Source organism: Rana temporaria, chromosome 12 (genome assembly GCF_905171775.1).
Source record: "Rana temporaria chromosome 12, aRanTem1.1, whole genome shotgun sequence".
In the NCBI taxonomy this organism is placed as follows: Eukaryota; Metazoa; Chordata; class Amphibia; order Anura; family Ranidae; genus Rana; species Rana temporaria.
Window position 1 is genome coordinate 32,545,958 of NC_053500.1, and position 144,179 is coordinate 32,690,136.

General features: G+C 45.2%; 2 protein-coding genes across 2 annotated transcripts in view; both read right to left on the reverse strand.

Annotated features, from left to right (window-relative positions):
• Window positions 1-27,523: 27,523 nt before the first annotated feature.
• Window positions 27,524-115,588, reverse strand: FMNL1 (formin like 1). Its single transcript, XM_040331525.1, has 26 exons — window positions 114,998-115,588; window positions 85,171-85,254; window positions 83,704-83,787; window positions 82,885-82,958; window positions 77,807-77,890; window positions 76,271-76,408; window positions 73,567-73,672; window positions 70,611-70,687; window positions 69,240-69,333; window positions 67,576-67,650; window positions 64,180-64,290; window positions 62,834-62,983; window positions 62,640-62,741; window positions 61,797-62,019; window positions 57,230-57,775; window positions 54,589-54,713; window positions 54,290-54,492; window positions 53,145-53,379; window positions 51,810-51,878; window positions 49,743-49,823; window positions 46,836-46,965; window positions 41,641-41,804; window positions 35,876-35,977; window positions 35,283-35,363; window positions 32,679-32,799; window positions 27,524-28,267 (listed from the first exon to the last, which is right to left on the reverse strand). The coding sequence occupies exons 1-26, from the start codon at window positions 115,154-115,156 to the stop codon at window positions 28,167-28,169; spliced, it is 3,519 nt and encodes a 1,172-aa protein (XP_040187459.1). The 5' UTR covers window positions 115,157-115,588; the 3' UTR covers window positions 27,524-28,166.
• Window positions 115,589-124,743: 9,155 nt separating this feature from the next.
• LOC120919397 (myosin light chain kinase, smooth muscle-like) overlaps window positions 124,744-144,179 on the reverse strand; it is a 31,900-nt gene continuing 12,464 nt past the window's right edge. The window contains exons 6-10 of the mRNA XM_040331551.1: window positions 141,683-141,835; window positions 139,268-139,388; window positions 136,098-136,179; window positions 131,987-132,118; window positions 124,744-127,484 (exon numbers count right to left, since the gene is read on the reverse strand). Of these exons, the coding sequence (XP_040187485.1) occupies window positions 127,234-127,484; window positions 131,987-132,118; window positions 136,098-136,179; window positions 139,268-139,388; window positions 141,683-141,835 (739 nt within the window). The 3' untranslated portion in view covers window positions 124,744-127,233. The remainder of the gene's footprint in view (window positions 127,485-131,986; window positions 132,119-136,097; window positions 136,180-139,267; window positions 139,389-141,682; window positions 141,836-144,179) is intronic.

The following is a 144,179-nucleotide window of genomic DNA, read 5'->3' on the forward strand; positions in this document are numbered from 1 at the left end:
TCCCGCAGCAGAGGCATATGAGAGAACTGGTCCCTGCGTAGCAACCAGTTCTTGGTCCACAACCTCCTCCTCACCCTGTTCATGGACCGTCGCTGGGATGCAGCACACATCCTAACAACAAGCACAGCACGATCTCGGCGACGAGTTCGTACCCGCAACATGGCTAGAAAACGGTCGTCAAATCAGATCAGACTAAAAATTACGCCCTGAAGTAAAGAATGGCCTTTGAAGAACGACCTGCTAAACAGCACCGTGCACACCAAACGTAATGCCTAAACAAATACGTCCTTAGTACAAGCACTGTATCACAGATCCGACAACAAATAGACAAACTGTACGACAGAAAACGAAATTTAAAGCACAGTCACTGAAAATCACGAATCGTATCTCACCAAACTTTTACTAACACGCAGCAACACGATATCAGCAAAAGAGGCCGTCTTCCGCATGGAAACGACCCTTTATAGTGACGTAGTGCGTGATTGACGGAACTGCGCTGTGCTAGAGCGTTGTGAAAAAGCGATGGTGTGTATGCTACGTCGTTGTTCAAATTGAAGTTTGAAAAATGACGTTTTTTTAAAGCACATAAAGCGTCGCATTTTTCCATCGCAGAAAACGATGGTGTGTACGCGGCATAAGAGTCGGTTCACATAGCAGCGGCACGACTTCGGGGGCGACTCTGCAAGTCATCCTGAGCACGACTTCAGAGGCGATTTGCAGAACGACTTCTGTATAGAAGTCAATGCAGTTCGCCCCGAGCCGCCCCCGAAGTCGTACAGGAACCTTTTTCTAAGTCGGAGCGACTTGCGTCACTCCTATTAGAACGGTTCTATTGCACTGAATGGAACGTCAGGCGGCTGAGCCCCAGTGTGAACCGGGTCTTATACACTCACTACTTTACATTGTAGAAAAGTGTAATTTCTTCATGAAAAGTTAGAATAAAATATTTACAAAAATGCGAGTTGTGTGTACTCACTGTTGTGAGATATATTCTCTCTTTCTCTCTCTCTCTCTCTCTCTCTCTCTCTCTCTCTTTTACACATTTGCAAGACCATATTTTGAGTTGTGGGAATATATATATATATATTTTTAATAGGACACATAGTTCCTATTCTTATCCCATTAAGATCACTCTTTAGGGTCAGGCAGCGCCATCAACCCCATCTCTTTTACCATATCTATTAGTACCTCCTTTTGGGGATTCTATTAGGGGGGGCAGCAGCCTTTTCTATTAATTATCCTAAGCGCAGGATTATTTATTTTTGTTATATTCTCTCTCTCTCCCCCCTCTCTCTCGTGTGTGTGTGTGTGTCTCTCTCTCTCGTCTCTCTCTCTCTCTCTCTCTCTCTCTCGCTCTCTCTCGCCTCTCTCTCGCCTCTCTCTCGCCTCTCTCTCTCTCGCCTCTCTCTCGCCTCTCTCTCTCTCGCCTCTCTCTCTCTCTCTCGCCTCTCTCTCTCACCTCTCTCTCGCCTCTCTCTCTCTCGCCTCTCTCTCTCTCGCCTCTCTCTCTCTCGCCTCCCTCTCTCTCGCCTCTCTCTCTCTCGCCTCTCTCTCTCGCCTCTCTCTCTCTCGCGCTCTCTCTCGCTCTCTCTCGCCTCTCTCTCTCTCTCGCCTCTCTCTCTCTCGCCTCTCTCTCGCCTCTCTCTCGCCTCTCTCTCTCTCGCCTCTCTCTCTCGCCTCTCTCTCGCCTCGCTCTCTCTCGCCTCTCTCTCTCTCTCTCGCCTCTCTCTCTCTCGCCTCTCTCTCTCTCGCCTCTCTCTCTCTCGCCTCTCTCTCTCTCGCCTCTCTCTCTCTCGCCTCTCTCTCTCTCGCCTCTCTCTCTCGCCTCTCTCTCTCTCGCCTCTCTCTCTCTCGCCTCTCTCTCTCTCGCCTCTCTCTCTCTCGCCTCTCTCTCTCTCTCTCGCCTCTCTCTCTCTCTCTCTCGCCTCTCTCTCTCTCTCTCTCGCCTCTCTCTCTCGCCTCTCTCTCTCTCTCTCGCCTCTCTCTCTCTCTCTCGCCTCTCTCTCTCTCTCTCGCCTCTCTCTCTCTCTCTCGCCTCTCTCTCTCTCTCTCGCCTCTCTCTCTCTCTCGCCTCTCTCTCGCTCTCTCTCGCCTCTCTCTCTCTCGCCTCTCTCTCGCTCTCTCTCGCCTCTCTCTCTCTCGCCTCTCTCTCTCTCGCCTCTCTCTCTCTCGCCTCTCTCTCGCCTCTCTCTCTCTCGCCTCTCTCTCTCTCGCCTCTCTCTCGCCTCTCTCTCTCTCGCCTCTCTCTCTCTCTCCCCTCTCTCTCTCTCTCGCCTCTCTCTCTCTCTCTCTCCTCTCTCTCTCTCTCGCCTCTCTCTCTCTCGCCTCTCTCTCTCGCCTCTCTCTCGCCTCTCTCTCGCCTCTCTCTCGCCTCTCTCTCGCCTCTCTCTCGCCTCTCTCTCTCTCGCCTCTCTCTCGCTCGCCTCTCTCTCTCGCCTCTCTCTCTCGCCTCTCTCTCTCGCCCCTCTCTCGCCTCCCTCTCTCTCGCCTCCCTCTCTCTCGCCTCTCTCGCCTGCCTCTCTCTCGCCTCTCTCTCTCTCGCCTCTCTCTCGCCTCTCTCTCTCTCGCCCCCCTCTCTCTCGCCCCCCCTCTCTCTCGCCCCCCTCTCTCTCGCCCCCCTCTCTCTCGCCCCCCTCTCTCTCGCCCCCCTCTCTCTCGCCCCCCTCTCTCGCCTCTCTCTCTCTCTCGCCTCTCTCTCGCCTCTCTCTCTCTCGCCTCTCTCTCTCGCCCCCCTCTCTCGCCCCCCTCTCTCGCCTCCCCCTCTCTCGCCTCCCTCTCTCTCGCCTCTCTCTCTCTCTCTCTCGCCTCTCTCTCTCTCTCTCGCCTCTCTCTCGCCTCTCGCCTCTCTCTCGCCTCTCTCTCTCTCGCCTCTCGCCTCTCTCTCGCCTCTCTCTCTCTCGCCTCTCGCCTCTCTCTCGCCTCTCTCTCGCCTCTCTCTCTCCTCTCTCTCTCTCGCCTCTCTCTCGCCTCTCTCTCTCTCTCTCTCTCGCCTCTCTCTCTCTCTCTCTCGCCTCTCTCTCTCTCTCGCCTCTCTCGCCTCTCTCTCTCGCCTCTCTCGCCTCTCTCTCTCGCCTCTCTCGCCTCTCTCTCTCGCCTCTCTCGCCTCTCTCTCTCCTCTCTCGCCTCTCTCTCTCTCCTCTCTCGCCTCTCTCTCTCCTCTCTCGCCTCTCTCTCTCCTCTCTCGCCTCTCTCTCTCCTCTCTCTCGCCTCTCTCTCTCCTCTCTCTCGCCTCTCTCTCTCTCGCCTCTCTCTCTCTCGCCTCTCTCTCTCTCTCGCCTCTCTCTCGCCTCTCTCGCCTCTCTCGCCTCTCTCTCTCTCTCCTCTCTCCGTCTCCCCCCTTTCTTGCTCTCTGTCTCTCTATATATCTATAGAGAGATAGATATGAGCGGGAGAGAAAATCTCACATATCTATATATAATTTTTTTTTAACATTATTTATTTTATTTTATGAGGCACCTTCCATTCCGAGAGGACATTTTATAAATGGCCTTGTTTGTAATGTGCATGTGCGCACCAGGTGGGTTGGAAATCACAAGCGGTAAGCACTGGTTGTCCACAACTGCCAGCTCTCTCCTTCCTCTAACAATGGCTCTGGAGGATGTAGGATATTTATCAAAAAGCATTGTGAGGTCAAACTAGCTTTCAGCAAAGCATTCTCAGCAGTAGTATACTCAGGCCCAGATTTACTCCCTTTGCCGCCCCAAGGCCGGGTCCTTCAATGCCGCCCCCGCCTGCGCAGTACACATTATCCGACGGGGGACTTTTTCGTCAGGACACTGAGAAGCGGGGGAAGTTGCTGCCAAAAATGACATTGAGCATTGGGGAGTGCTGCTGCCGAAAATGACAAAATGACATTGAGAACCGGGAGGGGGGTTGCTGCTGCCAAGAACTATCTCACCTCCTCTTCCCTCTGTTTTTTCTCCTCTCAGGCCCCATGCACACGAGAAGCAAATGCAAACTCATCTAAACACAAGTTTTCAAACGCAAAAACCGGCGTTTAAAACGCCCGTTTTTGCCGCGAATTTCGCGGCGTTTTACCGCGATTTACCGCGTTTTACCGCGTTTGCGTTTATAAGCATTTGGTTAAGAAACATCATAAGACCCTCCCTAAGCTCAAAAAACAATATTATTTAACCATTTCAGCTATTTTGTGAGACCAGAGCAGCTGAGAGAGCAGCAGTGTACGTGTATTTAGCGTGTCACCTGCCACGTCACCTGGCCACATCACCTGCCACGTCACCTGGCCACGTCACCTGCCACAAGTTGTGGATTGTCCACTGGCCACGTCACCTGCCACATCAACTGGCTATGTCACCTGCCAAGTTGTGAATTGTCCACTTGCCACGTCACCTGGCCACGCCACCTGCCACAAGCTGTGGATTGTCCACTGGCCATGTCACCTGGCTATGTCACCTGCCACGTCACCTGGCCACGTCACCTGGCCACGTCACCTGCCACAAGTTGTGGATTGTCCACTGGCCACGCCACCTGCCACGTCAACTGGCCACGTCACCTGCCACAAGTTGTGGATTGTCCACTGGCCACGTCACCTGCCACGTCAACTGGCCACGTCACCTGCCACAAGTTGTGGATTGTCCACTGGCCATGTCACCTGGCCACGTCACCTGGCCACGTCACCTGCCACAAGTTGTGGATTGTCCACTGGCCACGCCACCTGCCACGTCACCTGCCATGTCACCTGGCCACGTCACCTGCCACAAGTTGTGGATTGTCCACTTGCCATGTCACCTGGCCACATCACCTGGCCACATCACCTGCCACGTCACCTGGCCACGTCACCTGCCACAAGTTGTGGATTGTCCACTGGCCACGTCACCTGCCACGTCAACTGGCCACGTCACCTGCCACAAGTTGTGGATTGTCCACTGGCCACGTCACCTGGCATGTCACCTGGCCACGTCACCTGCCACAAGTTGTGGATTGTCCACTGGCCACGTCACCTGCCACGTCAACTGGCCACGTCACCTGCCACAAGTTGTGGATTGTCCACTGGCCACGTCACCAAGCCACGTCACCTGGCCACGTCACCTGGCCACGTCACCTGGCCACGTCACCTGCCACAAGTTGTGGATTGTCCACTGGCCATGCCACCTGCCACGTCACCTGCCATGTCACCTGGCCACGTCACCTGCCACAAGTTGTGGATTGTCCACTTGCCATGTCACCTGGCCACATCACCTGGCCACATCACCTGCCACAAGTTGTGGATTGTCCACTGGCCATGCCACCTGCCACGTCACCTGCCACGTCACCTGGCCACGTCACCTGCCACAAGTTGTGGATTGTCCACTGGCCACGTCACCTGCCACATCAACTGGCTACGTCACCTGCCAAGTTGTGAATTGTCCACTTGCCACGTCACCTGGCCATGCCACCTGCCACAAGCTGTGGATTGTCCACTGGCCATGTCACCTGGCTATGTCACCTGCCACGTCACATGGCCACGTCACCTGGCCACGTCACCTGCCACAAGTTGTGGATTGTCCACTGGCCACGCCACCTGCCAAGTCAACTGGCCACGTCACCTGCCACAAGTTGTGGATTGTCCACTGGCCACGTCACCTGCCACGTCAACTGGCCACGTCACCTGCCACAAGTTGTGGATTGTCCACTGGCCACGTCACCTGGCCACGTCACCTGGCCACGTCACCTGGCCACGTCACCTGCCACAAGTTGTGGATTGTCCACTGGCCACGTCACCTGCCACATCAACTGGCTACATCACCTGCCAAGTTGTGAATTGTCCACTTGCCACGTCACCTGGCCACGCCACCTGCCACAAGCTGTGGATTGTCCACTGGCCATGTCACCTGGCTATGTCACCTGCCACGTCACATGGCCACGTCACCTGGCCACGTCACCTGCCACAAGTTGTGTATTGTCCACTGGCCACGCCACCTGCCACGTCAACTGGCCACGTCACCTGCCACAAGTTGTGGATTGTCCACTGGCCACGTCACCTGCCACGTCAACTGGCCACGTCACCTGCCACAAGTTGTGGATTGTCCACTGGCCACGTCACCAAGCCACGTCACCTGCCATGTCACCTGGCCACGTCACCTGCCACAAGTTGTGGATTGTCCACTTGCCATGTCACCTGGCTACGTCACCTGGCTACGTCACCTGGCCACATCACCTGCCACATCACCTGACCACGTCACCTACCACAAGTTGTGGATTGTACACTTGCCACGTCACCTGGCCATGTTACCTGCCACAAGTTGTGGATTGTCCACTGGCCACGTGACCTGGCCACGTCACCTGCCACATCACCTGGCCACGTCACCTACAACAAGTTGTGGGTTGTCCACTTGCCACGTCACCTGGCCATGTCACCTGCCACAAGTTGTGGATTGTCCACTGGCCACGTCACCTGCCACAAGTTGTGGATTGTCCACAATGCAATGCAAGCAATTACATTTTTTATGTTTTTTTTATGGTTTTTCATCATTTGCCATCATTTTTGAGATTTCTAATGTAAAAAAATAGGTCACCTTTAAAAACGCCTATAAACGAAATCGCGGCAAAACGCCGGTACCGCGATTTGCCGCGATTTGCCGCGATTTGCGTCTAAAACGCAAAAGCTGAATGCTTCTGAACCCAAAATTTTGGGTTTGGAAAAACGGCCCTAAACCCAACTGCTTTGAAACGCCAAAAAACTTGATTGTGTGCATGGACACATAGGATAACATTAAATGTGTTCAGGGGCAGTTGAAAAAAATGCCCAAATGCCTCTGAACTCGAGTTTAGCAGCGTCTCGTGTGCATGGGGCCTCACCATCCGCATGACAGGGGGGAACTCCCGATATGAAAGTGAACATGTCCTCTCCTCTCAGCCGCAGTGCCGCCCCTGCACCCACTGCCGCCCTTGCACCCACTGCCGTCCCGAGGCCTGGCCTTGTTTGGAATCCGGCCCTGAGTATACTGGAAGTCTGAATATAACAGAAAAGCTGAATGATTCTACACTTGCTGCTTAGCAGACCTTACTGTGTTTCCATACAGAATGGTGATCGTGACCGTTTTTAGCCAACTTTTTTCAGTCTCTAAAGTCTCTGCTACTGAAATCACCACTTCTTTTTTTGCTTTCAGTAATGTGATGATTATAGAGACTAATGCAATGAGCACAGAGCTGAGGCCCTCAAAACATGCATAGTTATGACCGTGTCCACCGAACAATAGATATGTCCAAAATATGATGCACCCCCATAGCGCAGCGCATTTGTTACCCGCTGATTGTATTGTTACTGATCACAAAAAAGCCATGGTAGTAATTTACTAATGATCTGGATACATTACTGATTTCAAACAGAGGCTGGGGTCTACAGAATAAATCCAGTAGGGTCGGCTCGTATAGCGGTCTGTAAAGGTCATTCCGATAACAAAAGCAGACTGTGGAGTGCAGCGGCCTGTTTTATTCATACTGTGCTATAGAACTGCAAAAATCAATATACGGAATTGTAAGACAATTATTATTATTAGTGTTCCCCCTTAGATCAGAGTAGTCTCCGTACATCAGAGTTCTCAGAGTTTACCCTTAGATCAGAGTCATCTCTGTACATCAGAGTTCTTAGTGTTTACCCTTAGATCAGGGTTCCCAGAGCATCCCTTATGTTAGAGTCCCCCCTTACATCAGAGTAGTCTCTGTACATCAGAGTTCTCAGTGTTTCCCCCTTAGATCAGAGTAGTCTCCATACATCAGAGTTCTCAGTGTTTCCCCTTAGGTCAGGGTTCCCAGAGCATCCCTTATGTTAGAGTCCCCCCTTACATCAGAGTCATCTCTGTACATCGGAGTTCTTAGTGTTTACCCTTAGATCAGGGTTCCCAGAGCATCTCTTATGTTAGAGTCCCCCCTTACATCAGAGTAGTCTCTGTACATCAGAGTTCCCAGTGTTTCCCCCTTAGATCAGAGTAGTCTCCGTACATCAGAGTTATCAGAGTTTACCCTTAGATCAGAGTCATCTCTGTACATCAGAGTTCTTAGTGTTTACCCTTAGATCAGGGTTCCCAGAGCATCCCTTATGTTAAAGTCCCCCCCTTACATCAGAGTAGTCTCTGTACATCAGAGTTCTCAGTGTTTCCCCCTTAGATCAGAGTAGTCTCCGTACATCAGAGTTCTTAGTGTTTACCCTTAGATCAGGGTTCCCAGAGCATCCCTTATGTTAGAGTCCCCAGAGTTCCCCCTTACCTCAGAGTCTACAGAGTCCCACCTTACAGTGAAAGGGAACTCTGCAAGTTCAGATGTAAAAGGGAACTCTTGTGATTAACTTCATTTAATTAGAAATGTTATTTAATTGCAAAATATATGTGTAGTTCATACTATAAAAAAAGATTGCTGTGTGCCGCTAAAGTGTTTGGGATTGACTTGAAGAAAAGGTGGCAACCCTACGCAGATGCCCCCTCTGCCTTATCCCTTGGCCCAGCTCTGACAATCCCTTTTAATAAAGGAGGATTCCAGACTGACATTCAAACACTAGCTATCAGATTGTACTGCATTTAGGAATTTCTATTTTTGAAAAGCTGCGGGGTAATTTGGGTGAAATCGCTTTTACTGGAAAAAGGTTTTTGGGGTATGAAATGGATTTCACAATCCTACTGAATTGATTGATGCTCCCGACAGGATTGAGGAATCTTTAAACATGATAGAGAAACAAACGTCTCCCATGTTGGGTCCCTCGGTTAGTGGCTGTTGAGCCCTGCAGCTTGAATATCAATAGGAGCAATAACAGATGTCAGATCCCAGAGTGTGTGCTCTGATCTTTGCAGATTCCTACCAGCAGATGGCGCAGCGTTTGTTTACATGAAGATGTGTACACAGTGTGGAGTCCACATAGATAAGTGAAGTCCTGAAGAGGACCTGTCCTGTACAACTCCAATGTAAAGAAAGGCAGCTTTAGTACTTTTTATGTGACATCCCAGGTAACTGACCTTTTTGTACGAAAGTTCAGAATCATGAAAAACTCCTCAATTCAGTTACACTATATTACCAAAAGTATTGGGACACCTGCCTTTACACGCACATTAATTTTAATGGCATCCCAATCCATAGCGTTCAATATTGAGTTGTCCCACCCTTTGCAGCTATAACAGCTTCAACTTTTCTGGGAAGGCTGTCCACAAGGTTTAGGAGTGTGTCTATGGCATGGGTGCTCAACCTGTGCCCCTCCAGCTGTTGCAGAACTACAAGCCCCATCGTACCTCTACCTTTGGGAGTGATACTTGTAACTATCAGCCTTGCAATGCCTTATGGGACTTGTAGTTCTGCAACAGCTGGAGGTCCAGAGGTTGAGTACCTATGGTCTATGGCAGGGGTCTCCAAACTTTCTAAACAAAGGGCCGCATTACTGTCCTTCAAACTTTAAGGGGGCCTGACTGTGGCCATCAGGAGTACAAAATCCCCCATCATTGGTGTCAGTGGGAGGAATTCTGCCCCATCATTGGTGTCATTGGGAGGAATTCTGCTCTATTATTTGTGTTATTGGGAGGATTTCTGCCCCATCATTGGTGTCATTGGGAGGAATTCTGCCCCATCATTGGTGTCATTGGGAGGAATTCTGCCCCATCATTTGTGTCATTGGGAGGAATTCTGCTCTATCATTGGTGTCATTGGGAGGAATTCTGCCCCATCATTGGTGTCATTGGGAGGAATTCTGCTCTGTCATTGGGAGGAATTCTGCCCCATCATTTGTGTTATTGGGAGGATTTCTGCCCCATCATTGGTGTCATTGGGAGGATTTCTGCCCCATCATTGGTGTCATTGGGAGGAATTCTGCCCCATCATTGGTGTCATTGGGAGGATTTCTGCCCCATCATTGGTGTCAATGGGAGGAATCCTGCCCCATCATTGGGGCCAATGAATAAAAAAGCACCCCAAGGGCCGGATAAAATCAAGCAAAGGGCCACATCTGGCCCCCGGGCTGCAGTTTGGAGACCACTGGTCTATGGGAATGTTTGACCGTCCTTCCAGAAGCACATTTGTGAGGTCAGGCTCTGATGTTGGACGAGAAGGCCTGGCTAGCAGTCTCCGCTCTAATTCATCCCAAAAGTGTTCTGTGGGGTTGAGGTCAGGACTCTGCAGGCTAGTCAAGTTCCTCCACCCCAAACTCGATCCTCTGTTAGGGTGACCAGATGTTTTCGGGGACAGTGCCCCAGATTGAGGACACTGTCCGCGGGGGAACTCTGTCTCCGGTTTTGTCCCCGGATTCAGGGGCGATCCTGGGCGCGTACACTGTGAACTCATGCAGAGGGGAGATGCCCAGGACCGGCCCTGCCATAGGTCCCTCTGGCTGTCTAGGATGGGGAGGGGGAACGGGGGGGCACCGGATTATACAGAGCAGGGATCTCCAGCTTTCCTGGCTGTCAGACGAAATCCCGCCTGCTGGTCCAACTCCTTTGATACGCAGCACACTGGTGACATCTATCATAGGAGGTAGGACTTTGTCTGAGGACATCGGCCGCGTGGGGTAAATGGGAGATCCCCGCTCTGTATAATCCGTCTTCTTGCGCTGAGCACTGATCGGGCTGCATCAAGGGGCACGGATTAGGGTGTTCAGTGGCCATTAGCTCAGCCTGTTTAGTGCCACTCAATGTATGCTCAGTAGCAGGCTGAGCTGATGGGCACAGAACAGGGTACATTGATGGGTACAAAATGATGATGGCCACAAAACAGGCTGAGCTGATGGGAACTGAGCAGGACACTGGTGAGACTGCACTGATGGACACTGGTGAGACTGAGCAGAGGGGCACTACTGAGGCTACATTGATGGGCACTGGTGAAGCTGAGCTGATGAGCACTGGTGTAGAAATCGCTATACATACCTTTTCTGAAGCCGCTGTGGTCTGGCCCTACGCTGAACTGTGAGCACCGCTTCGCTGTTGAGGCGGTGTGCAGAAGAGGCAGTCGCCAACGGAAGCCCCATAGTAAGTCTATGGATTACGCCACTTCCAATTCATTTCACAGCCGTTGTCGGCTATTTTCTCTGCAGAGCTTCCGCCGCTGGAGAACGACCAGAGTGACTTCAAAAAAGGTATGTATAGCGATTTCTTAATTACAGGGTTAGATAAGTTATTCTTAGATGCCTAATAGATGTAGCGATTTTATTGTCAGGGTGGACTTATCATTTAGGGCACCAGCATACTATACAAGATATTTTGGACAATTTCATGCTCCCAACTTTGTGGGAACAGTTTGGGGATGGCCCCTTCCTGTTCCAACATGACTGCACACCATTGCACAAAGCAAGATCCATAAATACATCCATAAATACATGGATGAGTGAGTTTGGGGGTGGAGGAACTTGACTGGCCTGCACAGACTCCTGACCTCAACCCGATAGAACACCTTTGGGATGAATTAGAGCAGAGACTGTGAGCCAGGCCTTCTTCTCCACACCAGTGCCTGACCTCACAAATGCGCTTCTGGTCAAACAATCCCATAGAAACTCCTAAACCTTGTGGACGGCCTTCCCAGAAGAGGTGAAGCTGTTATAGCTGCAAAGGGTGGGCGAAGTCAATATTGAACCCTACAGACTAAGACTGGGATGCTATTAAAGTTCATGTGCGTGTAAAGGCAGGCGTCCCAATACTTTTGGTAATATAGTCTTCTATGCATAGTATAAGTACCTGAATGTGACTTGATATCTGTAATCTCCTGTACAGCAGGGAGGGGGCAGCACTGGGAGCCGGTGTTCTGTCAAAACAGCCAATTCATTGAGATCTCCAATGACGATGATTACTGTAAAGCTTCAGTAATTGGAGATTTAGACGAGTTGCTGTTTTGACACACCGGCAAGCCTGTGAAAATGAAGAGTTTGCTGTTTTGACAAAACAGAGGCTAAAATTGATTGGTTTGCGCAAAAGTTATCACGTCTGCAAACTACTAGCAGCCGAAAAAGGGTTAAAACCGCCGTCGCTGCCCATTGATTTCAATGGACAGGGGCACTTTTGGAGCGGTGTATACACCACTCCAAATAAGCGGCTTGCAGGACTTTTTTTTTACCGTCCTGCTTGCGCAGCGCTCCCAGTGTGAAAGCCCTCGAGTAAGAGGAGCGGCATTTTCTAGGCGCTTTTCAGGCGCTATTTTTAACGTTGTAGCGCCTTCAAATGGCCTCAGTGTGAAAGTGGCCTTACTGGTAATGACGATCTGAGATTTTAGCGGGACTGTGACATTGCAGCGGACAAATCTGACCCCAAATGACACATTTTGGGGACCAGTGACATTATTACTTTACATTGCAGTGCATTTTTATAGCACTGATCAATGTAAAAATGACACTGGCAGGGAAGGGGTTAAGTGTGTTCCCTGGGTGTGTTCTAACTGTAGGGGGGGATGGGCTCACTGGGACATGACAGAGATCACTGCTCCCAATCCCTGGGAACAGAAGATCTCTGACATGTCATTAGGCAGAACGGGGAATCGCTTTGTTTACATAGGCGGTTCCCCGTTCTGCCTCTGTACACAGTGATCGCGGGTTGCCGGTGGACATTGAGTCCACGGGCATGCTCCAGAGGCGTGCGCTATCCTTGCACGGACCGACGTACAGGTACGTCGGTTTGCGCAGGAGAGCCGACCTGCCGCAGTAAATGTACGTGAGCTGGTCGGCAAGTGGTTAATAGGTTACCATTACGACTGTGTTCTCTGCTGTCTTCTGAGTCCCGGGTTGAGCAGCTGCATTATAAACACAGGAGGTCGCTCGCTCAGCCTGGGTGCCATTCATCTTCTGAATAAAAAAAAGCATTCCCTGATGGATGAGGTGGAGAGGCGGGTTGGTGATGTCACAATACTAGTAATTCAGTCCTAGCTAGACCCTTGCTGTTTCTTCCATCCGGCGTCTTCAGTCTCAGTGTAGGCACCCGGCCGTGACAGCTTTCGGCTTCACGGCCGGGCACCCACTGCGCATGCGCGAGCGGCGCGGCCCGGCGCTGCGCCATGTAATTGGCCAGGAGATCGCCTAGGACCTGTGACGTGTCCTAGGCGATCGCCTACAGCAGCCCCTTCCTGTAGGCGATTAAGCTTAGTCGCCTACAGGAAGAAGGAAGTGGGACAGGAAGTCCCACTCTTCCTGAAGCCCCCACTCCCCCCCCAAAAAAAATTACATGCCAAATGTGGCATGTAAGGGGGTGAGGAGTGGGATAAGGGGAAGTTCAAATTTGGGTGGAACTCCTCCTTTAAGGACTGGGCAGAAGGTGCTGCCGGGGGAAGTCAAGGACTGGGGGAAGGTGCCACTGGGGGAACTCGAGGATTGGGAAGAAGGTGCCGCCGGGGGGGAACTCGAAGAAGCCATCGGGGACTAGAGAACTAGGCAGAAGGTGCCACCGGGGGGGAACTCTAGGACTGGGCAGAAGGTTCCCGCCGGGGGACTTGAGGACTGGGCAGAAGGTACCACCAGGGGGGGAACTCGAAGATGCCATTGGGGGACTAGAGAACAAGGCAGAAGGTGCCGCCGGGGGGGGGAACACGAAGATGCCACTGGGGGATGATGGGATTTGTTTCTGGTGCCCAGCCTGTGACCCTAGGGACAAGTATGTGCCTTTTGGCACTTTTGGCACTTACCATGCACCCCCCTGGGTGTAGTCTGTGTTTTGGTGCCTAGTCAAGCCATAGAAGGAAAAATATTCCTTAGGATGACCTAACCATTAAATGGTTTGCTTTATTTCTTTTACACTGTCTTACATTTTCTACTACCATTTTTTTTCCCCTGTAATCTTTTTAATGAGACTTACTGAGGAAATATGATACGTGACACAAGTGATTTTTAAGGGGGCTGTACAGAGAACAAATGTAGTAGCATTGATTTGTAAAGAGGTGGCAATAGCAGTAATCTGTGACAGTCTCATGTAATATGATTGCACCTGCTTATAGATGTCTCGTCAAGCATGTCCCCAACAACTTGTATATATATTCACAGTCTCTGACTATCTGTACAATGCTTGCAGTATCTGACCATCTCCTGTATCACGTCTGCAGTCTCGGACCATCTCTTGTGTCATGTCCGCAGTCTCTGACCATCTCTTGTGTCATGTCCGCAGTCTCTGACCATCTCTTGTGTCATGTCCGCAGTCTCGGACCATCTCTTGTGTCATGTTCGCAGTCTCTGACCATCTCTTGTGTCATGTCCGCAGTCTCGGACCATCTCTTGTGTCATGTTCGCAGTCTCTGACCATCTCTTGTGTCATGTTCGCAGTCTCTGACCATCTCTTGTGTCATGTCCGCAGTCTCTGACCATCTCTTGTGTCATGTCTGCAGTTTCTGACCATCTCTTGTGTCATGTCCGCAGTCTCTGACCATCTCTTGTGTCATGTCCGCAGTCTCGGACCATCTCTTGTGTCATGTTCGCAGTCTCTGACCATCTCTTGTGTCATGTCCGCAGTCTCTGACCATCTCTTGTGTCATGTCCGCAGGCTCTGACCATAGGTGTGCGCAGCCTATTGCATTAGGGTGTGCACCGCAAACTTCAAAGCAATGGATGATATCAGTAGAGCAGTGGCTGGTGTCAGTACGAATGAGATTGGTGTCCGTAGTTTTTTGTTTTTATTATTTTAATTTTATTTTTACAATTTTATTTTCTTATTATCATTTTTTTATAATATTATTTTGGTTGAGTTTTTTTCTGCAGTCTCTGACCATCTCTTGTCTGCAGTCTCTGACCATCTCTTGTGTCATGTCTGCAGTCTCTGACCATTTCTTGTGTCATGTCTGCAGTCTCTGACCATCTCTTGTGTCATGTCTGCAGTCTCTGACCATTTCTTGTGTCATGTCTGCAGTCTCTGACCATCTCTTGTGCCATGTCTGCAGTTTCTGACCATCTCTTGTCTCATGTCTGCAGTCTCTAACCATCTCTTGTGTCATGTCTGCAGTCTCTGACCATTTCTTGTGTCATGTCTGCAGTCTCTGACCATCTCTTGTGCCATGTCTGCAGTTTCTGACCATCTCTTGTCTCATGTCTGCAGTCTCTAACCATCTCTTGTCTCATGTCTGCAGTCTCTAACCATCTCTTGTGTCATGTCTGCAGTCTCTAACCATCTCTTGTGTCATGTCTGCAGTCTCTGACCATCTCTTGTGTCATGTCTGCAGTCTCTGACCATCTCTTGTGTCATGTCTGCAGTCTCTGACCATCTCTTGTGTCATGTCTTCAGTCTCTGACCATCTCTTGTGTCATGTCTGCAGTCTCTGACCATCTCTTGTGTCATGTCTGCAGTCTCTAACCATCTCTTGTGTCATGTCTGCAGTCTCTAACCATCTCTTGTGTCATGTCTGCAGTCTCTAACCATCTCTTGTGTCATGTCTGCAGTCTCTAACCATCTCTTGTGTCATGTCTGCAGTCTCTGACCATCTCTTGTGTCATATCTGCAGTCTCTGATCATCTCTTGTGTCATGTCTGCAGTCTCTGACCATCTCTTGTGTCATGTCTGCAGTTTCTGACCATCTCTTGTGTCATGTCTGCAGTCTCTGACCATGTCTTGTGTCATGTCTGCAGTCTCTGATCATCTCTTGTGTCATGTCTGCAGTCTCTGACCATCTCTTGTGTCATGTCTGCAGTTTCTGACCATCTCTTGTGTCATGTCTGCAGTCTCTGACCATCTCTTGTGTCATGTCTGCAGTCTCTGATCATCTCTTGTGTCATGTCTGCAGTCTCTGACCATCTCTTGTGTCATGTCTGCAGTTTCTGACCATCTCTTGTGTCATGTCTGCAGTCTCTGACCATCTCTTGTGTCATGTCTGCAGTTTCTGACCATCTCTTGTGTCATGTCTGCAGTCTCTGACCATCTCTTGTGTCATGTCTGCAGTCTCTGACCATCTCTTGTGTCATGTCTGCAGTCTCTGATCATCTCTTGTGTCATGTCTGCAGTCTCTGATCATCTCTTGTGTCATGTCTGCAGTCTCTGACCATCTCTTGTGTCATGTCTGCAGTTTCTGACCATCTCTTGTGTCATGTCTGCAGTCTCTGATCATCTCTTGTGTCATGTCTGCAGTCTCTGACCATCTCTTGTGTCATGTCTGCAGTCTCTGACCATCTCTTGTATCATGTCTGCAGTCTCTGACCATCTCTTGTGTCATGTCTGCAGTCTCTGATCATCTCTTGTGTCATGTCTGCAGTCTCTGACCATCTCTTGTGTCATGTCTGCAGTTTCTGACCATCTCTTGTGTCATGTCTGCAGTCTCTGACCATCTCTTGTGTCATGTCTGCAGTCTCTGATCATCTCTTGTGTCATGTCTGCAGTCTCTGACCATCTCTTGTGTCATGTCTGCAGTTTCTGACCATCTCTTGTGTCATGTCTGCAGTCTCTGACCATCTCTTGTGTCATGTCTGCAGTCTCTGACCATCTCTTGTGTCATGTCTGCAGTCTCTGACCATCTCTTGTGTCATGTCTGCAGTCTCTGACCATCTCTTGTGTCATGTCTGCAGTCTCTGACCATCTCTTGTGTCATGTCTGCAGTTTCTGACCATCTCTTGTGTCATGTCTGCAGTCTCTGACCATCTCTTGTGTCATGTCTGCAGTTTCTGACCATCTCTTGTGTCATGTCTGCAGTCTCTGACCATCTCTTGTGTCATGTCTGCAGTTTCTGACCATCTCTTGTGTCATGTCTGCTGGCTCTGACTGCTTTCTGTAGCATTGCCATCACATTCCATAATGCGCAGACCCCTGGTGATGAAGCCCCTATATAAAGGAGGATTGGCCATCAGTGGTGTAAGGGCCCGGGGGAAGCCTGCGGTGACAATGCTCTTTGTACGCTGTAGTACAGACTGAACACTGGGCTATTCTCTCTGGTGTTTACTATCAGCTGTCTGTCTCGTAGTGGTGTGGCCTTGGTGTACAAACAGAGACGCCAGCAGCTGACACTTTTATTAATAGGATGTGTGCCGCTTCCCCCATCCAGAGCACAGCGTGCAGGGCTTTCACCAGACCACAAGGCTGAAGCTATGGGCCAATTCCTCTTCTTTGTCATGAGCGGAGACTGAAGGCCTGCACTATAAACTTATAGAAGTGACCCAAAAAAGAAGAGTGCTCGCTGGGGGCTGAGGAGCCTTGCCAGGGCTATTCAGGAAAGGGAGGGGTGTTTTTTTTTATGCTTATGGCTACACACCCTGGGCAACATCGCCACCTACAGTGTGTAGTAGTGATTGCAGTTTAGCTACTGTCTTATTTAACCACTTCGCCCCTCTCACCTGTTCACCCCCTATGGACCAGAGCAATTTTTACCATTTTGCTGTGAACCGGTGTGTACAGCGAAAAGCAATGATAAAGTTAAGGTAAAACAAATTTAACCACTTTCTTACTGGGCACCTAAACCCCCCCTCCTGCCCAGACCAATTTTCAGCGCTGACGCACTTTGAATGGCAATTGCGCGGTCATACAACACTGTACCAAAATGAATTCCCCCCCCCCACAAATAGAGCTTTATTTTGGTGGTATTTGATCACCTCTGCGGTTTTAATTTTTTGTTAAAAAAATACATATTATATTTTTTTATATTTTGTTCTAAAATTTTGCAAATGGGTAATTTTTCTCCTTCATTAATGTACGCTGATGTGGCTGCACTGAAGGGCATTGATGGATGGCACTGGTGGACACTGAGAAGTGGCACTGATAGTTGGCACTGATGGGCATGATAGGCAGCACTGCTAGGTGGCACTGGCAGGGGTTACTTGCGGCACAGAGGAGGCAGATGTGCCTCCTTCCTCTTCGGGACCGATGTCCCTTTCACATAAGCCGGTGATCTGCTTTTTTTTTTTTTTGTCAGCGTGAGGAGAAAAAACAAACAAACGATTACCGACTTTTGTTTACATCACATGATCAGCTTTCATTGGCTGACAGCTGATCACGTGGTAAGGGGCCGGGACCAAAGCCCCCCAACAAGGCAAAAAAAATTGCAATAAATAATAATTGTAAAAAAATAATAATTTAAATAAACACACTGACACCACCCCCCCCCCCCCCCCACCAAAAAAAAAAAAAAGAAAGCATTGTTAAAAAACATAACAAAAAATTGTAAAAAAAAATACTGGCACATGTGCCGCTGTCACATGACATACAAAAAAAAGTATCAGTAATCGGTATTGGCGATTACTTGAAAAAAGTATCGGTACTTGTACTCGGTCTTAAAAAAGTGTTATCGGGACAACCCTAATATATATATATATAGAGATAGAGATCAGACCAAAATGAGGGACAAATGAGGAGGAATGAGGGACAGTCAGGAGGTATGAAATATTCTGAATCCAATGATCTCATATATATAGTGCATAAAGTCCAAGTGCAAATGCTTAATCGAATTTATAATAGAATTTCATCAGATGCAAAGTGCATCCAGTGCGGGTGCCCATGTTTCCCCCAGCCTCTCACCTCATATGGCTCATAAAATAAGCCTTTTTGGTAAATCCACACTGGCCGAGCGATTCCCTGCTCTGAACTGGGCACAGATTGATTATATCATTGCACTAGTATTATTGCTTATTTGCACAGGACTACTTGGCACATTTATTTATATTTGCAGCATTTTATCTCAATCATTTGGATTATTACGATTTTCAATTAGTTTATTTCTCGAGACATAGTAAGCGCCACGTTCCCTTTCCAATTCTTTTATTATATTGCTTTGCAACAATAATTATTTTCCCTCAATCCTTCGACCATATAACGTAACAAAAAAATAAACGAAGTGCACTTTTTTAGTTTAAAAATAAATCACATTACTGCAGATAAAAAGTGTGCATTTTATTCTGCAATTTATCGAAACAATGGCAACACCTACCCAAGACGGCAGGAAGGGGGCTGTTGCAGAATATGTGAAAGGGTCCCACTGCGGGACCATAATAAAGGGTCCCATAATGGAAGTAAAGAGCCCTGAAATCAGTGGGAAGTTGGGCATTTTATCTCTATTCTGCCGATGACAAAAAATTGGATTTTCAAGTCTCATTGTCAATAGTCTTCAGGAAAAACTGAGAGTACATCTCCTTATCAGGGACAGAGACGGGAATAAAAACACAACAGGTGATCTAACCCTATACCCTTCTATCTAAAACTAAAAGAAGACCTTGAGTAAAGTCATTCTGCTTGAAACTTTCCCCTCTTCCTTCTCCCTCGCCTTCCTTCTCTCCCCCACCTCCTCTCTCCTCTTTTTTTTTTTTTCCCGCTTTCCTTCTTTTCTATCCCCCCTTCCTCCCCCTCCTTCTCCCCTCTTCCTTCTCTCCCCCACCTCCCAGCATGCACAGTGGGGTCACCACTCCCACTGTACCACTGCCGAGGACTGACACCCAACACACCATGGTACACCTGCGTTCCATCATGGGCCCAAAGTGGCAACGCCACCCACAGGCAACAAGGGAAAATACTACCAGGCAGTACCACAGCCAGAACAGGGGCAAATTTGCATATAATCGAACAAGTCTGGGCCCAACTATTGGCCCAGACATCCCCTAAATTTGAAAAAGCGCCCCCATTTTTGGGAGCAGTGCGCTACACATGATACATATGACCTTCCTGTCTGCATCTCAGAAAACATAGGGGTAAGGTACCAGGATATCATTTCTCCAGCCTTGTTGGGGGTAAGGTACCAGCGCAGTAACACTTTGTAATTTGCCTCCACCAAGAAAGTGTTAAGGATGCCCTTGTGCACCATGGTTGACCATTTTGTCCACACCTCCTCCTCAACTGTCTCCCCCTAGGTCCCATTCCCATGCTGTTTGGTAGGAAGGTTTGTTTAAGGTTTTTTTTTTTTTGTATACTGCTTTTATTGTGATCATTAACAAAGTCCATACAAATGACTTCTCACTAAGTGACACTGGGTTCTGTATTCTCTGAAAGGGGTGAAACAAAGGGATGGAGCTCGCAGGTGGGTAGGGGGCAGAGACGAGAGGTGACACGGAAGGGAGGAGTAGCTGCACCTACTCTTTGGGGGGGGAGCTCTGATCACTACTATCTATTTATACCAGCTTCTGCAGATAACACACAGTATGGAACAGCCACTAAGATAAAACATCTAAAGACGAAGTGGTGACTATGACAGAGAAAGGGACAGTTGGAAGGGAATGTGTCCATTTATATGAAAACAAGCTTGTGTATAGTCCTCATCGCCTACCACTAGATGGAGGCAGAGTCTATAATGTTGTATTTCTCTTATACCAATCCTGCACTTGTACTTATCAAGCAGTAGCAATAGTAATCGGCTTCATAATTTTGTCTGCTTGACCTGAACATTCTCCGCCATCCTATTTAGCATAATGTTATTTATTAAAGTCGTAGTAAAGTCCCTTTTTCCTTTTCAAAAGTAGCAGGAAGTGATGTGATACATACTAGCACATCTTCTTCCTGCAACATAATCACATAGGGCCAGATTCACGTAGAAGTGCGGCGGCGTAACGTATCGTAGATACGTTACACCGCCGCAAGTTTTCATTGCAAGTGCCTGATTCACAAAGCACTTGCAATGAAAACCTACGCCGGCGGCCTCCGGCGTAAGCCCACGTAATTCAAAGGGGCGTGTGCCATTTAAATTAGGCGCGCTCCCGCGCCGGACCTACTGCGCATGCTCCGTTCTGAAATTCCCGCCGTGCTTTGCGCGAACTGACGGCATTTTTTCGAACGGCGACGTGCGTAGCGTACTTCCGTATTACCGGACGTCTTACGCAAACGACGTGAATTTTTAAATTTCGACGCGGGAACGACGGCCATACTTTATACAGCATATACGTGTGCTGTGTAAAGTTAGGGCACCCAAAACGACGACTAACTTTGCGACGGGAAACTAAACTAGCAGGGACGTAGCGAACGCGAAAAACTGTCGTGGATCGCCGTAACTCCTAATTTGCATACCCGACGCTGGTTTACGACGCAAACTCCCCCCAGCGGCGGCCGCGGTACTGCATCCTAAGATCCGACAGTGTAAAACAGTTACACCTGTCGGATCTTAGGGCTATCTATGCGAAACTGATTCTATGAATCAGTCGCATAGATACTCTGAGAGATACGACGGAGTATCTGAGATACGACGGAGTATCTCCTTTGTGAATCTGGGCCATAGTTTTCTTTTTTTGTGGTTTGCTACCGTTTAAAATCAGAAGCACACAGGGCCATCTCCCAGTCTAGTTTTCATTTGAAATGACACAATAATATCCCAATTCTTCAAAAATAATCTATACACATCAACACTTAATAGCCCTGTAATCTATTTTTTATGAAATGTGTTTCTTACTGTGGCAGGTGGGATCAAAAAAGTTCTGGTTGGAGTTATTTCAAATCTGTGCTTAGTTCTACTAAAATCGCTAGAGATTGACTGATTGCCAGGAGTAGCAAAATGGTCACTAAGGGGTTTATTTACTAAAGCTAGAGAGGGAAAATTGGTCACAATTCTGCAAAGAAACCAATCGGCTTCCAGGTTTTATTGCTAAAGCTGAACCACTTGCCGACTGGGTAATACCCGAAAAAACGGCTACAGCGCCATCTGATAACTCTGGGAGGACGTACTACAACGTCCTCCCAGAATCGCGCCCATGTGAATGTCTGTGAATGTCGGGTCTTTCAGACACGGCGTGTCACAGTTCGGGGGTAAAGGGCCAATGACAGTGGCCCTTTACCATGTGATTACATCATCCAAGGACGACGTGATCACTTGTAAACAAACCAAAGCATGTCCGGTCCAACTTCTACCCTCTCTTCACGCCGGTCGGTACAGAGTGTGAGGAGAAGAGGGAGCCGGTGCAGCAGTGCTGTGGGTTGGATCTGAAGTGCCCACAGCGCTGATCTGTTCCCATCCCTGGCTCATCCATCCTCATTCATGCTCCATTCCTGGCTCATCCATGCCTCACAAAAGTGTAATAGGTAGACAAATTGGTTTTGAAATGTTGGCTCCCAGAACACCTGATGGTGCTCCCTGCATGTTGGGCCCCTGTATGTGGCCAGGCTGTGGAAAAGTCTCACACACGTGGTATCGCCATACTCAGGAGGAGTAGCAGAATAGATTTTGGGGTGTAATTTTTGCTATGTACATGTGTTAGTTTACAAAATGGAAAACTGTGTGTTAAAAAAAAAATGCGTTTTCATTTTCTTTACACAGTTTCAAAAAACTTGTGGAATAAATGACATTGAAAAGACTCATTATGCCTCATAGATTATATGTTGGATGTGTTTACTTTCCAAAATAGGGTAATTTGTTGGGCGTTTCTATTGCCCTGGTGCTTCAGGACCTTTAAAAGTGTAAGAGGTAGTAGTCAAGAAATGATGTGTAATTAATGCTCCTAGGATGCCCCAATGGTACTCCTTGCATGTTGGGTCTCTATGTGGCCAGGCTGTGTAAAAGTCTCACACATGTAGTATCGCCATACTCAGGAGTAGTAGCAGAATGTATTTTGAGTTGTAATTGGACGTATGCATATGCTGTGTGTGAGAAATAACTTATGACAATTTTGTGAAAAAAAATCATAATTTTGCAAAAAAATTGGGGGAAAAAATTACAACTTCAAAAAACTCACCATGTCTCTTACTGAATACATTGTACTGTCTACTTTCCAAAAAGGGGTCATTTTGGGAAGTATTTGTACTTTCCTGGCTTGTTAGGCTGGCCATACATGTTAAGTTTTCCTTTTTAGATTTACCAAAAACATATAATGAGGTAAAAACATACAAACTTTTAATTGTATGCAATTAGGCAGGTCCTTGGTTCCCAGCGATGTCTCCCCAATGGAGGAAACACCAAAACTGAGGGTCCAGTGGGGCAGGAGGGGCTTAAATCTTGAAGCTAAGGTGGTGTGAAGGGAGGAGCCGAGGTCTCAAAAGGTAGCTGTCCTGAAAGACGATTAGGGGAAAAAGGACAAAAAATTCATATGGGTACAGTGTTGCATGAGTGAGAGCACCAAAAGCTGAAAATTGGTTTGGTTAGGAAGGGGGTTTAGGTGCCCTGTGGGCAAATGGTTAATTAAAGTAGCTGAGGTTAGAAGCTGGTTTCTCTGCAGAATTGTGACTAATTTTGCCCTTTCTAGCTTTTGTAAATAAACCCCCTAAATTATTCCCTATGGAGTAAGGTAAACCAGTGGTTCTCAAGCTCCGTCCTCAAGTTCCCCCTCCCCCCAACGGCTCTGTTGGGGGTAATAAACAGGCCCGTTGGGGGGGGGGGGGGGGGTACTTGAAGACGGGGGTTGAGAACCACTGAGCTAGACGATATCATGTGGCTGCACCTTCTAGCGATCAATCCCTTGATTGGAGCATTGTCTGGGGAGGAAAAATTGATCCTTACTGTATGGTACCGGCGGTGTAGCTCACTCTAGGATAGATTCTAGTTAATTGTTCATAGAGTAGAAGAATTGCAGACGTCAGGCAATGTTTGCTTTCTTTGGAATATTTTATTGCTTAATATGCATTTTTGATAAAAGTTTACAAAAGGAAAATACAAAATGTTTTATATTCAATCCATATACATCTGACACAGTAGAGTTTTAGAAGCTGAAGTAGGGGACTGCAGACAGGTGTTAAAGGTCTTCTCATACAGTATATATATAGGCTATTATCATTGTGCACTGTTCTGAGAAATGTACTTTTAGGGCAGTATGCTAAATTAAAGTGGATGTAAACCTGATTTATTTATTTTTTAATTAAGGCTTCCACTTGTACAGTATAGGATTTCTGGTCATCTGTGCCCAGTCTTGCCACGAAGAGTTAATCCATCTCTGAGCAATCCTCTTACCTTTTTTTCAGCAAGATAAAAACTGACACACAGAGAAATAGGAGTCAGTTCTTCCCCCTTGCTGTGAGTGACAGGTGATTTACATATCTTATGCATGAACTTGAGAGAAGCATTCTGTGCACTTCAGATCCCCTCCTACTTTCTTCTCCAGCTCTCCCAGGATTTGCTGTTTCATACCTCAGCATGATTGGACATGCTGATGTCATGTGGTGACTTTTGTGGGTTTTGACTGGATGTTAGTGATCCTACCAGAAGTTCAGTGTAAGAACTATGCAGGAGAAATTGCATATTGACAAGGGGAGTGTACTGACATCACGACTCCACCCACCGAGCCTGCAGTTTTTCAGTTCTTATAACAGACAGAGGGGAGACATTTGACAGGTAAGGATACATGCAGGAGGCGTGTATATCCTTATAGATCAGCACTATGGCAGTAGTTTAGAAAGGATGAGAGTGGGTTTACATCCACTTTAAATTTTCTAGCATACACTGTAGACCACATATGTCAAAACACCGGGGGCCAGATTCACAAAGAGATACGACGGTGTATCTACAGATACACCATCGTATCTCTGACTTACACTGGTCCTATCTATGCGCCTGATTCATAGAATCAGATACGCATAGATAGGGCTTTTTTTCCCATTTAAAAATGGCACCGGGGGCGTTCCCGCTGATTTACGATAAATAATATGTAAATCAGCACAATACGCAAATTCACGAACGTACGCGGACCCGACGCAGTCTTCTTACGACGTTTCCGTAGCGGCTTTCCCGGCGTATACTTACCCCTTCTTTTATCAGGCGCAGCCAATGTTAAGTATAGCCGGCGTTCCCGCGTCGAATTAGAATTTTTTAACGTCGTTTGCGTAAGTCGTTCTCGAATACGGACGGACGTCGTTTACGTAAGCGTCGAAACCACTGACGTCCTAGCGACGTCAGTGGGAGCAATGCACGCCGGGAAATTTCGCGGACGGCGCATGCGCATTTAAATCGGCGCGGGAACGCGCCTGATTTAAATAGTACACTCCCCTAGCCGCGGAATTTGAATTCCGCCGGGGGATTTAGGATCCGCCGTCGCAAGTTTGGAGGTAAGTGGTTTGTGAATTAGCCACTTGCCTCCTAAACTTGCGGGAGCGGATCTTAATTCACGTAGATCGAGCGGATCTATAGATCCGCTGAGCTACGTGAATCTGGCCCAAGGTCTGCAACCCGAATATGGCCCTCTAGGCCTTATGTTTTGCAGCCAGGTGTTTGGGGTTGTATAGTGCACTATGCCCTGCACTTTGTACACAGCACACCTCTGCACTCAGTGCAGAGTTCAGGAGTGCATTACATAGAGTGCAGAGGTGTGCTGTGTACACAGTGCAGGGTTCATGAGTGCAGTTTTTAGAGGTACATTACGTTCAGAGTGCAGGGTTTGGGGTGTGCTGTGTACAGAGTTCAGGAGTGCATTATATACAGTACACCTCTGTATGTAACGCACTCCTGAACCCTGCCAGAGGGGTCAGCATAACAGGCAGACAGCTAGCACCTTCAAGAGTTGATCAGAAATGGTAATAACGACTGTATTTAAAGTTAACTTTCTCCAATCTGAGATTTTACTGTGGTTACCAGCAAATATGTTCATACCACTTAGTCTAGACCAGGGATATGCAATTAGCGGACCTACAGCTGTTGCCAAACTACAAGTCCCATCATGCCTCTGCGTTTCATGCTTGATGCTGTCAGAGTCTCGCTATGCCTCATGGGACCTGTAGTTTGGCAACAGCTGGAGGTCCGCTAATTGCATATCCCTGGTCTAGACTCTAGAGGTACACAGGAGGTTTTCAGCTGAGCTTGCTAAGAATATCAATGATGGAATAAACGGCTCCCTGTAGAACAAGCTTTAAAAGTATCTTGTAGCAGTGCGCACAAGATGGCAAAATGCTCCAATCAGGTGCAGTGATCAGTACAAAAAGTGAGATCTTAATGCAGGTAACATGCATAGTTTACTCCATAGGGGTCTATTTGTGTCGTCCGTTTTACTGGTCAATTGCTGCTGCTAGAAACTCTTATAGAACTACTGAGTATGTCTCATATAGCTCTAGACTTATATATACACTATCCTCAACTTTTAAAGGATTAAGTTTACCTTTTTTTTAGATATAATAAATTCACATATTTTTAAAGGTAAAAAAAAATGTGCATTTATAAAAAAAATTCTAAGGCGCCTGCAGAGCATTGCACCTGTGACCAGCGGATTGTGGGTTCAATGTCAGGCTCCTGCAGACTCTTCCTCCAGCTTTCTTACCACTGTGCATACTTTCTGCTAGAGAGCTGGAGGAACTGTGAATGAACCAAAAGCTTGCTCATCAGTGCTACCTTGTGGTTCAATTGACAACTACAAGCTGTCTGCTGCAGTGTCAGATTGGACTTGTAGTTTCTTCATTCGCAGATCTCTTGTGAACGAATGACGCAGCTGTGCAGGCAGAGCCCCTGCACAACTGCACCAATTTTAAAATGTAACAGCTGGTGCGGTGGAGAGGACCTCCTGCCCACCGTCATAGGATAAAGGGGGGACACCACAATAACTTGTTACTAAAGCTGAAATTGGCCTTTAAAAAGTTGCAGGTAAGTGCATAGAAAATTCAAGTACTTGAAATGCTTAATCTGATGTTGCAGAAAGGTTCCGTTTCCCAGCACAGACCCTGACCACCCCCCTCCTTGCCTATTACTGCCCCCTCTTCTTCTGGGAGAGTCTTAATTACTCGCTGTGCTGGCCCAGCTATTCCACCCCTCCCTATCAGGGCTGGTGCAAGGATTTTTAAGACCCTAGGTGGAACCCAATTTTGCTGCCCCAATTGGCTCCACCTCCTTTGCCCTACCCATGTGACAGGAGGCATTGGCATCCTCTAGCGCTAGCTCCAGTGCTGCGATGCGCCTCTAATTACACCACCAGTCGGACGGAGCAGCTGCCTGGGGCTGAGTTAGTTACATGCTGCAGCCGCGGAGGAAAACCAGTGTCTGGGCGCCCCTAGTGGCAGCACCGGTCATGCTCCCTATATATAACACTTTAGTAGCTGCAAGGGGAGGAATGAAGAGGAATATTATAGCGTGTCACTTGAGTAACAGCGCTGACTTTGCTGGGACTGCTGACATCACATCCAAGATGGCGGCCCCCAAGAGCGGCCTCAGGACTTTTGGATATATACACAAGGGGAGGGTTTTACATGCGGAAAACAAGCCTAAAATACGTTAAATGCACATATAATCTTATGGGAAGGTTTTTGTTGAAATGAGTGGTCTGGTGACATGGTCCTTTTGAGTAGCAGTAAGTGAATTCCACAGAAGATATCAAGGGAGAGGAACAGAAGGTCACTCTGTAGGTGTAGCGATCGTACACACCCTGTTTGCTGATCAGGTTATTTACGTCAAGGAAAGTCCAACATTTTCATCTAGCCCTCCCAGGCTTCCTTGAAAACAGAACAGGTTAGCTTAAGACTCGCATGTAAGGAATAAAAGTATGAGCGGGTTTATGAAGCCTGACCGGTATAATAATAGTACCGATGCACAGATCTGCCACACCTCAGAGACCTTTAAATCAAATTATTTACATTTCTGTACTTGACGTGTGCGTAATGAGCGTTGAGGACTTTACGTTGGACTTTCTTTGTTTCCAAAGATACCTCAAGTGAAAAGATCACTCCCGCCAGGGGTGGTAAAAATAAGGAAGTCCACACAGTCCCAACTATAAAGGCATCTGTTACAGGTGTCAATGCCCATGGCACATTGCTGGGCGATTCTGCTCACTAAAGGTCTCTGCTGTTCTAAGATTGGTGTCTTTTTAGTGTGTCTAGGACAGGTCCACTTAAATTCAACACAGGGAAGTATGTGGAATACTGGCATACCCCCTAATATCCTGCTTAGAAGCCCAGGGCAGTGCAGAGAGGGAGACTGGCCTTACCCACCATATGGGCATTACTAGACAAATCAGTGCAAGGCTGTGGCAGGTCTTAGTTATACTTTTATAGAGCATTGTAAGATGTTGGGCCAGTAAGTTACAAGATAATAGTACATACAGTTTGTGCAATAAGACCAATTATCAGTCTATTTACAGTGATACCAGCAACTTGTGAAATCCAGACCTCTCTATATACACAAAATAAAAACGGCAATATATTTAACACTTAAAACGCACCATGACACTAGCAATATGACCTTTTCCTGGTCACTCCACCTCCCATATAGAAATGTTTGGCAGAAGCTGTAATATTTGGTGCATAGCATTGCATTTAAGAACATTTGTTCTAAAACCGGTTATATTACCCTATAAATGTCCATTTTCTATAGATCTATAAACCAAGTTACGTGCATTGAAGATCCAAGTGCTTGTACTGAGGGTTGGGGATGATGTATGGTGGACTTTAACCCTCCTCTCGCCATTGTTGGTAGTATGAAGCCTCTGGTAGACACCAGTGTGCCTGCGGTGATCAGACGGGTAAATCTGCAGTGCTGACTGCTATTCCACTGGTCTGCTTTTTGCTGTTCCTCCGTGCAATGTCTGTCCTCCTGTACGGCTGGTTCCTCAGGTCTGGGGAAGAGACAGAAGAGTAAAAGTTCTGCTGGGCAATATGTATAAATACAGTGGAACCTTGGATTACAAGCATAATCCGTTCCAGGAGAATGCTCGGAATCCAAAGTACTGGCATATCAAAGCGAATTTCCCCATTGAAGTCAATGGAAACTAAAATAATGCTTTGTACACACGACCGGTTTTCCTGGCAGGAAAACTGGCATGAGAGCTTTTGCCTGGGAATCCCGCCCATGTGTATGCTACATCGCAGTTTTCCCGACAGGAAAGCCGCCGGGGAAAAAAGAGAACATGTTCCCGGTGGTTTTTAAGCCGGCAGTTTCCCTATGGCAAACACTGCAGTGGAGCATACACACGGCCGGGTTTCCCGACCAAAGCTCTCGTGGCAGTTTTCCTGTCGGGAAACCCGGCTGTGTGTAGGGGGGAAAAAGCTACAGAGCAGGTTCTCTGTTTTCCCGGCTGACTTTTTACCGCCGGAAAAACCGATCATGTGTACATGGCATGCAATTATGCATGCGGCCAGAGGCAGTTGGGCGCCAGAGAGCCTTGGAAACGGCCCGAGGACACCTCGGCAAACCTCAGAAAGACTTTGTTCCCATTATTTGCCGAGGTCAGTCGAGCTGGTGACACAAACATAGGTGGTCGTTGCTTTGGTACAGTTTTCCTAAACCAAGGCCAGTACCACCTATGTTTGTGTCACCATCAGACAGTAACAATGCTTCTCATTTAATTTTAAGGCATATTTCATCTTTTTAATACAACTTCTCATATTCGGCACAGTTCTGGAACTCTGCCCATGCTCTTGGCCTGCCTTGGGGCCTATGGATACAGGCTTTTGTTTGCTTCAGTTACATTTTACATTCCCTTGCAAAATCTTTGTGGTATGCAAAACCCACTTGAAGGAAGGAGATCAGCTGCCCTTGTCAGTTAATTGTGAATGACCTCAGAAATGTCTCAGACTGATATCATTGACACAATCTCATGGACTCGGGTCTTTGCTGGTTGTGACTGTATAATAAAGGCTGTTGTCTATGGCCTTGTACATATGCACAGACTGGACATTATTCTGTAGCAAGCTGATAGTAATCACCATAGGTATTGCATTAGGGTGTGCACCCCAAATTTTAAACACATATGGGTGTTGTGTGTGTGTGTATATGTATACTGATGGTGTCAGTAGAGCAGTGAACGGTGTCTGTAGGGCAGAGATTGGTGTCAGTAGTTTTTATTTTTATTTCATTTTGTAATATTTTTTACATTTTTTTTTAGGAGCCCCGTTAGGGGGGCTTTGGTGAAATATCAGGGGTTGAAAAAGGGGGAATGTACACCATATAATCACTGTGCTGGGCCTGCACTGGCACTTTGTGGCTTTCCCAACACTGCTGGTCGGATTCATGTAGAAGTTTTGGTCCAGAGGTATGGAGGTGAATATTGTGAGGATTAAACTTGAGGATGTAATAAAGGTCCCCCCTCTATTTTAGAACTGACATCCATACAAGTCCATTATGTTGTCAAAAGTATCGTGACACCGGCCTTTACACACACATGAACTTTAATGGCATCCCAGTCTTGGTCTGTAGGGTTCAATATTGAGTTGGCCCATCCTTTCCAGCTATAACAGCTTCAACTCTTCTGGGAAGGCTGTCCACAAGGTTTAGGAGTGTCTATGGGAATGTCTGACCAGTCTTCCAGAAGACCATTTTTGAGGTCAGGCAAGGATGCTGGAATAGAAGGCCTGTCTCGCAGTCTCCACTCTAATTCATACCAAAGGTGTTCTATCGGGTTCAGGTCAGGTCTCTGTGAAGGCCATTCAAGTTCCTCCACCCCAAACTCGCTCATCCATATCTTCATGGACCTTGCTTTGTGCACTGGTCCAAATCCTTTGGTAGAGGGGGGGATTATGGTGTGGGGTTGTTTTTCAGGGGTTGGACTTGGCCCCGTAGTTCCAGTGAAGGGAACTCTTAAGGCATCAGCATACCAAGACATTTTGGACAATTTCATGCTCCCAACTTTGTGGGAAGTTTGGGGACGGCCCCTTCCTGTTCCAACATGACTGCACACCAGATCACAAAGCAAGGTCCATAACTACATGGATGAGTGAGTTTGGGGTAGAGTGGGAATACACAGAGTCCTGATAGAACACCTTTGGGATAAATTAGGGTGGAGACTGCAAGCCAGGCCTTCTCATCCAAAATCAGTGCTGACCTCACAGATGCGCTTCTGGAGGAATGGTCAAACATTCCCATAGACACTCCTAAACCTTATGGACAGCCTTCCCAGAAGAGTTGAAGCTGTTATAGCAAAGGGTGGGCCAACTCAATATTGAACCCTATGGACTAAGTTTGGGATGCCATTAAAGTTCATGTGAGTGCAAAGGCAGGTGTCCACATACTTTTGAAAAATAGTGTATTTAAATAGGTTACATGACAATATATTTCATATACACCACCCGAGACATTTTTAAATTTAAATTTTTAAATTTAATTCTACCGGTGTGTGGTCAGCTTTATTGACCCAATGCTAAATGCTGCAGTAGATGACGGAATAGCTGCAGCAATGTCACAGGCAACGAGTAAAAGCTGACTAGGGTTATAGCGCGCAATCGCGCCCCCCCCCCTACTGAAAGAGAACCTGTTTCTGGCATCAAATCTCCTAACACACGCAGCAGTATTGCAGAGTGTTTCTTTGTGTCTGATTCCCCCCCTTCCTGCTGTGTCTGACAGTGAGGAGCTTGCAGTGAGAGACAGCAGGGATTACTGAAGGAGAAGGCATTTATAGCAACTGTACTAGATGCAGGTGCTCCGCCATTGTTTACAAGAGGATAGCCATTATACTATCAGGATTTACACTACTAAACTCCTCCGCTGTGAGAGCTGCAGTATATGCCAGTGCTCTCTCTATACTCTGTTAGCCCCCCAGCATATACAGCGGCTCTTCCATCAGTAGTTATTTTTGTGCATCTTGATAGTCATATGACAGAGCAGCTGCATATAAAACGGCAGCCATTGCAACCTTCTCTCCAGTAATCCCCACCATCTGTAAAAAAGAAGTGACATAAGAGGAGGGCTGCAGCTGGGGATCTAATACTTGCTCATCTTGGATCCTTCTGTAAGATTGAAGGCTTAATTATTTATTTTTGTAAGAAAACAGTCTGCAACATGCGTACACAACATCACGTGCTGCTGTAATTGCTTAAAATGAGACATGATTATGACAACAGGGGTCTCCTGAGGAGGAGAGGGAAGCATTTCTAGTGTCTGCGTTGCTGTTGGAAATATTATGCCTTACTTCCAGTTTGATGAAAACAGTAAGTAAGGGATAATGGGGCAGAATTTCTAAACCTGGAGCTCTCTGGATCTGGTCCAGCTGTGCATGGTAGCCAATCAACTTCTAACCTCAGCTTGTTCAATGAAGCTTTGACAATAAAACCTGCCAACTGATTGGTTACTATGTAGAGTATCACAAGGTTTTACATTCTCCAGGTTTAGTAAATCTCCCCCAATATCTTCCAACAGAGCCTTGGAAAGCCACAACAACCTGACAGAGGTTCCAGGCCTTTCCCACCATCCAAATGAAAAAAAAAAAAACACAGTTTTGGATGAACACCCACCCACTATGGTTGTGACCTGGTGGTGCCCTCTGAACAGTGGCATTTGAATGTTTTTTATTTTTTTATGTTTTTTGAGCACTTCCAAAAAAGCCATACAGTAAAACCTTGGATTGCGAGCATAATTTGTTCCAGAAACATGCTTGTAATCCAAAGCACTTGTATATCAAAGCAAATTTCCCCATAAGAAATAATGAAAACTCAAATGATTCGTTCCACAACCATTTATTCATAGGTCCTTCAGTTTATAGTCCATATAAAAAGATTATAGCAATGTGATAGGTTGTGTAACCCTAAAATGTCCATCCACAAATTGAAGCCTCCACAAGGGGATTAGAAGCAAAATCCAGCAGGAGCTACAGAGTATAAAAGAGAAGAGAGGCGCCTCTAAGTGTAGCAATAAGTTGCTAAATGTTGTACCTTCATTAAATGTAACCATATTGCTACACTTAGAGGCGCCTCTCTTCTCTTTTAGTGACATGACACTACTTGTATATCAAGACATCGCTTGTATATCAAGTCAAAATGTATTTTAAAAATTTAGCTTGTCTTGCAAAACGCTCTCAAACCAAGGTTTTACTATATTTGATCGCCTTATATGTGACAACAATTTGCTCTATGGCCCAGAGATATACTTGGTTCCTTTCATGCTCTAACGTTCATCAGGCAGTTTGGGGCTCCTACAGTACAAAATGCTCTTCTTGTTTTTTTAGCTTGCATTTCCATTGACTCAGATGAGAATAAAAAGCAGTTCAGATGAAAACAAATGCTTGTGGATACAAGCCCTAAATAATCTCTTCTTACCTGTAATGATATCCTCTATGGCCCAGTTCTCCTCATACACCCGTGGCTCTTTTGTTTGCAGCTTCTTGTTCAGTTCAGCCATCAGATTGACTGGCGGTTTTGATGCTTTGGCAGGTGGAGACTGTAACCCAAAAAATGTGTCATTGCAAATTAGCACAATGCATTCAATCCAATGGAAAAGGCAAAATGAAGGTAGATTTTAAGGGTGCGATGGGCATTAAAGGGACCCGGCCACCACACCTACTATATATGAGTATATGTACTTGCACTAGTGATTTGCAGTAATTCTACTGTACTAAGCAGATACCAGGGTCATGATTCTGCTAGAAATGTCTACCCGTATTTATCGGCGTATAACACGCAGAGGCGTATAACACGCACCCTAACTTTAGGAGGGAAGTTTCAGGGGAAAAACTTTACACAGCCCCCTGTGTAAAATCACACAGGCACAGTTTACCCTCTATTTTCAGAGTGCTTGGCCCCTATGTCCTGTCCAGTGTTTTTGCTGCAAGTACAATATTCTTTCAAGAGTAACACTGAAAGCTGCTGCATAGTAAACCCACTGATTTATGTACGTCTAGCAGAAACATTGTGAGGACTTGGGGACCAGGGGTAAGCAGCCCGGAATTCTAATAACAAAAAAAATAAAATTAAAATTTTTCCAATTTGTTGCTTGAATTTTTTTTTGGCATGGGGCCCAGAAGCAAGTGGAGATCACTGGTGTCTACTTCAGTGGCATCGGCCAGGTATGGTATACAGCATATTTAATTATGTATCATAAAAGCCATTCCTGGAATTCTTGCTTCAGGGTATTTGAATTTTGTTTTCAAGCAAGTTTCACCTAAACACTATGGTAATCTAAAGGCTAAATTCACCCAAACACTATGGTCATCTAGAGGCCAATTTCACCCAAACACTATGGTAATCTAAAGGCTAAATTCACCCAAACACTATGGTCATCTAGAGGCTAATTTCTCCCAAACACTATGGTCATCTAGAGGCTAATTTCTCCCAAACACTATGGTCATCTAGAGGCTAATTTCTCCCAAACACTATGGTCATCTAGAGGCTAATTTCTCCCAAACACTATGGTCATCTAGAGGCTAATTTCTCCCAAACACTATGGTCACCTAGAGGCTAATTTCTCCCAAACACTATGGTCATCTAGAGGTCAATTTCTCCCAAACACTATGGTCATCTAAAGGCTAATTTCTCCCAAACACTATGGTCATCTAGAGGTCAATTTCTCCCAAACACTATGGTCATCTAGAGGCTAATTTCACCCAAACACTATGGTAATCTAAAGGCTAAATTCACCCAAACACTATGGTCATCTAGAGGCTAATTTCTCCCAAACACTATGGTCACCTAGAGGCTAATTTCTCCCAAACACTATGGTCATCTAGAGGTCAATTTCTCCCAAACACTATGGTCATCTAAAGGCTAATTTCTCCCAAACACTATGGTCATCTAGAGGTCAATTTCTCCCAAACACTATGGTCCTCTAGAGGATAATTTCACCCAAACACTATGGTAATCTGAAGGCTAATTTTGCCCAAACACTATGGTCATCTAGAGGCTAATTTCACCCAAACACTATGGTAATCTGGAGGCTAATTTTGCCCAAACACTATGGTCATCTAGAGGCTAATTTCTCCCAAACACTATGGTCCTCTAGAGGCTAATTTCGCCCAAACACTATGGTCATCTAGGGGCCAATTTCACCCAAACACTATGGTAATCTAAAGGCTAATTTCACCCAAACACTATGGTAATCTAAAGGCTAATTTCGCCCAAACACTATGGTCATCTAGAGGCTAATTTCTCCCAAACACTATGGTCCTCTAGAGGCTAATTTCGCCCAAACACTATGGTCATCTAGAGGCTAATTTCTCCCAAACACTATGGTCATCTAAAGGCTAATTTCTCCCAAACACTATGGTAATCTGGAGGCTAATTTCTCCCAAACACTAATGTCATCTAGAGGCCAATTTTGCTAAAGGTAAAACCTTTACTTTTGCGAAAAACACCCCACTCATGCCAATTTGTAATTTAAGATGCTGTCCTCAATTTAAAAAATTACCTGCTTAGGTATACCCTATGGCAGGGGTAGACAACTGCTGTACTCCAGCTGTGGAATAACTAAAGTTCCACAAGGCATTGCAAGACTGACTGACAGAGTCACAAAGGGATTTGTAGTTTCACTACAGATAGTATGCCAGGAGTGCCTACCCTTACCCTAGGGGCCTGTCAGAAGTGGGTGCTGCAACTGGCATAAGCTTGAGAATAGGTAGAACCGCAATAGATTGTGTGTCCACAGCTTCCTCCTTACACATGATTACAGGACCTTCCAAGGACAGGTAGATGTAAGTCTCTAGAAAAAATCTCCTCCCTTTGGTCTGCCTTGGGCACTCTTCATGAATATGACTGACATAACCTCTGTAGCTTCCACCCCCCCTTATTAGGCTGACTATTGGTGTAATGTAGGAATCATTACCTTTTTTCTGTGGAAAACAAGTTCAAGTGTTGGGTCGCTTTAAATGTCAGTGCTCATTTTTTTAACCCCTACAACCATCACTTGGTGAAGGGTTTTGATGGCCGTACCTGTGTTGGTTTCTCCTGTTGAGCCTTCTCAGTGGGCACCATTTCCTGCTTTTTCCATGCCTCCAGATCCTGCTCTGCTTGCTGACAATAGAGAAGAAAAGTGACTGTCGGCACACTCCTTTTAAAATAAAGGCTGTCCTACACATTATGAAAAAAGCACAGCCATGCAGATCACATGGCAATCTTTCCTCCAATGGCCAAGTAACACATTTACGTCTTGGGAACAAACCCTTTACAATGGCTGGAGGATCGAATAATTGTGACCCTCATTGACTGCCATGTACAAGAGTAGGCTTGAGGATTCTTCTAAATATAAAGCATAAAAAAAGGAGCAGAATTGAGATAGGAGTGGTTTCACTTGGAGGAATAGGCAAAAGACTTGTGTGTGCCCCCAATATTTTAAAGGCCAATATGGATAAAACGTCTTGGGGTTAAGCTGCCAACTTAACAACCAACTGCCCCATCGTCATCTTGTTGTTTTTGTAGAATTTCTTGTAGTCAGTAACTGTACAACATTGAGTAATCTGTTCCATTATAGCGATGGTTTCTACATATTTTTATTTGTTATTCAAAAAAAAAAACGCAATTCTTACCTTGTAGGCCTTCACAAATCGAAAAAATATTGGGAAGAATGCCGAAGGAACCATAGTCTTGCTGTTCTCCCCAAAATACCCAACAACTGTTTCATAGGCTTCCTGGAATAGACAGAAAGATAAGGAAAGGGTTAAATTGAGAGAAGGCTGGCATGATGAAGACCAAGATTACTGGTGATTCTGTAGATTACATATACTATATCAGGGGTCTCCAAACTTTCTAAACAAAGGGCCGGTTTATTGTCCTTCAGACTTTAGGAGGGCCGGAGTAGGGACAGTGGGAGTAGAAAATGTCCTGATGTCCAGCTGGAGTAAACAATGCCCTATATTTGGTGTCAGTGGGAAGGCTAGTGCCCCACCGTTGGTACCAATGAAAGGAATTTTGCCCTTTCATTTGTGTCAGTGGGTATCAGTGGAAGGAATTGTGTCCCATCGTTGGTGTCATTGGGAGGAATTGAGTCCTCTATTTGCTGTCAGTGCAAGGAATTATGCCTTATTGTTGCTGTCAGTCGATGGGATCATGCCCCAAGGGCCGAATAAGGACTAGCAAAGGGCCACAGTTTGGAGACCACTGTACTATATTATACCAAGCTGACTGAGGCTAGCATATAATGCCTATTAACCCACGTTCATACCTCCCAACTTTTTGAGATGGGAATGAGGGACACCTATCAGCAAAAGTATGCAGGCATAGGACACACCCCCTTAAAGGAGAATTTTATAAAAAAACAAGATTGGTTAAACCCACGGGTGCTTTTTTTTTTACCACTACTATTACTTTATATTGGCTTTTGGAATCTACAAAGGCAACAATTTAGAAATCAGATGAAAGGTTTAGTGCTGAAAAACACTTTGATCGATAAAAAGTGCATTTTATACACACCTATATTGATCAGACCAAAATGAGGAACAAATGGAGAGGATTGAGGAACAGAGGGACATTGCTCCAAATCGGGGACAGACCCTCGAAAACAGGGACAGTTGGGAGCTATGCATGTTTGAGAACACAATCAAACATTGCTGAATCCATTGGACCAATTTCAGGTATCGCTAAATTCAAAACTTTTTTATTTTTTTACATTTTGGATAAACTAAGGAAGTTCATACTTCTCTACCGGAATCTATCTTATTTGTCCTCCCCTAATCCTTTGCATGGCAGCACTTAGGGATGCAGAGTACGGCCCAGTGCAGCAGACACACAACCAGTAATGTAAGGGTTAAATGTTAGACCTAGCAGGTGCATTAACCGTAATTCACATCTGCTTTGTAGTAATGTGATATCCAAGCTGGACGCAGAAGAGCAATCGGCATCTGGAATGCTTCAAAACATGTTCTGAACATTCCAAAAATAATGCACTTTGGGGTCATGTGTCACTCAGGTGGGGAATTCCTACTGCTCTTCAATAATTCGACTTTTACATTAAAGAAATTGTAAACCCCACTTTGTTATTTTTACCTACAGGTAAGCCTATAATAAGGTAAAATATATATCTACTAAACGCGCACCGTTTAGGAGATATTTACTCTACTTGCAGCCGCTGATGTCAGCAGCGCATGTGCTGCCGGACCTTCAGAGCTTCTTGCCAGGAACTGCGCACATGTACGGGAATGACGCCATTGCAGCTCTGGCCACTCGCAGCCGGAACCCGCAAACCTGAAAGTAAGGCCGGGGGAACAGATCGGCCCCCTCAGCGGTGACCGGGCGCCACTGGAAGAGCTTTGTTCTAAGGTAAGTATTTTAAAATGTGCTAGTGTGCGATGCATACTAGCACATTATGCTATGGTCTTGCAGTGTTTTATTATATTTTTTCAGCAGTTTATTACCGCTTTAATGTCAGATTCACGGTTCTTTGCTTAAAGAGTATAGGAGAACAATTACTGCTCTGTTGGTAATGAGCCTCACTGATGGATCTTTCAAAAATGCATCAGTGTTCATTTTGACATCAAATCTCAATTTAGTTTTAGTCATCTAAATTGTTTTAGTTGTATTTTAGTTGACTAAAATCGAATAGATTTAGTCAAATTTTTATGCATTATTTAAGTGTAGCGCCCCCTTGCTTTCAGCATGGGCACTACTCTAAAGTTAGTGGGGAATGGGAGAGTTAGGTTGCTCACACTCACGATTTTTTCAAATTTCGGGGCCTCTGTCATTCCAGAATTGTCCACTGGCTCAGTCTGTGGTTCAGGGATGCAGTGCCATCCCTGGCCAGCAGTTGGCGCTAGAGGGGTTCTGGCAGAGAAAGCTTTCCCAGCAGCCAATTGGAGGAGATTTTCCCTCGCGGGGCATGCTGGGGGAGAGTATATCTGGGACAGGTGTAATGTGTTCAAAAATCTTTGCGGGGTCCCCGTTCCAGGTGCGGTACCCACCCTTCAGGGTACGTGCATCCATGCACCCCGCCAGCGCGGCCCACCTGGCCAAAGCTCAAGGCTGCATTGAACCTCATCCGGAGGTAAAAGGGGACTCCAGTGTTTCGCTGGGCTCCAGGACCTATTAAGATGATCCCAGTCTGGGTGTCCGGACCACTGACAGGTATGCATGCTGTTCTTTATTGAAGTTGGCCTGTGACCGAAGCCCTGGAGCCGGGTCTGTGAGACAGACCTGCTCCTCCCAGACAGTTCATAGTGACACTTTGGCTGCCAGGCCTATCATAGGGGTCTGTCCGGAGGCACTTTACCCACTCCAAGTAGAGTGGAGACGAGTTACAGAAGTTGGTACTATACAGAGTAGTGCTACTCCATTGCTATCTAGGCCTGATACTGCAAAGTTCTCTCCTTCTATCCTTTCATCAACCTTGTCCTTCCAAAATGATGTTGATGTTGGCCGTGTTGGCCTAGAAATAAAGCCTTGAAAACTCTTCAGTCACTGTCTGGACCTTCGCTCACTATTTGTTCCACCACTGCACCCCTCGAGCCATGTCAGGGTAACTTAATTTGCCGATCCCAAATTAATCAGCGGCTCCGTCGGGGGTGAGCGCTACATAAGCATTTCTCTAGAATTTCCAAACTCATATACTCCTGGAGTAAAAACCGAAGAACAAATTATTTGTGCTATTAAAGCGGTGGTTCACCCTTAGAGAGCACATTTCCCCCCTAGATTCCTGCTCGTTTTCTCTAGGGGAATCGGCTATTTGTTTTAAAATATGAGCTGTATTTACCCGTTTACGAGATGCATCCTCTCCGTCGCTTCCGGGTATGGGCTTCGGGAATGGGCGTTCCTTCTTGATTGACAGTCTTCCGAGAGGCTTCCGACGGTCGCATCCATCGCGTCACGATTTTCCGAAAGAAGCCGAACGTCGGTGCGCAGGCGCAGTATAGAGCCGCACCGACGTTCGGCTTCTTTCGGCTACGAGTGACGCGATGGATGCGATCGTCGGAAGCCTCTCGGAAGACTGTCAATCAAGAAGGAACGCCCATTCCCGAAGACCCATACCCGGAAGCGACGGAGAAGATGCATCTCGAAAACGGTAAGTACAGCTCATATTTTAAAACAAATAGCCGATTCCCCTAGACCAAATGAGCAGGAATCTAAGGGGGAAAAAAAAAATATTTAAGAAATGGGTGAACTCCCGCTTTAAGGTTTGCACAAACTACAGACACAGATTTAGCCATTAAATAAAGTAGAAATTCATGTGGGTAAATGCTCCTCCCCCACATTTTCATCCAGTTTCCGTTTGTTGATGTAAATTGGAATTGATCTTTGTTGGTCAACAAAAATTCGAATTGGTTTTCATTTAGTTTTCGTCACTGAAAACATGCCACTGATGAAAATCATGACGAAAATATTTTCATCAATGAAATTAACACTGCGAACCATTTATGAGTCAGCAGTACATTTACCTATTGGAGCTCCCTGATTGGACAGGACTGCCATTGAACTGCTAGTTTGTAGCCGATACCATCATTTTCTGCTGTAATTGCTTTCAGAATTTTTTTACAAAAATATGTAGAATATATATCGGCCTAAACTGATGAATAATTTTTATTTCTTTTTTATCTGGATATGTATTCCTAGAAGAAAGTAAAAGCCTATTATATTTTTCAAAATTGTCGCTCTTTTGTTGTTTATAGCGCAAAAAATTTAAACTGCAGAGATGATAAAATACCACCAAAAGAAAAGCTCTATATTTGGGGAAAACTTCACTTTTGTTTGGATACAGCGTCGCACGACCACGCAATTGTCAGTTAAATCGATGTGGTCTCGTATCGCAAAAAATGGCCTGGTCATTAAGGGGGTAAATCCATCCGGGGCTAAATTGGTTAAACCCAATTAGAATTTGAAAAGTGGTTTTGGCATAGACCGGTTTAGAACCTCCTCATTACGAAAACCGTCACTTCCCTCCTGGCCAGTTACGGCTTATACACCCGATCAGCATTTCCGATGAAAAAAATCGGACAGAATTGTTTCATCGGATATTCCGACCGTGTGGGGTCGGATTTTTTTCCTTTGGAAATTCTGACGGACTTAGAAAGAGAACAAAAACATTTCTTTCACAACTCCAATCATCTGTGTGGAACTCCGACGGAGAAAAAAAACACGCATGCTCAGAATCAAGTCGACGCATGCTCGGAAGCATTGAACTTGATTTTTCTCGGCTCATCGTAGTGTTGTACATCACCGCGTTTTGGACGATCGGAATTTGGCGTGACTGTGTGTATGCAAGATGGCTTGAATGGAATTCCGTCAGAAGAATTTGTCGGAGTTTATCCCGATGGAAATTCCGATCGTGTGTACAGGGCATTAATGTGTACGTCCAGCTAAAGCGCAAGAGTCCTTTAAAAAGGATTAGAAACTCTGGCAGGTGTTACTGCTCTTCAGGGGGGAGAGATTTTGCCCTCAATTAGGCAGGCCATAGATGCATTTTTTTTTATTCAACCAGGGCTAAATGAAAAAAAAAAAAAAAAAAAAAAAGATTAGATTTCCCCCTACATTCCATTACTGTATTCTGACAGTGGGGAGAGAAACCAGCTGTCAGAATACAATGGTCAGTGTTGCCGGCTATAGCCACTGATCGAGCAAAAAAAAACAAAAAAAAAACAGGCCTGGTTGTAGGGTAGTCAATCATTTACCTGACCCTTCAAAAGTCCTGCGCTCGCCCCCGTCATCCTCCTCGAGTCGAAGCCTGGCCGTTGATTGGCTGCAGTGGATGGATTTTCCTTTACTGACCCTTTAATCTAAGGGCACTCCGGTCTGGTCATGTGATTCAGGGGAAGAGGAAAGAGTGGACAACATATAACCCATAAGTTTATGGGTGATGTCACTGCACAGGCATTAGATGTTGTGGCTGCTCTCTCCTCTCCACTGAAGCCAGCAGCTAGGGAGATCACATGACTGGACTAGAGCGCCGTAGAGTTAGGTAAGCCCTTAGGATTAGGTAAGTGTACACATCTTTCCTATACAGGGTAGTTGGTTATAGGGCGTAGAATGAGGGTGGGAGCAGGTTTAAGCTTACTTAGGTTTTGACTATCTCTAGACTTCAATCGTCAAGGTCTTAATCATGGATAAATTATTTGCCAATATTCCTTACAATGGCCTAAGGACTAATGCCAGTTGGTCCATACATAGAAGAAAAGAAGGCTGGACAGCCTCATTCCTATGCAATTTCTTTATTCAAGTGCCAGATACAAAGGTGAACTACAGGTATCAGCTTACATGTTTCACACCAAGGTCGGGTGCTTACTCCTAGCTCATAGTTGGTATACTCACTGGCTTCCATGTAACATACCCACATGGCTTGCTTTGTACCGATTTGCCGATGTCTTCTTACCTGTGCTGTCTTGGCATCAGCAGAAAGCTGTGACATCTTGTCCATACTGGATTTCAGAAAGTCCTTCAGGGTGCGGCAATCATCTTGCTTTGTAAATTCTTTCTGAGTTTGTTCCATCCCAGTCTGCAGAGCGCGGACATCGGACAACAAAGCATCCAGGGACACTGAACAAAAAGTAAGAGGTTAAAATTAAATGGATATTTAAAGTTAAACTCAAACCAAAATGTTTGGGGGAGTAAAAGAATATATGTCAGGCTGTTATTGTTATCTATGTCCCCATTGGAAAGATTTTTAGCTATGGATATATTTGCATAGATACATTGTTCCAGCTTGGACCAATGTAAGTAAGTATGTCCCATACCTGGTTGATCCCCATGGAATCTATAAACCACTGTAGTGGACATTGCTCCTATATTGATTTCCACTAGCTTCTGGGTCCCTGCCCTGTTTAGTCAGCACAGGTCATCACTCGCTCAGCATGGGCGCCATTCAGAATACACTTTGAATTCTCTCAAAGAACGAAGAGCGTTCTGTAATTGGACAGCATGAATCATCATCACTCTCTGAATGGTACGCATGTTGAGCGAACAACCTCCTATGTTCACTAATCTGCAGGGCAGCCACTTGGCACAGTGCCTACTAGAGTGAATTCCAGCTTCCACTGGGATCGTCCAGGTATGGCACCTTACATTGGTGCAGTTTGGACTATGCAAAAAGAAAAAAAGCCTTACCTAGACTTCAACCTTACTTCCTGTTCCGATGACAGGCTGCGAAGTTGCGAAAGCAACAGACTCTCACCCTCCCTAATGGGAGTTAAACAACAAAACCCCTTTTTTTTAGTAAGCTGGGGAAGGATTCAATCATCTGCCAAGTTTTTATAGCTTTTTGTTCCCTTGTCCTAGTGTCCTTGAAACAGGAAGTGAGGTAAAAAACTTGTTCTAAAACCTCGTACACACACCTGGGTTTCCAGACGAGAAAACTGCGAGGAAAGCTTTTGGCCGGGAATCCCGGCCGTGTGTAACCTCCTTGCAGTTAGACGGGAAAACTGCCCAAAAACCGCTGGACAAAAAAAAAGAGAACCTGACCTTTTTTCCCGCCGGGATTCCCGGCTGACTTTTTTGCGGCAGTTTTGCTATTGGAGAAACTGCGATGGAGCATACACACAGTCGGGATTCCCCTGACCAAAGCTCTCATCTGAGTTTTCCCGTCGGGAAAACCTTTCGTGTGTACGGGGGAAAAGTTACCGAGCAGGTTCTCCGTTTTCCCCCCGGGATTTCCGACTGATCTTTTCCCGTTGGGAATTCCGGTCGTGTGTACGAGGCATGACTCTTCATAAAACTTGTTCTGACTTTACGTAAAACGTTACCAGAGAAGAAATTATTCAATGATTGGAAAAACTCACTTAACTGAAGCCGTTTATTTTTCTTAACGCACATTGGTCATTTGAGGAAGATCAAATATACTATAGGGAATTTTGGAATTTAGGCCGGCCGTACATTTATTTTCTTAAATTTCCTTTTGATTTACCTTCAACTATGTAAGTGCAAGGGCCTGACTGATTACATACAAACTGAAAATGTATCGGTTTGACCTCTTATATGGTTTTGATAAATGTAAAGGAAAATTGTTCAAGATAATTTTATAATGTATGGCCAGCGGGCTGAATGAAAAAAAAAAAAAAAAGAAGACAGCTCAGGTCCGAGCCGCTGTACTAACAATGCAATGTAAGTACAGCGATCTCCCCTGCTGTTTTATTGTGTCCTAACTCCCACCAGAACACTCCAGTCATTGCTTTCAGCCATTGGCTGAGAGTACTGATCGGGAACCGACCGTCAGACCTTTTTTGGTCATGCCCCTTCGACAGAAGCTGGCAGTTCGGATCAGCTGTAGTACACATGGGTCGAATGTCGGCCAGTTTCTTTTTTTTTCATACATGTATAGAACGTACATAAACTAGGTGATTTTGGACATCTACCAGTCATCATGTATCCAAACATCAAGGATAAAATGCATCGCAAATAATCAAGATAAAATGCATCGCAAATAATCATCTTGATGGTGCACAAGAAAGTATGGAATAGAAAATTAACTACAGAAAAAAAAAAAAAGGAATACAACAAAACAAACTTGAAAGTGCTATGTGATCTGGCCTGGAACAGGGACCAGAGGTCAGCAATATCTCAGGTAACAATGTTGGTCAAAGGCCGACCCAGTAGGAAAGGGGGGCCATACTGCATAGTTACATAGTAGGCGAGGTTGAAAAAAGTCCAACCTATGTGTGTGATTTTATGTTAGTATTACATTGTATAAATCTGTATAATTGTAATGGCCAGGATGATAAGAAGTGGGCTATAAGATGGGAATACCACAAGGGGTTTGCCCTGGTGTCTATGATACGACCCATCAGATGCCAGGGACCACCAAGATGACATTTTAATATTGTCCTCTATGTATCCCTAGCATTGTATCCGTCGGCCGGTTTCAACTGAACAAAGCTGATGCCGCCCGACATTTGGCCCGTGTGTACATGTTTCCTTGTATGTTAATTTAGATATAGAAGAGAAAGGAACAATAGGAATCTTCTAAATTTCAGCTGAAACTTTCCCACATGACTGTTCCATAGGCATTTTTTAGACAAAGGTAAGACATGGCACCCCCTTTGAACAGTTTAATTTAAACAGGACTTTTTCAAAATCAAGATAAATCTTTAATGTTGAAAGGAGATTGAACAAGGTTTTCTTTACAGAAATTATTTTACACAACTGTACAGATGCAGATAGTGATGCATGTGCTATTTTTGTATGTAATCCTTGCTTTTCTGTTTAGAGAGTCTCCTAGCCAGAGACATTCCTTGACCTGCGCTTTTTTATCCCCGTCATGCAGAGCTTTCCATACAGACTTATGCCCCAAACACACTATCAGTTTTCCTGCAGGTTTTCTCTTCAGGTTTACATACCTCCCAACATTTAATAAGTCCCATGCGGGACATCTTGTTGGGGGGGGGGGATTGAAGTTGTTGTGCGGGGGGGGGCGGGGATCCAAAGTTGTTATTTCCCGCACTGTGATTGGGCGTATAGCTGTCATGTGCGGAGGCGGGCATTCTAGACGTTCGCAGACAGGCCAGCCCCACGACGCACATGACGCCAATACGCCCAATCACAGGCCAGGCTACGGACACCAAAACATGGAGGGGAAAATCAAATATGGAGGCCCCCGTAATGTCGCGCCCGGGGCCCTGTTTTGCGGGAATCTTGTCTAGTCCGCGGGACCCTGGGACACAGTTAGAATTCCGGGAGGATCCCGCGGAATCCGGGACGGTTGGGGGGTATGGGTTTACCAAAACCATGTAGTGCAAGGGCCTGCCTGATTGCACACAAATTGAAACCCTTGAGGTTTGACCTCATATTAGATGGTTTTGGTAAACCTGAAGAGAAAACCTGCAGGAAAACTGATAGTGTGTATGGGGCTTCATAGTCTCTACTGCTTGGAGATCTGCCCAACCATAAAAGAGATTGTTGTACACAAGGCCAGAAGCAGGCTCTCTCTAACAGGAGGTCAATGTGTTTGAGAATCCGGAGACGCAGCTGCAGCATGTTCCTCTGTTTACAGCAGGCCAGAGACTTGGCAGGGATGTCCAAAATGCATGCATAATCCAAGCAAGGAATAAAACCCATCTCTAGCTATACAAATGTCCCTTTATGTGCTGGGGGCACCACCAACCAGGTCAGGAAGGGAGAAGGCACCCCCTTACCCCTTTCAGTTTGTGCCCCCCCCCCTTTTTATTGCAGCCTGTGTGCCCATTAAAGAGATTTCATGTCAAGTTCTGTTCAATGCTTATCACCAGTACAGAGGGGAAATCTCCACAATTCTAAACACAGCAATAAAGACATGACAGTAACACGTCCTATAAATATTGTATTGCTGTTGCTTCCTTACTGGGAAATTTCTCAATGGGCACAGAGACAAAAAAAAATAAGTTGGAGGAGATTGAAGAAATTTCCCCCTCACATTGTCTTGGTTGATGGCAGGGCCGGGACAAGGGGCAGCTGCTTTGGGCACTGTGGTATCCCTACAAGCAGACTGGGGAGTAGGGGATTTGTGTTGGGTGGGGGAATTTTTTTTCTAGGCAGGGAGATTTGGGGCTGTGTGCTAGGAGTGGTGATTTAGGGGAATTTGTGTTGAAAGGGGGGGATGGGGAGGAGGGCTTTGAGGGTGTGCTAGAAGTGAAATGGTAAAGGGGAAGGCAATTGTGTTAGGAGGGGATTTTTTTTCTTGGGGGGGGGGGGGGGGTGATTTGACACATAACGCTCATACATCTTGGGGGGAGCAGTTTGGCATGTTCGTCCTGGACTCTTGAAGACCTTGTCCCAGCACTGGTTGATGGTGTCCAGACCACACACTGCATTAAAACGTTCTTAGTAGAACAGGTAAGGGTTAGAATTCTCAATTTTTGTTTTTAGCTGGTTGTAATCCTGTGGCAAAATCACCCTTCATTTCCTGTTCCAGTCACTGGTGCCATAAGGAGAGGGTGAAGGGAAATTTCCCTAATGGGATCACTCAGAGCAGGGGTGCCCAACCAGTGGCCCGCGGAGCTCTCTGATGTGGCCCGCGACCTCCTACTTTGGAATGGAATAGAATACTGTAATTAAAGGTAAGTTTATTACTAAAATCACAGTGTATATATAGGCATATGTGTTCTGCAGTGGTTACTGGGGCTGCTTTCAACTGATCTGCAAGTGCAGAGCAGTGCACCTGCGGGTTTCCTGCACTGAGCCATAGACTTCTATTACCTACAGGATATTATAGAAGTCTATGGCAAAGTGCAGCAAAGCCACAGGGCTAAACAACAGTACATCAGTGTGAAAGCAGCCTTGGACCCCTTTCACATGCTCAGTCCAACCCAAATCAGACCCTCCATTCACTTCTAAGAAGTGGCAGATGTAAATGGACTTGTGTCCGGTTCAGTTCAGTGGGCTCTATAGAGTGGGCTGCCATCCACCCGCTCCGTTTATTGTGGCTTGTGACCGGTTACCAAGTCTCTTAAGTGGCCCCCCGCTCTTCAAAAGGTTGGGTACCCCTGCCTCAGAGGTTATAAGCCTTCCCCACTCTTTCCAAAATTCTTAAACGATAATACATTATAGGTGAATGTCTGTTTGCCATTTAGAAAGATTCAGTATGACCGTGTCCTCGGGTACCTGTGCCAGCCTTTTCCAGGAAGTGCAGTTCGGAGTGGAACCCTACCAGGTGAGCGTACTTCTCACTGATCACTCGGACCAGATAATGGAGCAAGGTCTGCTTTCTGTCTGTAGACTTTGTCTCTAGGAGCTGCAAAAAGACAGAAATAAGTACTTATTCTAGAATTAAAAGTAAACATGTATGTACAAAGGCTTGTGTTTTCTTCTAAAGCCGATGACATGCTGCTACACCCATTTAGTGTTCCCTAGTAACAGATGGAAGTTTGCACAAAACATAAGATTCTACATGATTATTTGTCATACAGAATGTACAGGTATTAACACAGATGGCAAAGTGTGTAAATATTTGAGAGTCCATTCCCTTGCCACAGGTTCACTTTTAATGGAAATGAAGGGTTAACATAATAAGAAGTCTGACATTATATAATTGATTTTTAAAGGTTTATGCTCTAGGGCCACCATCCTGATCCTGGCTTTATTATGCACCAAGTCGATGACCTCCAACAAGCAGGCAGCTAGTGAAACCTGTCTGCTTGTTCTAGGTTAATGTCTCAATAATGCCAGGGGTCAAGTCCTGGGGAAAAAAGTGTGGGAACTCCCACCCAAGATCCACTCCCCCACCAACATTTTTTTTTAAATTATATGCTCATATGCATAATTACTAAACCGCATGTTTTGCTTTTTTTTAAAAAAAATAAGCAAGTTCTTTCTAATCCCGCGATAACTTGCGGCAGACCTCCGCAATGTCTTCTGGGAACAATGACAAAAGCTCCCAGGAGACATTGCGGCATCGAGGAAGTGACGGAATACCTGCACACTACCCAATGAATCCATATACAGGAAGCGGCCAGTAACATAAAGGATTACCAAGGTTCGCCTGCTCCTGACAGTGACTCGAGCTGGGCATCGCCACTTAGTGAAGGATTGGCTCGGGCGGCTCGGCTGCTCTAGTCCTGCAAAGGGAACTGCGTTCCTGCTTTGAAAAAAGTGCAGGAACTCCGTTCCCACGCGTTCCCGCAGGACTTGAGCCCTGACTAATGCCTTGTACACACGACCAGTTTCCCCCTTGGGAAAACTGCTATGACAGCTTTTGGCTGGGAAAACTGGCCGCGTGTATGCGCCATAGCAATTGTCCCGACGGGAAAACCGACAGGAATACTGGCAGGAAAAATTAGAACGTTCTCTTTTTTCCTGCCGTGATTCTCGGCTGTCTTTTTCCCGTCAGTTTACCTATGGGAAACACTGCGGTGGAGCATACAGGGGGAAAGTTACCGAGCAGGTTCTTGGGTTTACCCCCTGGGATTCCCGGTCGTGTGTACAGGGCTTAAGTAGTTGGGCAGCGAGCAAGAACACTGTAGAATCTGCACTTTTTACAGTCACCCTCCCTTATTCTCACAGGTTATCTTTAAGGAGCCATACATTTGGTGATACTTGTATAATTAAGGAATTGCTGCTGGTGCCTGAGCAGTATTTTTTACTTCCAAAAAACATTTGCGTTTAAAAAACCATGGACACCAAAAATTGCAACACCCACCATTTTATTCTCGAATGCCTCTGCTTATAAAATGTGGGGGTTCCCGGGGACAGCTCGACTGAACTTGGAAAACCTTGGGAACGGAGTTCCCTCCCCACCTCAGGCAAAACACGCTACTGCGCACCGCTGTGGCTTGAATCCTCCTTGGTCTTGTAAGACAAAACTCACAAACCGAGTCAGGATTTTTTTTAAAACAGTGCTCGTATTGCGAAACGCTCGTTAACCGCGTTACTCAAAATCCGAGGTTTCACTGTATGTGGTACTTTCTCTCCTATACCTGTGAAAGTTAAGTATTTCTGTTTAGGTGCCTGAAAGGAGCACCAGGTAAATGAGTATATGTGGGCATCACAGTGGCGTAGTGCCTTGCACTAGGGTCCTCAGTTTAAAGCGGGAGTTCACCCATAAAACATTTTTTTCAAAGAATCCCCTTAGATGGATGCTCGTTTTGTCTAGGGGAATCGGCTAGTTGCATTAAAATATGAGCCGTACTTGCCGCTTACGAGATGCATCTTCTCCGCCGCTTCCGGGTATGGGTCTTCGGGAGCGGGCGTTCCTTCTTGATTGACAATTTTCCGAGAGGCTTCCGACGGTCGCATCCATCGCGTCACTAGTAGCTGAAAGAAGCCGAACGTCGGTGCGGCTCTATACTGCGCCTGCGCACCGACGTTCGGCTTCTTTCGGAAAATCGTGATGCGATGGATGCGACCATCGGAAGCCTCTCGGAAGACTGTCAATCAAAATAGGAACGCCCAGTCCCGCAGCCCATACCCGGAAGCGGCGGAGAAGATGCATCTCGTAAACGGGTAAGTACAGCTCATATTTTAAAACAACTAGCCGGTTTCCCGTAGACAAAATGAGCATGAAGCTAAGGGAAAAAATTGTTATGTACGGGTGAACCCCCGCTTTAAATCTCAACCAGGGCACTACCTTCATGGAGTTTGCATGTTCGCCCTGTGCTTGAATGGGTTTCCTTGGGGTACTTTGGTTTTCTCCCACACTTCATGTAGACATGCTGGTTGGTGAATTGGCTCCAAATTGATCCTAGTATGTTTATGTATGCATCTGAGATAGGAACCCTAAATTGTAAGCTCTTTGAGGGCAGGACCTGAATGAATGTATACTATGTGAAGCGCTGTGTGAATTGTTAGAGCTATATAAATACTTGTAAAAATCAATAATGCTGTTGGGCAGAAGGACAATTAGGTGACCCTTGTCTTTTGCCCTACATGAGCGAAGGACAGGGTAACTTTAAAAGAACAAATCAATATATATAATTTGTAGCTACTTTATTGGACCCGCACATCATGTCCTGTACCTGTTTTGTGTGTGTTACCCTCAATTTGCATGAGAGAGCATTGATCTTATGTACTCACCGCATCCAGTGACTGAAGACGAAATCCATACGCTGCACCTCTCTTACTGCTGTTCATGTAATTTCCGAATGCCAGAATCAACTGCAATTGGAGAGAGAAACAAAAAACCTGATTATATGGAAGGAGGCTACAGAATAGCACTACTATAAGAGATAGAGACCCACTAAAAATCTAGAAAACAAACCGATGCACTTGTAGCCTATACAAGGACAGAGTCGGAGCATAATGGGTCCAACAGAAAACTATTAAGGAGAGAATGGACATCTTTATCAAAGTAGCTGAAGCCTTGGTTTATGTGGTTTCATAGCTACAAAAAAATTGCTTTGGACCAGTGGTCTCCAAATCGCAGCCAATGGCCGGATGCAACATTTGCTTGACTTTATCTGGCCCTTTGGTCACCATTTCTCCCATTTATACGAGGCACTAACCCTCCCACTGAAACCAACAATGGGGCATAATTACTCCTAATGACACCACTAATGGGGCACTTTTCCTCCCACTAACGACAATGGGGATAATTCCCCCCACTAATACCAATGATTGGGCACTATTCCTCCTCCTAGTGACCACAGGTGCTATGTCATTTTTTCTCCAACTGACCACTAAGCCCAAGTCATAGCTTACTCCCAATGATGCTGGGACATTTTCTACTCCCACTGGCCATAGTCCAGGTCCCCCTAAAGCCTGAGGGAGAAAATGGCCCCTTCTTTAGATAATCTGACCATTGAAAAGTCATACCAGTGGGCTCATGCAAGCATCTGAATGGTCAGTCTTAAGTTATTCTACAGTATATGGCCAAATGTTTGGGTACATGTGACCATCACACACCTATGGGCAAAAATATATTGACACCCATCCAAATTATTGTGTTTTCAGTGACGGGTACGGTTATTGCTACATCATACAAACACATTTTCAACAATTGGACACTTTCAAACTTGGGGCAACAGTGTGTTTTCCATTGCAACATGCCTGTGACCATGCAGTGGTCATCAACCCTGTCCTCAGGGCCCACTAACAGGCCAGGTTTTATGTATTACCTTGGGGAGATGCAGACTAGAATATTGCAATCACTGAGGAGCAAATTATATCACCTGCGATGCATTTCAGTTATCTTGCAAACCTGGCCTGTTAGTGGGCCCTGAGGACAGGGTTGATGACCACTGGTTTAAAGTGGAGGTTCACCCAAAAACTAAATTTTTAACATTAGATTGAGGCTCATTTTGTAAAGCAGAATCGGGTGTTTTTTTTTTTAAATCGAAGCAGTACTTACCATTTTAGAGATAGATCTTCTCCGCCGCTTCCGGGTATGGGCTGCGGGACTGGGCGTTCCTATTTGACAGGCTTCCGACGGTCGCATACATCGCGTCACGATTTTCCTAAAGTAGCCGAACGTCGGTGCGCAGGCGCCGTATAGAGCCGCACCGACGTTCGGCTTCATTCGGCTACTCGTGACGCTATGTATGCGACCGTCGGAAGCCTGTACTGCTTCGATTCCCCTTGACAAAACGAGCCTCAATCTAATGTTAAAAATTGTTTTAATGAGTTTAGTGTGGAGGAACTTGAGTGCACTGCACATGCACATGCACATGCACAGGACCCTGACCTCACTCGACTGAACGTGTTTGGGATGAATTGGAGCAGTATTGCGAGTCAGGACTTTTTGTCTAACATCAGTATCTGACCTTACAGATGCACTTTTGGATGAATAGGCAGAAGTTTTCACAGACAAAGCCTTGCAGGAAAAGTGGAAGTTGTTACAGCTGCAAAGGAAGGAGCAACTCAATAAAAATACCAGTTTTTGAAAGGGGATGTCCAATAAGCTCATATAGGCGTGATGGTAAGGTGTCTACAAACCTTTGGCCATATAGTGTAAATGTAAAGGCTTCGATATGAAAGATTTTGAATTGCCCTTTATTTAATTTTAGCTTCGTTCTGACTCTCCAGCTTGAGACAAAGGGGCCAGATCTCAGCCTCTGAGTAGGCCAAATACCATATCCAAACACAAGATAATAAAGTAGGCTCATCGAAGAGTCTATATCATTTCTCAGGGTCATAATGTCTCACCTCCAGGATTCCTTTCATCTTCTCTGAGGATTTTATTGACATGGATGCAGCAATAAGAGCATTAAGTTGCTAGAAAAAAATAAATAAAATTACAATAAATTATAAACATGCCTGAGCAGAAATATTGCCTTATGTTTGCTGATATGCTTATATCTTTGGGTTTTCACCAACTGTGTGTCCATGTGCTCTGCAAGCCATATGAGCAGAGTTCCCTTCCTATCCCTTTCTCAGTTTTCTTTATGATGGGTAGAGATGCATCACCTGTGTTTTAGCACATACCTGGGCTGTGCATAAATTGTGATTTAAAAATCTCAGCATTTGACAAAGTTGTAGTAACATAATTTTTTTTTTTTTTTTTGTATCTGGGTCGACTACCCTTCACTTCCTGTTCTGTAGACTAACAGGAAGTGAGAAGTTATCTTTCCAATGTGAAGGAAATCCTCTGTCAATTATCAGAGGAGTAAATGCTACCATTGGAGGAATTCCCCTCTATTCCTGTTTTAATGGCAAACAAAAAAAATTGGTTTTACCCCTTACTTTCATTCCCAATAACACTGCTCATCATGCATTATTGTGAATTGATTGGTGCCAGCCCTGTCTCAGTGTATTTGTCTAAACTACTCAACCACTCCCACTCTCGGATCACAATATATACATATACACACACACCACACAGTATTTGGCTTCTAAATAACAATATATATATATATATCTTCCAATGGAATATATACCAAGTCAAAAGGGAGCAAATAAGTAAATGGCTGGAGTTTACGTGCAGATTAAAGCTGGCCATATATTATACAATTTTGTTATTCAATTTCATTTGGATTTACCTTTTAACTATGTAGTGCAAGGGCCTGGCTGATTGTAAATCTAAAAGGAACATTGTACAAGAAAATTGTAGAATTTATGGCCAGCCTAAGTGGGAAAGCTCCTAACACTTTCATAAACCGGTAAAGGTGACTTCAGGGCAGGTATGTTAAACTGAAATGAAACAATGGGCCAATTTGAGTAGAGCTTCAAGAAGCCACATTATATCCAATAAGCGCCACATCGACTTAATTCCAAAAACAACGATGGCAGCACTTTGGTATTTAAAAGTATAGTAACAATTGCAACTTATAACATTTTATCCTAGAGAAAGGGGCCATAGAAATTCCCTGAAGTATCCATCTGGGGAAGAGCTGGCACCTTATTCACAAAGGAGGAGTCAGAGGGCACATGTGGCCCAAAACCTACTAGTTTGACAAGCTTTGAGGAGCAATTTCCGCCTAAACCTAAGAGCAGAATCGTCGTCGTATATTTCATATGCATCAACAAATAATTTGCGCTTACAGGCGTAAGACGAGCCACAGTGTCGGTAAAGCTGGAAATGAAGATCATGGTGTTCACTCGCTCAGCCAGTCTTGGGATAGAACAGAGGTGGACCATAAATCTGTCCTCTGCCCCCAGCTGGTCCAGAGGCTTCTCATCTTTCAGATAGCGGGCGATTTGCTGCCGCTCCCAGTCTGTCGGAAGAAACCTTGCCAGTAGCTCAAGGAAATCCACATTAAGGGCCTGCATATCATACCTGTAATACAAGAGCATAACACACAAAAGCTTTGACATGAGATGCCATTTTGATTTATCACTCCAGAGGTTTCAAGTGTAACCAACAATTACACTGGCCTGTGTTTTGAAAATGTAGATTCCAGGTCATTAGGAAATATCTTCTCTTACATTCATTGACAGACACAGCTCTGCTGAATCTTGACCATAGGGTTATATCTCCACCTACAGGGTTAGGACACTAGGCAGAAAAAAACTTGGTGCCACTTATAAGCAGTCCCTTCTGGCATAAGACCCTCTCTCTGCTATAGGCAATCCATTTGTTCAGGAGTAAGGACCTGGTTCCCTACTGGGTCCCACAGTTCCATAGCCTTTTCCAGTTGCTTTTGATTAGGCCACCCCTCATTGATGCACTTCTTTGAGACATCCATATGGTCAAGATTCAGAAGAGCTGTGTTTGTCAATGAACGCAAGAGAAAAATTGATTTTTTTTTTGTTACTCACCGACAATCCCTTTCTCTGAGTTCATTGCCGGACACAGCACCCACCCCTCTATTGGAATTTTTACTTCTAACACTGCTTTGTTACAAACTAGATTGCCTATAGCAAAGAGGGGGTTTATGCCAGAAGGGACTGTCCATAGGTGGTGCCAAGTTCTTTTCTGCCTAGTGTCTGACTCCTGTAGGTGGCGATATAACCCTATGGTAAAGATTCAAAAGAGCTGTGTCCGTCAATGAATTCGTAGAAAGGGATTTTAAGGCAACACAAAATCCTGTTTTTACTTGTTCCGACTGTAAAATCCTTTTCTCCGGTAGTGAATTTGAAGATTATACTCATGCGTTGAAAAACAGATTCCTGTGTTCTCCAGTTAGTGTCCTCTTTTAGACTGTAGGTAAGGGCAATTACTGTCTAGGGAACACTTGGTTGCTTACCCCTTAATGGCAGCAGTGATCGCTTCAGGGGTTAGGCCTCCTTTTCTGAGGGTAATTGCAAGATTCTTGGCCCGATTGGCATCAATAAGGGAAATCTTGCTTGGTTGGCTCTGTGCTGCTTTCACTTTCTTTGAGAAGGTAGTCGCACTTGGACCCTGGGCCTTCGTTTTAAACTGGTCCTCAAATTCACTCATGTCAAGTTCCTAAAGGTAGAACAGAAACAAAACACTACAGTAAATGGCTTAACTAATTTACAGAGTCTAATGTTATATCAAACCCTAGGTCATCTCTTTTCCTACCTGAAGAACCTTCTCGTCATCCAGTTGCGTGAAGACAGTCCCTGTGATTTGTGTGGGTTTCAAGGCCACCCAGTTGAAGGCTTGCATCCTGTTTTTAGTCTGCACTGGTTTCTTAATACTCACACCTACATGACCAGAAAAGCAATGCATGATTTTTTATTTCTTTTTTTCTAATGCCATAGATATTCTTAAGAATAAGCAAACCTAAAGTATATGTCAGGGCAAAATTAAAATAAACATATCTGTGCAATAAAATTTGTCATTCTTTGATAAATTGGGTTTTCACAACACCTCTCTGTATGATGAAGGCATTTAACATTATGAACGGAAAACTTACATTGAGGTTACACTTGAATACAAGAGTTGAAAAAGTTTGAAATCCATTATGGTCATAAAAAAAAATTATATTAGCAGGGACTTTGCGATTTGGTCAATAGTCCATAAAATACAACAAACCATCTGTGTACTTAAAGTGGATGTAAACCCGATTCATGAAATTTGAGCTGGGCACATACATCTTTAGTGTTTTCTTCTTTCTCTTTAAAACACTAAGTCCTGTGGCTTTCTCCTGCTCCATTCTTCTATCAGCATAACATCTGACAAGTAAGGATGAGCTCCGACAAGTTCACACAGCCCACGTGTAGAGCCCGCCAGGAAGTCGGCACTGCGCTAATCACAGGCAGTGAGACATTGTCCCGATGCGTGGCTGCAGAGATTGGGAAATGTCTCACTGCCTGTGATTAGCACAGTGCCGACTTCCTGGCGGGCTCTGCACGTGGGCTGTGCGAACACGGCAGAGCTCATCCTTACTGACAAGTTCTCCGACAACTGAGATAAAGCCAGCCTGAAATTTGTGTCAGGGTGGGTGCTATAAATAGATCAGAAAGCAGCTCTACTCACAGGACAACTCTGAAAGTCTCTGCCTATATGTGGAGGGGGGTGGAGGTGTGCCTTTCCTCCAAACAGCTGTCTCCCAGTGTAATCCAACACTGCACTACTACTGCTGAATGAGGAAGTGAAAATTCTACTACGATGTGCATTTTCAAAACCGTCTATAAACCTGAAGACAGCAGATATACATGTAAAACGTATGTAGGGAGATTTGTTTCATCTCTATGTATCATCTGAGGCTGTTCCTTTCACTGGGTATATGTGAGGGTTTACATCCACTTTAAAAGTAAAACAAATAAGGATTGCTTAAGGATATTAGAGAATCTCTAGGTGGACATATGAGGAAAGTTGACTGATTAGTTTAAGACCAGTCTGCCCAAAAATTGTTGCAACATTAACCATGCAGGACTTGGGCTACTTTCACACTGAGGCGTTTTTCAGGCGCTAAAGGGCTAAAAATAGCACCTTAAAAATGCCTTCTCTGCCACCCCATTGACGAAGCCCAAGTGCTTTCACACTGGAGCGGTGCGCTTGCAGGACGGGAAAGAAAAGTCCTGCAAGCAGCATCTTTGGGGTGTTGCGGGAGCGGTGAATACACCTGCCCTGCCATTAAAATCAATGGCCAGCATTGCCGAAGCACCTACAAAGCACTTCAGCAGCAGCGCTTTGAACCATTTGTTGGCTGCTAGCGGGGGTTAAAAGCGCCACTAAAAAGTGGTGCTTTTAGTGTTTGGACAAAAATAAAATCCAATTTGTATAGAAGAATCAATGGATTACTTTCTCCTGGGTCCGATATATCTACTAATATAAAGAGGGATTGATAAATGAAAATAGCTTATAAATATATTTTTTTTATCCCAGTTGTAGAAATTTCTCATCAATTCCTATCCCCATTATGGACACAGACAACACTAAAAACAAAGGGGCAGATCCACAAAGAAATTACGCGTAATTTCAAAATTCCCGCGTCGTATCTTTGTTTTGAATCCTCAAAACAAGATACGACGGCATCTGGGTTAGATCCGACAGGCGTACGCCGTCGGATCCAAGATGCAATTTTCCGGCGGACGCTGGGTGGCGTTCACGTCGTAATCCGCGTCCAGTATGCAAATTAGCTTTTTCCGACGATCCACGAACATACGAGCGGCCGTCGCATTCTTTTACGTCGTTTCCGTTTGGCTTTTTCCGGCGTATAGTTAAAGCTGCTATCTGGAGGCGTACTCAATGTTAAGTATGGCCGTCGTTCCCGCATCTAATTTTGAAATTTTTACGTTGTTTGCGTAAGTCATCCGTGAATGGGGCTGGACGCCATTTACGTTCACAACGAAAACAGTGACATCCTTGCGACGTCATTTGGAGCAATGCACCCTGGGAGTTTTGACGGACGGGGCATGCGCAGTTCATTCGGCGCGGGGACACGCTTCATTTAAATGAAACACGCCCCCTACTCGCCGCATTTGAATTCCGCGCCCTTACGTCGTGAGAAATACACTACGCCGCCGTAACTTACGGTGCAAATTCTTTCTGGATTCAAACCAAAGTCAGGTAAGTTACGTCGGCGTAGCGTATCTCAGATACTCTGCGCCGGTGCAGATCTTTGAGGATCTGCCCCAAAATGTTTTTGGTGTAACCTGACTTTCATTTGTATGCAGACACTTTTGTTGTTGGCAGATCTGGAGATTGCACAGACTCTAACTTGGCTAGACTTGGCTCAAACATGTTGCTAAAGAATATCCATCCTCATTAGTACCTGTATGTAAGCCGCCTGGTCCAGAAGGAGGTGGTGCAGCAAGGCCTCCAGAAGGTGGTGGAGGAGGTGGGGGGCCACCGCTAACACAAGGTGGTGGGGGAGGAACAGGAGGACCACCAGGTCCAGGTGGTGGTGGAGGAGGAGCAGGAGGACCACCAGGTCCAGGTGGTGGTGGTGGTGGAGGAGGAGGAGCAGGAGGACCACCAGGGGGTGGTGGAGGAACAGGAGATCCATTCATCAAGCCAGGAGGGGGTGGAGGTGGAGGAGGAACATTTGAATTATCAAGAACTGGTGTTACTTTTTGTGATTCGCTGATATCAGATGGCGGTAGGTGTTGTTGGCATTCTGTATTGTCATCCTTTGCTGTTGGTAGCGGAGGAGCTGGTGGAATGGTAGGCTCAGACATGGTCTCTGAAGGGGTGGTAGTGACAATGCTGTAATCCAACCTTGGAGCTGGTGGAACAGTGCGAATCTCTGACTCCAGAGCCAACAATAAAGGAGAGGTGGAAGTATCCAAAGGTTCTTCTGTCTTGTAAGGAACAGTATCTGAAAACATAAGACAAGATGTTAACTCTCCGTCGCCTTGTCTAAGCCTTCTGCATTGAATTGTATTGTAAATGTACCGCTTCCCTTTTTTTTGTAAAGCGCTGCACAAACTGTTGGCGCTATATAAATCCTGTATAATAGGATTTCTGCACGTCGTCTCCTTCGAGAAGGTTGTGACTTATACTGACTGTACTATTATTTATTACAGGTAATTATATAGCGTTGTCAATTTACACAGCGCTTTACACATATATTGTACGTTCACATCAGTCCCTGTCCTCAAGGGCCTTACAATCTAAGGGCCCCAACTCACATTCATACATACACATACTAGGGCCAATTTAGACAGTAGCCAATTAACCTACCAGCATGTCTTCGGAGTGTTGGAGGGAACACAAGCAGGCACAGGGCGAACATACAAACGCCGGGCAGGCAGTATCGTGATTGGGATTCAAGCCAATGGCACTAGTGCTGCTAGACGGAAGTGCTAACCACTTGGCCTCTGTGCTGCCCCACAATAAACAATATTTCTTTCAATAATGGAAGAGAACTTAGAGAGTGGTTGTATCTGTTCTCTTACATTATTATAGTCGCAACTAAAATACTAAAGGTTTCGTCTGGTCGGGTAAATATGAAATCTTGTATATCAGTATTGCACTCTTCTATTGAGCCAACAGATATCACTTTGGGCTGGTTTTACTTGTTTTTCTTTTTCTCCTTAGCTACTTGGATCAAGCTTAAATTTACACAAGTGTGATTTTGAGAAGTAACCCTTCCTTTTGGGACAGTTCCAACTGAGGTTCCAATCTAGCAAGGCCAGACTGAAAAGATAAAACTAGTACTATTCTGTCTCATTTACATACACACATTGCTCTAGGAATCCTTTTTCATGCATGCATGTAAAGTATGAAGGTAAGTAATATAGATCTATACACACACACACGTAGTTACTGTATCTCTCATAAGCTAGAGATAGGACCACAGATACCAGGGTGCCGTGACGAGGCTCTGTGGCTTCTGCATGTATTTGCAAATGTGTGCAGACTAAACCCCCTCCGATTGCACCAACATCAGATTAGCAAAACAGACTTTTGTGTGTGTATATAATTTGCTGCATATACAAACCCCAAAACTGGGCAGATAAGCTCTGATGTGGCCTGAAGGGTTTCTTTGAACCACACGGAGAGGACATTGGTTATGTATAGAGGCTGCCAAATGGAGCCCAAAGCAAGTGGATAGAAAATATCATATGGCTCAGCAGTCATTCAGCAACTCCTAAACATCCCACAACACCAACCATGTCAACAATCTCCCTTCAAAAAGCTGGCATATATAAAATGGGCAAGTATTAACAGTATAACAGGCATGGCTTAATTTCACCGTGCCAGAAGAGCCTAAACAATTCAAATGTATTCATTTTTATTATGATCATTTTATGCCACGTACACACGACCGTTATTCATGTCATGGAAAAAAAAAACAAAGTTTTTCTCGCCGCGATTCCTCTCAAGCCTGCCTTGCATACACACGATCGTGATAAAAAATGCTCGAGCAACGCGCAGTGACATACAACACTATAAAGGGGAAGTTCCATTCGAATGGCGCCACCCTTTGGGCTGATTATGCAAATTTCCCTTCTCATAACTTGCTTCTGAGCATGCCCGTTTTTTCCCCCATTGTTAAAGCCTACACGCGACGAGAAAAACGATGACGTGAAAAACAACGCGAAAAATGCTCTGGAGCATACACACAAACGTTTTTCACGACCAATTAAAAAATTACATTTTTATCGTCCAGAAAAATGGTCGTGTGTACGCGGCATGAATGGAAGAGTGAAAATAGGTCTTGTTATGTCTACCCTGCCTACTCTTTTTTTCTTACCCCACAATTTCTCCAAAACTACAGCTGCAAGTCAAGGAAGGTCTAGTGTTTCTTTTTTTTTTTTTTTATATACATGATATTCAATTTTATTCATTTTTATATTTGTATGTGCCAATACCTCTGTTATTTGTTATTTTTAAATTTTAGACTATAAAGTATGATAATAATTTTACCCATTGTGCGCTGCTTCTTTGTTTTTGTGTCCCTAGTGTTTCTTGTGCATTTTATGTGTATATAAACCTATATAACAATGTGTAAAATATAGAGCTCTATACAGTAGGTATAGAAAATAATCATTACCTTTAAAATGATCACATTTTGTTGCTTTGCAATGGGTAAAACTTGGATGTTATAAGTTACACTAGTAAATACAGCTGGTTAAAAACAAAAACTGTGTGTCTTCATTTGAGACTACAAAGCAACAAAATATGATTATTAATATTTAAGGGGGGTGGTTCTTTTCTATACCTAGGTGAAGTTCAAATTACAAAGTTGAATGAGACAGAAAACCAATCCCCCCACACACACGGTTTTGGTTATAAAGAAATAGTTTGAAGGCAAACAGCTACTGTTGTACTTGCCTTTTTAGAAAACCCACAATGCACTGTGAAACCACTGTCAAGGATTCACTGTGCCAACTTCTTACGTTTTGGTGAGAAATAGAGAGTCACCTCTTAGCAAAAATTATGTAGGCAAATAACACACCCCTGCCACATTCCATGTTCCTGTGTGTTTTGGAGGGGGCTGTGGGCTGGCCTCCTACCCACAGACGTTGGCCCAGAAGAGACTGAGAGACTTGGGGACAAAATAGCATTGAGATAATGTAATGTTACATCCCTTCTCACCATCTTGTTGCTGTGTTTAATTGTGTTGGGTCATGGCACATAGACAAAGGTCTGGAGACACATCTCAGCAGGGGATGTGTAAGGAGGGGGCTGCCTGCTCATCATAATCCCTTTATGTGTTTCAACTGTAGTTGCTTGAATATACAAGTGTTGAGTTCCCATTGGTTCTTCCTTGTCCCCCTACCCCCTCTATGACAAGGCTAAGGGGAGTGTCCCTAACTGTGTTTAAAGGTGTATGTTTTGTATTTAAAGCGGTGGTTCACCCTCCATGACAACATTTTACCATAAAATGAGGCATAGTAGCGCGAGCTACAGTATGCCTGTCTTTATTTTTTTAGCCCCGTACTCACTGTGCAATCGTAGAGACAAGATTCCGACTCCCCGCGGGGAATGGGCGTTCCTATGGAGAGGGAAGGTGATTGACGGCCGGCTCTGGCACGTCACACTCCCCGAAGACAGCCGGAACAGGTCTCGGCTCTTCACGGCGCTGTACGGCGCCTGCGCACAGACTATGCGCAGGCGCCGTGAAGCGCCAAGTCCTATTTCGGCTTTTTCCGGAGAAGCGTGACGTGCCAGAGCCGGCCGTCAATCACCTTCCCTCTCCATAGGAACGCCCATTCCCCGAGGGGAGTCAGAATCTTGTCTCTACGATTGCACAGTGAGTACGGGGCTAAAAAAATAAAGACAGGCATACTGTAGCTCGCGCTACTATGCCTCATTTTATGGTAAAATGTTGTCATGGAGGGTGAACCACCGCTTTAAATACAAAACATACACCTTTAAACACAGTATGCCTCATTTTATGCTAGAGGAAAAAATGTTTTTTTTTTTTTTATTAATAGGGTGAACCCCCGCTTTAATAAACTGTTTTTATGCTCTGCATGTTTAACCCTCAACACTGTGTGGCTTGTCTCGTGATTGAGTGGTTAAGGGCTGGTATGGCGAGTCTGCAGGCTGCGGGTGCATTTGGAGGACAGGAGACACAGGTTTGGCGGAGGTTCCCATACGGGGTATCCGAGATTCGTCACAAGTACTTTTTGAAAGACGTCTATATATCACACTACAGGTAAAATGGAGGAAGAGCAGGGAGATTTTCTTCTAAAAAGGGCCAGTACCTGTAAATGAGGGACATGTGGGAGCTAGGCACCCTGTATGCAATGTTCCTTTGTAAAAATAGGATTTTATATAAATAGTCATTACAAAAGAGTTTAAAACCGGATAAACTCCAAAGGCACCAAATGAAATGCATACAGAATTTTAATAGCCATTTAAAAGATGTGAATAAAATCCGTTACCTGAAGCTGTGACTGGAGGAGATAATATAGTCAGCCTGATGGCTGATGGTGAGGCTGGAGGATGGGTCGTGCTAGCATAGGACCCAATGTTCTCACTGCTAGAGTAGGAATCCTCTGTACACGTGTCCCCTGCAGGCTCAACCCACAGTACTCCGTGGTCGTTGGATTTCAAACGTCTTACAGCCAGGTGTGTATCCACTGGAACATATGAGGCTTGCTTCTCCTAAAGGATATCAGAGGAAGAACTGATTGTCAAGCAGTCAAATGGTTAATTAAATGCCCTACGGCAACCAACTTCTGTCCACACAATTGTTTAATGTAAAGGATTTGTATAGGCATGACCTAAAACTACCCCTAACCTTCCAACCCCCCCACCCCAGGGCACCCTGGTTTGTAAAATTGTAACTGGGGCAGCTGTTGGGAGGTGAAATCAACATGTTGCCCTACTAATATAAATCAAGCCCCCCAGAACTACATGACTTTTTCCTTTACACAGTGTAGGGCAGGGGTCTCCAAACTATGGCCTTCCAGTTGTTCAGGAACTACAATTCCCATCATGCCTAGTCATGTCTGTGAATGTCAGAGTTTTACAATGCCTCATGGGATATGTCTAGTTCCGCAACAGCTAGAACGCCGTAGTTTGAAGATCCCTGGTGTAGGGGGTTGGCAACCCCAGAAAAATAGGATTTTTGTACTCACCGTAAAATCCATTTCTCTGAGTTCATGGACAGACACAGCAGCCTTTTGACCTTAGGGTTATATCCGCTTCCTAAAGGAAGCGGATATAACCCTAAGGTCAAAGGCTGCTGTGTCCGTCCATGAACGGAAGAGAAATACACTTACTTTTAAAGCATTTAACTCTTTGCGAGTCTGGTCCAACTGCTTCTCTAGCTCAGCCACTCTTCTCATGTATTCGTTTTCTGTTTGCTGTAGCTTCTCTGTGAGCTAAACACCATAAAGATCAATCAATACATTATAGGATTACATAGTTCTCCTTTATCATAGGAAATTCTTATGCCTATGTGTTAGAAACTTACATGAGTCATATGGGCTTGTAGGTCATCAACATGCTCGAGCATCTCATGTTTGTTCTCAGTGTCCTCTAGAAGACTATTCACGTCAAAGATATTATCAAGATAGGCTTGAATTTGTACTTGGAGTCTTTCGCTTTCCGTCGTCTTCAACTCCTGGCAAATAGGGAAATTATTCATTTACTGTGCTGGCTTAAAATATGTAGTCTAAAGTGCAGCCCGCCACATTTACAGACCTCTTAATTTTGAGTTTTAAGTGAAAAACCCTCAAAACTCCAATAGGCAGATTCACAAAGACTTAAGACGGCGTATCAGTAGATACGCTGTCGTAAGTCCGAATCCGTGCCGTCGTATCTTTAAGCGTATGCCAAATTGAGATACGCTTCTGTGTTGCGAAGATACGACCAGCGTAAGTCTCCTACGCCGTCGTATCTTAGCTGCATATTTACGCTGGCCGCTAGGGGCGTGTACGTCGATTTATGCAGAGAATATGTAAATGAGCAAGATACGCCTATTCACGAACGTACGTACGTACGTACGTACGTACGCCCGTCGCTGTAAGCTACACGTAGCTTAGCTTTACATAAGGCGTTTTGCAGGTGTAAAGATAAACCACCAAAAAAATGGCGCAGCCAATGTTAAGTATGGACGTCGGAACAACCGTCGAATTTCACGTTGTTTGCGTAAGCCGATTCAAAATGGGGCTGGGCGTAGGCTACGTTCACGTCGAAAGCATTGACTATTTGCGACGTGATTTTGAGCATGTGCACTGGGATACGTCCACGGACGGCGCATGTGCCGTTCGTTCGGCGCGTCATTTACGTGGGGTCACGAGGCATTACCATACAACACGCCCACTACAGCCTACTTTGAATTACGCACGCTTACCCCGGCCCATTTACACTACGCCGCCGTAACTTAGGACGCAAGTTTTTTGTGAATACTGTACTTGCCTCTCTAAGTTACGGCGGCGTAGCATATATGAGATGCACTACGCCCGCCTAAAGTTAGGCACATCTACCTGAATCTGGCTACAAGTCTTCATTGCTAAGGGGATATAGCCTTATATACTACATAAAAGAAAAGTATATGCTATACCCCCAATCAACATTTGTTTGCCCCCCCAACAGAAATATGCCCTACCACAATCGTGTTTTTTTTTTTTGTTAGGTTGGATAATGTGCAAGCACCACAATGTATGGGATACAACAAGGACTTATTTCTTAACTTGCTTCATAACAGGTTAAAAAATTGATTTGTAAGGGGAAACAGGTAGCATACAAGACTTTCAAGAAGCAACTTAACTGGAAGAAAGTGTAACTGGGTGCTTAGAAATGTAAAAGCACACTTACCTCAAGATACTCTTCCAGTCCCAAGAGGGAGAATTCATACTGTAGAAAAACCCGGAAATTCATGTTTTTCACAGAGTGGACCACTATGTTAATGAACTGCATGCAAGCCACCTGCAAACACAAAGGGCCATAATATTATTCAGTAACCCTGAAAGGAAGACGCAGCAATATACATGCTGAAAACGTTTTTTATATTGCCTTTTTCAACTTGTACTGATATAATTACACTGACCCAACCAGGACAGGGGCTCTTGGAGGGGACTGCATGGTAGCCTCTTGATTACTGACCAGTGGGCGGCCCGTCCATACGGGGCGCAGGAGAGCTGCCCCCCTAATCCATGTGCCTGGCCCCTAATCTACATGCAGGGCATTGGATGAAGCACTGCGCCCTGAGCTCACCCAGTTGTGTGACAAATGGCAAAAAGTACTGAGACCCGATTGGCCAGGAGTCCTAAGAGGGAGGAGCAACATCCCTATCTTGGATCCTCCTCATCTGCCTCCTAAGGTAAGAAAGCCTCTGATTGCCGCCTTCACCGTCTGTCTCCCATGTGGGGGGGTGATCGTTGCCTCCCCGTTCATTTCCCGCGAGGGAAATCGCCACCTTCCTGTCCATTCCCCACGCAGGGGGGGTTTTGGCGGATCGACACCTTCCCATCCGTCTCCTGCGAGGAAGGGGGGCTATGAAATATTGGGCACCGGCCGCCACTGCTTCTGACTATGGGCCCTGGCATTTGAGGGAGCTACGAACATTCAGGAAGATGTCCTGTTCTATAATGCTAAAAGCCATTATGGAGTTGGCTTCCCCAGCCATGACAGCCTCCGCTCTTCTGGGAAGTTTTTTTAATAAGATTTTGGAATGTGTGCCCATTTGGAAGGTCAGACACTGATGTTGGTCAAAGGAGAACTGGCTTGCAATGAGCCTTCCAATTCATCCCAAAAGGTGTTTAGTAGGGTTATAGTCAAGGATCTACATAAGGGTCTCTCCTGTGCCGGATCACCTATCTAGTAGGTGACCCGGCACTTACGAGTAGGGGCGTTCGCCATGGCTGTGCTGTGATTAGACACAGCTCAAGCTGATCAGTGGGTTCCGGCCAATGGATGTCCGCTGGCACTTGCTGATCGGCGAGGAGAGACACAGAACAGAACTCTGCATGTAAACAAGGCAGAGATCTGTTCTGTCAGCAGGGATGTGGTGGATTTAGTTTAGCTGCAAAGCATCCCTTAGTAAAAACAGCGCATAGAAAACACAAAAACACTGGCTAGGCACACATTTAACCCTTTGATCGCCATAGATGCTTAACCCCTTCCCAGCCAGTGTCATTAGTACAGTGACAGTGCATATTTTTAGCACTGATCACTGTATTAGTGTCACTGGTTCACACAAATTGTCAGCATCAGATTGTCCGCTGCACTACTGCAGTCCCGCTATAAGTCGCTGATTGCAGCCCCACATTACTAGTATTAAAAAAAATCCAAAATATGTACCATAATTTGTAAAAAAAACATAGTTTTTGCAAAGCAATCAATATACGCTCATTGGAAAAAGAAACTGTAGCAGAATACATATTTATAAATTAAAATTATTTATTTTTTTAATTGTCGGTTAATTTGTGGCTTTTTAAAATTTTTAAAATTAGTGTCTGTGTATAAATTGTCAATGAGTTTGTTAGCGCTCACAAAGTTACGCTAAGCAGGCTACATACTTGACTTGCCTCACAGCTGCTGGCACACTGTAATCTGGAGCAACGAGACCAAATTAGAGATTTAAGATCACAACTCTAAGCGCAAATGTTTGGAGAGGGATCAACAAGGCCTATAGCGGCAAGAATACCATACCCACTGTGGTGGTAGCTCCCTGGTGTTTTGGGGGTGTGTGAGCTTTAAAGGCATGGGGGGTCTTGTGAAAATTGATGGCAAGATGTATGCGGCATGTTATCAGAAAATACTGGCAGACCATTTGCATTCTTCTGCACGAAAGATGCAGGTGAGATGCTCTTGGACTTTCCAGCATGGCAATGGCCCTAAACACAAGGCCAAGTTGACCCTCCAGTGGTTACAGCATAAAAAGGTGAAGGTTCTGAAGTGTCGCCATCACAGTCTCCTGACCTTAATATCATAAAGAAACTCTGGAGAGATCTCAAACGTGTGGTTTTTGCAAGACGACCAAAGACTTTGCATGATCTAGAGGCATTTTGCCAAGATGAATGGGCAGCTATACTACCTTCAAGAATTCGGGGGCCTCAACTATTACAAAAGACTGGGCGTTGTCATTAATGTTAAAGGGGTAAGAACTAAGGGTGTGCAGACTTTTGAACAGAGGTCATTTCAATTGTACTCTGAGTCTCTTGAAGGTAATGGAGGAAAGCGGGAAAGTGACCTGGGGTGTGCCGTAGTCCGTATGCCTACAAGGGGGCATACCCAAGAAGTAATTGGAAATAAGGAAGAAGTAAAACAAAGGGAATGGGTGGGTGGGATAACGTGAAGAGAAACGCAGACGGAAAGGGGAGGAATGGGGCAAGCCTCCTACAAATTCAGGTCAGCCTGCCTACTTGTTTACTTGTTGCCATGTTTTGTTTTTTAATTGCGCCATTCTGGTATGACCTACAGTTAAAGGGGTTGTAAAGGAAATTATTTTTTTCCCTAAATAGCTTCCTTTACCTTAGTGCAGTCCTCCTTCACTTACCTCATCCTTCCATTTTGCTTTTAAATGTCCTTATTTCTTCTGAGAAATCCTCACTTCCTGTTCTTCTGTCTGTAACTACACACTGTAATGCGAGGCTTTCTTCCTGGTGTGGAGAAAGCCTCTTGAGGAGGGAGGGGGCGAGCAGGAGGGTCAGGACGCTCTCTACTTTGCAGATAGAGAAAGGAGCTGTGTGTTAGTGGGCGTCCTGACACTCCTGCTCGCCCCCTCCCCCCTCAAGAGGCTTTCTCCACACCAGGGAGAGCCTCGCATTACTGTGTGTAGTTACAGACAGAAGAACAGGAAGTGAGGATTTCTCAGAAGAAATAAGGACATTTCAAAGCAAAATGGAAGGATGAGGTAAGTGAAGGAGGACTGCACTAAGGTAAAGGAAGCTATTTAGGGGAAAATTTTTTTCCCTTTACATCCCTTTAAATATCAATACCATAAGAAATAAAATAAATTTGTTTTGCCTGCTGACTCATGTTTTCTTTAAAAAGGGTACATACTGTATATTACCAGTTCTCCGAGAGTATGAAAACTTTTGTGCACAACTGTGTGTAGACAACCCAAGTTCTCCCACATCCAAAACTCCTTAAACCATAGCTTTATGTACATACAGCAACAGATGAAACATTCAAGGTCATTACCTAATCCCCCGATTTTTCATTTTGCATTTAATATTTATATATCCCACCTCAATGTCGCACACTCACCATAAAGTCAATGTTGGAATCCTCAGTTCGGAAGTATTCCATTAACTTTTCAAATCTTGCACCTTCTCCGCATACCTGTGCAAACACAGCAGTATTAAGGAATTATTACATGCCATAATTATAATAATATATATATATAATTACACAGTGTTTATACTAATTATATCTAAAGCCAGTTTTGTACAGAGCAAGAAATGGAAAAGCCCCTGGATTTTTTGTCATATTCCACTCAGGAGGTTTCCATTAATTTTCTGTCCATGTGACACAACAAGAAGCGAGACATCCCCTCTCTAACCAACACTAAAAATGTAATCCAAGCTAGGTTGCATTGTGGTGGCTGGTTGGGATCTCATCTCCTAGAACAGGGGTCTCCAAACTTTCTAAATAATGGGCCAGTTTACTGTCCTTCAGAGGGGCCAGATTGTAGGCATTGGGAGTAGAAAAGGTCCCGACATCAGTGGGAATGAACAATGCTCCATCATTGGTGTCAGTGGGGGGGAATTATGCCCCATTGTTGATGTCATTGGGCCCCATTGTTGGTGTCATTGGGAGGAATTTTGCCCTATCTTTGGTGTCATTGGGAGGAATTCTGACACTTCATTGGTGTCAGTGGGGGGGGGGGGGGGGTTGGATTATGCCAGGCGCCGGATAAAAGCAAGCAAAGGGCCGAATCTGGCCCCCAGGCTGCAGTTTGGAGATCACTGTTCCAGATCGTTAGGCAAAACTACTTTTTTTTACATTATTAGTAAAGTGCTTTCTATGTCCCATAATGGGGGAAAACCCCATATTTTTGTTGTGTCACCAGCACAAAGGTCAGTAGAATCACTCCAAAGGAGGCATGGCAGTAGAGGCTCTTTTAGGCCTCGTACACACGATAGGATAGCCAGGGGACAACAGTCTGAAGGACCATTTTCATTGGTCAAAACCGATCGTGTGTGGGCCCCATAGGATAGCTAACCTTCGGTTAAAAAAATGGGAACTTGCTTTAAAATTTAACCGATGGACGCCTAACCGATAGATCGTATGCAAAAGCATCGGTTAAAAACCTGCGCATGCTTAGAATCAAGTCGACGCACGCTTGGAAGCATTGAACTTCGTTTTTTTCAGCACGTCATTGTGTTTTACGTCACCTCGTTCTGTCGCGATCGGTTATTTAACCTATGGTGTGTAGGCGCAACGGACCATCAGTCAGCTTCATCGGTTAACCTAAGACAACGGTCCTTCAGTCCGTTGTCCTCTGGCTATCCTATCGTGTGTACGAGGCCTTAGAATTGGGAAGGGTTACAACCTCTACAAAGTTTTGTTGCTGTCTCTGTCCCCAACGGTGAGAATTGTTTACTTATTGTGTGTTTGAGGTAGAAGGTCTCCTCACTGGGGACAAAAACCTTCCAACTCTTCTCTATCTATACAGTAAATAATAAATGAGAGGGAGCTAGAAACGTGGCACTGGGAAGGAAGTTATTGATCTCCATTCTCACTAGTTATCAGAAGAATCCACAAAGCCACAACTGCTCCGTGGCTAAAAAATTGCAAATGAGTGTCCCAAGCATCCCTTGACATACATTAGTTTGATATTGTTTTATTAGAAAGGAACGGTAGAAGCTGGAAAACTTCAGTTAGCCTTTACCTCTTTGCTACCACCATGAAAACATTCACATCCTTACCTCCTGGAAATAGTTGAAAGCCGAGAGTATCAGTTCATGCCCTCCCCTGACCAAACACACGGCTGCCAGAAGCTCTAGGACCAGGGCCTTTGTACTAAAGGAAAGGACAAATTTATTTTAGAATGTTGAAGGAGCAAGGTGAGAAATACTATGAAAGCTGCTTGTGCAATTGTTCAATTAGTGTGGAATGGAAGCAAGTAACAAGCATGTTTCTCAATCACATACCAGTCATGTAAGTGCAATAGATAACAGCTGTAAAATGAAACTGGGGAATTGGTGTAAAGTTGTTCTGAACAAGTTGAGCCTGTCAAACCCATTGGTGTGGCCTGTCAAACTGTGATAACAGAGGAAAGGGAAGGGTGGAGGCACATGGTGCTAGAAAAGTAATTACTAAATTGATGGTGTGCTGTGAAATAAACCTGTCAGAAAAGAAGTATGTGAGCTGCCATTTCGGACTTCCTCCTAAACATCATGGTTTTCCTGTCTGCTATGCTGGCCTACTGGCTTCGGTACTTGATTTACTGACCAGAAACATGAATGCAGATCAGGAACATCTAGGAAAAGTTCATCTGTATTGTTCAGGATTGGTTTCTCAGACGTAGCATTCTCCTAGCATAGGATGCTAAGCAAATTTCGTTTTTGACTCCTTCTGTAGTCAAGGGAGCAGTGATTGTTTGGTCCGGTCTGTTCAGGGTTTCACAGGCTGGGGGTTTGATTGCTTCTCCCCACCTTTGGAAGAAGCTTCTAGGAAATGGGGAGGGAGATTCAAATGAACAGTCTAAATATTTATCAATTCCTAGCCAATCCCTGGAGAGGAGTGCCCAGAAGGTTACCGGGGAGGTTATAAATAGCCTGAAGCTCTGGAGAGATTGTTCTCTCTCTCTTCAGGAGAGTTCTAAAGCCATGCATCCCATGGACTGTGTAGCTGTTCTTCAGGCCTCAGCTGTGTCAGGGATGAATGAGAGCCTGGATTTATCTTCTGAGATGCCGGTGTCCTATCAATATGGGTCCCCTATCAGATAATGCCTGGCCTGGACTGCGCATGCGCAATCGGAGAACACAGGAATCTCAGAGAATGAACATCTGTTCCATCAGCTGTAGTTGGAGCATGCGAGCAGCGTGGTAGGCAGCCTCTGTACTATTTGGTAAGGAGAACAAAAATATTGAAAAGACTCAACATGACAGCCAGGTACCTGGAATTTAGTAGAGGTAAGTAATGGTGGCAACTGTCAGCTCATGATGGGATTCCTTTTATTATTATATACGTTGACAGTTGGAATGAAATGAAGGAAAAGAGAGATAGAGAACATCCTGAAAAAAAAAGCAATGTCAGGTAATATCACATCAGTTTCCATCATAGGCTCTACTCACCGGGGGTTCTTGTTGGTGAGACTGAGGGTGATCTGATTGACACAGGAGGGGTGGGACATCACCATACTGAATCCAGACTTTATGGAAAGAAGATACAATATACAGTACATCAATACATATACAAGTCTATTACCAACAAACTGATCAGATATATTCAAATCTTATACTAATGACCATCTGCCACCCAATTGGAGGTCTTCCAGGGCTGTCCTTGAGTATCTTTTTTTGTGGATTTCCACACTAGGTCCTGTATATCCCCAGGGATTCAAGCAGCCAAATCTTGTAAAAAAAAAAGTTCTTGCGTGGCCTCAGCAATCATAAAATGTTTCAACTTTCACTCTCCCAGTTACTGTACATCTTCGGGAATGCAAGCGACAATTGGATTTAGACTATTCCTGTATTGCACTCCTTATAAAACAGGTAATTATGAATTAAAAAGCTCCATGCTTTTTCTTCTGGTCAATGTTCTACTCAAGGGTGAAACATGACCGTTGTTCTAATCATTCCCTATCTAAAATCAAGAAAAACAGCTTGGTTTTTCTTCCAGAGACCAATCTGGCTGAAGCTCCACTGATTGGCTCTGCCTGAACGTCTGTACCCCAATATCCTCCTCCAGAGAACATGTGGGCAGAACTGCACTGAAGGCTGTACACAGTTTGGTGTTCATTACTCGACAGAATACGCCTGAGGTCTGAAGTTTTATGCCCTCATCCAATAAATATTTACAAATGTTATTTATATATATATATATATATATATATATATATATATATATATATACCAACACATATACACATATACACACACACACACACACTACCTTGAAAAAGTATTCATAGCCCTTGAAATTTTCCACATTTGGTCATCTTACAACCAAAAACGTACACGTATTTTATGTGATAGACCAACACAAAGTGGCACATGATTGAGAAGTGGAGTGAAAATGGTTTTCAACATTTTTTTTTACAAATGAATATCTGAAAAGTGTGGTGTGCATTTGTATTCAGCCCCCCTGAGTCAATACTTTGTAGAACCACCTTTCCCCGCAATTACAGCTGCAAGTCTTTTTGGGGGATGTCTCTACCAGCTTTGCACATCTAGAGAGGGACATTTTTGCCCATTCTTCTTTGCAAAATAGCTCATGCTCTGTCAGATTGAATATCGAGCGTCTGTGAACAGTAAAAGTCTTGCCACAGATTCTCAATTAGATTTAGGTCTGGACTTTGACTGGGCCATTCTAACACATGAATGAGACACATATGCCTTGATCTAAACCATTCCATTGTAGCTCTGGCTGGATGTTTAGGGTCGTTGTCTTGCTGACAGGTGAACCTCCATCCCAGTCTCAAGTCTTTTTTGCAGACTCAAGTCTTTTAGGCATCCCCGCAACATGATGCTGCCACCACCATGTTTCACGGTGGGGGTGGTGTGATCAGGGTGATGTGCAGTGTTCATTTTTTACCACACAGTGTTTTGCTTTTAGGCCAAAAAATAAAATGTTGGTCTCATCTGAAGGCACAGGGTGCCTGTGGCGGACCTGCCAATTCTGGTGTTCAATGGCAAATGCCAATCAAGCTCCACAGTGCTGGGCAATGAGCATAGGGCCCACTAGAGGACATCGGACCCTCAGGCCACCCTCATGAAGTCTGTTTCTAAATTATTTGGTCAGAGACAATCACACCAGTGGCCTGCTAGGGGTCATTTTGTGGGGCTCTGGCAGTGCTCATCCTGTTCCTCCTTTCACAAAGGAGCACATACTTGTTTTGCTGGTAGGTTAAAGACTTTCTACGGCCCTCTCCAGTTCTCCTAGAGCAGGGGTGTCCAAACTTTTTTCAAAGAGGGCCAGATTTGATTAAGTGAACATGCGTGAGGGCCGACTATTTTGCCTGACATTCTTTGAACCATTAAAATTCGGTCTAAGTGTGTTCATCTGAGCACCAATACACTGCTCAACAAGAATTATCTTGCCTTTGTGGCTGTGTGTGGTGAAGAGATGAGCTTGGGCGTGTTATTTGGATATACTGTATATATTTATTTTGTGGCCCCAACGAATCCCAGAGCGCTGCTCAGGACTAAGGATGAGCTTGGGGGTGTTATTTGTATATACCGTATTTAATCTGTGTATAACACGCACAGGCTTACCATTGCCATGAATGCAGCCTTACCATTGCCCCCAATGCAGCCTTACCATTGCCCCCAATGCAGCCTTACCATTGCCCCCAATGCAGCCTTACCATTGCCACCAATGCAGCAACTTGATCGATGCCCATCTGCAGCCTCAGAGGGAGGGGACGGGACAAGTGCCGACAGATTACAAACAGGAGAATCTCTTGTTTACTCTGTGGCCTCTTTAATACAAAGTCCCACCTTCTATGATAGACAGAACAGTCGTCCAATGGCATCCCAGGAGACAGGACTTGCAATAGAGACACTGCTGAGTAAACAGGAGATTCTCTTCATGTAATCTGACCGTGCTTGTCGTGTCCCCTCCAAGGCAGCGCCAATAAATACAGTATATATCTTTTGTGGCCCTGGGGGCCACAAACAATATGTATATCCAAATCCCCAGGGGGGGCCACATTAAATCAACAGGGGGGCCGCATTTGGCCCCCGGGCCGGACTTTGGACATGCCTGTCCTAGAGTAACTGCCTGTCTCCTGGAATCTCCTCCATGCTCTTGAGACTGAGCTGGGAGACATAGTAAACCTTCTGGCAATGACACGTATTTTTCCATCTCTGACTGATGGATCAACCTTCTGGGAAATCTCAAATTCTCCCTGTAATTTTGTTACTCATATGTCAAAATTATAACTTAATTACATTGTTCTAGCGTATGTAAAGGAAAATGCAATTTCTTTGTCACACCATGGCTGATGGAGAGGCCTGAACTTTTCTATTCTATTATTCTCAGCTAGCCAATGGCAATGAAATCACTTAAAGCCTTCCTGGTACAAACCTGGTAGTTCATGATTGCCCGCAAGCACATGATGCACACGTGTACATCATCCTTCATGTTAGCGTGCCGAGAGTTCCTCATTGTAGCGCGGTTGTAAAAGTTGTATCTGTTAGGGAACACATTCAATTAGCTTGCTAGGGATTTCTCGAACACCAATCAGACAACATGGCCAGCAGTACAAAGGCATTAAAGAGTAAGAGCATGTCTGCCATACATGGCTGGTATTTCAGCTGATTCAGCATAAAACTCGAGCCATCGGTTGCGCCCCTGTCAGCATCACCCGATTTGATAAAAATAGATTGTACAATCAAGAATTTCAGCCAAATGACTGCAAGCACCGTTTGGATATTCTGACAGTTGATGGAGCCAGCTGTCACAATACAATAGCCAGCAGAGGAGTTGCTTCCATTCACACTGTTTAGCATAAATGGAGGAATCTGTTGGATTTCTTTTGATTACCATGCGCAAAGAAATCTCTTTAATAAACAAGTGAAATGAGCACTAATTGACAGTGATCCACTGATCCAGTCCGATCTCTAGCCATATCATGTGAAGATTTCTCTCATTCAGTCCCATAAATGCATTCCCCCATCTACACTGAACAGTGTGAATGGAGGAAATCTCACCCTGCCAGATACAATAAAACCTTGGTTTGAGCGCATTTTGCAAGACAAGCAACAATTTTTAATACATTTTGACTTGATATACAAGTAGCGTCATGTCACAACTGAGTGTAAAAGAGGAGAGAGGTGACTAAGTGTAGCAATACGGTTACATTTAATGAAGGTACAACATTTAGCAACGTATTGCTACACTTAGAGTCACCTCTCTTCTCTTTTATACTCTGTGGGCCGGATTCAGATACATTGGCGTATCTGTCCGGCCCGCGTAACGTATCTCCGATACGTTACGCCGCTTTAACTTTGGGCGCAAGTTCTTTATTCAGAAAGAACTTGCGTCCGTAGTTACGGCGGCGTAACGTATGTGTTGCGGTGTAAGGCCGCGTAATTCAAATGGGGATGTAGGGGGCGTGTTTTGTTTAAATTTTGTTTGACCCCGCGTTGACGTATTATTTGAACGGCGCATGCGCCATCCGTAAAATTTTCCAGCGTGCATTGCTCCAAATGACGTCATTGTTTTACGTCCAGCCGTATTCGCGAACGACTTACGCAAACGACGTAAAAAATTCAAAATTCGACCCGGGAACGACGGCCATACTTAACATAGGATACGCCGCACTTACCCCTCATATAGCAGGGGTAACTTTACGCCGGAAAAAGCCGAACGCAAACGACGTAAAAAAAAAAGCACCGGGCGGTCGTTCGTTTCTGAATCGGCGTAAATGCTCATTTGCATATTCGTCGCGTAAACATACGGAAGCGCCACCTAGCGCCCACCTGGGAATTGCAGCCTAAGATCCGACGGTTTAAGACACTTACACCTGTCGGATCTTAGGGAGATCTATGTGTAACCTGATTTTATGAATCGGGCGCATAGATACGACGGCCGGACTCAGGGATTCGACGGCGTATCAGGAGATACGACGGCGTATCAGGAGATACGCCGTCGTATCTTCTTTCTGAATCCGGCCCTGTAGCTCCTTCTGGATTTTGCTTCTAATCCCCTTGTGGAGGCTTCCATTTGTGGATGGACATTTTATGGTTACACAACCTGTCACATTGCTATAATCTTTTTATATGGACTATAAACTGAAGGACTTATGAATAAATGGTTGTGGAACGAATCATTTGAGTTTCCATTATTTCTTATGGGGAAATTTGCTTTGATATACAAGTGCTTTGGATTACAAGCATGTTTCTGCAACAAATTATGCGCCAATCCAAGATTTTACTGTATTGTATTTTGACAGCCATTGCTACCACGGACCTGTCAGAATACCCGAACAGCGGCTGTGTCTGGAAAAGGATGCAGTCACTGTTTGGCCAACAGTTTTCCGTCCTGCTCCTTCAATTTTCAAGCCAGGTAGGGCCACCCAAGGCTCGAATTTTGGCTGATTCAACAGGAAATGACCCAAATTCCAGCTAGCTTTAGGAAGAAGCATGCATTTTCAAAAAACATTCAGCATGGGCAGCTGTTTTATTTCCATCCTCGCAGGTTTACTCTGAGAGCCAAAAATTCCAGGGTCATTGTAATATAATGCTACTAATTGATTTTATCCCTGTATGCAATGGATCGTGTTCAGGTACATTGTAGATAAGGTGATTCCCAACAAGATGTTCTGTTCCTCAATAGAAAAGCATACAATACAATAAAAATGAAATGCATGGTGCAAAACAAGTACAAACCAGAACAAAATACAACACATGAAAGTGCACTTGGAAGTGCAGTCGCTGTAGATCTGTGGGGACATGCAAGGAAAATAAAAAACAGCATTTTAGCTTGCACATGATTGGATAAAAAAAATCAGCAGAGCTTCCCCTCAGATATACAGCAAGTGCAGGTTCAGTGCAATTTCAAGTGCACTTTGCACTTGTAGTGCAAAGTGGATTTGCCTTTAGTAAATAACCCCCATTGTGTATTTATAGCTGTGGAAAGGTTATCCTAGCAGACAAAGGTTTGTAAGAAGCTATATGAGCTGGTAATGAGTCTGCGGCTATGTAGGTGATGACCTACTGGTGCCTAAGAAGAGAAGGAATACCCTGAAATCAAGAGGTGGTCCCGTGCATCGTCACATATGGCTTACTTGGTGGTTAGGTTGCGGGCACGTGACGGAATAGTTGCAGGAGAAGAGGATGTGCTGCTTTTGTTAATATCCTCCATTGACCTCTGCAAAGATTTTGATTTCTCAGGTGTTCCATTGTCGGAACTCTCCACATCTAACCTGGAATGAAGAGAGAATTTAGGGACAGTGAAACTGAGACAAGAGTCACGTAGTAGACATGAAATGCACGAGACATCAGTTATACAGGATACAGAGATATCAAAACAATCGTAAAGATGGAAATGGTTGGGCAAGACTTCTATCTAGACCGCCATGACATGTGCATGTACTGTAACTGCACACAGAGTATATGTACCGTATTTATTGGGGTATATATAGCGCACTCAGGCGTATAGCGCGCACCCCTAAAGTTGCCCCGAATTCCTGTGGAAAAAAAGTTTTTCTGTACTTACAGTTTTGGTGTCTTGCGTGGCGGCCTCGTCAGGTCCGGCGTCCGTCTGCGGCTTGGGGTGTCCTCTTCGTCGGGTCCGGCGTCCTTCTGCGGCGTCCTTGCGTCCTCCCCGCACGTTTCCCGTGCCGAGTTTGAATACTGCGCCAACATATACAGAGCGCAGTACACTCGTGTATTGTCGGGCAGGCTCGGCTACTCTCGTGCTGATGTCCTGTACGTCCAGGACGTCAGCGCGAGAGGAGCCGAGACTGCCCGACAATACACGAGTGTACTGCGCTCGGTATATGTCGGCGCAGTATTCAAACTCGGCGCGGGAAAGCGGGTATCGGCGTATACCGCGCACCCACGATTTTGCCCGGTATACGCCGATAAATACGGTAATCAGGGCTTTTTTTCAGCTAGAACTTGGAGAAACTCAGTTCCACCACCTCTGGCTCAGGCCCTCTGCTCCCTGCTCCTTACTCTCACTTGTAAACACAGAAGTCTGGCTTATTTTCCAACGGCTCCCTCAGATCTGATCTCCTGAGTTGCTTTTACTGAGTGCAGGAGATGCAGGTGCCCGGGGTGCAGTACAGATGCCGACACCCCCACTGGATGATCTCCCCGCAAGCGAGAGAGGCAAAGCCAACTGCAGTATGTAGAGTCAACTGAGTGCTTCAGCTTAATACAGCAACAAAAGCAAGACAGTGGAGCTTTTAAGGCCTTGGGGAGAAGATGGGGGCAGTGGAGAGGTCAGAGCTGAAGAGGGGTGAAAGTGAGATGTGGATGGGGAATGCAGAAATAAGAGGCTGTGGAAGAAGGCTGAACTCTGTACTGTGTGTAGTGCACCCCTGAACTCTGCACTCTGTACATAGCGCACCCCGAACTGTGCAGGCTGTATGTAACCCCCCCCTTTCCCAAACTTGTAACACATAATGCACTCCTGGTATTTATTGCCCCTTTAAGATCCTCCCACTGTTAGTGGAATTTGACCACACCCACTATTTGATGCGGTTTAGAGAGAGTGTGTGGAGAGGGGGGTTTTGGGGGGTCATAGTTGAGTTTCTGTACCTATTTTCTGAGAAAAAAACATCCCTGTATGTAAAGGTTTAGTTGTGCTGACTTACGGGAAGGAGCACTGAGCAAAGGACAAGTACTCCACTAGAGCTTCAAGGCCACCAACCTCTGGACTCAGGAACTCTTCCACCCACCTGTAAACAGAACAAAGGAGCTTAATGCCATCTTGGACAAGAAACACAAGACCGACTGAAGATATTCACACTTGTTTTATCAGGAAAAATACTTAAAAAACATGAATTTAGCGATTTGGTTCAGTTTAAATACTTCACATAGGCACAAAACTGGAGGACACGTATCTAACCTTGTTGACATTGATATAGAATGAAAAAAAAAAAACGAACAACAAAACAAAAGTAAAAAAAATGTCATTATTGCATTGCAGTATGGTCTAGTGCAGGGGTCCGCGAGCCAGATATGGCCTTTTGCTTGCCTTTATCCAGCCCTTGCGGCACTGTTCCTTCCACCAATACCAAAGACGGGGCACTATTCCCCCCCCCTCCCCCACCCACACCAAGCATGGTGTACTTTTCCTCCCACTTACATAACAGATGGGGTACTATTCTTTCTCCACTGACACCAATGATGTATTTTTTTTTACTCCCACTGGCCACAGTCCGACCCCCCTAAAATTTGAAGCACAGTAAACTGGTCCTTTTTCTTGAAAGTTTAGAGACCCCTGGTCTAGTGTATGGCAGTGCAAGAAAAAAAGACACACATGCCAACACATAGTACATGTAATGTGTGCACAAATGCATGCACTATGGTGTAAACGAGATCTCAAGCCAATGAAAGTGAGTGAAAGCTGGTGGTTTATTTTAAATAAATGTTGTCCATAAGTAGTCTAGAAAACATTAAACTTTCTAAACTTCTTCCTCTTTTTTTCTCCCACTTTTAGTAGCCTGTAAATTGCATGTATAACAGAAGTATCATTTAAAACAATTTGAACTGGGACATTATCGCACTTATCAAGTTTCGAGTCATAATTTTAAACTGACCATACACAAATTAATTCCTGCAGACATTTTGTTGAGGCTGAAACATGGGGAGGAGAACTACCGTATTTATCGCGGTATAACGCGCTCCCGCGTATACCGCGCACCCCTAAAGTGGCCCCCAATCCTGTGGAAAAAATTTTTTTTTGTTTTTTTTGTACTTACAGTTTTGGTGTCTTGCGCGGCGTCCATCGGCGGCCTAGTCAGGTCCGGCGTCCTTCTGCGGCGGGTCCGGCGTCCGTCTTCGGCGGGTCCGGCGTCCGTCTTCGGCGGGTCCGGCGTCCGTCTTCGGCGTCCTCCCCGCTCGTTTCCCGCGCCAAGTTTTGAAAACTGCGCCGACATATACAGAGCGCAGTACACTCGTGTATTGTCGGCAATGCTCGGCTACCCACGCTGACATCCAGGACGTGAGTGCGGAAGGAGCCGAGACTGCCCGACTATACCCGAGTGTACTGCGCTCGGTATATGTCGGCGCAGTATTCAAAACTCGGTGCGGGAAAGCGGGTATCGGCGTATACCGCGCACCCACGATTTTGCCCTGATTTTCAGGGCAAAAAAGTGCGCGGTATACGCCGATAAATACGGTATATTGATCTGGATGTTGGCCAGTGCTGGAATCCAGCAGTGGTCTCCATAGGGCCTATTACACTAAGGCCGCGTACACACGATCAGTCCATCCGAAGCGAACGGTCCGAAAGACCGTTCTCATCGGTTAACCGATGAAGCTGACTGATGGTCTGATGTGCCTACACACCATCGGTTAAAAAAACGATCGTGTCAGAACACGGTGACGTAAAACACACGACGTGCTGAAAAAACGAAGTTCAATGCTTCCAAGCATGCGTCGACTTGATTCTGAGGATGCGCGGCCCTTTGACCGATGCCTTTGCATACTAACGATTGGTTTTGACCCATCGGTTCAATTTAAAAGCAAGTTCTCTTTTTTTTGACCGAAGCATAACTGACCGATGGGGCCCACACACGATCGGTTTGGACCGATGAAACGGACCTTCAGTCCGTTTTCATCGGTTTTGACCGATCGTGTGTACGCGGCCTAAGGCCCCTTTCACACTGAAGGCGATTTTCAGGTGACTGAAAAGCGCCTCTCAAGCCTCCCCAGTGTAAAAGCCGAGTGCTTTCACACTGGGGCGGTGTGCTTGCAGGACGGTAAAAAACTCCTGCAAGCAGCATCTTTGGGGCGGTGCAGGAGTTATGTATACATCGCTCCTAAACCGCCCTTACCATTGAAATCAAGTGGCAGCACTGCCGAAGCGCCTACAAAGGGCTTCAGCAGCAGCGCTTTTCGGGCGCTTTTACCCTTAGGGGTTAAAAGCATCCAGCCCCCACCGCGCTGGTAAAGGGCCGCTAAAACTAGGCGCTTTACGGCCAACACGCGGCCGGTCTGAGTGTGAAAGTAGCCTTAGTGTAATATGTGGCGCTAAAAGACATCTCCTATCTCACCCTGCAGTCCCAAGCAGAGAAGTTTTTTTTGTTTTTAGCTATTGGCTTGCGGCATTGAGTGCACATCCAAGCTTTAAGCCCTTTATGTCTAAGGGTAAAACAAATCCTAATGCCCAAGCACAATTTTGCAACTTTGACGTGTTCATAAAACATGTACATATCATCAAAACTACTTTGTACAGGTGAATTATACCTTTTTTCAGGACAAATTTGGCTTTCATTTGGTGGTAAATGGCAATGGATATCTCCTTATTTTTATTTTTTTGTGTATTATCAATGGAAAGCTGCCTCAAAATAGTGAAATAAAGATTTTTTTTTTTAAATTAAGCTGTATATTTCTTGTTACTACTATAACCTACCACCAAAAAACAGCCCAAAATAAATTCTCCTGCTCCTTACGATCGCAGCGATACCACATACGTGTATGTCATTTGTACCCGTAGGGCAGCCCAGAAACAATAGTGCGTATGCTTTTTTTTACTACCTAAAACACACTGACACTGAAACTAATTAAAAAAAATCCTGCCCAAAATATACTGACCTTGACTTTTGACCCAAACACTAACCCTGGCACTGACCTAGATCAAACCTTGATCCAAGTATTGTTTTTATTTTTTTTAATACATTTTTGTATTTTTTTTTACACACACACACTTTTTTCTTCTCTGTAAGTTGACTCAAAGAAACATTTAGCCGGATTCAGGTAGCTGTGCCTATCTATAGGCGGGCGTAGCGTATCTCATTTACGATACGCCGCCGTAAGTTAGAGAGGCAAGTGCAGTATTCACAAAGCACTTGCATCCTAAGTTACGGCGGCGTAGCGTAAATGTGCCGGCGTAAGCACGCCTAATTCAAATTGTGAATAGGTGGGCGTGTTTTATGCTAATGAATCGTGACCCGACGTGATTGACGTTTTGAACGAACGGTGCATGCGCCGTCCTTGATCGTATCCCAGTGCGCATGCTCCAAATTACGCCGCAAAGACTCATTGGTTTCGACGTGAACGTAAATTACGCCCAGCCCCATTCACGGAACGACTTACGCAAACGACGTAAAAATGTCAAAGTTCGACGCGGTTCCGACGTCCATACTTAACATTGGCTGCGCCATCTTTTTGGTGGTTTATCTTTACGCCTGAAAACGCCTTACGTAAACAGTGTATCCTTACTGCGACGGGCAAGCGTACGTTCTTGAATAGGCGTATCTCGCTGTTTTTACGCATTCTAGGCGTAAATCAGCGGACACGCCCCTAGCGGCCAGCATAAACAGACAGCTAAGATACGACGGCGACGGCGGTCGTATCTTAGCTACATTTAAGCGTATCTAAATTTGAGAATACACTTAAATATACCATGGCGCAGATTCTGAGTTACGACGGCGTATCTACTGATACGCCATCGTATCTCTACGAGAATCTGGCTAATTGTATCTTTCCTCTCCATTCACAGAGAGAGAGAGAGAGAGAGAGAGAGAAAGCGAAATACAGGGGCAGGCTTCACAGTGACTAATCACTGTGTTAGCCAATCAGAGGCTACCACAGAGATCAGGTGACCAAGAATCGGGAGTTTTAGGTCCCAATCGATAATACAGCGCCGGGGGCTATCGATAAGACCGCCCTGGTCGTGGTGCTGGGAGTGCGCAGTGTGGCACGCTCACAACACAAAGGCAAATAAGCAGCGTCAAAAAGCCCAGTGCATTGGGGCTGCATATTTGTGTTATATCGCAGTCAAGGGCTTAATGTATATACTATTACCTCCACCTGATGAAGCTGATTGCAAAACGCGTCGAACCATAGTACCCCTACTCCGTGCACTGGAGAGGTCTCATGGAGAAACTACTGTAGCAGAGCGGTCATATGTAACAAGACTGTTATGTCCTGGGTCATTTAACCTATTGTTAAAGTGATACTAAGGCTAAAAATGCATTAAGATAAAAAGAAATTATATCTTCCTGCCCCCCCCCCCTTCCCTGTGTGAAGGGGAAGAGAGGAAACGTTGTGCATAGCTGCATCTCTTCTCCCCTCTCTTCCCCTTCACACAGGGACTTGAGCAGCAGCAGGTGCCAATGGCTCCTGCTGTTGTCAATCAGTGAGGAGGAAGTGGGGGGCAGGGCTAAGCCCTGCTGTGTGTGGCTATTGAGTGTGGCTCTATAGAGACACAGCTCGGGAGCGAGGACGCATCATGCGCCTGCATAGCATACTGCTTGCTATGGGGAATCACATAACAAATGGAGGAGCAAAGATCACCGGTGAGGGACCTGAGAAAATGAGGATCCGAGCCGCTCTGTGCAATACCATTACACAGAGCATGCGAGTATAACACGTGTGTTATCTTAAGAAAAAAAAAATAACCTTTAGTAACACTTTCAGATACACAGTAAAAGATGTCTGTATAGCAAAATGTGATTGACTGTCATCAAAGGAGCTGGGTGGAAAATTCCTGACCAAACAGTGCCTGCATCCAATCACCGCGGGTGCTGACTGTCCGCAAACAATGGTCGACAATGCAGATTCATCCATCCACACTGTTAATAACATTTCAGTAATTTCTCTCATTCATGCATATGGCTGGCTTTAGTGTGAAGCTGAGGTATCTAAACCCATGCAGTACAAGCGAGGAGGATTCAGTGGAAGGGCAGACGTTCTTTCTATTTTGTTAGAATACAACACTTACCCAATGTGATTGGTCCGTAAGGAGATCTCTAGTTCTCTTAGAACCTGTGTGGATTCTTGAACTCTTCTCTTGAACTAAAATGAAGACATTCACATAGGTTAGGTCATGGATCTTCCACTTTAGGGTTTCTTTTACAGGGGAGGTTGGGGGCGGTAAAACCCCAAAGTGGAAGTGTGATGGAGCTAAATAAAATGCTTATTTTTGTGTTTGTTACTTTTTCCTAAACCACTCAAATGTTGCTTTTCTTTCTTATAGTGTTTTATTTCTTGATAACTATATATGTGTGAGGGTATATATATTACAATATTACTTTCCTTAAAATAAGTTATGACGGAGTATAGAGTTACAGTACATTTCAGCCTGAAAATAAAAACTGAAGAGAGATGGTTTAACTATTAAGTGAAGACAGATGTAACTCACTCCTTTTGACCCCCTCCATCGAATGAAGCCCCTGTGAGTCTGAGTGAAGGACCCTGTGCCTCTGAGTGTGCCTTGTGGCAAGAATAAAGATTTTTACATACTGTTCCTGGTTTTACTGAGCCTGGCAACCCTGATCCCAGTGGCATGGGGCCCTCGGGCAGTGCCCGAGTGACCCAATGGTCAGTCCGCCCCTGGTATTAAGCAAAGATACGGGAAATTCAGATACTTGAAAAGTATTATCTAGATGAGACAATAGAATGGTGCACTCACTATTGTCCCAGTTGTCTGTTTAAATGACAAATACAGTGCAGATCTAAGCTCAGAACTCAGTCTTCACTTTCCTGAACATAAATTGCACATGACTGCAGAGATTGCATTAGACATCCTTCTGTAGCTTACCTTCCGGCTGATTCCACCCGTGTCCACATAGCTTCTCAGTTTATGGATGTAGGTGGCTGGTGGGTTCTTCACCTGGAACCTTTCCTGATAAAACAGATCTGTGTTAAGACATGAACAGGTGGTAACCAGGGCCATCTTAATAGCTTCATGGGCCCCTGGGCAAAGCAATGCACTTGGGCCCAACATGCTCCTATTTACACACCTACTCTCAAGAATAAAGTATAAATAATTGATAGAATTTAACATACAATTATTAGTACTTTTAATAAAATAGATTTTAAACAATAGAAAAACATGCCATAAATCAACGATTAATCAACACAAAGGGCACAGTACAGGGGGAGGCAGAAATGCAAAGTACGGGGGGGGGGTGACAGGAGGGCAAGATACTGGTATCAGGAGGGCATAGTACAGGTTCTGGGACGCTGCCCGGGACACAAACATCATTGGAAAAGCCTAGTAAAAAGTGCGACTATCCCAGCAAATCCAAGACAGTTGCCAAGTATGAGGTAATGCAAGATTATCATGGGGCCCCAGGGCTGATCCGCCCTATAGTCTCACTATGCAAGGCACTTAGGGCCCCGCAAAGCTGCGAAGGGCCCCCCAAATTACTAAATCCCCGCCTGGTGAGAAGTCATTTTCGCCCCCTCACCCCGCTTCTCAACTCGCTGGCTGCATTGGAGAATGGGTAAGAAGTCAGCAACACCCCGCCTTCTCAATTTAATGTAAGATGTAATTTCCGACAGCAGAACACCTCCTCCCCCCCGCTTCTCACTTTTCTTTAATGTGACATGTCACTATCAGCGCCCCCCCGCTTCTCATTTTTAATGTGCCATGTCATTTTGCTTAGGGCCCCAGGGAGGTCAGGATCGGTACTGTGCGGCCCCCATGCACCTAGAAAGTGCCCAAGCATTAAAGTGATTGTAAGCCTTCTTACCTCCACTGTTCAGCTTGTTTTGAGTGGCCCCATTCGTCCTCTTCTGGGGTCCCCTGGCGGCTCTCGCAACTCCTCCTCGCATCAGATAACCCCCTAGGAGAAACGCTCTTCCGGGGGGTTACCTTGCGGGCGTGCTCCCGAGTCCAGCATTCGGCGCCCATAGACACAAATGCTGGACTCGGCCGCGCCCCCCTCCCGGTGCCCACGTCATTTTATTTGATTGACAGCAGCAGAAGCCAAAGGCTGTGCTGCTATCAATCTATCCAATCAATAGCCAGGACCCTGTGCAGAGAAGGACCGCGCTTCTCCGCTGAGGGAAATATGGGGCTCAGGTATGTTAAATGGGGGGGCCAGTGACTGCCAGAAGTTTTTTCACCTTGATGCATTGAGGTAAAAAAACATGAGGGTTTACTACCCCTTTAAGACAGCCCTGGTGGTAACACAAAGGGTTGAGCCATACACCTATACACTTGCTGAAGCTCTGAAGACAACATAGTGGAGCATAATGTCTACACAGACGTCCCACTTACCTGATCACACACCAGCTCCCATTTCTTGTCTTGGTCATACTGCCGGAGAACGCTGATCTTATCTGGAGGGAGATTCATAGCTTCCTGAAAAGAGACAACAGTGTCAGACAAAACTAGGGGTGCAACGGATCAAAAAACTCACGGTTCGGATCTTTCCTCGAATCAGGAGTCACGGATCGGATCATTTTCGGATCGGCAAAAAAAAAAAATTCTCCCCCACTGTAATATCCACATCTCTCCCCCACTGTAATATCCACATCCCCCCCACTGTAATATCCATATCCCCCCCCATTGTAATATCCATATCCCCCCCCACTGTAATATCCACATCTCCCCCCACTGCAGTGGCTTCACTAGGGTTGGTGTCACCCAGGGCAAAAAAAAATGGTGTCCCCCCCTCAGTAAAGAACCCCCTCGGTGCAGACACCCGCATCAGTGCAGATGCCCCCCTCCTCTCAGTACAGACACCACCCCCCCAGGTAGTACCGACAGACACCCCCCCCTCAGGCAAGACACCCCCCCCTCAGGTAAGACACCCCCCCCTCAGGTAGTACAGACACTTCCAGCGGTGTGTCCCAGTGCGGGCTCCTCCTCCTCTGTGGGTGTAAACAGAGGAGGAGGGCCACCGCCGGGTGTACCAAGTTGGATCGGGAGCTAGGCCGAAGCCGCGGCCTTTCCTAATGTTATGGCCGCGGCTCCGGAGCTAGGCCGAAGCCGCGGCCTTTTCTAAGGTTATGGCCGCGGCTCCGGAGTTAGGCCAAAGCCACGGCCATAACGTTAGGAAAGGCCGCGGCTTCGGCCTAGCTCCGGAGCTGCGGCCATAACATTAGGAAAGGCCGCGGCTTCGGCCTAGCTCCGGAGCCGCGGCCATAACATTAGGAAAGCCGCAGAGCCGCGGCAATCCGCGGATCACAGTGTGTGCCGATCCGAAGGGGGTGACCCGTTCGGATCACGGATCAACTGTGATTCGTTGCACCACTAGACAGAACCTTTGCATAAAACCTCTTCAGCTAGCTACATCCATGAGATGGAAATTGGAAAATTTGTGCAATCCAACCACAGAACTACTGTTACATTGCCATGTTTGTATATTTCTTGAGTCCATGATAATGTAATAGATGGGAAGCATCAGACACCTTAGGATCTGGTCTTATATCACAGGTTCAGTTGATCAAATCCTCAATATCCCACAATAAACAGAGGGTGACAAATTTATACCCGTCATTGCCAGGACCAAGCAACCATAGGTAAATCTAAAAAGGGTACATACTTGCCAGCACACCATGGATCTACATGGCTTTTATTGCAGCGAGATCACATCACAGAGACAAGTGCAACATTTCAGAGCCGCGCATGACCCCTTTTGTCAGGCATGTGAAGAGGTATATCTAGGATTATGCTACCCTCTGATGTCCCCAATGTCTGTAGGTTGCCTCTAATGCCACTGAGGGGCAATCAAATAGGGCGTATCTGACTAAAAAGCATGAACATGTTCATATTTAAAGCCGAACTCTTGCAATCCATTACATTAAAAAGAAAAAAAATGATAATTTTTTTATATATATATATATATATATATATATATATATATATATATATATATATATATATATATATATATATATATATATATATAATTTGGTGTACGTTGGAAGAGGGGTAGTCTTATACGGCGAGTATAGCCCAAACCCTATATTTTAACAGGAAAAGTAGGGGGTCGTCTTATACGCCGGAAAATACGATTATATATATATATATATATATATATATATATATATATGAGACTGAGATCAAGGATGAGTCACGCCTGCCCCGTGTCTAAATCCAACACATGAAGCTGGATCAGCAGTGGGCCCCCAATAATCCACCAATAATGTACCAAAGGAAAGGGCATACCATCTCCAGTATGCAAATTCCTTTTACTTCAACGTGATATCTTCACAAGGTTACAGAAATACAGTTGGGGGAAATAATTCTTGATCCCCTGCAGATTTTGAAAGTTTATGCACCTACCGTGAAATGAAGGATCATAATTGTTGTTATAAACGTATTTTAAATGATCGAGACAGAATATGAACCAATAAAACACGATACAAATTTTATATATTGAGTTATAAAATAAGTATTTGATCCTTCTACCAACCAACAATAATTCTGGCTCCCACAGTAAGTGCTCCTAACAACTCCTCGTATAAAAGACACCTCCACAGAATCTTTCTTCCATTCAAACCTCACCATCACGGGTAAGACCAAAGAGCTGTCATAGGATGTTAGGGACAAGATTGTAGACCTACAAGACCATCAGCAAAAAGCTTGGTGAGGAGACAACTGTTGGAGCGATTATTGCCAAATGGAAGAAATAAAAAAATAACCATCAACTGCCCTCGGTCTGGAGCTCAATGCAAAATTTCACCTCATGAGGTAAGGATGATCATGAGAAAAGTGAGGGATCAGCCCAGACCTACACGGGAGGAGCTTGTGAATGGTCTCAAAGCAGTTGGGACCAAACAAACCATTGGTAACACAATACGCCGCCATGGATTGCAATCCTGCAGTGCCAACAAGGTCCTCCTGCTCACAAAGGCACAAGTACAGGTCCGTCTGATGTTTGTCAATGAACATCTAAATGATTTAGAGAAGGATTGGGTGAAAGTGCTGTGGTCAGATGAGACCAACATTAAACTCTTTCGCCATTAACTCTACTCGCCCTGTTTGGAGGAAGAAAAATACTGACTGACCCCAAGAACAGTCAAGCATGGAGGTAAAAACATTGGGCCAGATTCACAGAAGAAGTACGCCGGAGTATCTACTGATACACCGGCGTACTTTCAAATTTGCCGCGTCGTATCTTTAGTTTGAATCCTCAAACCAAGATACGACGGCTTTTGGCTTTGATCCGACAGGCGTACGGCTTCGTACGCCTTCGGATCATAGGTGTAATACGTCGGCGCCCGCTGGGTGGAGTTTGCGTTTTCCGCGTCGGGTATGCTAATTAGCATTTTCCGGCGATTCACGAAGGTACGCGCGGCCGTCGCATTCTCTTACGTCGTCGCTAGTTGGCTTTTCCCGGCGTATAGTTAGAGCTGCTATTTTGTGGCTTATATTTAGACCTGCCATGTTAAAGTATAGCCGTCGTTCCCGTGTCGAATTTAGATTTTTTTTTTTTGTGCAAGTCGTCCGTGAATAGGAAAGGACGTAACTCACGTCGACGTTCAAAAAATTACGTCGGTGCGACGTCATTTCGCGCAAAGCACAGCGGGAAATTTCAAAACAGAGCATGCGCAGTACGTTCGGCGCGTTCCTAATTTAAATGATCCACGCCCCCTACCCGGATCATTTGAATTAGGCGGGCTTGCGCCGGAGGGATTTACGCTACGCCGCCGTAACTTTACAGGCAAGTGCTTTGTGAATCAAGCACTTGCCCGTAAAACTTGCGGCGGTGTAATGTAAATGCGATAGGTTAGGCCGCCGTAAATGTACCTAAATCTGGCCCAATATGCTTTGGGGCCGTTTCTCTGCTAAAGGTACAGGCCGACTTTGCCACCTTGAGGGGCCAATGGATGGACCATGTATTTGTAAAATCTTGGATGAGAACCTTCTTCTCTCAGCTAGAATATTGTCATGCTGGAACACCCATCCATGACCATGACCCATCTTCAATGACCCAAAACATACCGCCAAGGCAACAAAGGAGTGGCTCAAGAAGCAGCACATTAAAGCCAGGGTTCACCCTAAAAAAAAATTCTAACATTACATTGAGCTCACTTCCGACATTGACAGTATGCTGATCTTTTTTTTTTTTTTTTGCCGTACATAGCGTTGTATCGTTATTCCCCCCCCCCCCCCCGACTTCCGGGTAGTGAATCCCGCGGGAGTAGGCGTTCCTATGCACAGGCTAAGTGATTGACGTTTGACAAAAGTTTCCCCCCGGCGCATACAGGCGCGTCACGAGATGCCGAACGTCGGTGTCGGTGCGCAGGCACCGTATAGAGCCGACTCGCAGTCCGGCTTCTTTCGGCAACTCATGACGCGGCCATATGCGCCGGGGGGAAGCTTTTGTCATATGTCAATCACTCAACCTGTGCATAGGAACGCCCACTCCCGCGGATTTCACCACCCGGAACCCGGGGGGGAAAATAACGATACAACGGTATGCAAAAAAAAAAACGATACAACGATATGCAAAAAAAAAGATCAGCATACTGTCAATGTTGGAAGTGAGCTCAATGTAATGTTAGAATTATTTTTTTTAGGGTGAACCCCCGCTTTAAGGTCATGGAGTGGCCTAGCCAGTGTCCAGAACTTAATCCTATAGAAAATGTATGGAGGGAGCTGAAACTTCAAGGTGCCAAGCCACAGCCAAGAAACCCTAAGGATTTAGAGAAGATCTGTAAAGAAAAGTGGACCAAAATCCCTCCTGAGATGTGTGCAAACCTGATCACCAACTACAAGAAACATCTTATCTCTGTGCTTGCCAACAAGGTTTCTCCACCAAGTACCAAGTCATGTTTTGCTTGGGGATCAAATACGTATTTTACTCACTGAACTGCAACATTTGAATCATGTGTTTTTTGGGATTTTTGGTTGATATTTTGTCTCTATCATTTAAAATACACCTCTGGTAAAAATGATAGACCCTTCATTTCTTTGTAAGTGGGCAAACTTACAAAATCTGCAGGGGTTCAAATTATTATTTTCCCCTCTGTATAGTGACTGCACAATTTTAAGCATCCCTGCTTTTTATCAAGAGGAGCAGGGATGCTTGAAACTGTACAGTCGCTATATTTTTGTAACCTTGTATATATATCTATTGTGTTTCCCCCGAAAATTATTTTCCAGGAGGGCTGCAATATAAGCCCTACCCCAAAAATAAGCCCTAGTTTAAAATGCTTGTAAAATCCTATAATCCACTCTATTACAATAGAATAAAATGTACAATGTGTGTGTTTCTGTAATATAATTGCAGGGAAGAGAGCTCCGGCGGGCCACAGGCGCTATAACGAAGGTATTTGGCACAATTATATTACAGAAACACACACAATGTACATTATATATTGCTGTAATAGAGTGGATATATATACATATATACATACATACATAATACATATACATACATACATATACACATAGGGCATAAAAAATAATCACCCCCCCTCTTTAAAATAATCACATTTTGTGAAAACATATCGTTTGGTGTTGAGGCCAAATAATTATATTTCAATCTGATCACCTTAAAGATTCTGAGGCCACATGGAAAAAAATGTTATGGTCAGATGAGACTAAAATGTAATTATTTGGCCTCAACATCAAACAATATGTCTGGGGGAAATCCAATACAGCTCACCATCTAAATAACACCAGTCCTACAGTAAAGCATGGAGGTGGTAATATCCTGTTATGGGGGGTTTTCTCTGCAGCAGGGACTGGAGCACTTGTCAGGATAGAACAGGCATGTCCAAAGTCCGGCCCGGGGGCCAAATGCGGCCCCCCTGTTGATTTAATATGGCCCCCCTGGGTATTTGGATATATGTATTGTTTGTGGCCCCCAGGGCCACAAAAGATATATACTGTATTTATTGGCGCTGCCTTGGAGGGGGCAGGACGAGCGCCATCAGATTACATGAAGAGAATCTCCTGTTTACTCAGCAGCGTCTCTATTGGAAGTCCCGTCTCCTGGGATGCCATTGGACGACTGTACTGTCTATCATAGGAGGCGGGACTTTGTATAAAAGAGGCCACAGGGTAAACAAGAGATTCTCCTGTTTGCAATCGGTTAGCACTCTTCCGGCCCCCCCCTCCCTCTGCCCTCCGAGGCTGCAGATGGGCATCGTTCAGGCTGCACTGATGGCACATGTGAGGCTGCATTCATGGCACATGTGAGGCTGCATTAATTGCAATGGTAAGGCTGCATTGATTGCAATGGTAAGGCTGCAATCATGGCACATGTAAGGCTGCAATCATGGCACATGTAAGGCTGCAATCATGGCACATGTGAGGCTGCAATCATGGCACATGTGAGGCTGCAATCATGGCACATGTGAGGCTGCAATCATGGCACATGTGAGGCTGCAATCATGGCACATGTGAGGCTGCATTTATTTTTATTTTTTACACTTTTATTTTTATCACTTTTATTCCTATTACAAGGAATGTAAACATTCCTTGTAATAGGAATCAGTGTGACAGGTCCTCTTTATGGAGAGATGTGGGGTCAATAAGACCCCACATCTCTCCTCCAGGCTTACAAGCATGAAATCGGTGAAAAAGAAATAACCGGTCACATGCCGACAGCCGCGATTGCGGCTTTGTTGACTTCAGGGTACCGGGCGTGACGTCATAACGTCGCGCCCGGACCGCTGACGGTCATAGAGATGACTGGTGACCATCTGGTCACCAGTCATCTCTATGCTTTCCAGGCAGCGCCGACTGATTCGCTCTCCGGGCCCCTGATGGCACGGGAGAGCCCGGAGAAGCACCGGATGGTGGCAGGAGGGGGGGGGGGATGTCCCCTCCCGCTGCCTATAAGAACGATCAAGCGGCGGAACTGCCGCTTTGATCGTTCTTATCGTGCACAGAATCGGCGATAGCTGCACCCATCATTCAGATATCACCGCACAAAGTCGAGGACGTCATATGACGTCCTTCGGTGGACAAGTGGTTCATTTTTTACAAGGCTGCATTTATGTCTGCTTGCAGTTCAGGTCACACATTTGCATACACTTTACATGGTGACACGTTACTAATCTGCAAATGTATGGCCAGAGTTACCATTTTATATAGGCTGTGTTGATTGTCAGCCAATCATAAAACAGCGAGTCCTGAACCTGTTTCGAGAGACAGCCTAGGTGCAGTGGGAAAAGTGTGCAGCTTGGCAAGGTTTCCCTTCAGCCCGATCTCTCTATAAAGCACTATGTTAGTATTTGGTGTGAACATTGAGCTTAGTAGCTCCCCTGCAGGTGTCAGTTGCTTCTTCCCCTCCCTGTGGGTTTCCGTTCCAAGTCTCATCTTCCTGTAGCTGTTAGCAAGCGACACTGGGGGAGGGGAACGCCTAGGCAGGGAGATGCAGAGAGGTGACCAGATTGGGAAGCCTCATCTCTTGAATGGTGTTGTATCTTCTCTATTTAAAGGGTCAGAAAACCTAAAAATATTTTTTGGGTTTACATTAATAGCAATCATTTCTTGTATAACTCTACAGAGCAGAAGACCATATGAGGAACATTCGTCATTCGTGATGATCAACATTACAGTGAGTCACGGGCCACCACGCCCAAGGTGGTCTTCAAAGGTGACACCAGTGGCGGCTGGTCCTCAAAATTTTTGGGAAGCGCAAACGGAAAAAAAATTGCAGCCTCACTGTGCCCATCAAATGCAGCCACTGTGCCATCAATTGTCACCACTGTTCCATGCCATCAAACGCAGCCACTGTGCAATCAATTCGCACCACTGTGCCATGCCATCAAATGCAGTCACTATGCCATGCCAAACGCAGCCACTGTGCCATCAATTGTCACCACTGTGCCATGCCATCAAACGCAGCCACTGTGCTATCAATTGTCACCACTGTGCCATGCCATCAAACGCAGCCACTGTGCCATCAATTCGCACCACTGTGCCATGCCAAATGCAGTCACTATGCCATGCCATCAAACGCAGTCACTGTGCCACCAATTCGCACCACTGTGCCATGCCATCAAACACAGCCCTGTGCCATCAATTGTCGCCACTGTGCCAATTGTCACCACTGTGCCCTTTAATTGTCGCCACTGTGCCCTTTAATTGTCGCCACTGTGCCCATTCATGCCGCTGTGCCAATTGTCCCCACTGTGCCCATTGATGTCACTGTGCCCTTTAATTGTCGCCACTGTGCCAATTGTCCCCAATGTCGCCACTGTGCCCCTTGATGTCACTGTGCCCTTCTCTGCCGCTGTGCCCTGTAAAATGCCCCTTTCCCCCTCCCGCCTGGCACCTACCTTTACTGGAGTCAGCCATCCACGTCCTCGACCCTCGATGTCTTCTCCCACCCTCAATGACGCTTCAGCCAATCAGGTTACCGGTAGCCAGAACCGGCCAACCTGATTGGCTGAGAAGTCTGTCAGTCTTATCCAAGGAACGCACCCCCCGTGCGTTCCGAGGATAAGCTTCCGGGGACCCAATTTGCGCACCTACTTTCAAGAATTTAAAGCAGGGGTTCACCCTAAAAAAAAAAATCTAACATTGCATGGCGCCGACCTATGAGACCGACAGTATGCTGTTGTTTTTTTTTTCTTTCTTGCGTATATACCATTTTAGGGCTATTTTCACCCCTGGCTTCCCCGCGGGAGTGGGCGTTCCTAATCACAGGCTGTGATTGACGTGCTTCCGACCGGCGCATACTGCGCGTCACGATTTGCCGAAAGAAGCCGAACGTCGGTGCTCTATACGGCGCCTGCACACCGACGTTCGGCTTCTTTCGGCAACTCGGGACGCGCAGTATGCGCCGGTCGGAAGCACGTCAATCACAGCCTGTGATTAGGAACGCCCACTCCCGCGCGGGGGGGGGGTGAAAATAGCCCTAAAATGGTATGTACGCAAGAAAAAAAAAAAAAACAGCATACTGTCGGTCTCATAGGTCGGCTCCATGAAATGTTAGATTTTTTTTTAGGGTGAACCCCTGCTTTAAATTCTTGAAAGTAGGTGCGCAAATTGGGGAAGGCTGGTAGGGGCCCCAGAGTTTTAGAGGCCCCAGGGGCCAATGGTGACATGAAGACGGCCCTGGTTAATGGATGGGCACATTTGCGAAATGAAAAAATGCCCCTAACTGATGTGAAAACACTAAACTGAGGCCCAGTTGCTAGTGGCATCTCCAGTCTACATATCACTATTGCTCTTCTCACTGATTTCCTGAATGAGTCTATGTAGTTTACATGGTCCTGTTTGCCGGTTCTTATTTCCCCATGTACTGTATGATCTCATCGTGTCTGACCATCACACTGCAGGAAGGAAGTGTTGCCCAATGTGCCAGTTTCCCCACCATTGACATTTCTTCATTCAATCCTGTGACCAGCATATATCATATGTATATACACTCACCGGCCACTTTATTAGGTACACCTGCTCAATTGCTTGGCAACACAAATCGCTAGTCAGCCAATCACATGGCAGAAACTCCATGCATTTAGGTATCTAGACGTGATGAAGACAACTTGCTGAAGTTCAAACTGAATGGGGAAGAAAGGGGATTTAAGTGACTTTGAACGTGGCATGGTTGTTGGTGACAGACAGGCTGGCCTGAGTACCGTATTTATCGGGGTATAGCGCGCTCCTGCGTATAGCGCGCACCCCTAAAGTTGCCCCGAATTCCTGTGGAAAAAATATTTTTTGGACTTACAGTTTTGGTGTCTTGCACGGCGTCCATCGGCGGCCTCGTCGGGTCCGGCGTCCGTCTGCGGCTTCGGGTGTCCTCTTCGTCGGGTCCGGCGTCCTTGCGTCCTCCCCGCTCGTTTCCCGCGCCGAGTTTGAATACTGCGCCGACATATACAGAGCGCAGTACACTCGTGTATAGTCGGCCAGTCTCGGCTCCTCTCGCGCTGACGTCCTGTACGTCCAGGACGTCAGCGCGAGTGTAGCCGAGACTGCCCGACTATACACGAGTGTACTGCGCTCGGTATATGTCGGCGCAGTATTCAAACTCGGCGCGGGAAAGCGGGTATCAGCGTATATCGCGCACCCACAATTTTGCCCTGATTTTCAGGGCAAAAAAGTGCGCGGTATACGCCGATAAATACGGTATTTCAAAAACTGCTGATCTACTGGGATTTTCATGCACAACCATCTCTTGGGTTTACAGAGAACGGTTTGAAAAAGAGAAAATATCCAGTGAGCGACAGTTGTGTGGAGGAAAATGCCTTGTTGAGGTTAGAGGAGAATGAACAGACTGGTTCAGGATGATAGAAAGGCAACAGTAACTCAAATAACAACTCGTTACAGCCAAGGTATGCAGAATACCACCTCTGAAGGTACAACACATCGAACCTTGAAGCAGATGGGCTACAGCGGCAGAAGACCACACCGGGAGCCACTCCTGTCAGCTAAGGACAGAAAACTGAGACTATATTTCACTCAGGCTCACCAAAATTGAATAAAAGATTGGAAAAATGTTGCCTAGTCTGATGAGTTTCTATTTCAGCTACATTTAGATGGTAGTGGTAGGTTAATGTACATACACTGGGAACTGATCACTGACTGGTTAAAGGGGTTGTAAAGGTTTGTTTTTTATTTTCTAAATAGGTTCCTTTAACCACTTAACCCCCGGACCATATTGCTGCCCAAAGACCAGAAGACTTTTTGCGATTTGGGACTGCGCCGCTTTAACTGACAATTGCGCGGTCATGCGATGTGGCTCCCAAACAAAATTGGCGTCCTTTTTTCCCCACAAATAGAGCTTTCTTTTGGTGGTATTTGATCACCTCTGCGGTTTTTATTTTTTGCGCTATAAACAAAAATAGAGCGCCAATTTTGAAAAAAATGAATATTTTTTACTTTTTGCTATAATAAATATCCCCCAAAAATATATAAAAAAACATTTTTTTTCCTCAGTTTAGGCCGATACGTATTCGTCTACATATTTTTCGTAAAAAAAAAAATCGCAATAAGCGTTTATTGATTGGTTTGCGCAAAAGTTATAGCGTTTACAAAATAGGGGGTATTTTTATTAATATATTTTTTTTACTAGTAATGGCGGCGATCAGTGATTTTTTTTTCGGTACTGCGACATTATGGCGGACACTTCGGACACTTTTGACACATTTTTGGGACCATTGGCATTTTTATAGCGATCCGTGCTATAAAAATGCATTGGATTACTATAAAAATGCCACTGGCAGTGAAGGGGTTAACACTAGGGGGCGGGGAAGGGGTTAAGTATGCCTGGGTGTGTTCTTACTGTGGGGGGGGGGGTGGCCTCACTAGGGGAAACACTGATCCTCTGTTCATACATTGTATGAACAGAGGATCAGCATTTCCCCCGCTGACAGGACCGAGAGCTGTGTGTTTACACACACAGCTCCCGGTCCCCGCTCTGTAACGAGCGATCGCGTGTGCCCGGCGGCGATCGCGCCCGCCGGGCACACGCACGGGAGTCGGGGGCGCGCGCGTGCGCCTCCGGCGGCGCGCACGCGCCCCCTAGTGGCGGCTCAAAGAGCCGCCGTATAGCTACGGGCTCTCGCCCAGGAGAGCCGACCTGCCGCCGTATAATGACGGTGCGCGGTCGGCTAGTGGTTAAGCTACTGCATTGTTGGTTCACTTACCTTTTCCTTCCATTTCCCTTCTAAACATTTTTTTTCTTTGTCTGAATTTCTCACTGAATTTGCACTTACGCGGCGTATCTGGAGATACGTCGGCGCAAGTGCTTTGTGAATCCGGGCCAATGTCCATAGAAAATGGTTCAGGGAAACGATCTGTATAACAAATTCTATGCCCCATTGGGGAGACACAAGGGTTGACTGCGAACTCTGTGTACAGCCCTTATTGGCTCAGAATTCTGCTTCTATGTCCTACCCCTCCCAGAGCGAGACCATCATTAAGAGACCTAGATACTTATGAAGGTATATACAGTATAATATAATCTTTACATGTTCTTAACCCCTTCCTTACTGGGCCATAATAAGATGACGCCGGCAGGAACCCTCACTCCCTCCAGGTGGTCTTTTCTAGGGCGCGCGCTCATGACCCGGTGTGCGTGCCCGGCGGCTGCGATGTCCGCCGGGCACCCCCGATTGCTGGCGATCACGGCAGGAGTGTAGATCTGTGTGTGTAAACACACAGATCCACCTCCTGTCAGGTGAGGAGACTGATGTGTGTTCCCAGTACAGAGGAACACACATCGCTCTCCTCTCCTTGCGAGTCCCCTCCCCCCTACAGTAAGAATCACTCCCAGGGAACATATTAACCCCTTCAGCGCCCCCTAGTGTTAACCCCTTCCCTGCCAGTCACATTTACACAGTAATCAGTGCAGTTTTATAGCACTAATCGCTGTATAAATTTGAATGGTTCCAAAAACGTGTCAAAAGTGTCCGCCGCAATGTCACGGTCACAATTAAAAAAAATGCTATAAATCTATCCCCTATTTTGTAGACGCTATAACTTTTGCACAAACCAATCAATATACGCTTATTGTGATTTTTTTTTACCAAAAATATGTAGAAGAATATGTATCGGTCGAACCTGAGCAAAAATAAATATTTTTTTTTAAAATTGTGATATTTATTAAATCAAATAATAAAAAAGTGTTTTTTTAATTGTTGCTATTCTTTTGTTTATAGCGCAAAAAATAAGGTGATCAAATACCACCAAAAGAACACTCTATTTGTGGGGAAAATAAACAAAGATCTCATTTGGGCACAGTGTTGCATGACCGCGCAATTGTCATTCAAAGTGCAACAGCGCTGAAAACTAAAAATTGGTCTGGGCAGGAAGGGGGTGAAAATGCCCGGTATGGAAGGGGTTAAAGAACATCAAATCATGTATTTTCTGCAGTTCAGCTTTAAGAATACAGCTTTGTGCGTCCCAATGTGGTAACCGCATCACATTACGCTCACAAGGCGCCATTCATCCACATGCTGGGCAGGTACTCATTTGATTAAGTAGGAAATTCCTTTAAACCCAACAGCTGATTGCATTCAAGCGCACAAGGCGAGCCTCTCCTATCTACACGCACCCGCCCTACAGAGTCATACAAGAGCTAATAGCAGCAGTTGAATGACAGGCTGAATAATACATGAACTATTTTCTGTGTGACCTAACCCTCACCTTCCATCTCTGGTGTCTGCTGACAGGCCAAGCAATGGCTGACCACCTACCTGGGAATATCATCATCTGCATTGCTGAGCCGCAGTTCCCTTGTCTGTGAAATGAACAATTCAGGAAGGATCTCTATAAAATCATTAAAAGGAAAAAGCCACAATAGTGTTAAAACAAGTATGTCTGCTAGTCTTCCTTTAATACCTCCATTATGGAGAAATAGAAGTGATCATTGTCCAAGGCCATTGTCCAGGTTCACTTGCTCCTTTCTTTCATTATAATGCATGGAGATAGTGATTGGTCAAAAAAAAGAAAAAAAAGTCCAAGTCAACCAAACCAACTAAGGGGTAAGTAGACACGGTCAGCCCTAAAAATTATTTCTTCTTTACCACTTCAAGACCACAATACATTTTATATATATATATTGCAGCTTTGAAGTGGTTATGGCTGAAGCCATCAGTCATGGCCCCAGTATTTTTTTTCCAGCCACCAGCTGGAGCGTTTCTCAGGCTTGGCGTTTTTCAGCCCTATGTGCACACTAAAAACTGCTGTAAAAACACTGAACAAAATAGCGCTAATGTTTTAGCGTTTAGCAGTGCTTGAAGGAGCCGTGTCCTGACAGAAATGTTCCCCCGGTGGATAAGGACCCTCCCCCAGTACTGCGCAGGCGTGGCGTTTGCGCACTACGAACTCAACTGAGCCACCGAAAATAGCCGAAGATGTAGAGCTGAGAGTCAGCTCTACACGGCGCCTGCGCACTGACTATGACACATGCCGCACGCTCCCGATGCTAGTGCTACTCTGCAAGGGGCGGGGGTGATTTTAGCAATAAAGTACACGTCTTAACGGGGCACATTGCAAAACCCGACCATCAACAGTGCAAAACCCGCCCTTCATTTGTTTTAACATGCCCCGCTAAGACGTGAACTTTATTGCTAAAATCACCCCCGCCCCTTGCAGGGGAGCACTAGCATCGGGTGCGTGCGGCATGTGTCATAGTCAGTGCACAGGCGCCGTGTAGAGCTGACTCAGCTCTACATCTTCGGCTATTTTCGAAGGCTCAGTCGAGTTCGTACTGCGCAAGCGCCACGCCTGCGCAGTACAAGGGGGTCCTTATCCACTGTGGGGAACTTATTTGGCAGAACACCAGCATACTTTTTTTTAAGTGTATTTTGTGCGTGTACTCGAGAGAGGAGCCGGACTGCAGGAGTTGGGAGTAGGCAGGCCTCCCCCAGAGGCAATCTGCCACCTTTCTCCATGCCCGGGGTGGCAATGGCGGGTGTGTGGGGGGGTCCTACCACACAGCCCGCCCTACCTGCTCCGCTTTGAAGCCCAACGGGGCAGAGGGACTCCCTATAAGGGAGTGAGAGGATCTAGCCCGCTCAACCAGCCCCGTTATACCAGTTGTGACGTCAGGATACTTGTAAATAAAGTCAAAATGTATTTAAAAAATTTAGCTCGTCTTGCAAAACGCTCTCAAACCAAGTTACTCTCAAAACAAGATTTTATTGTACACAAATTTTCATAGGTTCAATTGAATAAGGAAGCATATAGCTTTATATTTATATTATTGCTGCAGAGCCCAGAGGGCAGTCAGATATATTGCTTGATCACACTTTTGGGGCATTTAAATTTTTTTTGCATGTTTTTTTAAGCACATTTTTGGAGAAGCACCATTCATTTGCATTGGCCTCCCTCCGCTCCAAAAATGCACTAAGGCCCCTTTAACAGGGGCTATCTGATCAGGGCCCATGTCAGTTTTCCAGGTGGACACACACCCGCCGCTATCCGATCCTGTCCACGATCCTGTCCACATCCATCAGGCGGATCAGATTGAGATGGACAGGGCGGTCCGTTTCCGTCTGACTGCCCCATAGGAGGAGATTGGGACTGTGTCCATGTCCACGCTGCATAGCGAAGTAGACACGGACCTGTCATCCATCTGCTCAGCGTGGATCAGCGGAGAGACCCCCCCGCTGAGCAAGCAGCCGTGTGAAAGGGGCATAAAGAAGCTCACGTTCCAAATTTTGGACATGAGCCAAGCGTGTTTTTCATGCGTTTTAGCCTGAAGAAAAAGCATGGCAAAACGCACGACTTCTACCCACATTTTGGGTGTCATTAAAGCGGAGCTCCACCCTAAAGTGGAACTCCCGCTGATCGGATCCCTCCCCTCCTCCGGTGTCACATTTGACACCTTTAAGGGGGAGGGGGGTGCAGATACCTGGTATTTGCACCCACTTCCGGACACAGTCTGCGGGTAGACTGCGGGCAGGACGTCACCTCCCAACCCCCCCCCCCGTTGTGTTCTGGGAACACTCGGCTCCCAGAGCACAGCGGGAGCCAATCAGCAGGCGCAGCGCGACTCGCGCATGCGCCGTAGGGAACCGGGCAGTGAAGCCGGAGCGCTTCACTTCCTGGTTGCCTCACAGAGGATGGCGGGGGGGCAGCAGAGTGACGAGCGATCGCTCGTCCTCTGCTGCGGACGGCGCTGGACTCCAGGACAGGCAAGTGTGCCGATATTAAAAGTCAGCAACTGCAGTATTTGTAGCTGCTGACTTTTAATATTTTTTTTTCAGCGGACATCCGCTTTAACCACTTCCCTACCGGCCCATAGTAAAATGACGTCCACAAAGAACCTCTGCCGTTCTGAGTGGACGTCATATGACGTCCTGGGCTTTGTGGGGGGGATATCTGAATGATGCCTGCAGCTAGAGGCATCATTCAGATATCCTTCTAAACTGCCGGCGTTTCTGCACAACGTAAGAACGATCATAGCGGCGGTTCCCCCGCTAGATCGTTCTTACAGGCGGCGGGAGGGGACATCCCCCCCCTCCCGCCGCCATCCGGTGCTTCTCCGGGCTCTCCCGTGCCATCGGGGGCCCGGAGAACGAATCGTCCGGCGCGCGCAGGAAGCATAGAGATGACTGGTGACCAGATGGTCACCAGTCATCTCTATGACCGTCGGAGGACCCGGGCGCGATGTGATGACGTCACGCCCGGGTCCCCGTAAGTAAACAAAGCCGCGATTGCGGCTGCTAAGCAACAGCAAGCAAGAGATCGGTGAATTTTTTTCACCGATTTCATGCTTTCCAGCCTGGAGGAGAGATGTGGGGTCTTATTGACCCCGCATCTCTCCATAAAGAGTACCTGTCACACACATTCCTATTACAAGGGATGTTTACATTCCTTGTAATAGGAATAAAAGTGATCAAAAAAAAAAAAAATTAAAAAAAAAAGTGTAAAGTGTAAAAAAAGAAATAAATATATAAAAAAAAAAAAAAGAAATAAAATTTATTTTTTTAACGCCCCTGTCCCCGGTAGCTTGCGCGCAGAAGCGAACGCACACGCAAGTCCCGCCGACATATGTAAACGCCGTTTAAACCACACATGTGAGGTATCGCCGCGTGCGTTAGAGTGCCAGCAACAATTCTAGCACTAGATCTCCTCTGTAAATCTAAACTGGTAACCTGTAAAAATTTTCAAATCGTTGCCTATGGAGATTTTTAAGTACCGAAGTTTGGCGCCATTCCATGAGTGTGCGCAATTTTAAAGCGTGACATGTTAGGTATCTATTTACTCGGTGTAACATCATCTTTCCTATTTTACAAAAAAATTGGGCTAACTTTACTGTTTTTTAATTTTTTTAATTCATGAAACAATTTTTTTCCAAAAAAAAGGCGTTTGAAAAATTATTGCGCAAATACCGTGCAAGATAAAAGGTTTCAATGACTGTCGTTTTATTCCCTAGGGTGTCTGCTAAAAAAACATATATAATGTTTGGGGGTTCTGCGTAATTTTCTAGCAAAAAAATTATGATTTGTACATGTAGGAGAGAAGTGCCAGAATAGGCCTGGTATGGATGGGTGTATAACTGCCCGGTATGGAAGAGGTTAAGAAATGATGGCGCTGCAAGCAAGTTTACAGAAACATGGGCAGAGACGCACACTTCTGCCCACGTTTCTGCTACACCCAAGTGCGAAAGGGACCTAAAGCGTAACTAAACACATTGAATTAACGGTTTCCAAAAACGGTTACATTCTAGGCATGTCATGGGTGATACATGTGTCACAAATGCTTGTGTTCACATGTGCAGCATTCATGGCAACTGTAGATCAGAGGCTAATATGATCTGTAAAGGCTATAAAGGATAGGAAAGTTTAGTTCCATTTTGAATAAAAAAAAGTGTTTACAGTAACAGCTCTAACAGTTCTAAATATAAGTGTGAGTTGTCTTGTTGCCTTACTGCAAAAAATAGAATAAAAAAAAAAAAAACGAACAAAAAAACACACAAATACTATTCACTAATGCATAGAATACTACGCTAATAAATAGAAAGAGGTAGAAATACCTGCAACAACTTCGGATTGATTTACTAAAACTGGGAGAGTGCAAAATCTGGTGCAACTGTGCATGGTAGATAATCAGCTTCTAACTTCAGACTGTTCAATTAAAGAAGAAGTCCAGCCTGAGCTCTTTGGCTGGGCTTCTCCTATGGGTCACAGAAGTGCAATTCGTTTTGAGCAGAGAGCGGTCTAAAGTCCGGACTCCGCTGACGTCACACGGATCAGTCCAGGCCCCCTGTTTGAGTAGGGTGTGGAGCCAAGGGTCGTTGTTCGGAGGTGGGTAGGGTGTGGAGCCAAGGGTCGTTGTTCGGAGGTGGGTAGGGTGTGGAGCCAAGGGTCGTCGTTCGGAGGTGGGCAGGGTGTGGAGCCAAGGGTCGTCGTTCGGAGGTGGGTAGGGTGTGGAGCCAAGGGTCGTCGTTCGGAGGTGGGCAGGGTGTGGAGCCAAGGGTCGTCGTTCGGAGGTGGGTAGGGTGTGGAGCCAAGGGTCGTTGTTCAGGGGTGGATAGGGGGTGGAGTCAAGGGTGGACTTGGAAGAGCGGAGTACCTGCAACTATTCTCTGAGAAAAAAGCCTGTACACAACAGACCAAAAATGAAGCAAACAAGAGACATTCGCTCTAGGGTTTAAAGGGTTAGTTCACCTTTACTGCACCCCCCCCCCCCGCCCTCTGTGCTGGAGATGACGGGACATTTTTAGAGGTTTGTCCTCTACCTGTGCATGTGAAGTCTGCTCTTTTACTCTCAAACACTGAGCTTGAGAGAGAACGGGCTGAGCATGCATGGGTCAGGGCCACTCATCCAGCTCTTGGTACGTCTTGCCATCTGCAGGACAGTCAGGGGAGGACAATGAAATGAGCAACTAAAAAAGTAAGCATTAAATGTGCATTTGAGGAGTCTGGGTTCTTAGAATTGCATTTTTTTTTTGGATGGTACCAAATCTCAATTAAAATTATATGGAAAGAAAAAGTAAACCTTATTTAAAAAAAATGGAGCAATGCATCAAAATGTTCTAAGGACATTGTAATACTTGGGAAAGTATTTGGCAAACAACAGATAGTGTTAGGTGAACACTTTAAGTACACTTTTAGTTCACTTACTGTTGATTGACTCACTATTGTGTGTTGAAAGTCTGTTCCTTGTATCCACCACTATTCCAGTAACACACCACTTGCTAACATTACTCTTGAGTCTTCCTCCTTCTAGGTTTGGGGTCATGTCCCTATAGCCTGCCCTCTGCAGACCCCATTTATAGAGTGGACAGCAAAACTGGAGATGTGTAGGGTACCTGTAGGTTACTGTGTTAGGTGTCCAATAAAAAATATTTCAGCAACAATGACACAGCATGAGTGCAGACCAGGGCTCAAGTCCTGCCGGAACGCGTGGGAACGGAGTTCCTGCACTTTTTTCACAGCAGGAACGCAGTTCCCTTTGCAGGACTTAGAGCAGCCGAGCCATCCGAGCCAATCCTTCACTAAGCGGCGATGCCCAGCTCGAGTCACTGTCAGGGGCAGGTGAACCTTAGTAATCCTTTATGTTACTGGCCGCTTCCTGTATATGGATTCATCGGGTAGTGTGCGGGTATTCCGTCACTTCCTCGATGCCGCAATGTCTCCTGGGAGCTTTTGTCATTGTTCCCAGGAGACATTGCGGAGGTCTGCAGAGAGTTATCGCAGGATTTAGGAAGAACTTGCTTAAAGGAAGGCATCGAGGAAGTTACGGAATACCCGCACACTACCCGATGAATCCATATACAGGAAGCGGCCAGTAACAAAGGATTACTAAGGTACAGTGGATCAAAAAAAAATCATGCGGTTTAGTAATTATGCATATGAGCGTATAATTTTTTTTTTAGTGGGGGAGTGGATCTTGGGTGGGAGTTCCCACACTTTTTTCCCCAGGACTTGACCCCTGGTGCAGACAGTTTAGGTAGAGCCTGTATAAAAGGCGCAATCATGGATTTGTGCCCAGGCAATACAGGCCCTATGTAAGGCACATGATGCCCAATTTAGTCACAGTAAAATAATGGAGCTGCAATGGTTCCAAGTTCACCTTGATTCGCTGGACACATTTTAATGGCATTCTTATTCCAACTGAGAATATAAAAAATAAATATAAGAAGTTTAACACACCCTTATAAAGTGACACATATTTGAGACCCACAGATGTGTTATTTGGTGCTCACAGCTGGGACAGTTGTGATCAACAGCAGACTGCGGTGACATCACAGACAGCTGAGAGACTTCTGTATGTCTGGTAAAAAAACGACAGACACACCCAAGGTCTACTGAGGATATGGCATAATACCGAACATCAAAACAAACCTATCAAGCTAGCGATCTATACTGCAGCCAAGTTTATGAATCACGATTAATGCAACTAGAGCAGGGGTCTCCAAACTGCGGTCCGAGGGCCAGATGTGGCCCTTTGCTTGCGTCTATCCGGCCCTTGTGGCACTATTGCTTCCACTGATATGAGGCACTATTCCTCACATTGACACCAACAACGGGGCACTCTTTCTTCCACTGCTACAAATGATGGGATACTATTCCTCCTACTAATGGGGGCACCACTCTGCCTATTGACCACCAATCCTGAGGCCATATTTATTGTCCTCCTAAAGTCTGAAGGACAATAAACTGGCCCTTTTCTTGAAAAGTTTGGAGACCCCTGAACTAGAGGATTGTCTTCTGTTAACCTGTGCCACAGGCAGCACCTTACAACTTATTTTTACATTATGGTGGAGTACTGTGTGTCGCTTATAGCAAGAAGCTGTAACCTTAGGCCCTTTTCACACTGGGCGCAGGAGGTGCGCTGACGGTATAGCGGCGATATACCCCAGTTTTTACTGCGATATTCGGCCGCTAGCGTTGTCAGCGGTATTACTGCTGTTTCCCATTGCTTTCAATGGGAAGGAGCGGTGGAGGAGCAGTAAATACCCCGCTCCTTCATCGCTCCAAAAATGCAGCTAGCAGAACTTTTGGAGCGGTCCTTTGTGAAAGGGGCCTTAAAGTTCTTGGGTCAATCCCCACCAGAGTCATGATCTACAGCGGGGATATGCAATTAGCGGACCTCCAACTATTGCAAAACTACAAGTCCCATGAGGCATAGCAAGACTCTGAAAGCCACAAGCATGACACCCAGAGGCAGAGGCATGATGGGACTTGCAGTTTTGTAACAACTGGAGGTCCGCTAATTGCATATCCCTGATCTACTTTGTGCTTTAACTCGGATCTCCTACCACAATCAAAAAAAACATACTGGTAAGTGAACTGGCCAATCATAAGAATGGCAAGAGTGTGCAGGTGTACATAATACTTCGCTTTGGACATTAGACTGGAAGTTAAGTTCCTCAAGGGCGGGGCTGGACATGGTTGCGTATGTACTCTGCAGAGCACTGGCAATCTATGCATTTCAGAAGTACTGAAAATAACAAAACTATTACATTATGTGTAGTCACAACTCTGTGAAAATGGTGCATAAAACGTGAAGTTTAGTTGAATGTCTTGTAGATTTTGCCAAATACTTTACAGTACAAAATCCTAAGAGAAAAAAAAAAATGGACCAAGGCATATTCATCCATTCTCTAAACCACACCATAAAACTGGCGTTTGCAAGTTAAATGATGACTATGGACAAAACCTCAAGGTTAATACAAGCTCCAAGGTGAACCTTCAAGTGTGCTTTCCCAGTGTCATGATCAACCTTATGAGAAATGGAAAAATAGCTCTAGGACCGTAGGATTATCCTATTGCCTAGACTGGAATTGTAACCAAATTTGGACCCGGTATCTGCATTCTGGGTTGGGAGCTTTTCCATTCCAAAGGATAAACACTTAGGGCCAGATTCAGGTAGATCTGCGGTGGCGTAACGTATTGCATTTACGTTACGCCGCCGCAAGTTTTACGGGCAAGTGCTTGATTCACAAAGCACTTGCCTGTAAAGTTGCGGCGGCGTAGCGTAAATCCCTCCGGCGCAAGCCCGCCTAATTCAAATGATCCGGGTAGGGGGCGTGGATCATTTAAATTAGGCGCGTTCCCGCGCCGAACGTACTGCGCATGCTCCATTTTGAAATTTCCCGCCGTGCTTTGCGCGAAATGACGTCGCACCGACGTCATGTTTTGAACTTCGACATGAGTTACGTCCTTTCCTATTCACGGACGACTTACGCAAAAAAAAAAAAATGTAAAATTCGACGCGGGAACGACGGCCATACTTTAACATGGCAAGTCTATCTATACGCCACATAATAGCAGCTTTAACTATACGCCGGGAAAAGCCGACTAGCGACGACGTAAGAGAATGCGACGGCTGCGCGTACCTTCGTAGATCGCCGGAAAAAGCCAATTTGCATACCCGATGCGGAAAACAACGCGAACTCCACCCAGCGGGCGCCGAAGTATTGCACCTATGATCCGAAGGCGTACAAAGCCGTACGCCTGTCGGATCGAAGCCAGAAGCCGTCGTATCTTGGTTTGAGGATTCAAACTAAAGATACGACGCAGAAAATTTGAAAGTACGCCGGTGTATCAGTAGATACGCCGGCGTACTTCTTCTGTGAATCTGCCCCTTACTCCTTTGTAACAGAAAAGGTTCTAAGACTGAAGTGCCACACTGGAAGTTTGACCGCCCAGACACAAATTTATTCTAAAATAGGATAAAAGGTTTTATTACAAAGCCAACGCAGTTTGGGGGACATAACATGCCCCTTCATCATGGTTGCACCTGGTTGGTAAAAATGCGCAGCATCCATCAGCAACTGGTTTAAGGCAAGATGCCTACGTAAGTAGGGTGACCACATTTCCAAACTACCATTCAGGGACACCCTCCCTTCCCAAAAATCAGCTTGTGCTGTAACGAATCACAGCACAGTGATTGGACACAAGAGGCGGGATTTCTGATTTCTCCAATCACAAGCAGGGGGCGGGATTGTGCTCCTCGAGGCATTCCCGGACAGGACAAGTACTGTCAGTGAGTAAAGCGGTGATGTGGGGGCCTTTTTTGGGGGCATCAGATTGGCCCAGGAGGGTGGCTGTGTCAGTTTCATTCCGGGACACTGTATTGTCCTGGAATGAATGCAGCCGGGACAGACCTACAAAATGCAGGACTGTCCCGGGCAATCCGGGACACGTGGTCACCCTATGTAACGTAAGGGATAAGCAGCAACGTGGACACCCAATGGAGGACCTTCCTCAAAGATAGTAGTAGTAGTAGAAGATGGTAGAGTCGGGACCTGGCTCAACCATGGATTTTATTTAGTAAAAATTAGTCCTAGCAACTTATTATAGTGAGCTGGGGGTTGGGAAGGGGCTGTAGATGAGCTTTAAGTTGCACTGACATCAGAAAGTCATGAAATCCTTAATGACTCATGCTTGGGTGATATCACGCTGGTCAACTGATAGGCAGATTTCTTGAAGTGATGCAATAACCACTTCCTCTATGTACAGCGCCAGGCACATGAGGCCATACTGGACAGTAAACATTGATGTATTTAAAATAAAATGAAAGCCATTTGAAACAAATTAAACTCCCCTAAACACACTGAGGGGGGCAACCTGTTAACAAAAAGGCAACTGCATTTAGATTATACTAGAATGTCTACATTAAACCCACATGATTAAGTGGTCCATGTGGCGATGCAATCCCCAAAGAGCATACAAAAAATTACATATAAAAAGTCTGTATTTAATACATCATAGTGGGCCTGTGTACCCAATCACGTTGGAGGGATAAAAAAAAAATATATATATTTGTTATCACGTGATTGAACACTCAAGCTTGATAGCCTCAGTCCCTTTACGTATGTAGGAAAAAAAAATTAATGGTTTAGTTAGGTTTTTGTTGTTTCTCATTGGGAGACTTCCCTTCAATTCCTGTTCTGGAGACACTTCATAATAATCTCTCCTGGGGCAGCTTTCACCAGAACCGTGCTGATGAAGTAAATAAAAGTACAGTTGTTACGTGGGGGTCAGATAGGCTTAGCTGAAGGGATGAATTTTCAGGGATCGTCTAAAAATGGACGAAGTAGGAGAAAGTCTGACAGATTGGGGTAGAACATTCCAGAGGATAGGAGAGGCTCTGGAGAAGTCCTGGAGGTGAGCATGGGATGAAGTGACACCCAGTCAGTCTCTGGAATCTGTAAAATACTGTAGTAGTCCCAGCAACTGCAGAGACAGCCCCAGACTTCTGGGCACTGTGCCAAGTGGATGCCCCTCTGCACTAACCACATGGCTGCCATTCTGAGACCGCCTTGCATTTTTCCTCAAGGAGTGCAAAGTGTTCCCTGATCGGACTAAATGGAAATTATATCCCCACCCCTCCTCTGAACCTAGTCCAGTCAGAGAATGCTTTGCATTCATTGAGAAAACACAAGGAGTTCTCTGAATGGCAGCTGTGCCAAACAAGCAACCACCCCGAGGGTACTATGCAGAAGGGCAGCTCCTCGGGCTGATACAGCGATTTACAACCGATCGGGTAGCCAAGCAGACCCAGTTAAGTATACAAAATATATAAAATCGCTGGAGTTCAGCTTTAGTGGAAGTAAACTCCAGTGGACGATTTTTATCTATAGGTAAGCCTATAGTAGGGCTTACCTATGGGTACAATAAATATAAACGGCTGGAGACGTCACTGGCATACCATGACGTACCTTCAGAGCCCTGTGCCATGAATAGTGGCTCCTGTGCACTTGTGTGGGAGTGACGTCATCGTCCGATCAAAGGACCGGAGCCGCTAACCTGGAAGGAAGACCAGGTGAGGGTGTAAGCCCTGTCAGTGGCGACAGCGCACCGCTAGAGGGCTTCATTTTAAGGCAAGTTTCATATAATGTGCTAGTATGCGATCCATACTAGCACATTATGACTTTGCCTTTCAGGTTTAAAAAATAAATGAAAAAAAAAAGACACAAAACAAATGGCGATTTACTACTGCTTTAACCACTTGCCGATTTACATCGGCAGAATGGCACGGGCAGGCAAATGGGCGTACCTGTACGTCCCTTTGAATTTGCCGCCTAGTGTGCCCGCGGGTCCCACATACTCGATGTTCGCCGGCGGCCTGCGATCGTGACACGGAGAGGCAGAACGGGGAGATGCCTATGTAAACATTTCCCTGTTCTGCCTAGCAACATGACAGGAATCTACTGCTCCCCGTCATCGGGAGCAGTAATCTGTCATGTTGCAGTGAGCCCACCCCCTCCGCCCCCACAGTTAGAATCTCTCCCTAGGAAACACTTAACCCCTTGATTGCCCCCTGGTGTTTAACCCCTTCTTTGCCAGTGTCATTTATACAGTAATCAGTGGCTATTTGTAGCTCTGATCGCTGTATAAATGTCACTGGTCCCAAAAATAGTGTCAAAAGTGTGCGATGCGTCTGCCATAATGTCGCAGTCCCAAAAAAAATTGCAGATCTCCGCCATTACTAGTAAAAAAATAAATAATAAAAATGCCATAAATCTATCCCCTAGATGCTATAACATGTGCGCAAACCATTCAATATACACTTATTGCGATTTTTTAAATCAAAAATATGTAGAAGAATACGTATCGGCCTAAACTGTGGAAGAAATTATTTTTTTTAATATATTTTTGGGGGATATTTATTATATAAAAAAATAAAAAAATATTGCTTTTATTTCAAAATTGTCGCTCTTCTTTTGTTTATAGCGCAACAAATAAAAACCGCAGAGGTGATCAATCACCACCAAAAGAAAGCTTTATTTGTGGGAAAAATAAAAGGACGTCAATTTTGTTTTGTTACAACTTCGCATGACTGCGCAATTGTCAGCTAAAACGACGCAGTACAGAATCGCAAAAAATGCTCTGATCAGGAGCTGAAGTGGTTAAAGGCATTACAATCTGGTTGTAAAATCTCTATCCAGCATCAGATCGACCATTGACTGGGGCGTGCACGTGCCAGTGTTTAGGCAGATAGATTGTACAACCAGTCTAAGGTTTTGGCGTCACTCACTTAAGTGACTGTTGCATGTAAATTCTTAGCTAAAATCCTTTACCGGAAAATAGATGAGCTGGCAAGTCGTTGACTCAGCAGGAAACCGCTATCTTTATTGTCTTTTACAAAAGGGGTGTGCAAACCAGCAAAAAAAAAATGCCAACGCGTTTCACCCCACAAGGGCCTTGTGTCATAGCTCAGGTAATCTTTAATCTTCGACATTTAAAGGGGTACCCGGAATGTTCCTCATTACACTAGAGCCGATCATGTGACCATCATAAGACCCTCCCCATCGATCACTCATTTGGAAAAAAGGATCAACAAGTGATTTGGATTGGTCAATAAGAAGATCTGCAAGGAATTACAGTACTGTTCGCTATATTCCTTGCAAAGTATAAAACTAAACTACATGGGATTGTCCTCCCTCCCCCCACATCACTGAAACCGAAGGTTCACTTTCATTTGTCATCATTGTTCCAGCTAGCACATTGGTAAAAGCATATCTATATGAACATAAAAATCGAGCTGTACTAGAAAATAAAAATAATGAGTCTTGAATACAGTGAGATTTTTTTTTTTGCTATAATTCTGGACTCTGTTCCTGTCCACTCAAAATGTTATGTACTTCTGCCCACCTCCTTCGTAATATAATACCCATCAAGGAGTGTGATATCCCCTCCTAAAGGGTACAGTAGGTGTGCAGACAAATTTAGATCTTACCAACAGAGCAGCGGCGGCTGGTGCTCAAAATTTTTTGGGGGGTGCAAAAAAGAAAAAAAAAAAACAACATCAATTGCGGCCACTGTGCCCATCAAAGGCAGCCACTGTGCCCATCAAAGGCATTCACTGTACCCCATCAATCGCTGACACTGTGCCCCATCAATTGCTGACACTGTGCCCCATCAATTGCTGACACTGTGCCCCATCAATTGCTGACACTGTGCCCCATCAATTGCTGACACTGTGCCCCATCAAATGCCGCCAGTGTGCCCCATCAAATGCCGCCAGTGTGCCCCATCAAATGCCGCCAGTGTGCCCCATCAAATGCCGCCAGTGTGCCCCATCAAATGCCGCCAGTGTGCCCCATCAGATGCTGCCAGTGTGCCCATCATTTGCAGCTGCTGTGCCCCATCAGATGCTACCAATGTGCCCATCAATTGCCGCTACTGTGCCCCATCAGATGCTGCCATTGTGCCCATCAATTGCCGCTACTGTGCCCCATCAGATGCTGCCAGTGTGCCCATCAATTGCCACTACTGTGCCCCATCAGATGCTGCCTGCACTTACCCGCCTTGGAGTGGGTCAGCAGCAGTCTCCTGCACGACCTCCATGTCTTATTTTGTCCTCTCTCAGGCGTCCAATCACAATGCCTGTCGTTTTAGCCAATCAGATGACCGGTAACAGACCCAGCAACCTGAATGGCCGAGAAGCGGATTCAGTTTTAGAAAAGCAAATTCCTTCGCTTTGCTAACACACAGATGAGTGAACAGCGAACGCCCGCTGTTTACATTTTTGGGCGCCTAATCAGGGGCTTCCAAAAACCACCCCCGCTTTTTTAATTCAGATGCCCGGCAAAGGTCCGGACACCTGAATAGGGGGCGACAGCAGCGACCATAGATAGATTCATGCATTGCATGAATCTATTGTGATTAGAGCAGTACAGGAGAGAGGGGGCGGCGCTTCTGCGACCTTAATGGACGCTCCGCCATTGCAGCAGAGTCACTGAGAGGTACAGGGACCTGTCAGTTGGTTTTGCGCTACCTAAAATTAAGAAATCCATTTTGATGGACTGTTCCTCAAAGCTTTGTACGCACCGATGAAGTTCAGGCAACTTTTACACGCTTTTCTATTTATTCATGGCATGAAATGCAGTACTTTTTCCAACACACCACACCCACAATGCAAAGTTGGAAGCCGCTGTCAGAACACAATGTTCCGGCAAGGGGAATTGGTTAAGTTGGCCCTAGATGGATCCAAAGGGGAAAAAAAAATGCTGCTGATCCGTGTATTCTGAAAGCAGAGGTATCCCGTTATATAAATACAATGCCACAGCAAGGAGGATTCCTCCATCCACCTTGCTTATGTGGACATGATTTTTTATTTTGTTCGTCCTGCTGGCTGAACAAGAAATAAAAAAAATAAAAAAAAATAAAGAAAAAGAAGATTATTCTATGGGCAGCTTTAGTTATGTTTATGCTAAAAGGATAGGTTCACCTTTAGGAGAACATTACACCCATATTTAGGGTGTAACATGCTCCTATGCACCCGCCTCCAATGCTCCCAGCTCTCCGACAGCGGATGGGAGATTGGCTCCCGACACCCGCTGTCACTTTTTGAAAACAGGGCGGCTGTGTGGGTGGAGCCCTGCACAGTCACCCTGTTTTCCAAAAGTGACAGCGGGTGTAGGGAGCATCGTTCATTTACAGGGATCTGTGGATGAATTACCGTCTGCCACCATGGCGGATGGACTTGTAGTTCGAATGGGCTGGAAGCACGCTGCTGAACATGCTTTTAGTGCATTCATTCTTCCTCTAGCTTTGGAACTGAAAGCCTCTATGGGGAAATGGGCACAAAGCTAGAGGAAGACTGTAAAAGAGCCTGATCTGCTGATAGCAGGTGCAATACTCTGCAGACTCCAGTAAAAAAAAATTATAATTTTATAATATTATATATATATATATATATATATATATATATATATATATATATATTTTTTTTTTTTTTTTTTAGATAAATGCACATATTTTTACCTGCAAAAATATGTACATTCATAGGCGTGCGCAGAGGGTGTGCCGGATGTGCCCAAGCACACCCTAATCACCCTGTGCGGATGTAGATTCCTCCTGTTGATATTTCACCAAAGCCCCCAAGGGGGCTCCTAAAAAATAAATAAAAAAAATGTAAGATAATAAAAAATAAAAAAAATACTTACATCGTCCAATGCCCTACTGGACACCAACCTCTGACCTACTGACATCCACTGCTCTACTTACACCATCTATGTTTTAATACATAAGCTGTGCACACCCTAATGCAATAAGCTGTGCACACCTATGTGTGCATTTATTTATTTTGAAAGGTGAATGTATCCTTTAATGAAAAAAATAATAAAGATAGCGATTTATGGTTGGCCTTGGTAGGCCCTTGCAGTCTCAGACATACTGGGCCAGATCCACAAAGAAGTTACGTCGGCGTATCTATTGATACGCTGCGTAACTTCTAGGATGCGCCGGCGTATCTTTTTTCTGTATCCAGAAAGCAAGATACGCCGGATTTTTGCTTCGATACGACTGACGTAAGTCTCTTACGCCGTCGTATCTTAGTTGCATATTTACGCTGGCCGCTAGGTGGCGATTTACGCGCATAATATGCAAATTAGGTAGATATGCCGATTCACGAACGTACGTGCGCCCGGCGTATCTATATGCGTCGTATGCGTAAGGCGTCGGACTGGTGTAAAGTTACCCCTGCTATAGTAAAGGCGTACGCAATGTTAAGTATGGACGTCGTGACAGCGTCAAATTTTCCGCCGTTTACGTAAAACGTTCGCGAATAGGGCTTTGCGTAAGTTACGTTCACGTCGTCTAGGCATTGAGTGGGCGTAATTTAATTAGAAAATTCGACGTGATACTTAGCATGCGCGGACAATGCGCCGTTCGAAAAAAGCGTCATTTACGTGGGGTCATGCTTAGTTTACATAAAACACGCCCCCCTGTTCCTCATTTGATTTAGCCGCGCTTACGCCGGCACATTTACGCTACGCCGCCGTAACTTTAGACGCAAGTGCTTTGTGAATACAGCACTTGCCCCTCTAAGTTGCGGCGGCGTATCGTAGCTACGATACGCCCGCTTATATTTACACCTATCTACGTGAATCTGAGCCACTCTGTGCAGCCCCTAATGGGATCAAACACACATAATGTACTTAGTAAACAAAGATTGCTCAGTCCCTTACTGGTATGAAGCTCAGAAAGGAGCTTATTTTACTCATGTCAAGAATGATTTCATTCTAAAGATCTTTTTTTTTTACTTAAAACCTGTTATTTGTTAATGCCCCATTGATTCACAGAAAAGTGCGATTTTTTTTAATGACGAAAAGAAAGCCTTGGGACATACTGCATTTTCCTTTTCTAGAGGCTCTGAATGGTTATCTGTGCAATTCTTAAAGCCACAAAGTCTAAATAGAAGGTGTAACGGCCCCATTTTGTACACTTACATAGTAAAATGTATACGGCATGGCTAATTGTTTCCCGTGTGACTAATGCATGTATTCTGATCTTTCCCCATGTACGATTCTAATTACAACACATCACGAAGCATGAGGACGATCTTTGGTTTGTTTTGTTAAAAAAGTTACACTTTTTTTTTTTAGCTTCGTCCAATAAGATTTGAAAGTTAGTCACATGGCCAAAAAAAAGATCTTTATCTTTGCGATATCCTTGTCAACTGAGCCTATAGCATAGGCAGAACTACATGGTAGTTTCCGTTATAACACTTGCAGAATCAATGTATTACTTCATATATAATTGGGAGAACTGTATAATGAAGTCATACAACAAAATCATCATTTACGTCTCTAGACTTCATCTTCAAAGACAATCCCACTCCTCAACAGCCTGAACTAGATAAAAATCAAAATGCCTTAAATTTTCCCATTTCTGCCTGGATAACCAATCCATAGCCAAGTCATATAGGGGCTTCAGTGGCAGTTGCATGGTTTGTTGCCCCCCCCCCCCCCCCACCCATTGAAGCATGTCCTTACCAGCACTACGTTGAATCTCTCCTCCAGCTCTCCCGAACTTGGTCTTGGAACTTTGGAAGTGGAGCCATCTTTCGGCTTTGGTGGGGTAGTCCCTGTTGGCGGTTGTGTCTTTGAATCACGGGCCTGGAACATCTCCAGGGTCCCCGCTGCATTCCCCATGATCCAGGCAGCTCCTCGTTTCCACGGTCCTAAATCCAGGCTTAACGCTTTAATGTAGAACGTAAGACAGAGAGGGAAACACAAAAAAACAGCAGACTATCGAATCAGAGCAATGTATCAGTAAAGTTTGATAGGAACACGCCCAACTTCCGATTACGTCTTGGAGATCTCAACATCACACGCTACCGCAAAAGCCACGGGGTGCACGCAAGAAAGGAAGGTGTGGCCATATATCATTTGCAGGTCTGAAATAAAACGATTTAGCAGTGGCAGAACAGACGTCTCCAACCGTCCCTTCTCCTTTTTACCTTTGAGATGAGTTTCTCCTTGATGACTTACTCTGCAGTTCCCCGATTCACTTCTCGTCCGCTTGCAGCGGAAAGTGTGTTTCGCAGCTGACCTTGCAATGGACATTAGCTGCAAACTTGCTAAGATACAAAAACCACAAAATGCAAAAAAGGAAGTTAGGTTTCAAAATCGGTTGGTAGATGGTGTGTGGAGGAGGGGGGTTTATACTGTGCGGAAACAAGAGTTCTGAGTACAAAACGTATCAACCCTCTAAACTGACAAGCACGAAAACAGGGGGACCCAGCATATTAATTGCATGTGGTACGCTGTTGTTGTTTGAGAGGTGGAGGATGACAGAATGGCAAGGTGTATTGAATGAAACTAGAAACCATGACAGGTTATAGGATCCTTAGCTCTTCTATGTGCAGGATCTGTTAACCCTCTCAATACACTATTCTGGAGGAGGAAAGGTACTTACTACTGTTCAGAAGCACAGTCTACAGTCTGGCTCAATACCAGACAATACTAGTTTTTAAAAGCATAGCTAAACCTAAAAACAAAAATATACACTACTGTGTTAAAGTTTTAGGCAGGTGTGAAAAAAAAAACGGTAAATGAAGTGTAGCACTACCCCTGTAGGAGCTGCTGGTTTAGATTTCGGGTTTTGCACGTTACCTCCAAGTTCGTTGTCCAGGGGAGGAAGTCTGTAGAAATTGCAATGACCACAGATGTAAAACCTTCAACTGTAGGCTTTATTTTTTGCTGCATAAACTTGTGAAGGAAGTAGAGAGTATAGAGAGAAGGGGAAGGTTCAGGTACGTGGTACAGATTGCACAAAAAGTATTCAAAGTTCCAGTATTCACCACTCACTCCTGAGTGGGTATTGCTCACTCGGATAGACCCCTCTCAAATGGCCTAGCAGCCGAAATGATGCACGGACAATATGGAAACAGTCTCTGCGACAGACCGTCTTAGAACAAAAGGATGGATAGTCAGGAATCCTCTGCCACAGGATTTAAGTCCCGAACTTCCTGCCTTACAGCGAAAGAGCCTTTAAGCCAATCCGGCGGACTGTAAGACAATTTGCGTAGTGGATCCCTTTTCCTTAACAAGGTCACCAGGCCTATCCCGAGACATCAGCTTGCCTCCTCCAGGGCAGGTCCTCCCTCGGTTTACTTCGCCAAGAAGCTTCCTCCACTTGGACGGACAGCTTGGGATCCCTTGTAGAACCATAGGCCCCAGCCAGCATAGCTGGGCCTACTTGATAGGAACACAGCCTCAGACCAACGTGGTCCCGAGGCTGAAATCACGCACACTCACCTTGCGCCAGGTGGGCCACGAGGCGAAGGACCCCGAAAAACGGCGTCTGCCTATTAAGTATCCCCTCCCAGCATGCACAACGGGGCACCACTTCCACTGGGCTGCTACCGAGAAGGGTAACTTAAAGCAGGGGTTCACCCAAAAAAAAAATGTTTAACATTAGATTCAGGCAAGTTGTTAGAAGCACAATCGGGTGTTTTTTTTTTTAAATCATTGCCGTACATATCGTTTTAGAGATAGATGTTCTCCGTGGCTTTCGGGTATAATCTGTGGGACTGGGCATTACTAATTGATTGACAGGCTTCCGACCATCGCATACAGCGCGTCACGAGATGCCGAAAGAAGCCGAACGCCGGCGCCTTATAGAGCCGACTCGCAGTCCGGCAACTCGTGACGCGCTGTATGCGATGGTCGGCAGCCTGTCAATCAATTAGGAACGCCCAGTCCCGCAGATTATACCCGGAAGCCGCGGAGAACATCTCTCTCTAAAACGGTATGTACTGCAATGATTTAAAAAAAAAACACCCGATTGTGCTTCTAACAACTCGTCTGAATCGAATGTTAAAAAAAAATAAACCTACAGGCAACAAGGGAACATTTCTACTGAGCACAACCACAGCCAGAACAGAGGCGTATTTAAATAGAGTTAACAGAGTCTAAGCCCAACTATGGCTCAGACGCCCCCTAAATTTAAAGTAGCGCCTCAGTCATTGGGAGCCTGGCACTACAGAAGTATGCTTTCAGAAATGGAAGTGTACGCAGGGCCGGTGCTACCACTAGGCAGCTGCCTAGGGTGCCCTGCTGCCTAGGTTGCCCGGCCCCTGGTGTTCCTACTCTCTTCAGCAAGCAACCAAGTCTCAGCATCAGCGGTGGAGGACTGTGTCTGTGTCCAGATTCCCAAATTAATGGAAGCAAACATTCATTGATTGGCACTGATCGACTGCATTGATGGGCGCTAGTGAGGCTGCATTCGATGGGCGCTGGTGAGGCTGCATTCGATGGGCGCTGGTGAGGCTGCATTCGATGGGCGCTGGTGAGGCTGCATTCGATGGGCGCGTCATTAGAAAGGTGGGGTATACATGGGCAGGCCAAAGGGGGTGGAGCCAATGGGGGGCAGAAAATGGAGGTTTTGCCTAGGGTGTAAAAAAATCCTTGCACCAGCTCTGGTACGTAGTTTATTTTAATCAATTAACAAAATGGAAGGCACCCCTTTGCCTTCAAAGCAGCATCAAATTTTCTAGGGACATTTGCACACAGCTTTTGAAGGAACTCAGCAGGTAGGTAGTTCCAAAAATCTTGGAGAACTAACCACAGACCTTCTGTGGATGTAGGCTGCCTCAAATCCTTCTGTGCTCAGCATAGAAACTCACAGAAAACTGAGCATGCCATCTCTGCTCCCACGCTGAATTGGGGAGATATACACAAGGTGAAGATAGAGAGCAGCATGATCAACCAGGTTTTTTACAGAAAATTAAGCTCATAGTGACTGAGGGAGTATAAACAGCATATAATATACTATCTATTTATTGTTTTTTTATGATGTGGGTTTACTTAAAGTTTCCTTGGCCGACCACTGCATCTATGGTCCTCAGATTTACCCTTTGTGCTTCTTCAAAAGAGCCGAAACAGCACATCTTGAAACCCCAGTTTGCTTTGAAATCTTTGCCCGGAAGAGACCTTGCAGTATAACTACCCTGTGTCTTGTTGCTGTGCTCAGTCTTGCCATGGTGTTTGACCTGTGAGATGAACCAATCTTCCAAAGCCTTACCTTAGTAGCAGAGTTTGGCTGTTCCTCACCCAGATTGAGGCTGGGTTCACACTACTACACTACTTTCATCCTACTTTGCTCTGTGTTCAATGTTTCCCTATGAGAGCGTCTTGTAGCGTCCTACACAAGTCGGTCCGACTTTGAAAATGCTCCCCGTACTACTTTTGGTCCTACATTGATCCTACTTCAGCCCATTGAATATCATTGAAGTCGGACCAAAGTAGTATCCTGTTCATGAAAGTAGGATGGATGTAGGACCAATGTAGGATAAATGTAGGATAAATGTAGGACCAATGTAGCGGATGAAAGTAGTGTAGTAGTGTGAACCCAGCCTTAAGCCTTCTACACAGCTGTTTGTTTAAATTAATGACTTTCATCCTACATACGAAATTGATGATCCTTAGCACACCTGCTTGGTGCAATTGGCTCCTTATACATCCAACTCCTACAAAATCCCTGGCGTTGTGCAAGTGTAAGAATTGATGCTGGTTTGAAGCCCAAGGGTAGCCACAACAAATATTGACGCGATTTAGATTTACCCCATGTTTGCTCATTTTGTAAATTGGAAAAATAAAAATATATATTTTTGAAAGCATTCTTACTCTTCACACCTGCCTAAAACATATGCACGGTACTGTATTTTCGCTCATTAGTCCTTCAGATCAGAGTAACTGCATTAGTTTTATTTTTTCAAACTTTCTGTCCTGTGTTTTCACCTGTGGATCCTGCAAATAATACACTCCCTTTGTCCCTTGTCTATTTTTTTTTCTATTTTTTTTGAACTGATGAGCTGCAATACATTTTTGTAAAATATTTGGATACACCTAAAATGTGTAGTAGATTTAAAAAGGCATTCTTGGCAGGGGCACCAGCTCAAATGAATATGGACACTCTAGGTGGGTACATCTAAAGCCAACATTTTCCCCCAGTTTGGCCTGGGTAGGAAAGTGCTAAAGCCCTGCCATTTTGTTAATCCTCTTCTGGAGATCTCCCCTCACTTCTAGTTCTACAGACAACAGGAAACCTGCGAAATGTGAGGCAAATCACCCCTCTGAGTTTTTTTTTTTTTTAAGCCACAGGAAAAAAATAAAATAAACACACACACAAAAAGTGCATTTGAAGGTGACTCTAGTCCACCTCCCAAAGTAGTAGGACTCTATCCTGCCACCACCAACATGGTCCACCTAGCCAATGAACATGGTCCACCTAGCCCATGGGTGCTCAAGCTGTGGACCTACAGCTGTTTTTGAACTACAAGTCCCATGAGACATTGCAAGGATTAGTTACAAGCATGACTCGCAAAGGCATGATGGGATTTGTAGTTCTGAAACAGCTGGAGGGCCACAGGCTGAGCATCCATGACTTAACCAAAAGGCCTGGCAGATCATCTTCTTATACTCAGCCAAAGCTAATCACCGAGCAGTAGGTGAGGGGCTCCCCCAAAGGATAGACCTCCTGGTTTAGGGGAGGAAGGGACATAACCTACCTATCCCTAAACTTCAGGGTCAACCCGAGGACCCGCACCCTCTATCCTAGTGAGAAAGAACCACAGACAAAAATTCAGTGACAAAATGTGAGTAAATAATTAGTGCCAGTGCAGGTGCATCATCTAGACCTTTTGGTCTGGTAGCAAAAATTGCCCCAGACTTAACCAAACAGCCTAGCTCGGAGAGGTGCATTGCAAAAAAAAATAAAAAAAATTGCCGTGGCCATGTACTCTCACAGTGTGCTTCCTATGTCCAAGTGATACTACAATCACCCCTGGGGAGACCATCCAACAAGGGGCACTGACACTGCAGGCTCTCTGCCTTGCCAGCCCATGGCCCAACCAGGTAGACCCATTCATATCAGGGGGCACTGGGCCCCTTCAATCTTCCCGGGGGAATCACTCCCATGCCCCATAGACTCCCCGATTTTGGTTCCAGCTAATGGAAACTTCACATCATACCAGCAAGGATACCACACAGAAGCTATTCCTTACCGGAAAAAAAGCCAGAATAGTAGTGGATCACCCCCTACCGGACACTGACGAGAACATATAACACTCGATCTTAGCCAAAAGTCAGAGAAGCGATTTCTTGGACAGGTGGTAATGAAAGTGGTGTCCACATTTAAAGAATTCCCCTCTGTTCTTATTCCAGTGGCAACTCAAAAATGTAGATTTCATCCTCACGTTCATTCACAGGGACAATAGCAACCAGAACAAATTGAGAGGGTGAATCACTCCAGCAGAGGAGCAAATGGCAATGAGAAACTGACAGAGGTTCTAAAAACACCCTGAACGGTCTTTAAAAATAAATTCTCATATACATATAGGAATACTGATTATATCCAATAGGGTTAGCATTTTTTATGTGTCAGGAATATGTGCATGAGGGTTTTGCCACTTAAATAATGCAGCCTTTACTGTACATCAGTCTAAACGCAACTCTATAGGACAAATGAGACTTTAAAATAATATTGGTGTATTCCAGGGATATGCAATTAGCGGACCTCCAGCTGTTGCCAAACTACAAGTCCCATGAGGCATAGCGAGACTCTGACAGCATCAAGCATGACACCCAGAGGCAGAGGCATGATGGGACTTGTAGTTTGGCAACAGCTGGAGGTCCGCTAATTGCATATCCCTGGTGTATTCCATACCTTAGGCAGAGATGCTATTCTCATTCCCCAATATACAGATGACCACTAGAGGGAGCCAACACAGATCATATAGCAAATTCAATGATCAACATATGGAACGGTAAGCCAAAAAAGTGAAAACTGTACCACCTACATGTCTTCAGTATATGTACTCACTAAAAAATAAACCGTTGCACCCTCTAAAAGGGTCTCTTTCTCAATTTCCATGACTTTGCACAAAGTTTACATTATAATCACGAAGATTGGTGCTACCCAAGTGAATTTTGGAGTTTTCAGCACACTCTGGGCTCTATGTTTTTAGTTGTATATATATATATGAATATAATTACATTTCAGCTTGGTTTAAAACAAATCTGTTTTAAACCCAGCTGCATATGTTCTCTTATCCTTTTGTTCCCCACTGCTTCAGTCAGCTCTGGAAAATATTGTATACTTCTGGGTATGGGGGAGCATTTGACAGTACCGGGCCAATCAGCCTTGTTACTTTAAAGTCAATATCACGGCTTTGGCTACTCAGACTGGAGTAAGAAAACGAGGCTGCACTAAAAAAAAAAACTGGCCATAGTTTATATTGGGGGAGGTCGGCAACCGGTCAATCGCGGTCCACCTGTTGACCGCAGGCAGGTGACCAATAGGCCGCGAACAGGTTCCTGCACCGCTGAACCCTGCCTTCTATGTGCTGGTCCTGTTCTTCCCTCCCAGCCTCCCTTCTCCGCAACATCTATGTCCCGGTCTCTTTCTCCCTCCCGCCTCCACCGCTGTGATGAGTGAACAGCGGAGACCGGGAGGAAGTGCAGCTCAGGACATAGGGTGGGAGGAGGAGCCAACTTTTTAATGTTAAACTGCTGATTATTGGTTGCTAGGACACAGGGTGGTCCTAAGCAATCACCAGCTTGCTAATAGGAAAAGACACTCTGCCAGCTCCCACCCTATCCAGAACTGTGCTGCCTCCCGGTCTCCGCTGTGGAAACAGATAGGACACCTTGCTAGGGGAGGGGAAGGGCAGAGGATACTGCTATAGGGGAAAGGGGGGGGGGGGGGCATGGCAGAAGACATTCTGACCGCAACGCACTCCTGAACCCTGCATGCTCTCTATAATGCACTCCTAGAAACCCTGCACTCTTGTAATACTTACAAAAAAAATTGTAATACAAAAAAATAAAAAATAAATAGACCATGAACATTTGCCGAGGCATAAGGAAGGAGAAATATTGGGGAACCAAGTCCCCCCCACACTTCTCTTTTGCTCCCAGGCAATCCTTTCCTGCTGCTCCTTCCATACGCCATTCTCTTACTTTGGTGAAGATTGTCTTCTCCTGACAAGGGAAGCTGTCCCCGCTGGGAGAAGACAGTGATTATCGCTAGCGACTATAAAAGCTTTTAGCGATAATCGCAAGAGAATCCAGCAGGCTGACTGTACCCATGCTGATCAAATCAACTTGGTACATTCAGCCTGACAATTATTGGTTCAACACTCGGCCGGTTCAGCAGGAATTCAAACAGTGTGGCTTTAAAATACTAACCGAGGCTCAACTATATAAAAAACTGGAATGAGACTGGTCCTTATTGTGTACACCCCAATGATGAGACTGATCCAGTGGCCCGCAGAGCCCTCTGATGTGGTCCACGACCTCATGCTGTGGGATGGCAGGTTGGCAAGCCCAGATAGTGGGTTGCCAACCCGCCATGGACAGAGCATCAGTGCTGTGAATAGAGGCTGCCAGTAGAGGAGGCAAGTGGCCGGGGAGGGAGCAGAGCCACACAAGCTGATGCTTACTGTATAGCACTGACTCCTGTCACAGGCAGAGTGATACCAATCTGCCTGGGACAGCAACAGCTGGTGATACCTGAATGAAAGACTTATTAAAAAGGTAAGTTTATTATTAAAATCACCAAATGTATATATAGGCATATCTGTTCTGCAGTTGTTACTAGGCTGCTTTCAAACTGGTTACCTGCACTGAGCCATAGACTTATTACCTGCAAGCTTGGTGCATTTTCAGAAAGTGCGGCACACCTGCAGGATATAATAGAAGTCTATGGCAAAGTGCAGCTAACCCGCAGGAAAGCTACAGGTGCACTGTACTGCACCCGTGGTGTGGGTAAACCACAGTGCATCAGTGTGAAAGCAGCCTTAGGCCCCATTCAGACGATCGGCTCAACTCAATCGGACCCTCCATTTATCTGAGGAGCGGCAGGTGTAAACTGTCCATTTACACCCACCTACCTCCAATCCAATCTGCTAAAAAAAAAAAAAAAAAAAAAAAAGAAGAGAGAGAACAGATCCATCTATGCATATTGGAGGGCAGGCTGTGTTTGTGTATGCTCTGCATATGTAGAGTGGACACAAACCTGTCATATGCCTGCTCTGCTCATTGTGGCCCATGACCGGTTGCCAAGTCGCTTAAGTGGCCCTCGCTCTTCAAAAGGTTGGGCACCCCTGGTATACACCAATGATGAGACTGAGCCTTATTATACTACAATGATGAGACTGAGCCTTATTATACTACAATGATGAGACTGAGCCTTATTATACTACAATGATGAGACTGAGCCTTATTATACTACAATGATGAGACTGAGCCTTATTATACTACAATGATGAGACTGAGCCTTATTCTACTACAATGATGAGACTGAGCCTTATTCTACTACAATGATGAGACTGAGCCTTATTATACTACAATGATGAGACTGAGCCTTATTATACTACAATGATGAGACTGATCCTTATTATACTACAATGATGAGACTGATCCTTATTGTACACCAATGAGGAGAGTGATCCTTATTGTACACCAATGAGGAGAGTGATCCTTATTGTACACCAATGAGGAGAGTGATCCTTATTGTACACCAATGAGGAGAGTGATCCTTATTGTACACCAATGAGGAGAGTGATCCTTATTGTACACCAATGAGGAGAGTGATCCTTATTGTACACCAATGAGGAGAGTGATCCTTATTGTACTACAATGATGAGACTGATCCTTATTCTACTACAATGATGAGACTGATCCTTATTCTACTACAATGATGAGACTGAGCCTTATTCTACTACAATGATGAGACTGAGCCTTATTCTACTACAATGATGAGACTGAGCCTTATTGTACACCAATGAGGAGAGTGATCCTTATTGTACACCAATGAGGAGAGTGATCCTTATTATACACCAATGAGGAGAGTGAGCCTTATTGTACTACAATGATGAGACTGAGCCTTATTGTACACCAATGAGGAGAGTGATCATTATTATACACCAATGAGGAGAGTGAGCCTTATTGTACACCAATGAGGAGAGTGAGCCTTATTGTACACCAATGAGGAGAGTGAGCCTTATTGTACACCAATGAGGAGAGTGATCCTTATTTTACACCACTCAAAACAGGAAGAAAACCCTTTATGGGTGGAGTTCTGTTCTTTACCTTCTTAATGAACACTTATAACTTGATTATCTGGTCACCTGATTATAGCTATGAAGACAATCTCTCTGCAGCCTGTTAGAACTCCTGTTCATGGAATACCAGGCAGACAGCTGAATGGGTAAAGAAAACAGACACAGTCATTCATTTGTCAGTCATTTTATTTTCCAGTTTATACATTGAATAATAAGCAATACAAAAAAAACACCTTTTTAAAAACTCAGTAGTATTAGAAGCTACCAGGTTTTCATAATCTGGCAGCCAGTATACAAAAAAACAAAACAAACAAACGTGGCATAAAAAAATGCATTGTTTAAAAATTGGCAATCATTCACAATTTGGGTTTCCTTTGCTGAAAGAGAATGCTGTGTCGCTCTACTGCCCTCTACTGGTAAAGAGACATACTGCCAGTATTGCTAATTCAATTACGTCAGTGCAGAACAGTCAAGTAATGGATTCGCCATTGTAGCTTGTTCATCAAGGGCTCAGCTACATGAGCGACTTTATTCTCAAATCACGGAGCTCCAGATGTTGGCAGTAACTGCGTTTTTCAATATTGATTTCAGTGCTTTGAAAATGGGTCATTACCAACAAAAGGTTAAATTACTCCACAGCCTATAATTGTCTATTAAAGCGCAACTCCAGACAAACCCCCCCTCCCCCCCATTTAGTGTGTGTGTGTGTGTGTGTGTGTGTGTGTGTGTGTGGGGGGGGGGGGGGTGTTAGAACCTCTGTCAGGATTTAACTGCGTCTATGATTCCACATTACTGTCCCAGTGACCACGTCATCTGGACAGGAATTGAGAAAAAAGGTTTTATTTAGATGGATTTTTAATTTCTAAAAAGGGCCTGTTTTTTTGAAGATGGATTTATTTTTTCGCAGTGTTGGATATGTGTTCTGAAATAAGTGCTTTGTGTCAATCCTGTTATTCTACATAATCTCTGAGTAGATACAAATATGGATTACTCCCCGCTGTCACCCAAGTAGGAAGGAAATCCTTAGCCAGTTTATAGGAGTGTATCGCTCTCGCCCAGTCTTGGGTCTCAGGGAGAGCCAATCGCATTTTATCTTCGCTGCCATCAACTCTGTAATAATCACCAACAACGTTCCAGATCCCATCTGACACAGACAGAACCACTCCTGCAATTTGATTGGGGACTATTGCCAACAGAAAATGTTCCCAAAATCAAGTCCACCTACAAGACAGGGAGTTAACAGGACCTAGCGTGTCCGGCCTGCACCATGGGCATGACAGAGCTTGGCGCCTTGCTGCCAGTGTCAACCATCTTCACCTCTCCTTCCATACAGCTTGAAAACCATTGACTAAAAAGGTCATAACATTAGTTCAGCTCAACAGCCAAGCTCTTGACCTACTACAAGCTTGTAGTGGAAGATCTCTCTAATTAGAATGCATGGAAACCTGCTGGGGGATCAAAGACTCGCCCTCTTCGAAAAATACTGCCCAAGTTTATTTTATTTACTTTTTCACAAAAAAAAACAAAAAAAAAAAAAAACACACACAAACATGAAAGTAATGGCACATTGCTGCAGTGTAATCCACACATTTCAGTCACATCTCTAAAGAGCGTTTACTTGGGAACCCAAGAGTGAAAGACTTCAGTAGTGTATGAAATGAACCTGTCATGAGTAGCACGTTCTTCAGGGATCAGTTCGATATTTCAGGAGATGGCAGACAGCTAGATCACCGACTGGCTTCCAATATCTCTCGGGTTCTCAAGTTTTCTCAGCCAATATTTTGAGAACCCATGTCCCCCTGCTGGACTTTCTGGACTCTTCTGTTACAGCATTGCAAAAGTCTTTAGGGCAGAGCCTTAACCACTCCTGGAAAATCTCCCAATCAATACATATACATTGTCATTGGTTGATTCAGTCTAGCCTGTAAATGAAATTCAGTTCAGGGGGGGGGGGTCTGACTATCTAAATTGACAGGCTAGGACTCATGGGTGCTCAAACTGTGACCCTACAGCTGTTGCTAAACTACAAGTCCCATACGGCATTGCAAGGCTGACAGCGACACCCATGACTCCCAAAGACAGAGGCATGATGGTACTTTTAGTTCCACAACAGCTGGAGGGCCACAGGTTGAGCTCCCAATGGGCTAGGTCTTAGTAAGTGGCATCATTCAGTGTGTGATTACAAAAGAAAAAAAATAACCATGTTCTGAACAGCAGGTTGCAGTGGCACCACCTTTGAAGGGTTGGCACTGGATGTTGACCAATACAAGAACTTGGTGCAACCACATTGGTAATCAGAAACCATGTAAGAATATAAAAACCCATGGCATTCCACAATTATTAAATAGGCAATGTAAAACCAATGGCGATGTACAACACTCAAAATGTCTGTGACCAAGCTGACCTCAAGTCCAGTTGTCAAGTTAGTGAAACCAATTAGATGGGGATAATGCTTTCTACCTTACACAAGCCCAGTTCACATTGTGTGTAGTAGGACAGCCCTGGGATTAAATCCGCCATTTACCAAAAAACAAACAAAAGAAAAACGAAACAAACCAACCAAACAGGTTACATACAGGACTAGAAGACTTTACAATACGAAGATCATGCTGTTCCCCCATACACAGATAATGAACGTGGATTGCCGTGATAATGCAGTCAGGTGGTCTTCTCAGCCCCTTCCCTTGAGTGTCGCTGTGCTCGTAATTGGTGGACAGTTAGTCTAGCTGAGGTCTCAGCGTGTCCATGGGCATTTGAGGCCTGGCAAGAGTATAACCCAACATCGCTCAGAGACACGTCCGATATCACCAACGTACAGCTACCAGAATCCTCATACTCAATCTGAAACTTCCTACACTCCTGGATCGCCTCTCCGGAGAAAAACCACAGCACTTCAGGGTCTGGGAAACCTGTTAAAAAAATAAAAACTTGAAGAACTCCAAAGAAATATGTAAAATATTTTATATAGTTCACCATTTTATCCAGTGTGTGGATTTTACCAGCAGTCCAATGAACGTGTTGGCAGGGTCATGGTACTGTACACTCAGAAAAGGTTTTACTGTCCTTATTCTATACAGCCATATACCTTATAGTTATGGGAAGTGTTATAACAATATGTACAGTTCTGCAAAAGAAGCTTTTTAGAAACTGCCGCTAATGAATGTACAGTGATGGGGTGCGATTTCCCCTGGATTTCTGGCAGGATCACGGGTATTTTCTGTACCTGCAGCATAATTTAAGGAGACAAAACATGCATGTATAGGCTTTCCTATGAACTCAATTGTTGGGTACTTTTGGCCAATACAATACCTCATATGCTCATGGGCCAGAAGAAGGGGTGGGCAGGAGGGATGGCTGCCCTTGGCATAGCAAACAGACACAAGACAGTAAGCCCATTCTATAGCATTAATAATGGGGGGGGGGGGGGGACAGACAGTTGTGCATCCTTGCCTGGGTGCTGGATGAACCCTGTTGCAATACGGCATACAAAAGCTGGCAACCAGAACCAGCAAAGTTACTTGCATTTTGCGAGTGGAAAATGATGGCTGGCGAGTGTGGGCTAGCACCGCCAAAAAGGCGGGGGTTGAATGGGAGCTGTTCTCAAAGCGATCAGCGAGAGGAAGCGGGCATGGCAGGCGGTTGGATTATTAGAGAGCGGGGAACATCGCTGCAAAAGCTTTCATTTGCATTGCTGTGTGTTCCCGCCGCTCGGCATCACATACAGCCCTATCTCTTGGCCCGGGTAGTGTACAGTCCCTGCTGTCAGAATAAAATCTCCCAGCAAGGAAGATTCCTCCATTCCACTTGCATATGTGGAAGGAGGAACCAGTTTGAGCAAAATATGAGCAGATTAATTTTCAAGCAGATATAATAGACAAATTAAAGAGGAAGTAAACCCTGATGGGTTTTACTTCCTCTTGATTTCCCTGCAAAGGTAAAGCATAATGGGCTAGAACGCATCGTATAGTAGCCCATTATGTGTCACTTACCTGAAACTGAAGCCTGCAGGTAAAAGAGGTTGTTCAACCACTTTAAAAGATGTAGTTCAGCTTTGAAACTTTTAGTTTTACATTGTGCAGTAGACAGTTTTTTACCCCCCTTAACTTCAGGATGTGAATACATTTAACCTGACACAGGAAAGCTTCCCATTTCTTCATCAATGACACAACCTTCTCGGACTCCTCCTAGGTCTCACCTCTAAAAAGTGTCTGAAAGCAGAACTATTATGATTACAGCCACCAGTCTGCTTCTAGTGAGCGTTTTCAAAAAAAGATTTCACAACTTGACAATAGCGAGTCACACAAACTAAAAATATTCCCCTCTGCGTCATCTAGGTCGATTGCAAGGACTTTAACACTCTGTAGCAGAGTCCTACCTTTTTCTGTAGCAGTTTGCTTCACTAGGTCCTAGACATGTGCACACTGAAATATTTTGTTTTGTCCGAAAAATACATTTAGTTACTCCCGAAATTCGTTTTTATTTTGTTTAACCACTTAAGACCCGGACCAAAATGCAGGTAAAGGACCCGGCCAGTTTTTGCGATTCGGCACTGCGTCGCTTTAACTGACAATTGTGCCGTCGTGCGACGTGGCTCCCAAACAAAATTGGCGTCCTATTTTCCCCACAAATAGAGCTTTCTTTTGGTGGTATTTGATCACCTCTGCGGTTTTTATTTTTTGCGCTATAAACAAAAATAGAGCGACAATTTTGAAAAAAAATGCTATATTTTTTACTTTTTGCTACAATAAATATCCCCCAAAAATATATAAAAAAAGTTGTTTCTCAGTTTAGGCCGATACGTATTCTACCTATTTTTGGTAAAAAAAAAAAATCGCAATAAGCGTTTATCGATTGGTTTGCGCAACATTTCTAGCGTTTACAAAATAGGGGATAGTTTTATTGCATGGTTATTAAACATTTTTTTTTTTACTACTGATGGCGGCGATCAGCGATTTTTTTCATGACCGTGACATTATGGCGGACACATCGGACAATTTTGACACATTTTTTTCACAGCAAAAAAATGCTATAAAAATGCATTGTTTACTGTGAAAATGACAATTGCAGTTTGGGAGTTAACCACTAGGGGGCACTGAAGGGGTTAAGTGTGACCTCATATGTGTTTCTAACTGTAGGGGGGCAGGGCTGGACGTGTGACATCATTGATTGTGTTTCCCTATATCAGGGAACGCACGATCAATGACAGCGCCACAGTGAAGAACGGGGAAGGTGTGTTTACACACAGCTCTACTCATTCTTCAGCTCCGGGGACCGATCGCGGGACTCCAGCGGCGATCGGGTCCCGCGGCCGCGATCACGGAGCTTCGGACCGGGTCGCGGGCACTCGCCCGCGACCCACGGCTGGGCACTTAAAGAGGACGTACAGGTACGTGCTTGTGCCCAGCTGTGCCATTCTGCTGACGTATATGTGCAGGAGGCGGTCCTTAAGTGGTTAAAAAATGCATTCGTCCAAAAATCCAAAATAAGGTCGAATCTGTCATTGAAGGCTTATGGTGTCCGTCGAATGTTCTAAGAAGATTCGACGAAGCCGCTGAACTGTACGACACCGCAATCGTACATTTCTGGTCAAATGCTCCGCCCACAAGCTACAAGATAAATGGATAGATGGATAGATAAATGAGGATGATGATGGATAATGACATCACTTCCGGGTTTCATTTCCTGGCCCGTACAGCCATGGGACACATCTAACCAAGCAGATCTGTGCTTGTTAGACGCTGGGGAGACATTGAGGTCCATTAGTCCCCCAATATCTCCCCCTAAAAATAAAGATTGCCGTAACCCACGTTGCCTCGTGCGCAAGCGCAAATAACACGCATGCCCAGGATGCACATGCGTATGTAAACTGCGGTTGCAAACACGTGACAGAATGAGAATAATAATTCTAGCACAAGAGCTCCTGTTTAACTCTAAAACAAATAAGCTGTAAAAGCTTTCAAAACGTCATCTATGGAGATTTTTGAGTATCGTCTTTTTTTTTGCGATATCACGAGCACAACCTTATCTTTTAGCCAAACAATTGGCAGTATATTGTGTGTACTTGCCCTAAAATGCATTATATTTTTTCCTGAAAATTTTGCTATAAAAACAGTTGCGCAAATATCATGTGACAAAATGTTGCACTTATCCTTTTATACCATAAAAAGGAACTGGCCCTACTGGGTGCCCCGCAGAAATTGACCCACAAGCTCCAGGTGGTGCAGAACCACACTGTTCGCTTTGTACTCGGCTTAGCGAGACGAGATCATATTAGCATGGCCAGGAAATCTCTTCATTGGCTCCCTTTCGAGCAGAGAGTGATTTTCAAAACTCTCTGTATTTTCTTCCGTGCATACTGGGGATTGAGTCCCAAGTATTTACACTATGAACCCACGCGCCAATTAAGATCCAAGACCCAACACTTAGCCACAGTTATTCCGTTTAAACTTTCATCCATGGGAGGCAAACGACTTCAGAGTAGGGGGGCCATGCTGTGGAATGCCCTTTCCCTGGAACTTAAGATGACACCTAACCTGCTCCTCTTCAGAAAAAAAAACTGAAGACGGAACTGTTCCTCCAGGCTTATGGATACATTTTTTTTTTCATACCCCACCCGTCCATCGAAGGAGCCTGCCACTCTAACGATCATGACCCTGGAACGGCCCTGATGTCATGTACCCTCTCGCCAGTTTTCTTCCTCCTCTTTTCCTCTCCTGTCTGTTTTCCGGTTCGTTTTCCTTGCTCCTTTAAGGGCTGGATACCCTGCCCCCCTTCTTCTTCACCTCTTTTCTCCACCCCCTCTTCTCCTTTTTCTTCCTTCCTAACCGTGGATTGATTCAAGGTAATTGTTCACCAGCGGCGCTTAGACGCTCACTCTCCAGTGGGTATTTGGCGCCTAATCAAGCTCAAAAATCAATCGAAGAACACTAAAGGCCTCATAGCTCAGAAAGAACGTGGTAAAGAGGTTGAATTTAAAAGTGGACAGCCCTTTAAAAGTGGCCCCCGAACCTCCTCTTCTGGTGTCCCTCAGCAGCTATCTCGGCTCTCTCCCAAGGGGGTTACCTTGTGGGCGCGCTCCCGAGTCCTGTATTCGGCATCCATAGCTGCCGACTACAGGCCCCGACCCTCGCGTCATTGAAATCCATTGCCAGCAGCGCGAGCCAATGGCTGCGCTGCCATCAATCTATCCGATAAAGAGCTGAGAAGAACCGAGAAAACCAAGCAAAGGAAGAGCACGTTCTGCTTACCTGAGCCCTGGAAAGTCGTGAACGGGGGGCCGGTGATCGCAAGATGTTTTTTCACCTTAATGCATCCTATGAACCTTTACAACCCCTTTAAACTTGTACCAGAAAATATGACAAATATCTGGGGGTTATGCAAGATTTGAGAACTCCCCCCGGCAGCTTCTTACCTTCTATGTGACAATGGAAACAAGCAGAACTGCCCACCACCTCGGCTTGATCCTTCAGCTGAGAAGAGAAGACAGGAGGCCTCTGGAGCTGTTCCTGCAGGAAACTGAACACCTCCTGACTTTCACCAACCTCTACAATAAGACAGCAGATGTACAATTATGGAAAGTCGGAATTCATCACCGATAATAAATGCTCAGAGACATTCATGCATCTGGTTCGTTTTACACTGAAGATAATTGCATTATTCCCAGGATACCAACAATACAACAGAGAGAAATGTGATCCCTCAACACACAAAGGATTTATATATGGAACCAGCACAGGAGCTGAAGTGCAATTTCATTTCCAGAAGGTGGAACCAGGCTTTTTCATTTCACAATTAATAATAATAAAAAAATATATAAAATATTTAAAATTGAACTCTATGTTACTGGTTATAGGGAAATTATCAGCCTTCTAAAAGTGTAATGCTAAAAAGGCCAGCATAATATTAGGTGGCTACTGCCACCAATCTTTAAACGCTAGAACACCCTCTTCTATACACTGGGCAGAAATCATGTACAGCTAGCCCCCCCCCCCCCCCGCCTTCCTTGGAAATATCAAATGGTATTTTCACTAAAATGCCATGGCAGAAATTATAACACCATTGAACAAGACCCATCCCAATTGAACAGCACTGCTCTGCAACTGCATGCTTTGGTTTGCTAGTTTGGGGTTAAAGCAGGGCTATCAAATGCTTTCTGAAGAGCGATCCAATAGCTGGCTGCTCTACAGAGAGCAAAGCACATTTGAACAAGTCCTTAAAGCGGGGGTTCACCCAAAAATAAATTTTTAACATTACATTCAGCTCAGTTGTCCTAATGACAATCGGCTGTTTTTTTTTCCCCCCCCGTACATACCGTATTTTCACCGCCGCTTCCGGGTATGTCTTCTGCGGGACTGGGCGTTCCTAAATGATTGACAAGCTTACGAACGTCGCATACAGTGCGTCACGAGTTTCCGAAACAAGCCGAACGTCGGTGCGGCTCTATACAGGGCCTGCGCACCGACGTTCGGCTTCTTTCGGCAACTCGTGACGCGCAGTATGCGACGGTCGGAAGCCTGTCAATCAATTAGGAACGCCCAGTCCTGCAGAAGACCTACCCGGAAGTGGCGGTGAAAATACGGTATGTACGGGGAAAAAAAAAGCCGATTGTCATTAGGACAAATTTTTTGGGTGAACCTCCACTTTAAAGTGGTTGTAAACCCTTACAAAGCACTTTTCACCACAGGTAAGCCTATAATCAGGCTTACCTGTAGCTACCATAGATATTAAGGATGAGCAGGGTGTTCGCACAGCCCACGTGTAGAGCCCGCCAGGAAGTCGGCGCTGCGCCAATCACAGCCAGTGAGACATTTCCCGATCGCTGCAGCCGCGCATGGGGACAATGTCTCACTGCCTGTGATTAGCACAGCGCAGACTTACTGGCGGGCTCTGCGCGTGGGCTGTGCGAACACGCCGGAGCTCATCCTTAGTGAATATCTTCTAAACCTACACGGTTTAGTAGATATCCCCTGTATCAGCATGTGCCAAGGTCATCGGCGCACTGAAGCAATGGCTCGTTCATGCCATTGGTTCAACTGACGGGTCGTTACCGGCGGCTCCCGTGGGCATGTGCGGGAGTAATGACATTGCGGCTCTGGCCAATCACAACGCTGGAGCCAGCGATACCCGGAAATAACTCTGGGCGACATGTTGTCTCAGACAAGTATAAAGGAGGGCAGAGCAGTGTGCCGGGACCGCGGCAGGGGCTTCAATCTAAAGCTATGCATACTAGCCCATTATGTCTTTGTCTTGCAGGTATTTTTTGGGAGGGGGGGGGGGGGCGCTAACAAACAATTTAAAGGTTTTCATTTATTTTATTTATAAACCTTTTTATTTATCTTCCTCAACAAACAAAACATCATACACATTGAACCTAAAATATATTAATACAAGATCAAAATCCAATCACCCTGCATAGCCGCTGATTCAAAATAAAAAAAATTAAAAAAATAAATAATTATGTAAAAATTATTATTGTATTATCTGCCCCTTTAAAGGGCTTTGGTGAAATATCAGGGGTCTAAACAAGCCCCTGATGTCTCATTTGAGACAAGGAAAAGGGACTGGAGAACATACTGTAGATTCACCAGTCCCTTTATCTGTAGCCTCCGCTGCACTGCACAGTGAATGAATGGGAACCGTTCTGAGGCTTCCTGTTCATTCAAAACTGAAGCATAGTAAAAAATGTACTATGCTTCAGTGATAAATGTACACAGCAGTGACCATTACACACTACACAAGGCCAACCTGCAGGAGGTCTTTTATAGTGTGGGGCATGTACTAAACCCCCTGAGCCATAATTGGCCAAAGCCACCCTGGCTTTGGCCAATTATGGCTCTCCATATTTTGCAAGCTGTGATTGGCCAAGCATGCGGGTCATAGTGCATGCTTGGCCAATCATCAGCCAGCATAGCACTAATGAATTATGGGCTGTGAAACGTAACTCGAATTTGGCGTGAACGTCCCAAAATGTTTGTAATTCGACGAATGATCAAACATGAGTTCGACTTGATTACGAAGCTCATCCCTACTGGTTATACTCACTTTGGAACCCAAGGTGTTAATCCTCTGCATTGGGAAAAAGTCTGTTTGATCCTGTCTTTTCTGATCCTCTCCTTCCACAGTCCCCAAACCATCTCCTGATAGTACAAAGACTTTGGAGGCACTCTACACATGCTCAGTTTGGTGTGTATTGCTAGAGTTGTTTTTTCTTGGGAGGGTGCAAGAGATCAGCACAGGGCCAATCAACACTGTACAGACACAGTGTCAGGAGTCCTGCAGCCTCATAGGACAATCAGAGCAGTATGAAACTCCTACAAGCTTTAACCAGACACTGATAGAAGTCACAAGACTGCTATATACTGCTGATGAGAAAAGGTATTTAGTAGTTTATATTTACTAAAACCATTGCATTTCCATGTTCTGTGCACCGCAGGAGACAGCAAATGCAGGGTCCACCGTGGGGAGACAGCAAATGCAGGGTCCACCGTGGGGAGACAGCAAATGCAGGGTCCACCGTGGGGAGACAGCAAATGCAGGGTCCACCGTGGGGAGACAGCAAATGCAGGGTCCACCGTGGGGAGACAGCAAATGCAGGGTCCACCGTGGGGAGACAGCAAATGCAGGGTCCACCGTGGGGAGACAGCAAATGCAGGGTCCACCGTGGGGAGACAGCAAATGCAGGGTCCACCGTGGGGAGACAGCAAATGCAGGGTCCACCGTGGGGAGACAGCAAATGCAGGGTCCACCGTGGGGAGACAGCAAATGCAGGGTCCACCGTGGGGAGACAGCAAATGCAGGGTCCACCGTGGGGAGACAGCAAATGCAGGGTCCACCGTGGGGAGACAGCAAATGCAGGGTCCACCGTGGGGAGACAGCAAATGCAGGGTCCACCGTGGGGAGACAGCGAATGCAGGGTCCTGGGTTTAGTAACACTAAGCTTACTGTCCGTCAATTGCGACAGAAGCAGTAGCTTATTCAAGTGAAAAGGAGAAGCGCCGCAAATGCCTTACAGCAGAGTGTTGGTGCGACCATTACAGGGTTACAATAGATGGTGGAGGAAGAGAAGGAGTCCTCACTGCTTGACAAACTGCTTGCCATTGAAAAGCTATCTGAACAGAGATCACTTTTCAGAGGCACAGCAGGTAAGCAACTAAACAGAAAAAAAAAAAAAAAAAAAGTTACCAAATGCAGGAAATGTGCTCATGATTTTTTTTTTTAATACATTTGAAATGTTGGTGTTGCGCTTCATTAGCCTCAGATCGTGTAAAGAGCAGATGTCTTCCCTTGCCCCCCATAGGCACCAATCATATCCAACGTTACCCCATTAGAGAACATTATTGTTGGTGGCTGTAGGGAAATTTGCAGCCGTTCTAACAGCTTGATGCACGAGGCCCTGCGATGATGTCACGCAGTGATTATGGGCTGTGAGCCGATAAAGTGACAGATCATTAGAGTGGGTGTCTCAAGTGACTCATCTCACACTGTATATTATAGCAGGAAAGGAAGACAGAAGAATAGCGCACCTTCTATGGCAGGAGAGTTGTGATCGGACCGGTTACTGAGCAACGCCATCCTCTTCAGAGCCAGGACTGCTTTACCCGTTTTCTGCAGGAGAGATCAGATTTAGTCATTAAGCCTTCCCATTCTATTGCCTATAAAGTGTGAGTGTTTACCCAGACTACCTGTGCAGAGCTCATACTGGAAGATGGGGCACCTGGCACTTCACTAGGCCTGTTCTGGGCACCAAAACTCATCTCCGCTGTGCTCCACCCACTGCGCCATTAGAGGAGCGCCAAGATACACAGAATTCTTTTTAAAGGTATGCAACATAATGTGACCATCTCCCCTTCCTTGTCTTGGCTCAGATCACTGCATTCTGGTAGAAGGAAGGCCTGAGGTCCAACAGGGATTAGACATGCGCAGAACGATAAAGTTATTTACATAAAATTAGTTTAAAATTCATTTTCAGAATTCAATGCATACGAATTTACTAGGTGGAATTCGAATTCCATTCAAAATAAAATGTATTCTAGTTGAAGTTTGCATTTTGGACGATGGTTATATTCTTTTCCAGTCTGTTCTTAATTCGGAAAAAAAATTATATTCTATTAGTTTCTATTTTTTATTCTCCATTTTATTAGAATTTCAGAAAACAGTTATATTCTATTCTTTTATTTTCCATCCCAATCCATTTTTTCTATTCTAAATCTAAATTCAAAATGTATTCTATTTGAATGTTGGAAGATGGTTATATTCTATTCCAGTCTATTGTTTTTTTTAGTCTATTTAAAATTCAAATTTCGGAAAGCCGTTATATTCTATTAGTTTCTATTTTGAATTCTATTCTCCATTAGAATTTCTGAAAACAGTTATATTCTATTTTATTTTCTATCCAAATCTATTCTTTTCCATTCTATCTGAATTCAAATTTATTGTATTCAAAGTTTAAATGTTGAAAGATGGTTATATTCAATTCCAGTCCATTGTTTTCTTCTATTCAAATTTATTCTATTTGAAATTCAAAATTTCAGAAAACTGTTCTATGGATCAATTCCATTTGTTTCTATTTTTTAATCTATTCTTTATTCTATATCAGGGGTCTCAAACTGGCAACCCTCCAGCTGCTGCGAAACTACACGTACCATGAGGCATTGCAAGGCTGACAGTTACAAGCATGACTCCCACAGGCAGAGGCATGATGCGAATTTCACAACAGCTGGAGGGCCGCCAGTCTGAGACCCCTGTTCTATTTTTTTTTCTATTCTATGCTTAAATTTTATTTAATTTTAATCTATTCTTTTCTATTCTATCTGAATTCAAATTTATTATATTCAAACTATGGGAAACGGTTATATTGTTTTCTATTGTTTTTTTTGTTCTTTTATTTTCTGCTGAATTAGATTCGAAAACTATTCGATTTGAAAATTATTCAATTGGGTTTCAATTACGATTCAAATTTTGTTAGAAATTGTGCTTTGTTATTTTGGATTTGTTTAAAACCTTGTTACTTTTGTGTTCTGACAGGGAGAGAGCCCCACCCAATCACCAGAAAACTCCAGTCAGCGCTCTCAGCCATTGGTTGAGAGTGCTGACCAAGAGCCAGTCGGAAGACCTTTTTCGCTCATTACCCTTTGACAGAAGCCGGCTGAATGGCTGGCCTCGGTAGGACCGTCTACAGTACACGCGGGCCAAATATAGGCCGGTTTCTACTGAACCGGCTAGTGCCCCCATGAAATTTGGCCTGTGTGTACTGGGCTTAAGAGAGGTTTTCAAGTGTGAAGATCTCCAATTGCCTAATGCAGTGAACAAATGCACCTTTACAAAGCAAAATTTAGATTGTAAAAGGCGATTCTATAAAAGTGAAAAGATAAGTAAGTAAATCTTCAATAAATTGCTGCCAGCACCATAAAAATGTTTTCACCTCACTTTAACCAATCATAAACCCATATAAAATAGTGCAGCACAACTCCTTAACTCCCACTAACAAGTCCAGACCCAGGACGCAACGCGTACGGGATAGGAGCTTGTGATTTGATGTCATCCTGCAACCATTCCGAGTTACACGTCGGTAGGCCGATGTTTGTAAACGAGCAGACATCAGCTGGCACGGCTGAGTGTAATGTACACATTTTAATAGGAGTAAAGTTATTTTAAAAAGGGAGAGCACTAGATTCTTTATCATCTGTTACATACGACATCCAGTGATTATATCTATGAAGGAAAGAGTCTAGTAGAGGGAACTGTTGATTCACCTACTCCAACGATTTGAGTATACCCCTAAGGGGAACAGCTTGCTATGACTCACTGGTAAAACCGGAGTTATAATGTGAGGCAAGTGACCAATGAGCACAGGTGGGGGATTGCATGGGCACTTTGTTTTACATTACATTTTGCTTATTCAAAGAGGTGGAAGGATACTTATATGAACTTTTTTGGGATTATTCCACAATGAATTTTTTTTAGAAAGTAATTTTTTTCCGCTTGCTAGATGTTTCTAGTTTTTCTGAATGGTTATTGATCAATTGTTTAAAGTTGATACATATCGTATGAATATAAGATAATAGATCACTTGCACTTTATGTTTATTAAGGAGTTGCTCTGCACGATTATATGGGTTTATATGAAGGTTTGACTGGAACTACTTCCTAAAGCTCCAATGAGACAGGACAATAAGGGGTTTGGGCAGGGGCTTGCCTGTCAATTAAGGGCGCATGGGTCCATTGACAGGCTGTGTCTAGCCCCTTTTAGGAAGCCGGATGCATGGATTTCAAGGGGATTTTTTTGAAGCACCTAATTAGAGCTAGTGGCTCTAATAGACTTCAAAATGGGGTGGGCTCGGGGTGCAGAGAACATGAACCAAGCCCACCCAGGTGTGTTACAATAGTGAATTAAAATATTCTCTATTGTAACACTGATCCTCCTCCCGGCCAAATCAGGTAGCGGGTCTTGAGACCCATCACCCGATTGGCTGAAAGGACAGGCAATCCTATTGGACGCCTAGGAGGAGACACCGTGATGGAGGAATGAACAGAACAGGAGCAGCTGTCCAATGCCCGCCACCTAGATGGTGTAAGTGCCAGACAACGAGCAGAGTTTGAGGTGCTCCAAAAAAACAAAAAACAAACACCAGTCTCCACTGGGTTTGGGTGAGGTAGGTGTGTGTAGAAGGGGTGCTGGTAGTGGGGGGACATACCTGCCACTTCTGCCTTGCCAGGAATTTTCTGATCCGCTCCTTAGGTAGGGTCTTTGTGCTGCAAATGTCTTTGTCCTTTATCCATGGGTGATCCAGAGCCTGCTCTGCCGTGAGACGGGATCTGGGTAGAGATATACAGTAAACACCAATTATAAAATGTAGTGGCATTGTGAAGACTTTTCCTTTTGGCAGTTCTCTTCCTGGCACCATTTTTGTAAACACAGGGGGTATTGCAGTTACAGTGCCAGGTCAGTTTTTAGGTCAAGGTCATTCCACACAGAGGTGCCACATTGGCCTTAAACCATTCCAGTACAGTGGTGCCTCAGATGTGCATTTTATTTAAACAACTTGTTAGTATTGGTAGCTGGTCCAGAGCTTTAGCTAAAGTGCCACCTCTCAGGGAATAAGCTTTAGACTCAAGGGGAAAAAAAAACCTTGCTAGGATAGAGCAGCGAAGGGCTACACCATCAGGCTTTATTTCCTACCTCCTTTTCCATTGGTAAGATTTCCCATCACTTCCTGTTGGGATAAGAAGGTGAAATCGCTCCCAATTGTGACAAACTCAAAACTACACCAGCATCGGTGCACATCTATTTTCAAATCTCTCCAGAGATGTTGAATCTGATTCAAGTCTCGGCTCTGGCTGGGGCACTCAAGGGCATCGACAGAGTTGTCCCGTAGCCACTCCTTTGTTATCATGGTTGTGTGCTTAGGGTTGTTGTCCTGTTATAAGATGAACCATTGCCCCAGTCTGAGGTCCAGAGAGCTCTGGAGCAGGTTTTCATAAAGGAAGTCTCTGTACATTATTGCATCTTTCCCTCCCTGGTCCTGCCGCTGAAAAACATCCCCACAGCATGATGCTGCCACCACCATGCTTCACTGTAGAGATGGTATTGGCCAGGTGATGAGCAGTGCCGGCTTTCCTCCAGACATGATGCTTGCCATTCAGGCCAAAGAGTTTAAATCGGTTTCATCAGACCAGAGAGTTTTGTTTCTCATGTTCTGAGAGTCCTTCAGGTGCTATTTGGCAAACTCCAGGCGGGCTGTTTTGTCATTCTACCATACAGGCCTGATTGTGGAGAGAGGAGAACCTTCCAGAAGAACAGCCATCTCTGTATCACTCCAAAGAAATGCTGGAGCTCTGTCAGCGTGACAATCAGGTTCTTGATCATCTCCCTGACTAAGGCTCTTCTTTCCCAACTGCTCAGTTTAGTCAGGCGGCCTGCTCTAGGAAGAGTCCTGGTGGTTCCAAACTTCTTCCATTTACAGATGATGGAGGCCACTGTGCTCATTGGGACCTTCAATGCTGCAGAAAATGTTCTGTGCCTCCATACAATCCTGTCTGAGGTCTACAGACAACTCCTTGGACTTTTTGGCTTGGTTTGTGCTCTGACATGCACTGTTACCTGTGGGACCTTTTATAGGCAGGTGTGTCCCCTTCCAAATTATGTCCAATCAACAATTTACCACAGATGGAATCCAGTCAAATTGTAGAAACATCTCAAGGATGATCAGTGGAAACAGGATGTACCTGAGCTCAATTTTTAGTGTCATGGCAAAGGCTGTGAATACTTGCGTACATGTGACTTTTTTCATTTTTTATTTTTTATAAATTTGCAAAGATTTCAAACAAACTTCTTTCACGATGTCATTATGGGGTATTGTTTTTTAGAATTTGAGGAAAATAATAATTGTAATCCATTTTGGAATAAGACAGCAACGTAACAAAAAGGTGGAAAAAGAAAAGTGCTGTGAATACCGTGTTTTCCTGAAAATAAGACCTGGCGTTATTTTCCAAGAGGGCTGCAATATAAGCCCTACCCCACAAATAAGTCCTAGTTTAAAATGCTTGTAAAATCCAATAATCCACTCTATTACAGTAGAATATTACTCATCGGAATCTGGAAGCCCCTTTTAATATACGTGTGCGTTTCTGTAATTGCGGGGAAGAGAGCTTTGGCGGGTCACAGAAGCGCAGTATATAACAAAGGTATTTGGCACAATTCTATTACAGAAACACACACATTGTATATTATATACTACTGTAATAGAGTGGATTATAGGATTTTACAAGCATTTTAACTCAGGTTTACACTGGGGATTCCCGTCAGGCAGGGAGAGAGAGGGGGAGAGAAGAAGACATCACATTACATGGCAAGACCTACCCCGAAAATAAGCCCTACTGTGTCTTTTGTTGCCACAAATTAATATAAGACCCGGGCTTATTTTCAGATCCAAGAATCATTAAGCTGCAATATAATCAAGTCTGCTTTTGGGTTAAATACTGCTTTAAAAAAAGGGGGGGGGGTGGAGTTTTACTTAAACTTTACGAATCACAGCTTATAAATAGTTATCCTTTTCCAAACCGAAGGGCCGTCTGTTCACATTCTTTTAATCTCAGTCCCCACAGCTCACCTCATGTTCTTCTGAAGAAGCCTTCGAATGAAATCTTTAGCATAGTCAGTCAGAATGGCATCGGTCTCGTCATCAAAGTCCCAACTTCCAGAAGTGATATTCCTCAGGGTCTCCGAATCATTGTCACCTTGGAAGGGAGACTCTCCGCAGAGCCTGGAGAGAAGGAAAAGCAGAAGATGCTGGTCTGATGCTTAAAAACATTCCACACCACATATACAGGTGAAACTCGAAAAATGTGATTATCTTGCAAAAGTTATTTACACTAATGCAACTTAAAAGGTGAAACTAATATACGAGATAGACTCATTACATGCAAAGCAAGATCGTTCAAGCCACGCCTTGTGAAAGTCCAACACTTTTGAATGGCCTTTTCCTGACAATCCTCTCCAGGCTGTGGTCATCCCTGCTGCTTGTGCACCTTTTTCTTCCACACTTTTCCCTTCCACTCAACTTTCTATTAAAATGCTTTAATACAGCACTTTGGGAACATCCAACTTCTTTTGGAATTACCTTTTGAGGCTTTCCCTCCTTATGGATGGTGTCAATTATGGTTTTCTGCACAACCGTCAGGTCAGCAGTCTTTCCCATGATTGTGATTCCTACTGAACCAGACTGAGAAACCAAAGGCTCAGGAACCCTTTTGCAGGCGTTATGGCTTAATTAGCTGATTAGAGTGGGACCCTTGGATCCTAGAAGATTGCACCTTTTCACAAAATTTAAATTTTTTGAGATTGTGGATTTGGGGTTTTCATGAGCTGCAAGCCATAATCACAATTATGACAAATCACGGCTTGAACCATCGTGGTTTCCATGTAATGAGTCTCTCTCATATATTAGTTTCACCTTTTAAATTGCATTAGTGAAATAAATGAACTTTTGCACGATATTCAATTTTTTCGAGTTTCACCTGTTCACAGTATAACCTACCTGCTTCTTACATCACATACAACCATGTTTCAGGGTTTTCCATCACTTTCTATTCCTAGGTGTGTGTCCACCAGTACAAAAGAATAAATAATCAAAACTATCAAAAAATAATAAAAAAGCCACACACCTCTGGCTTTAGTTATTCTTTACTAAAAGGAATATGCAATTAGTGGACCTCCGGCTGTTGCAAAGCTACAAGTCCCATCATGCCTTTGCCTCTGGGCATCATGCTTGTGGCTGTCAGTCTTGCTATGCCTAATGGGACTTGTATTTCTGCAACAGCTGGAGGTCTGCCAATTGCATATCCCTGCGTTTAGCAGAATCTTACTATATAAAGATCACTGCATACATCACTTTTATAGATTCCAACTGCATTGTGCCAAGGGTAACATGCTTACAGGAGGAGAGATCACAGTGAGCAGAACGACTCAGTGTACATCTGCTCCTTTGCTGTGCCAACAGGGAACTAGGGGTGTAAACCTCTGCCTTGAAAAGGGGACCCCCATGAGGTCTTGAAACATCAGCCTTTGATGTCATGTGACCAAAAGGACAACAATATCACAATACCAAGGTGTGATGGTAAAGATCCTGCGATTGTATGGTGGTGCCATCAACCAGTTCACTAAACACCATACATGAACTGTGGGTAAGCCTATAAAGGACAGATACAATTTCTCTGGATTACAAATCTGGCTGAACAAAATTCCAAATCCTTTTGGCAGTTAATTGGTTAGTTCACCTTTGCCAAAAAACTGCCTATGCAGGTAAGGGGCGTGAAAGGAGGTTCAAAGCCCCCCTAATATACATTTCTTGTTTTGGGTTATTACTCCTTCAACTATATTGTTGCTCTCAAGTTAGAAGTAAGAAGAGAGATGTTTCTATAGAGAATGTGGAAGTCTTGATTTAGCTTTGTCCTAACCACAAACTAACGCCTGGATCAAAGTGACGTGATCGCCTGTGTATGGTTATAAAAGCCGTTATCTAAAAACATTGACAGCGAGAAATGCTATGAATAACGGTGTACATGGGGGAGGTGTTTGGCATGGCTTGGATTGGCAATATCCCATTGGTGGGCTAGATCTTGAATGTATACTATAAATATGCTGCACCAGAACCAATAAATCGAACAGTGTTTAGATCTGATCATCTGTGTTGGGTCACGTTTATATACACATTGTTCCCTTCACAGAATCTGGGTGTGGTGAACGGAGAAGTGCCGGAAATAATAAGGCAAGATTAACAATAAGGTGATCACTAGGACTGGAGTTTATAGGATCCAGAAGAATCCCATCAGGGTGTCTAGATGAAAACAAACCGTGCAGCTTTGACCATTGTTGAATAATGCCATTGCTATAGGTGCATTTGCCTACCTCCAGAAGCCTGGAGGAAAAACTCCTGGGAGATGGTCTCATCCCATCCTGCCTTGTTGCTAGGAAGTTGTTAAGACATTCCCAGCCGATTTAAACCCCCTTCATTTGTTTTTCACTGTTGCAGCAACTCTGAGCTCAGCTATGCTGAACTCAAAACTCCATCCCTTTGACACCTGCCTCCGGCAACAGGAGTGGTTGAC

Bases quoted from the DNA above. Each gene is read 5' to 3' on its own strand.
- FMNL1 (XM_040331525.1), bottom strand. From the start codon at position 115,156: ATGGGGAATGCAGCGGGGACCCTGGAGATGTTCCAGGCCCGTGATTCA. The intron at 83,788-85,170 runs GTAAGTGGGACG...CTGTTTTATCAG, and splicing joins GGGAGCTGGTGTGTGATCAG to GAAAGGTTCCAGGTGAAGAA. The intron at 76,409-77,806 runs GTAAGTCAGCAC...TCTTCATTCCAG, and splicing joins TTTGCTCAGTGCTCCTTCCC to GTTAGATGTGGAGAGTTCCG.